At 28.0% G+C, this 144,179-nt stretch overlaps 4 protein-coding genes across 19 annotated transcripts; 2 read left to right on the top strand and 2 right to left on the bottom strand.

Moving 5' to 3' along the window:
- Positions 1-3,276: 3,276 nt before the first annotated feature.
- On the bottom strand, positions 3,277-6,424 carry LOC145973813 (tRNA (guanine(6)-N(2))-methyltransferase THUMP3). Its single transcript, XM_083103413.1, has 7 exons — positions 6,176-6,424; positions 5,357-5,469; positions 4,727-5,258; positions 4,409-4,587; positions 3,934-4,113; positions 3,701-3,838; positions 3,277-3,565 (listed from the first exon to the last, which is right to left on the bottom strand). Exons 1-7 carry the CDS (start codon positions 6,267-6,269, stop codon positions 3,365-3,367), a joined length of 1,437 nt encoding a protein of 478 aa, XP_082959539.1. The 5' UTR covers positions 6,270-6,424; the 3' UTR covers positions 3,277-3,364.
- Positions 6,425-13,544: 7,120 nt separating this feature from the next.
- Ero1l (endoplasmic reticulum oxidoreductin-1-like protein) lies at positions 13,545-18,058 on the bottom strand. Its single transcript, XM_083103345.1, has 8 exons — positions 17,409-18,058; positions 16,842-17,045; positions 16,574-16,731; positions 16,325-16,510; positions 16,155-16,201; positions 14,861-15,209; positions 14,504-14,797; positions 13,545-13,814 (listed from the first exon to the last, which is right to left on the bottom strand). Exons 1-8 carry the CDS (start codon positions 17,532-17,534, stop codon positions 13,763-13,765), a joined length of 1,416 nt encoding a protein of 471 aa, XP_082959471.1. The 5' UTR covers positions 17,535-18,058; the 3' UTR covers positions 13,545-13,762.
- A 12,664-nt stretch (positions 18,059-30,722) lies between these two features.
- Positions 30,723-85,739, top strand: Mical (Molecule interacting with CasL). Of its 10 annotated transcripts, none has more exons than XM_083102983.1 (27): positions 30,723-30,856; positions 35,909-36,236; positions 38,705-39,029; positions 42,043-42,401; positions 44,818-45,075; positions 45,808-46,010; positions 46,858-46,991; positions 47,889-48,136; positions 48,596-48,718; positions 49,839-50,033; positions 52,264-52,503; positions 56,257-56,398; positions 57,755-57,876; positions 57,946-58,149; positions 59,744-59,903; positions 62,739-62,902; positions 63,095-63,297; positions 63,426-63,607; positions 64,496-64,620; positions 71,418-72,027; positions 72,443-75,318; positions 75,964-76,108; positions 76,297-76,453; positions 76,848-76,957; positions 78,580-78,753; positions 79,469-79,583; positions 85,391-85,739. In XM_083102983.1, the coding sequence occupies exons 2-27, from the start codon at positions 35,955-35,957 to the stop codon at positions 85,485-85,487; spliced, it is 7,953 nt and encodes a 2,650-aa protein (XP_082959109.1). In that variant the 5' UTR covers positions 30,723-30,856; positions 35,909-35,954; the 3' UTR covers positions 85,488-85,739. The 10 variants fall into 10 exon arrangements, 6 of the variants coding, with proteins under 6 accessions (XP_082959109.1, XP_082958867.1, XP_082959190.1 ...); XM_083102741.1 differs by having other exon boundaries at positions 57,925-58,149; XM_083102901.1 differs by having other exon boundaries at positions 30,735-30,832; positions 57,925-58,149.
- Positions 85,740-86,530: 791 nt separating this feature from the next.
- Crmp (Collapsin Response Mediator Protein) lies at positions 86,531-129,534 on the top strand. Of its 7 annotated transcripts, XR_014439395.1 has the most exons (12): positions 86,531-86,780; positions 101,381-101,475; positions 105,202-105,514; positions 108,187-108,366; positions 109,229-109,342; positions 109,990-110,222; positions 116,856-117,192; positions 117,326-117,481; positions 120,955-121,240; positions 121,917-121,992; positions 124,484-124,566; positions 125,088-129,534. XR_014439395.1 is itself a non-coding variant. In XM_083102505.1 (11 exons), coding segments are annotated over exons 1-11 (1,830 nt in total). In that variant the 5' UTR covers positions 86,531-86,741; the 3' UTR covers positions 124,485-129,534. The 7 variants fall into 7 exon arrangements, 5 of the variants coding, with proteins under 5 accessions (XP_082958631.1, XP_082958502.1, XP_082958425.1 ...); XM_083102505.1 differs by having other exon boundaries at positions 124,484-129,534; XM_083102376.1 differs by lacking the exons at positions 109,990-110,222; positions 124,484-124,566; positions 125,088-129,534 and adding exons at positions 113,214-113,446; positions 122,217-122,541.
- The last annotated feature ends 14,645 nt before the right edge of the window (positions 129,535-144,179 follow it).

Raw genomic sequence — 144,179 nt, 5'->3', positions numbered from 1 at the left:
ATATGCAAGTATAAATATAAATATAATTTATATAAATATAAATATAAATAAAATTTTTATATAAAATTTTCATGTAAAATTTTATATGAAATAGATAAATTATATCATTATTTAATTTCGTTATTTTTTGGGCCAAATGTTTTATATATTATAAAGGATATATAATGCCATCCACTTATATACCATATAATCAAAAATAATTTTATATACTCTAACAGCACATGTAGATACTGAGAATGTTCAAAGAATATCGCAAAAGTACAATGCATATATTCTCAGAACATTCGAGATACATACTATGACATACTAAGTATATACTAAGAATGCTCTAATGTCCGCCTATTTTGGTTAATAGCAAATACTGAGAATATCATGTAGTATAATTCATATATGTAATAGAAATACTTTTAATAAATGCAGTAAACGCACATACTATTTCTTATTTTAATTTCAAATAATCTTTTCAATATTCTGAATCCCAACAAGAAATCCAGAACAATTAAACTACTAAACAAATGAAAAATTTTAAATTAAGTCAGTTTATTATAAATTAAACTGACTAAAAAGAAAAAAGAAGAAATTTTGGAACTCATGTTAGTACCAGTCCTTTATGTCCATTTCACCAAAAATTAAATACGAGTTTGGTGGCGCGCGTAGCGGCAAAATGAGGAAACACATGCAATATTATAGAGTATCCTGAAAATATACTAGAAAGAATATACTAATACAAGATATTCAAAGTATATTCTGAGAATATATGAAAAATAATATACAACAAGAGATGTTATGGGATTATTCTCAGTATATTACATCTGTAACGTATATTTACAGTATGAGTATAGAATATTCGAATGATGTCATGTGCTGTGTGGGTATATACAGGGTGAGCCATTTTAATTAACGCACGCAATTATTTCGGAAACAAAGCATTTTAGAGAAAAATGTTTCAGACAAAAGTTTTATGGTTTCGAGGGGGCCATAAGATGGTATCATTGGTTTGACCTTGAAGAGTTATTTGAAGGTCACATGAAGGTCACCTTCAATTTCTTAAATGGAACCTACTATTTGTCATTGCATATTCTTGTAGCTTATCTCGAGAGCTTTCCAAAACACTATAATTAAGTACCTTTTCGTTAAGTACTTTTTGAGTTATGAGGCTTGAAATAATTTTTTAATTTTACATAAACCGTAAAATATCTTATAAAATATTCATTTTTCGATTATCTTACCTTAATACTTTTACGTACAAAATAATGAGAGGAATCAATTGGTCTAAAGAAAACACATAGTTGTTTTTAAGAAAAAATATGGAATTGTTAATTGCAAATTACATATTTTTTCTTCAAAACAACTATGTGTTTTTTTTACACCAGTTGATTCCTCTCATTATTTTGTACGTAAAAGTATTAAGGTAAGATAATCGAAAAATGAATATTTTACAAGATATTTTACGGTTTATGTAAAATTAAGAAATTATTTCAAGCCTCATAACTCAAAAAGTACTTAACGAAAAGGTACTTAATTATAGTGTTTTGGAAAGCTATCGAGATAAGCTACAAGAATATGCAATGACAAATAGTAGGTTCCATTTAAGAAATTGAAAATGACCTTCATGTGACCTTCAAATAACTCTTCAAGGTCAAACCAATGATACCATCTTATGGCCCCCTCGAAACCATAAAACTTTTGTCTGAAACATTTTTCTCTAAAATGCTTTGTTTCCGAAATAATTGCGTGCGTTAATTAAAATGGCTCACCCTGTAGATATATATATATATATATATATATATATATATATATATATATATATGATTAGATCAAGTCCAAAATCCATACATAATTATGTCTACACAATTATATATAAACCATTTTCCCACGTATTCATTCAAGATCCAAAATTCGTTCATTTAAGATCCATAATTCGTCCACTAAAGGACGTCTTATGGACGTCCAGAGCAGTTGCAAACGGACGTACAGTGGACGTTCTTTGTACGTCCGCTACAGGTAATATGGACGTCCCATGGATGTACACAATGTCCTACGTGGACGTCCGTTGTACGTACATACCCAGCAAACACAGAATATTACGGCAACATTGCGGCAATATTACAACATTGCAGCAATGTTGCTACAATATTCTGTGTTTGCTGGGTAGGATGTACTTGTGCTTCTTGAGATGGCAATCTATCTATCTAAGTTCTCTTTATTGTTTATTAATAATAAAAATAATTATTCTATTATTAAATACGTTTCAAAACACAAATATTTTAAATTGTTATAGAACATATACGTAATTAATAATAGAATAATTATTTTTATTATTAATAAACAATAAAAAGAACTTAGATAGATTGCCACATTACATTTGTGACGCTCACGTTCCTGAGCGCTCCTTAGTTACGAGCGTCCGGCGGCGCGATCGCTAAAGCCGGGTCTACATTGGTGGTATCGTAAGATTGTAAGGCCATAGTCGTAAGAAATTGACCAATCACAGTTGATTATTCTCCTGAACTTCAACTGGGATTGGTCAATTTTTTACGACTACGACCTTACAACCTTATGCTACGACCAATATAGATCCGGCTTAAGACGCGAGCGGTAAGAGGGGAACAGTAGGCGTAAGCTTCATAATTTTTTTTTGTTTTTCATATGAAATCGAAGTTTGCTAGGATTATTGATGTATGTATTGCAATCGTGGATAAATATTTTCAATTCTGTCAAATTAATGCGACGAAAGACTAGAAATACGAAAATGGTAATTTTGTCGGTAATACAGGGTACAGAATCCTCTTAAGTAGTAATAATTATTTAAGAATTATCAAAAGTAAAGTTATTTAAGTATTATTAAAACATTTGGTATGCAGATTTGAACATGTTAATAGTTATTAATAGTTGTTAAATAGTTTCTGTTATTTAGATTAAAACGCGCTTGCACAATCAACAATATGGCTGGCCATAAAGATCAAAGGCACCGAAGTGTACCTACTGTTCTTACTTATACTGTGGTTCCGACCTCTTTTACGCACCCTGTATAAAGCCATGAAAATTAAAAAATTTATTTTAAAACTAAACTAAACTAAATAAGTTAAGTTATAATTATAAATATATTTATAGTATAAATACTTACAAGTATAAATATTAATTAAAATAAATAAATTATATATAGTCGCGCAGGCATGATGTAACGATAAGCAGAAGGTATTTTTTATGAATTTTACATTAAAATTATTTGGAAGGGAAATGTTTGGCTAAAAAAAAATCAATCATACTTATATGTTAAACATACAAATAAACTATATTAATTTGTTCATATAAAAGTATGAATGTATCACAATACTTATGAAATATTTAATATCTGAAATATTTAATTAGTTGAAAAATCTTTGGTGAGAAATGTTGAATTTTTATTATTTCTCGGATAATTATATTGTTTGATGGTACGTGGTTTGAAGCAATTGTGAAGTATATGCGTACGATTTAAGACATAAACTACAGCTTGAAGACCACCTATATTTACACCAACCGTTTTTGTTACCCAAAATAAATCGCCAGCTGCCTGCAAAGCCTAAAATAGATAAAGCAGGATTTATTTTATATTATAATAAAATATTTCATTTTAAAATTTAATTACATATTTTAATTACATACTTAATATTTTACTTTATTTAATTTTCACATAAATTATAACAGTAAAGCTTACTTCTTTAAAGCTATATCTATCATATGTAAGCAGAACTAATCGTCCATATGATAATTTTACTATTCGTCCGAGTTCCAGTAAAAAATGCTTATAAAGAGTTTTGTTGTATGATTTATTTCCGCTTCTTTTACCAAAAGGCTATAAAATTATTAAAAGAGACAAAAATTTATTCTTTAAAGAAAAAAATAAAAATATTTAAAAATTAAATGCAAATTTCATAAATTAATTTTTACCATATCAGTAACAATGATATCAATAAAGGAATCCTTGAATGGTAATTTTGAAGCAGTCCATTGTATAAGATCTAATTTGCATCCAGCTGTAGAGGCATTCATATTAGATTTTGTCCTCTCCACAGCTCTGGAATCATTGTCGCCACATAAGACATACGAGCATGGATAAGCTAATGTTGCCTGAAATGTACATGATGATTTCTTGTTTGTAAATAAATGTTAATAAATTGTTAAAGCTATACTTCAACTAAATTCTAATTAATTTAATCATATAGTAATTATCAAGTAATATCATACATATTGTTATAATATGGAGAGAATTATTAACAATGTTTATGTAAAAAAAGAATAAATCAAGAACGATAAATTAATTAGAAATTGGGCTGTAGACATTTCTAAAAATAGATAAATTAATTTTGAATTAATTGGAGTCCCCTCAAAGTGATCTTTGATCTATTATTGTATAAATACATACCTCTACAGGAATAGAGCCTCCTCCACACATAGGATCAATTATTATATCTCCCGGCTTTGGATTTGCTAATCTTAATAAGTTATAACATATAGTTGATCTGAGGGTAGTTGGTCCAAAACTTGCAATATTCCTGCGATGCTTGGATTCGTGTGTTACACGTAAATGCGTTATCAATAAATCTAAAATATTTAAATATAATTAGTTACACAACATTTAGCCTATTATTATTAATGGATAAGTTGTGCTGTTAAAAAATTTAATTTTGTTTATTTTTTTGTCTATTTTAAAATTCTTCTCTATTGTTCTAATTTATCGTACCATCTATTAATTTGCAGACAACTTCTAAATGATACTTTGTTAAATTGACTATCCAGTGATACTTGTCCTGCACTACTTCTCCAGTAATCCTAGCAATATCCTTGGACTCAAACACATGTTTACCAGTCCTCTCACATGTTACTCTGTATCTTAGTATATCACTTTCCTTGGACTCGGAAGGATCTTGACCTCTTTTTTTCCCTTTATTTTCTATTTCTTTTTTTTCCAATATATTTTGTTCCAATAAATCAGGCTCTCCTCCTTTTTCTTCATCATGTATCTCCAATGTTTCTGTCTTGGTTACAAGAGCTTGCTCTTTAGCTGTGATATATTCTTCGACTGTTGGATAAAGCTTTCCCATGAATCTTGTTGCACATTTCCATGCATCAAGAGTTTTCTCCCATCTTTTATCCAAGTTTGAGACTACATAATTATATATAGATTTCAAATCTGTTTCTTTGTCATTGGTAAAAGAAAGTCTTCCTATATCAACCACTATGAATACATTATCTATCGATCTCATTTGCTGAACCTACAATATGGCAAAGGGTGACATCAAATATATCATGCATCATAATCAAACATAAAAAATATTTAAAAAATATTTATATAAAATCTACAAAAAAATACTTTTGCAAACTGGTCCCAGTTTATATTAAAGTAGATTCTTCCACGCTGCTTAACTACTTGTACATCTTTACCTAATTTTTCCTTGCATTCGTCAATCGCCTCCCATTCAAAACCTATTAATCAGACATTATTATTCATCATTCTAGCTTATATAATTAGATTACATTTAATCCTTTGATATCTATCAAAATTATCTAAAATAATCTATTAAAATTAAAAACTTATATATATTTGATTTTTCCAAAAGATGGCAAATATATATATATAAGTTTTTAATTTTAATTGATAGACATCGATAGACATTTTTTCTAATCTTTCACCCATTTCTCTCCCAAAATTTACAGCTTTCTAAAAATGAAATCAATGATAACTTTAGTGTTTGATTGATCAAAGAAATCATAGAAGATAACATAGAAATCAATTAAAAGAACAAGATAACATACAAAATCAATTAGAAGAACAAATGCAAGAGAATCAATCAAAAAAAATTTATTGATAGACATTTCTCTTCTCTTATTCAATCTAAGCTTAGTGAAAAAAAAAGGAAACAAAAATATGTGCTTTATAGCTAATCGATGAAAAAAAATCAAAATCAAAGTATAAATGCAGAGTGTGACATTGATCTCTGTATATATAACTGATTGCTTCAAAGAATATTACATTTTAATTCATTTTCACATCAAAATCATGTGTTTTTATTAAATATATACTTTTTATGAATCTTATAAAAGTTTGATTATTCAGAAAAATAACATTTTTCTCAAAAAAGTGTTAAAAAACACGTGTCGACTTCTTTTCAATTTAGTTTGTATCTTGTACCTGTATCGACAGTGGTTCCAATCATAAAAATATCGTCATTATACGTATTAATAGATTCCGAAAAGAGTTTTTCTAAAGAATTATGATCACTCATAATGAAATCTCTTCCTGTATAGTTGGTTCTTCAGAAAGATATGTTTGTGTTTTAAATATCTCTTCTCTTCTTACTTATCGTATAATGAACTCGTAGAATGTGTGTAGAAATGGGCGATGTTAAAAAAAAAGGGAGCTTTCCAGCTAAGAAATACAGATAGATACAATCTCATGCAATTGGCTATTGAATAGGGAATTTTTATAGTCCCGAAAACTTTTCTGCTTGACAGCCAATCATGTGATACCACTATACATTTCTACTTTCTTACTGGAAAAGCTCGAGATATTGCTTCGCAATGAAACAAATCCTTTTAAAAAGCGATATTACGCGGTCAGTTGCATAGATATTTTAGTGTACAAAAATAAACTATCATGTAATATTAAGATAATATTTGAGCTTTATATTTTAAAATATAATATTTAATATATCTTATATATATTATTAGTATAATACAATATAATAGAAAAAATATATAATTTATAAAAATTCTCTCTAAAAGAGGCACTCTGAAGACAGACTCAAATACAGATCTGTCAACGTTGATCATTTGTTCGACGCATGCACATGGCGCATAGCGTATGCGTATAATTCCGTCCCGTGAGGTGTCAACTCTCAATATTGGCCGCATTCAGCAGACTCAACTGCTAAGTAGCAATCGAACGTGATTGGTTTCTACTTTCAGATCCGACCAATCAGCGTCGAATTACATCGGAAAATATAGTAATGTTGCCCAACTGTTGAGTCCGCTGAATGCGGCCACTGATGGCGCTTTCGAGTGGTCGGGTTTAGAGACCCTCTAATCAGAGTCACGAAATAACGTCCCAAATTTCGATTGGTGCCGCCATGTTTTTACTAAATAGTTTAAAGTTACAAACATGCCTAGTTGTTCCGCATTAAATTGTAATAATTCAACTGAAAAAGGATATGTAATGAAAGTTTTTCCACGCGATAAAGAACGAAGAGCAAAATGGGCAGCAAATGTGAGACGAAAAAATTGGAATCCAACCAATACTTTCCGGTTTTAGTAAAAACATGGCGTTGCCGACCCAACCTTATTGACGTTATTTCGTGACTCTGATTAGAGGGTCTCTAGTCGGGTCAAACCCGATCACTTGAAAACACCATGAATGCGCTAGAGCGCTAGTGCGTTAAGGCCTGTGTCCACGACACTAGAAATTGGTCCGAATTCTCGATCTGAGATCTCGAATAGAATTAGTTGTACTTTGATGACTGTAGATAGCGTTATAGTCGAGTATGCGAGGTTAGAGTTACTATAATTTATATCAACATTAAAATATTGGAAAGAAAAATAATATAAAAATCAGAGAGAAGACATATATATATATATATATATATATATATATATATATATATATATATATATATAGAGAGAGAGAGAGAGAGAGAGAGAAAGAGAGGATATCAAATTCGTCATTTCTCATTTATATTAAAATTTATTTGATATACGTAAGCACCTTGCTATACAGCACTGGTGCTACCGACATTTTGTGCACATAGCACGGAATAGAACCAGAAATTGTGCACCTTGTATGTTAAGCCGACGGCACACGGTACGATTTTTCGTACTGGATTTGATAAGATTTAGTAAAATACTAAAAATGCACCAATCAGAATGCAGCATTTCTAATATTTTACTAAATCTTATCAAATCCAGTACGAAAAATTGTACCGTGTGCCGTAGGCTTTACCCTCTGAGAACATTCGTGCACCTTGGCTTCGTAGTTTAGGTTCACGTTTTTAAGGTCCACAGAAGGACCCATTTTAATCCATCCAATCGAATATCTCGAAAACCAAGCCCGGGAGAGAAAAATGTTTCAGACAAAAGTTGTTTGGTTTCGAGGGGGCCATAAGATGGTACCATTGGTTTGACCTTGAAGAGTCATTTGAAGGTCACGTGAAGGTCACTTCAATTTTTTTTAATGGAACACCCTATATATTTTTGCACATTCTTGTAGCTTATCTCGAGAGCTTTCCAAAACACTATAATGAAGTACCTTTTCGTTAAGTACTTTTTGAGTTATGAGGCTTGAAATAATTTCTTAATTTTACATATACCGTAAAATATCTTGTAAAATATTCATTTTTCGATTATCTTACCTTAATACTTTTACGTACAAAATAATGAGAGGAATCAATTGGTGTAAAGAAAACACATAGTTGTTTTTAAGAAAAAATATGGAATTGTTAATTGCAAATTACAATTTGTGTGTTATTATCATTAGGTACATTTTATTTAGTCCTACAACTTTGTTCCTTACATATTTTTCATTATAGTTGATTGTTTTCGAGATATTTTAGCGTTCCGGGACTTTTTGAAGACCCTGTATATATCATCTGTCTATCTACATTCACACACAAAAAATACGGATCACTAAATTTTAGCACAATTTTTTAACATTTTTCAATAACAATAAATCAGCGAAAAATCATCGTACACAAAAAAATGAGCATTCTTGTTTTGAAAATATATTTAGTTTTAACATGGAAATCTTGAAATAAGATTTTATTGCGTTAATTAAAGAACTTACTTGAATGAAGCCATTTTATATAGTTCAATCAAGAAAAATATATTCTTATGATTTAAGATTTCATTTTCTTGAATGGAAAAGAAACAAAATGTTAGATAGAAAATAACATTTTTAAATCAAAATACACGTGATTACAAAGGATATTGTACTGTATCTAGTTAAATGTAAGACAATAAAAATGCGATGTAACATTTAGGCCCATATTCTGAATCCTCTTTTATCGATAAAAGTGCTCCTAAAAGCGGCCTGTAGCCAATCAGAAGGCTTATATGCCACTTTTAGAAGCACTTTTATCGATAAAAGAGGATTCAGAATATGGGCCTTAGTAAATAATTTGTAACAAGCACGCAACAATAAAAAACAAAAAAACCTATATTTGTTACTTTCATTATAAAAATATACCTTTATATAATAATATACAAATATATATATATATATATATACAGGGTGGACCATTTTAACATTTAATGGAGAATAACTCGAAAACCAAGCCCGGGAGAGAAAAATGTTTCAGACAAAAGTTGTTTGGTTTCGAGGGGGCCATAAGATGGTACCATTGGTTTGACCTTGAAGAGTCATTTGAAGGTCACGTGAAGGTCACTTCAATTTTTTTTAATGGAACACCCTATATATTTTTGCACATTCTTGTATCTTATCTCGAGAGCTTTCCAAAACACTATAATGAAGTACCTTTTCGTTAAGTACTTTTTAAGTTATGAGGCTTGAAATAATTTCTTAATTTTACATAAACCGTAAAATATCTTGTAAAATATTCATTTTTCGATTATCTTACCTTAATACTTTTACGTACAAAATAATGAGAGGAATCAATTGGTCTAAAGAAAACACATAGTTGTTTTGAAGAAAAAATATGTAATTTGCAATTAACAATTCCATATTTTTTAGATATTCGACTGGATGGATTAAAATGGGTCACCCTGTATATACAGGGTTTACCAAGTGTGGAAACCCTTAATATTTCGAAAAATACGCATTTCTAAAAAAAATGTTTCATACAAAAGTTATAGGGTTTTATGTGGCGCATTAAACGGCAACATTATTATGACCTCGAATAGCGTTGTCAAGGTTATGTGAAGGTCACCTCCAACTTTTTAAATGGGATACCCTATATGCTTTTGCATATTCTTGTAGCTTATCTCGAGAGCTTTCCAAAACATTATAATTAAGTTAGTTTTCATTAAGTACTTTCCGAGTTATGAGGCTTGAAATCATTTCTTAATTTTACATAAACCATAAAATATCTACTAAAATATTCATTTTTCGATTATCTTACCTTAATACTTTTATGTACAAAATAATGAGAGGAATCAATTGGTGTAAAGAAAAAACATAGTTGTTTTTAAAAGAAAATATGTAATTGTTAATTGCAAATTGATCCGTGGTTGAAAATCCCTCGATAAAATGTGTTACACACGTTGGTAATGATACGGACGTAATCCATTACACGTAAAGCGTGATGTACTGCGTATCGCGAAAAACCAAATTCATGTGTCACATGACGCTAGTTCCAGGATTTTCATAAAATGCTTCCAGAATCCTTTCTTCATCTCATGCGAAGACGCACTGCTGGACCGGTTATCCCGATATTATGCACGACACCCAGTTTCACATAATTATTGCACAACACGTAAAAACGTCCACTTGGTTTTCGCCCGGGAAATCATTCCACGTAAATTGCGGCCGCGCGATAAGTATTTTCTCCCGCTAGCCCGTATGCCACAATCATATCCGTATATTCCTGCAGAGTACACTTCATTTTTACTGTTAATTTACTACGCGAACACAAGATTTTTACTAAACCGTCTCAGCTCTCGCAGGCTGTTGCCAGAGTGCATACGCCAGCAGCACGCAACTACAGCTGAGCGGACATGTGAGTGTAATCATAATGCGCAGGCGCCGAGCTCACACGTACGCTTACACTCGCATGTCCGTTCAGCTGTAGTTGCGTGCTGCTGGCGTATGCACTCTGGCAACAGCCTGCGAGAACTAAGACGGTTTTAGTAAAAATCTTGTGTTCGCATAGGTCCATATTCTGAATCCTCTTTTATCGATAAAAATGCCTCTAAAAGTGGCTTATAGCCAATCAGAAGACTTATAAGCCACTTTTAGAGGCACTTTTATCGATAAAAGAGGATTCAGAATATGGACCATAGTAAATTAACAGTGAAAATGAAGTATACTCTGCAGGAATATACGGATATGATTGTGGCATACGGGCTAGCGGGAGAAAATACTTATCGCGCGGCTGCAATTTACGTGGAATGATTTCCCGGGCGTGCACGAAAACCAAGTGGACGTACAATTTTACGTGTTGTGCAATAATTATGTGAAACTGGGTGTCGTGCATAATATCGGGATAACCGGTCCAGCAGCGCGTCTTCGTGTACGAGATGAAGAAAGGATTCTTGAAGCATTTTATATAAATCCTGGAACTAGCGTGCATCGTGTGACACACGAATTTGGTTTTTCGCGATACGCGGTACATCACGCTTCCCTGGCAAAAATGAGACGTTTGTTTGGCGTTTACATGAACGTTTGTGGAAGTTCGTCGAGAGTTTAAAAACGATTAGTAAAGAGTTTGTAGAACAAAAATTGCAACACTTTAGCGTTTAAAAGACGTTTGTACGTTATAGCGTAATCGTAAACGTTTGAAAAGTCTGAGTAAACTCTGTACACGAAGATATATCAACGTTTACTGAACGTACTCTGAAAAATGTTACCTCAGCATTGCAAAACTTTCATGTAACATTATATAAAGAGTTTGTAGAACAAAAATTGCAACACTGCAGCGTTTGATAAGCATTCAAAACCCAACAGCGTTATGTAAGTGCTCTTACAAAGTTTGAAAAGCATATAAACTCTCAGAAAACCCTCACTCAACGGTTGTTAACGCTTTATAAAGTTTCTTATTTTCGCCAGGGTTTACGTGTAACCGATTACGCCCGTATTATTACCAACGTGTGCAACACATTTTATCGAGGGATTTTCAACCACGGATCAATTTTTGTGGAAGTACCGTCATCATCAATTTTTTACATTTACGATACATTCAGCGTACAGTATTTAACGGCATTTTGAACAATTTTCACATTAAGTTGAGAGTGGAATAGGCCTATGGGGGAAACCACTATAAAAAAAGCGCACCATGCTATCTACCGCAAGGTGGTGTGGAAATGATAGCGCATCATTTTCTCGCCACTAAAAGGACGGGTCATTTTTCGGCGCGGTATTGCAATATATCGCACGCCACCATCATGTCTCGAAGAGCGATCCGCCCACCGCTTCGCCGCGCGCCTAGTATAAGATTACAGTGGGACGACTCTCGTCGCCGCGCGCTTCTACTCACGCAGATTAGCCGATATTCTTTATTTAATTTTTCGTTAATTATTGCGAATATCACAAAACAGTAGAAGTCCTTCCTTCTTAATTTGAGCCAATCTACCTCCTTACTTCGTGAGGGCGAAAATTTCCCTGACACCTCGTATATATATATTCTTATTCTTATTAAACAGATTTGACATATCAAATTATATTCCAATAATGCAAATGAACATGCAAATTTACATGCATAATTAAAAATTGAAGTACAGTTTTCTCTGATTACTGCAAGTGACATACGTCGAAGATTGTATTTTTTAAATATTTATTTAAATATTTATATACTTATACAAATATTTGTTTTTATGAAAACTAAACTATGAGTAAAAATGAACTATAAACTATGCATAAAATTTTATCATATTGATTATAAAAATATGTATTGTGAACAACTTCAGAACTCAACTTCTGAAAGTATAATATACATAAAAATTCAAGTTATGTAAATGGTTGCTTTAGATAAAATATTTATCACAGACGGAGTCAAAAACTATGATATAAATATAGGAAGAAAATATCAATTCAAATAACAATATCTCTTACTATATATATCTAATTACACTTTTTCGCACATATTTGTGTTTTGTGTGTATGTAATCATTTGCATCAATAATTTTTTCCCTTAATTAAGTAGTTTAATTAAGTAGCTCAATTTTTTTTGTTTTTTTTTCTTTTTATATTATTATTCTACTCATTGACATAAGAAGAATACACTTGGTTATCAGTTTGGATAAGTAAACACTGGTGCAATTGGTCTTGACCATAGATGTGTATGGTCTTGACATACATTCGAGAAATAAGTTAGAAAGTAAGTTTTTCAACTCATTTACTTTTTTAATACTTTATTTTTGTGAAGGTACTTAAACTCGAATATATACATACATATCTTTACATTATTTTTCAAAAGGAATTCTACTTTCAATTTATAGATTTGATATATGGATTTACTATCTAGAATATAACTCGACAGAGAAGGCAATTATGTTAAAAAGTAGTAAATGTATATATTTGAAAGATGTAAATAATACTTCACCAAAAATAAAATGAAGTAAATGAGTTAGAATCTCATTTTCCGACTTTCTCTTGTATATATTTATATATGCATATGCATATATACATAGCTTTCATAAAATTGGAAGAAATATTATATATCTAATAGATAAATATATATAATCTAATTAGAGTTAACATTTGAACTTGCGTTTATGCATTTTCAAAATTATATTAATTATAAATAAATAATTACATAATTGAATAAATGATTCCAATAGAATATGAAATTCTTCATCCTGTCCTTCAAAAAGGATATTTGCACTAAAACTCGGTATAAAATTCCAATCAATTCTATTATTGAGTTATTAGTTATTCAAATATATAACATCAAAAATACTTATACTAATACAAATACGCATTCAATTAGATTAGCACAACAAAATCCGTTAACAAATACGGAAATAAAAAAACAAGGTAGAAAATCTGAGTGATGTCCTTATGTGATGTTTTTTAGTAGTATTGAAGACTTTAATTATAAGCTGATATTATATGTTATCTAATCATCCCACGAAATCTGTCCAATTCAAAAATACTTTCTGATAACCTGTAAAAATTGGGAATATTACTAATGAATAAAGTTTATTTTTCATAACAGGGTATCTACTCAAATCTTTAAAAAATTTCTTGATTTTTTGGGTATTTTTGTTCAAACTTCCAAATAAAATATTTTTCGAAGGGAGAAAGATTTTTTAAAATAAGTTTTTTTAATTGTATGTTTTCTGATGTTTTTACTTATATAAAGGAAAAACATAAAACTACTTGAAATTTAAGTGCTAGATTTGCAAATGTACTAAAAAATAATGAATAGCGTAAAATGATAATATTTTGCATTTGCATAATGCATTCATTTCCTTATCATTAAAAATTACAATAAAGAATATGTACTGCATATTCAATATTTTGTTAAAACTGAATAAACAGAAATAAATATATATAAATAATAAATTAAATTATAAATATTTCTAATTTATATTATATATTTATAATTTATATTTTATATTTAAATTATATTATAAATTTATATAATTTAAATATATAATTCACTTATCGGCGAATTGTCGACTATTTATAATATAAGCAAAATTATTAAGAGAATTTTGTTTAGAAATTCTTTAAATTCAAATACAAATCCTTTGATTTTTTTAGGTATAAAAAAAATTTCGAATTGCAGATTTTTCATGTTCTTCTATAGAGTAGACACCCTGTATAATAAATATTAAAAATGAAAGCTACCTTCCAAAAGCATTTACCAAAGCAACAATTTCACTTCTTTCTAGGAAAAATGATTTTCGATTCAGATTATTAAGTGTTGGTTTCCATCTATCAAATTTTCCTGAGAATAATATCTTCAACGCAGTGCCCAGGCCATGAATTTGCAATTTACCCCATAGTTTACATTTATCACATCCCACACAATCCATAATACGTGAAATATTTCTAAAATGTTGCCTAAATTCTTCTTTCAACAATTGCGCTTCCGTTCCACCAGTAAACATTACAGTTTCATTGAAATGTTCCGGAAATGATCTGCAATAAATCATTTTATATGTATATTGTGATAAATAAAATATTTTTGTATAGAATACTTACTTGATGACATTCAGTATATCATTTATAGCCAATCTTGTATCTTCATCTTCCATTTCATTACCTGTATAATATTCTTCTCTTTCTAAATAAGGTGCAGCTTTAGCTAGAGCTCTTAATTCAAGTAAATAAATAAAATACAAATTCTTTAGCCAGTTTGGACCTTCACCACCTGTTGTTTCAGAAGAAAATCTTCTTTGTAACTCTTCCAAATTAGGACCCCACTGATTATCAGAGGATACTTGCAAACTATCTTGAGGGACTAACAAATATTTTGAACACAAATGTATATTAATGCTAGCATGCAAGCCAGATATAACTCGGTAAAAAACTCGCTTCTCTAAACACATTCCTGTAATATAATATATAAAATATAATATATATAAATGCATACATACATATATATATATATATATATATATATATATATATATATATATATAAAAATACATAATTGTTAATTGCAAATTACATATTTTTTCTTCGAAACAATTATGTGCTTTCTTTACACAAATTGATTCCTCTCATCATTTTGTATATAAAAGTATTAAGGTAAGATAATAAAAAAATGAATATTTTACTAGGTATTTTATGATTTATGTAAAATTAAGAGATTATTTCAAGCCTCATAACTCGAAAAGTACTCAATGAAAAAATACTTTATTATAGTGTTTTGAAAAGCTCTCGAGGTAAGCTACAAGAGCTTTTTTTTGGGAAGAGATTGACCTGACACCTTGTATGTGTATATATATATTTAAAAAATGAATATGCAAAAGTTTAATATGTATAATTGTCTAATTTTTTAACGTCTTTTCAGATTAATTGAAATTCTATTTTATATAAATAATGTAAATAATATTATAAATAATGTGCATAAAATTTATAAAGAAGTTTTTTAATAATAAAAATATAATAATCAGTTTTATAAGTTTCGTAAGTTTTGTAATTTATAAAAAAGTTTTTTTTATAATAAAATTATAATAATAATAACAATAAACATATGGAAAATATACAGATATATGAAAAAACATATTTAACTATTTCATGTTTGAAATAATTTGAATCAATCGCATTCTTAATTTAATTAGTTTCTCTATCGAGAGCGCTCAATACGACAATATAATAAAAACAATATGCTTTTGTTATGGTTGTTATGTATATATCTTTTAAGTGAGATATATGATAATAAAAACCGTTTCAATTTAATTTGAGAAAAAATATTTGTATGAGTTCAATTTCAAGAAACACATATTCATATAAAATTAAAAAAAAAACAAAGTGGTAGAGACAAACTTACCATTTATCTTAGAAGATTGAATAAAAATGTGAGGTGAATTTTCAGGTCTGCAAACAATAATTTATTACTACATTAAATGAATATTAAATTACTGAATTTATATTACTAAATTAAATTAAATATTAGGATAAAATATATAAATAACATTTGATATAATTATTGTTGTATACCTAAAACAATTTTCCTTGTAAATACTTCGCCATATTCTGTGTGCGCTGAATCCTTTATATCCTGTATATCTTTCAGGATTAAGTAAAAGATCTACGTATTCCCCTTGACTAGTTTCTTTTACACAAAAATTATCTTGTGCATCATCATGTCGTTGCCATCGTTCAAATTCTTTGTAATTTTCTGTACTATAATAAGATTTATATCTTATCTTGAACATTTACTCAATATTAAATATATTTTTTAATTACCTAATTGTTGTGTTTAAGAAACCAAGTTCCATATTATGATCTCTCAAGCTATGTCTGCAGTCAGTAATTTGTGCATCGGATCTATATTTATCTTCTGGACTTTCATTAAAGTGAATATCTCTTAGAATTTCTCCTTTTAAACCTTCCGGGATTTCGTTCTACAATAGAGTGTAAAAAATAAAAATTAAGATTATTATTTAAAATCTCATTTGATATATATATATATATATATATATATATATATATATATATATAAAATGGAACTTACATCTTGACAGGGTAATACATGACAATCACGAATAGCGCATTTGCTATCATCTGCCCAGAATGGACAATTCTGGTTCAAGTTTACTTTGTAAAACCTAAAATAATCTCTGCCTAGAAGACTTTGAATTCTTGGATATATTCTCATATTATTAAAATAATCCACAGTATCTACATTACAAGTACAGTCATCTATAGATCCTTTCAACTGAAATTTTAATTGTAATTTAAAATGTATATAAATAGTAGATATAGATGCAAAAGTATAACTTTTAATTACATCAAAATATCTCGATATCATATCATATTATCTTAATAATATGATATAACATAATATAATATAATATAATATAATACTTAATAAGGTATTAATTTAATATTATAAATTTTTAAAGAAATTATTATTATAAATTAGAAAAACAAAGAATGAAAAATATATAACTACAAAAAGACGAAGAGATTATTATAATTCCAAATATGATAGATGCATGAAAGTAAGACACTTCAAATTATAAAACATAAATATTATTTTTAAGAGGTAATGACACAAGATGATATCAACATTCAATACCTTGCAGAAACATTGGTCATCCTTCCTAGAATTGGTTCTAAAATAATTTGCACCTACTTGTAGGTGAAAAAGTAAAATTGTTAGGAATAGCCAATAGAATATTCTCTCACTGTACCCAAGATTCATTGTAACACACTAAAACTGATGCGACTTAATTGTCGCACCATTAATCAAGACGTGATATAAAGTATATCTTAAAATGTTAGATTGAAGAAGGAACTCTGTTATTTTCGAATCACATCAATCACGCCTATTGCATGGGACATACAAATCTAATAGTCTGATGGTATAAAACAATATTGTACGTTTTGCCATATTATTCTTATTCGAAAATAAATCTTGATTGAATAATGACAAGCATGAAAACTATAATACACACGCGAAAAAAAACAATAATACACGTAATTTCTATTAGTTCTACAACAGAGAATTTTCAGGTTCTCTCACAACGTTATAGTGGAGTAATTAGCCGTTATGACATGCTGTTACATACGTATAATATAGATGTCTGATATACATATAAAATGTAGGATACGTGGAATACGTGGGATAAGTTGATTTGCACGAGATATCTATCAGCAGAGAGAAGCCTGAGAGGGGCCAGGCCGCTGTTTTTCCTGTAACGCTTTCCCTAAGTCGTATACTAGCGGCGCATACATCCATTTTACGCCACCTGGAACTACATGGACACATCCACTTTACGATGCCACGATAAAACAGTCGATTGATTCATGTCCGTACTATATCCACAATACATAGAGCACAAATATCCACAATATATAGAGCACAAATATAATCCCGTATATAAATATAATTAATGTACATATAAGTTCAAAATTTTAACAAGATTCTTTAAATATCCTTCATTAATTTCAAGTTGCTACGTTACAAACAATGGCCGCGGACTCAACAGTTGGGCAACATTATCTCAGACAGCACACAAATATCCGAAGGACATCCATAAAACAACCATAACCCAAACAGCACAGGACATTCTATGGACATTCATTTTATGTCCGCACGTCCATGGATATGAAATGAACGTCCATCGTATATCTGATTCGAAACATTCGTTAACGGCCAATATTTGGATGTCCGGTCTTGGACGTTAAAGTTTCGCGCGAGCACACAAGGATGTGTTAGTTCGTTTGTTTACCGCTACACGACGTGCGATGCGTTATCTTTCTCATATTTAAGTTTTAGTTATGAGAATTATATAAAATTAGCAAAAGATAATAAATAAGATTAAAAATATACTGTTCAATTTAATTTCTGATCTAAATACACGAGTTTCAGATATTAAATTGATTTTATAAGTCGGACAAGTAAATGTCCAGCGAATAAACGAAAATAATCCGTTCATTATACCTATTTAAAATGTAAAGTGCAATGTGCAAGTATAAATTATAAATAAAATTTTTATATGAAATTTTTATGTAAAATTTTATATAAAATAGATAAATTATATTATTATTTAAGAATTAAAGCATGTCCATCAATTTCATAAACAGATATACCACGGACATCCACTGAATGTCCGAAGAATATAAAACGGATCATCTATGGATATCCTCAATATCCTTAATGGTCGTCTTATTGGATGTCCTTCGGATCTTTGTATGCTGTCTGGGTTAAGAATATAGAGGATATCCATAGATACCCCGTAAGCAAAATGTTAGCAGTATCCCGACAAAAACAGTACGTGAAATCCATGTTATTACCACGTAAATTAATATCGTTGAATCCACGTGGATATTCGAGTAGATAATCCGCTCAAAAACGGTACTAGAATCTACGTGGAATCTATGTGAAAATTTCATGAATTTTCGAGACATATTACTTTTTTCATTTTTGATAAGTGAATATCTTGAACATTTATAAAAGTATATAATTACCCTCGGCCATAAGAATAATTTTATTTTTATTTATATTTTATTTTTAATATACGCAATAAGTAGGCTATCTCCCATTTATCCGTTTAATTTCAAATAATCTGTTCCATATTCTGAATCCCAACAAGCGATCCAGATTATTAAACAAATTATTTTAAATTAAATCAGTTTATTAAATTAAACTGACTAAAGGACCGTCTACAATGAAAATAATATCGGTGGATTAAGGCGTAAGACTAGGAGTAATGCGAAATGGAAAAGAACTATTCGCTTACGCCTTACTCCACCGTCCACTCCACCAATATTACTTCCATCGTAGACGGTCCTTAAAAGAAAAAATAAACTTCGGACCGTGTTAGTATCAGTTCTTTATATACACTTTATGACGAAAAGTTGAATACGAGTTAGCTAATTTGATGCAGCGCCGCATAACGGCAAAGCGAGGAAGCATATTCTATATACTATTACATATTTAGAAACATACAGAGATAATCTTTTTTTTAGCAAACTTTTTTATCTTTCTGAAAGATTTCAGAAATATTGCAAATACAATATTATATAAAATATAAATATTATAATATTATAATATAAATATTATAAATATTATAAAAAACATGATGCAGGTATATTTCTGAAATATTTCAGATACAAAATTACAATTGAAAAATTTTAATAAAATATCTTTTAACATTACAATATTACCGAGTCTTCATCTACATTGATATTTCGAGAATAAAGTACCTCGATGTAATAATGAAAAAAGAAAGTTGTATCCACGTAGATAATTCGTGGATAAATCTGCATCCACGTAAGCCACGTAAAATACGTGAATTCGACGAGGATGTGACATATGTAATTGTTTTTGTCGGGATGTCGGCAGACTGGTAACAGATTTAATCAAAGTATATCAGCAGACTGACATCAACTGCGTCCTCATTCAGCTTATATTCTGCTGACAGAGCCTGCTCACAGAATCTGACAGCAGATTGGTAGCAGAAATCCAGCAGGATCTGTTAACATGACTTGACGCTCGATTGGCGGCAAAAACCGAGCAGAATCTGTAAACATAATCTGACAACAGATTGTCGGCAGAAATCGAGCAGGATCTGCGCACGCAATCTGATGGCAAATTGACAGCAGAAACCGAACAAGATTTGGGCTTACTTATATTAATGTTGTATAAATGCAATAAAATTGATTATTACAGGTGCTAAATAAGAGTATTATCGGTGAGTTATCGATTAATTACAATTTTTTCTGATATGACATAATGTATAATAATATATGTTATATCGTAATTATTCTCACATAACGAAGGACTAGTTCAATTTAATTAAATTAATAATAAAGTAAATGATAAAAGTAAATGTAACTTGTAAAACTGGAGATGTAATTTATTTAGAATTAAATTCTTGCTTTATGCTTCAAATAAGCAGTAAATGAATAATTTACCATTTATCCTATTGATTCCAATCAGTTTAATATTCTGAATCTCATCTGTTTGTGTCAGAAATTAAAGTGATAGAAATAGTTACTATATTTTTGATCTTTTTTAATAATCGCGACTTTATATATATTTTTGACAGAGATTTGATTGCGAGAAAGTATATCACATAGCGGTAAACGAAGGAACTATCGAATCATGCAAATCCTGTTCTGCTTCTGCCGTCAATCTGCTATCAGATATTGTGTGCGCAAATCCTGCTCGGTTTCTACAGGCAATCTGACATCAAATTTCGCCGCACAGATCCTGTTCCATTTCTGCCATCAATCTGCCGTCAGTTACATTAGCAGGCTCTACTCGGGTTCTGCTGACAATTTGATATCAAATTTCATTGCGCAAATCCTGCTCGATTTTTGTTACCAATCTGCTGTCAAAATTGCGCCGCACAAATCCTGTTCAGTTTCTGCCATCAATGTGCCGTCAATTATATCAACAAGTTCTGCTCGGTTTCTGTTGATAATCTGTTGTCCAGTTATGTGAACAGATTTTGTTATATTTCTGTTGACATTCTGCCGACATCACATGATATATCAGAACCTGCATCAATTCTGTAATCTTTCTGTCGACAAAAATTTGTAACAGATTACCTGACAACCCAGACAGCACAATGACATCTTAAAAACGTATTAAAAATAAACAAATTGGACGTTTCATACGTATTTAAAATATCCAGATTAGAGCCTAAAACATCTTTAGGATGTTTTATGGATATCCAGTGTTACTATTTTGGACATCCCAAAAATGTCCATTTTAAAGACCAAACGGACTAAAATTGGACTTGTTTTGAACATTAAAAAAATATTTTAAAAATAGGTATAAATAATTTTTACAAAATATTTTAATGAAAAAATTTAAATTTAATATATTAAATTTTTCATTATTTTATATTAAATTTGTTTCATTATTTTATATTAAATTATTCGCCGGACATTTACTTGTCCAACTTATAAAATCAATTTAATATCTGAAACTCGTGATTTAGATCAGAAATTAAATTGAACAGTATATTTTTAATCTTATTTGTTACCTTTTGCAAACTTTATATAATTCTCATAACTAAAACTTAAATACGAGAAAGATAGCGCATCGCACGTCGCGTAGCGGTAAACGAACGAACTAACACATCCTTGCGTGCTTGCGCGAAACTTTGATGTCCAAGATCGGACATCTTATGGACGTCCAAATATTGGCCATTAACGGATGTCTCAAATCGAATGTACGATGGATGTTCATTTCATGTCCATGGACGTGTGGACGTAAAATGGATATAAAATGAATATCCATAGGATGTCCTGTGCTGTCTGGGAAGATCTGCTTTAGCAGACTTGGCTATTGGGGTAATTATCCATTTTACGTTCTTCAGTCATTCAATGGACGTCCGTGGTATATCTGTTTATGAAATTGATGGACATACTTTAATCCTTGAATGATATCCGATGTCCTATGGACATGATAAAAGAGCGGAATCAGGAATTGTAATTTACACACACACACACACACACACACACACACACACATATATACAAGGTGTCTCATTTTAAAAACGCATCTCGATAATTTTTCAATGAAGCATATTCAGCAAAAATGTTTCAGACAAAAGTTGTATAGTTTCAAGGGGGACATAAGATGGTGTCATTCATTTGATCTTGAATAGTTACTTGAAGGTCACGTGAAGGTCACCTTCAATTTTTTAAATGGAATCGGCTACTTTTTATTGCATATTCTTGCAACTCATCTCGAGAGTTTTCGAAAACACTATAATTAAGTTAATTTTTATTAAGTACTTTTCGAGTTATGAGGCTTGAAATAATTTTTTAATTTTACATAAACCGTAAAATATCTTGTAAAATATTCATTTTTCGATTATCTTACCTTAAAACTTTTATGCACAAAATAATGTGAGGATTCAATTGGTGTAAAGGAAAAACAGTTGTTTTTGAGAAAAAATATGTAATTGTTAATTGCAAATTAACCCTTATTAGGATTCAGAATATTAAATAAATCAAGTCAGTTTATCAGAAATTTAACTGACACAAGACAAGAAATATAATTACATTAGTCCTTTGTAAGCCTTATATCCACTTTAGATGAAAATTCGAATACGAGTTAGTTAAGTTTGATGTCGCCACATAGCGGCAAGTAAAGAAACACATGTTATACATTTTCGCTATGTTAAAATGTTGCTGCAACATTGTCAAAGTAATATTACAAAATAATGTCTCTGCAATATTTCTGCAGCATTACACTGCTATGTGCAATGTTGTAACATTGCAGCAATGTTGATGCAAGCTTCTGTGCTGTATGGGTTATTTCTAGTTCGGTTTATTGTCGATTTTAATTATCAACTATGAGTCGACTTAAGACCGACCATTTTCAAAAAATTAAGAGTCGCTTTTCGGCAAAGCGAAAATTCGATTAAATTAGACATTTTCGAAAAATTGGTTGATTTAATTTCATTATTCTTTAATTGTATTATATGTAATTATATTACATAATTAAAGTATAATAAAACCTATACGGAAAAATTTATCTAATAGATATCTAATAAATGTCTAAATATCTATATAAGGTCCATATTCTCTATAGATAACTAGTAGATATATACAGGGTCTCAAAAAGTCCCAGAACGCTAAAATATCTCGAAAACGATCAACTATAATGAAAAATATAAAAGGAACAAAGTTGTAGGACTAAATAAAATGTACCTAATGATGATAAGAATTTGACCTTGGATGAAGTACTCAAGGTCATATGAAGGTCAAGTTGATTTTTTTAAATGGAACTCCCCATTTTTTATTGCATACTTTTATAGCTTATCTCGAGAGCTTTCCAAAACACTATAATCAAATGTTTTTTCATTAAGTATTTTCCGAGTTATGAGGCTTGAAATCGTTTCTTAATTTTACATAAACCGTAAAATATCTTGTAAAATATTCATTTTTCGATTATCTAACCTTAATACTTTTATGTACAAAATAATGAGAGTAATCAATTGGTGTAAAGAAAACGTACAGTTGTTTTTAAGAAAAAATATGGAATTGTTAATTGCAAATTACAATTTGTGTGTTATTATCATTAGGTACATTTTATTTAGTCCTACAACTTTGTTCCTTACATATTTTTCATTATAGTTGATTGTTTTCGAGATATTTTAGCGTTCCGGGACTTTTTGAAGACCCTGTATATATCATCTGTCTATCTACATTCACACACAAAAAATACGGATCACTAAATTTTAGCACAATTTTTTAACATTTTTCAATAACAATAAATCAGCGAAAAATCATCGTACACAGAAAAATGAGCATTCTTGTTTTGAAAATATATTTAGTTTTAACATGGAAATCTTGAAATAAGATTTTATTGCGTTAATTAAAGAACTTACTTGAATGAAGCCATTTTATATAGTTCAATCAAGAAAAATATATTCTTATGATTTAAGATTTCATTTTCTTGAATGGAAAAGAAACAAAATGTTAGATAGAAAAGAACATTTTTAAATCAAAATACACGTGATTACAAAGGATATTGTACTGTATCTAGTTAAATGTAAGACAATAAAAATGCGATGTAACACTTAGGCCCATATTCTGAATCCTCTTTTATCGATAAAAGTGCTCCTAAAAGCGGCCTGTAGCCAATCAGAAGGCTTATATGCCACTTTTAGAGGCACTTTTATCGATAAAAGAGGATTCAGAATATGGGCCTTAGTAAATAATTTGTAACAAGCACGCAACAATAAAAAACAAAAAAACCTATATTTGTTACTTTCATTATAAAAATATACCTTTATATAATAATATACAAATATATATATATATATATATATATATATATTTGTATATTATACAGGTATATATACAGGGTGGACCATTTTAACATTTAATGGAGAATAACTCGAAAACCAAGCCCGGGAGAGAAAAATGTTTCAGACAAAAGTTGTTTGGTTTCGAGGGCGCCATAAGATGGTATCATTGGTTTGACCTTGAAGAGTTATTTGAAGGTCACATGAAGGTCACCTTCAATTTCTTAAATGGAACCTACTATTTGTCATTGCATATTCTTGTAGCTTATCTCGAGAGCTTTCCAAAACACTATAATTAAGTACCTTTTCGTTAAGTACTTTTTGAGTTATGAGGCTTGAAATAATTTTTTAATTTTACATAAACCGTAAAATATCTTGTAAAATATTCATTTTTCGATTATCTTACCTTAATACTTTTACGTACAAAATAATGAGAGAAATCAATTGGTCTAAAGAAAACACATAGTTGTTTTTAAGAAAAAATATGGAATTGTTAATTGCAAATTACATATTTTTTCTTAAAAACAACTATGTGTTTTCTTTACACCAATTGATTCCTCTCATTATTTTGTACGTAAAAGTATTAAGGTAAGATAATCGAAAAATGAATATTTTACAAGATATTTTACGGTTTATGTAAAATTAAAAAATTATTTCAAGCCTCATAACTCAAAAAGTACTTAACGAAAAGGTACTTAATTATAGTGTTTTGGAAAGCTCTTGAGATAAGCTACAAGAATATGCAATGACAAATAGTAGGTTCCATTTAAGAAATTGAAGGTGACCTTCATGTGACCTTCAAATAACTCTTCAAGGTCAAACCAATGATACCATCTTATGGCCCCCTCGAAACCAAACAACTTTTGTCTGAAACATTTTTCTCTCCCAGGCTTGGTTTTCGAGTTATTCTCCATTAAATGTTAAAATGGTCCACCCTGTATAATATTATATTATATATATATATTATATATATTATATTTATATATATTTTTTATATATATATACATTATATTTTATATATATATATATATATATATATATATATTCTATTATACAATATAAATTATATTCGTTTTGATACTTTTTATATTATATAAAATTTTTCTTTTTTCTGTAAAAAATATTTTTTTATGAATATTGATAAGATTTTTGGCAGTTCTCCTCGTTATAATTATTGATATTTACCTTACACTGTCTGCCAAATAAAAAAATCTATTTTGTATAAACGTATTTTATTTAAATAGTTATTTTAATACCTTTTTTCTTATACCTATGAATTATGTTAAAATATCGTATAAAAATTTCATATTTTATATGTATATTTGCAGCTATTATTTCTTATCTCAATTTATTTCATTCATTACTGATCGTATATTCGTATATTCATGGATATCCTTAATGCCCATGAAGGATATTTAGTGGATATCTAATACCAAAATTATTTTCCGTATGGGAACTGTTCGTCTAATCACATTTTTTTCACAAAGATAAGAAACTAATTCCTCGTAATTATTAGTTAAACGGAGAAACTCGTGAAGTCGCATGTTCACGTATTAAGAGTTCTGCAAGTACTAAATACAACCCAGATAGACAGATATGCTGAACATACCATGGAAACATTTTATGTATACTTTGTGATGCAATTAGAACAGCATAAAATTACAAATAACTTTAAATGTAGGTATTATGATGTCATATTGTTATCATATATTTTGTGTATTTCACGATATAGCAATATGTTGCACTTTGCTATAAACGCACAACTGCAATCATTATAGGAAATGTTTCTAATATAAAATTATGTTGTAATTGTATTATTTGTAGGAGCAATAATTGAAGCAAGCTATTTGACGAATGTTAATTTAGTATTATTGCACGTTCACACATTATGTGTGAGCTTCGTGCGTCGCCACTAGGTGGCGAAAAGGAAAACACCTAACCCGAGAGTGGGACTCCATCTAAAGCAGTATATAAGGCCGCGACACAGGTTCCACGAGTCATGACTTATCAGTCAAAGAGTGCGGACTATTATAGCTGCACCTCCTCTAGCTTTTGCGAGGAGCTCCAGCGCTCCATAAATTTACCACAGACGGTTAATTTTTTTTTTTTTGATGGCGAATTTCGTCATATATTAGAAACTGATCTATATCCAATGTAAAAATATTTGAGTATAATTAGCCAATCTTGGTTAAAGATGAAAATAAATATATTCGTCCAATATTACAATTCAATATTGGCTCAAAATGAAATCCCGTCTACTTTGCAATATTGGATCAATATTGGATATATTGGATATATATTGTTAGCCAATATTGCTCCAATAAAGTGTGCTACTAGGACTTACTATCCATTTATTATGATTTTAGTGAATATATTCATTTCTTATTGCTCCAATAATGTCGGATTAATTGCGTTCTATTTCTGGCAAAATAAGCAGCATATTGTCGGAATTTTTACAGCATCAGAAGATCTCTTTCACTCGCTGATAACACTCATGTCATATGAGGACGCATCTTTCAATGTTCATGCAAGCATTTTCAATTTTAAAATTTTGTCATTATGCAGGCAATATGCTGACATATGTCTATCTGGGAAGGAATATTTCTACAGCTTAAGTCTGTATTATTGTTATGTTTACATATTTCGGACCATAAGCATACTTTGCGTGGAAAATACTTTCGAACTGTGTTACTATAGTTCTATCTACACGGTGTCAATAAAATTTATATTCTCTTTCTAACTTCTTTTACTAATAACTTTTTAACGAACAGCGAGTGACGGCTAAAACCTTTTGGATATTACTCAGGGCAGTGACCTTGACAACATATGTCAAGGTCAAGGTAATCGAGGCGGGCTCCCTTCATTGAAATATTTACCCTGAATTCTGTCTATGGCTTTTGGATTTCCAATCTACATAAAAATACATAATGCATAGCCACGGGCATAACTCACTATAACCGGTTCTAAAATGTATCGCGTTATCAAAAAGAAATAATTAAGGCTGATGGCAGAGAATGAGATGTAAGCGCTTACATCTGTCGCAGTCGTGGATGTAAAGTAAGACAGAGAAAAACGTATATGTAAGTTGCATATACGTTTTTCTCTGCCTTCTCTGGAGGCCTGCCCCGGCCCTATCTTAGGGTCCATCCACCACTGCTATTTGGTACAGTGGGGATTTTAGTATATTCTAGAGGGATCTTGGGGGATGTGGTCACTCTACGGCGTTGTGCTCGTCGGTGCCGTTTTATACGGAAGGCCAGTCGGAAGCCAGCATGTACGCGAATACCTCCACCGGCACTTATTTGGTCAGCGAGCGACCTTTTCAAGGATCCTCCATGGCAATCGGCATTGCATCCATCGAGCAAGATACCAACATCGCTCTGGAGTCGCATATCACTGTGTTAAAAAGCAGCATTAGGTGTGAGGTCTGGATAGCTCAGTGGTCTAGAGCAGTTGCCCGGAAAGCGAAAGACTCGGGTTCGATTCCCGATCCAGCCACTTGCGCCTCACATATTTTTCTAGTCTGCGAATATTGTTTTCTAGCAATTATTCGTTAGGCTGAAAAATGTGTGAATGCTCTCTCCACAGGATATGCATCAATGCCGTTGCCACGGATGGATTCTGTCGCTCGTTGATCAAATGGGCGTAAAGACACGTCCGACCTCCTCCCACATACATCCCTATCTTTCTCTGGAGAAGGTACACCCCCCCTTACCGCAAATTTCACACCGCCCCGGCTCTAGACTCCATTCATATCTTCTTAGCCCTGGCGAAAATAAGAAACTTTATAAAGCGTTAACAACCGTTGAGTGAGGGTTTTCTGAGAGTTTATATGCTTTTCAAACTTTGTAAGAGCACTTACATAACGCTGTTGGGTTTTGAATGCTTATCAAACGCTGCAGTGTTGCAATTTTTGTTCTACAAACTCTTTATATAATGTTACATGAAAGTTTTGCAATGCTGAGGTAACATTTTTCAGAGTACGTTCAGTAAACGTTGATACATCTTCGTGTACAGAGTTTACTCAGACTTTTCAAACGTTTACGATTACGCTATAACGTACAAACGTCTTTTAAACGCTAAAGTGTTGCAATTTTTGTTCTACAAACTCTTTACTAATCGTTTTTAAACTCTCGACGAACTTCCACAAACGTTCATGTAAACGCCAAACAAACGTCTCATTTTTGCCAGGGAGGTCCATGGAATGGACTCTATGCTTTCTCTTTCTATTCTATAGACTGTCAAAAGCAATATGGCGTGATATGACACAAACGCAAACTGGACATGCGAAACAGTATATGAGTAAAATTGATAAAAATACACGTAAAAATATATACACATATATAAATTTTTTGAAAAAGATATTACAAATATTGCATTAAAAAAAGGATAAAATGGCTGTTTGCTGTATTTGTGGCATCGATTATGCACCAAAATCAATTTTATTACTAAATAAATATAACAATATTTGTATTATGATCATGTGTATACTGCATAAAATAGTATTAATATCAATAATGTATCAAGATAAATGAAAATTTCGATTCCATTTTTATTTCTGTACCACCTTATATATAGCTCTTGACAGCTTTGGGACGGCCATTTGCTTCTTGTATGATAGAAAAGGAAAGCATAGATGCCGTTCAACGTTCTCACTCTGTCTTAAACTGCCAATTTCCAGCTTCACCCCTCTCTGAGAATGCTTGGTCTAGTTATATACGTCATTGAAATTAACAAATAAAGCCCTTTGCACAATGCTAGGCAACAGGCAATAAGAACAGAAATAGTATCTATTCTCTGCTCCTATTGGCGAATATTTTCTGTTCCGCGTATTTATTGGTGAATAGTTTCTATTCCTTATTTCTATTGCCTGTTGCCTAGCATTGTGCAAGGGGCTTAAATCATTTCACAAGTGACGACGTCGCCATCTATCGGCCACCTATCGGAATACATGGCTAAACGACTAATGGCGCGAACATTTAAACATAATATATCAGCTCTATTGTTTAAAACTATATCTGTAAGAAAATAATCAACTTTTTCTATTAACTATTTAGTAGTATAATTGCTCCTCGATTTCTTTATCGAAATATTCAATCGCTCCATTTATACTATTAATATTTTATAATATATTAGCGAAAAACCAATAATTTTCTTGGAAAAACATATTTCCCATAGTCTATCGCAAATATATCCAACATAAAACGATTGCTCCTTAATTGCTGCATTGCTCCATCGTTATTTTAATAATTATTGCATTTTTTTATCGAAAATTAACAAATTAATCATTTCATTAATGACGACGTCGCCACCTATCGGCCACTTATCGGAACTACAAGTTTTAATTGTTTTCGGTAATTATATCCAATAAAAATACATGTATTTTTATTCGAAAGTTAGCTAATATGGGATATATAACCTTTCGGGAATTATCGGATATGCGACGGAAACACCCGAAGGTTGCTTTTGGAAAGAGACAGAGCTATACACCTCCCTTACCGCAAATTTCACAGCCCCCTCGCCCATATGAGCGCTTTAGACTCCATCCATATCTTCTTAGGTCCATGGTTCTTATATTTAAGATCGTCTTAAGTTCATCTTTAGATATTGTATGTATCATTTTATTGGCTATGGATTATCTGAAGATGAACTAAAGACGATCTTAAATATAAGGCCGGTATTCATAGTCCGGTCTTATATTTTAGTAAGATCGTCTTTAGTTCATCTTCAGATAATCCATAGCCAATGAAATGATACATACAATATCTAAAGATGAACTTAAGACGATCTTAAATATAAGAACGGACTATGAATGCCGGCCTAAGACCGGACTATGGCCCATATTCTGAATCCTCTTTTATCGATAAAAGTGCCTCTAAAAGTGGCATATAAGCCTTCTGATTGGCTACAGGCCGCTTTTAGGAGCACTTTTATCGATAAAAGAGGATTCAGAATATGGGCCTATGAATACCGGCCATAGTCTTCTCTCTGATTCCAATATCGCGCAATTTCGGGAGTGGGGAGTATTTAGTTGGACATCAGACTCACGAGAGGGCACTGAAGATTGTAAACGCGAAAATACATTATGATCTTATGGGGCCTTCCACTCTATGGTTCGAAGTAGCCTCTCAGCCTCAGCAGCTACCTTTAGTATGTGTCATATAGCGCTCGATGCGACTGAGCAAGTCGAGCCGAGATTGTAGAAGGAAATGGACGATAGTGGGTGTGTAATGCTTATATTTATGCGGTGAGTTGTATGTATCGATGATCAGTCGAAATATAGGTCGATTAGCATCATGTGAATGATGAAATCCTATCGGTATTTCCATGGTGTGTGAATCTTATGCTCGTCCACCCCGTTCTACGCCCCCGTTCTTCTCCCCCTCGTCATATGTGTTTTGTGCGAGGTCCATAAAAAGGAAGAGATCCCGCTCTGCGAAATCGAATCTCGTGAAAGAAAGAGAGAGAGCACAGTCTTGTAATACCATCAGTCACACAATTATACGCAGCGTGACGCAGCCTTTCGTACATGTATGTATGCCTAGCATGCACACTGTATACACCTATATATTTGTAATGTGACGTTCATAAATGCATATAAATACGCAGATTTAATTATATACATGTGTATTAAATGTTACATAGCATTTATTATATTAATTTATTTACATTAAATGAGCTTATACAAGAATATATCACATATATATATATATATATATATATATACATATAATTATATAAGATATCTTATAAACGTAGATATACTTGGATATCTTTCTAATAATAGATTTTTGAGTGTTGATTTTTTGCGAGAATATGTTATTAAGACAAATTATTTCCGAAATGCAAAGGAATAAAGAAAAAGCTTTTTGCTAATTAAATTTTAAAGTGTCAAATCGATAACAAATTTATGTTATTAATGCTAGACAGATATAATAGAATATCACAATTAATATCAATTAATATCAGATAGAAATATGTAACATTATATTATCTGACATTAAAAATATTTAATCAGATAAAATTTTAATGCGAAACTTAATCGTGAAAGTATTGGTTATTTTCGAAAATATAATGCTTATTTAAAATAATGTTTATTTAAAATAATGTTATAAAATTATTGTTTTAAGAAGCATATCTTATTATGATTCATATTATTTGATCTGTAGTTAAGATTGTTTATGAGATGAATCATCCCTATTTTCTTAAGATTGTGACATCTCTTTAAATATATCATAAAAAATTATAGATTATTCTACATTGCATTTAAAGATGATAAAAAATTTGACAGTGATTCACATGGATTAAGAATTTTTCTAATAAGAAATAGAAGTTCTTACATGTTTTCTTATAGAAACATAACATTATTCATTTAGCAAAGGAAAAATAATAATAAAGATAAAACAAAAAATGATAAGAAAGGTGAATAATGATAGTAATACTTTAAATGATTAAAATGATTTATACGAAGTTTTATTATGATTCAAATTGATTTTTTTGTAAATTATTAAAATTTACTACAGAATTTGAAATTTACATCTTTGTTGTCAAAAGATATTTATATTTATTTTTCAAATTACATATAAAGACATTCCATACAAATGTCGAGGGTATTATAAAAATCGGAAATAGTAGCAAATAATATAAGTGACTATAAAAATATTTTATTAAATAAAAAAATGTTTGTTAATTCTTTTATTTATATATACAGCATTCATTTTTATCTAGAAAATAAATATTATCTAGAAAATAAATATTAATATTTTCAATTCAATCACTTTTTGCAGAGACTACAATTTATTTTTTTATTTATTTAATATAAAATTCATTGTAGTTATTTTCATATTTTGTGTGCATGTTTTATGACACATTTAGATAATATAAAATATCTCTTAACAAAATATTTTAAAGATATTAAAAATATTTAAAAAATAGCTTTTTTATATATTAGTTTTATTGTTAGATGTTTAAATAATAATATTAAGAAAATTTTTTATTTATATTAAATAATATTTAAATATTCTTTGTTCTTTAATATTTCTTTCGATGTTTTTTTTTATATACAAATAAATTAAACAAAATTCAAATAAGAAAAAATAAGTAAAAATACAAGAATATTATTTGTTTCTAAAAAAAATTTGAATAAACTATGTACAATATATAATTATTGATTTTCTTTCACATACTTTTTACATATATTATATATGTATTTCTTTTATTAAAAATCCTTAATTTAAATATTACAAATATTACAAATCTTTTTTATGATTTTTACATGTAATTGTGTACGTGCGATCTTAATCTAAATACATATGATTTATAAAATGGAGCTACTTATTCCAGCATTTTTACAATTTAATTTTTATTAGTAAATGCATCATTAAATTAGAGAGTAAAGAATAAGACTATATTCTCTTTGTCGTAGGATTTTGATGAAACCATTGTTATATTTCCAGTATAAACCATTCACATTTTTTCAGTCTTCAATTTTTCTGATAACTATTGATAACTATTGATATTGGTATTAATATTGTGATAATTGATAAAGCACATGATAAGTGCATCTTGAACTCTCCTTAATAGTGCACTTAAAAAAAGGAACGATTAATATAATTAACAAAGAATGATTAATATAGTTAACTATCTACTGACAATAAAAATATTTTGTATCTTGTGTCATTGACATGTAGATTGAAGGAGATTGTAAATTTCAATATTTTTTCCATCTTTTTTTTCTGTTTTATTAATTTTTTTCTTGTTTTATTCTTTTTTTTCTGAATTTTAAAATAAAGTCTGATTTTTTTTTATGGCATTAAAATTTTTTATTTTATTATTCTATGACAATCTTTCATATAGTAGTTTTGACATTACAAAAGATAATAAATAGATGAAGTATTGGATATTTCAAACAGAAATCTGGAATAATAATAATATCTGTTTTTAATATAATAGTGGTATATTAGGCGATGATACATTTGTAGATATATTTGATGCCAAATTAGTTGATTCACTCTTATAACGTACTATATATTGACAATAAAAATATCTTGTGTTATTTTTAGAGTTGGCAAAATTCCACATTTTTGAATAAAATACATGCAAGTGGTAAGAATTAGTATTTTTCGGGAAAACTGGCAAAAACCTTTTCTGTTAAAAATATTAAAATAAATAAAAAATTTTTTTATTCATATTCATCAATTAAGATACTGTTTATAATTTAAGCTTTATCCAAAATAAAAGCGTAATAAATTAGGAATTGATATAGCAAATAAATTAAAAAATTATAAAGTTTTAATTATAAAGTTTTTTGTTAAAAGATGTTAAAAAATAAACGCGAATCAAATATATATTAGTAAAAATTTTAAATTTTGTGTTATATTTCTTACTAAACTAAAAATTAATGTGAAATTTAATAATTTGTATTTCTAAACTATTTATTTTAAAAATTTCACATTTAATTTAAATTAGAAAAGATTTTATTATTATATTGATTTTATTTCTTTAATTAATAATTAACATGATTTATTATGAAAGCAAATATATCTTTTTGCATAAAGTTCATGTAAATATATTTTAGTATAAAGATTATATAAATATATTTTAGTATAAATATTAATTATTTTTGTAGTTTTTGTTCAGTTTATTCCATTGGATAAAGTCCAAGATAGTAAAAACTGGAATTTACCACAGTTTTTTCCATTGACTCGTTTTCCGACCTTGATTATTTTCTCATGACACATAACACAAAATATGTTTATTGTCAACAGTTAGTTAATTACATTAGTCATTGCGCCTTTTTTTAAGTGCATTGTTCTTGCATTGTCTTAAAAAATGAGAATAGTAAAAGCAGTGCTTAAACAATAATAAAATACTAATAATAATAAAATAATAATAAAATATTTAAATAATAATAAAATATTTACGTGCTCTATTTCGAAATTTGCTCTATGAAAGACATGGATTTCCAAAATTTTTTTAAATAACAAGATCATATAATTAATATAAGAGATTTTATTGAAAGAGAGAGAGAGAGAGAGAACTTCGTCACTTTCTCAAATATATATCACATATCAATAATTGAATTAAATTATAAAATGTGATAATCTCAAAATATTTTCATTACTTTAAGTGTTTTAATTATTGTATTTGCGAGATTAAATTATACTAGTAATAATAATAAATTTTTATAATAATATATGTTTGTTACAAATTATAAATGTAGTTATACAATTAGATACATGTAATTTTCCAAATATGTTTTTACAGATGTTAGCAAAAAGAAATAAATTTCAAAATCTAAAGTTTTTCATAGATTCTTGTGAAGTTTCTCTGCTTCTTTTTCTTTCTCTCTCTCTTTTTTTGTATTCTGTCATCACCACGCGGAAAAAACCTAATTCAGAACTTTTAAGAAATATTGATAAGCTTATTTCTTCCGGAAATCAACTGCAAAGTTTTCGCATTTCCGCTTCTCCCTCGGCGAAACGTGAGAGCAAATGCATGAAACGGGCTACAAAGTTATCAGACCGTAAGTTCAACGAACTGAAGAAGAACCTTCAATGCAAAGTACATATTACAGTTGCTAGCAAAGACTGCGAATAAGTGAGAGTTATCTTAATAGAATTGATAATGGAGCGGATTAATTCGTTTACATGTTTTCTGTTCGAATAAGATGGAAAAATGCAAGTTGATTTATTCCGATTTTATTTTTCAATTATTTCAATTTAATCAATAATAAATTTTTGTATGATATAATATGCAATACTAATACGAATAAAAATATATAAAAGTGAGGCAAATATTTTGAAGCATTAATTTTTAAAAAATTGTGAAAAGTAAAGTTCTTTTTTTCACACTTTATCGCCAGAACTCTATCAATTGCACTATATATATTGAGATCCCGAATATGGAGAGAATGCTAATTTTACAGAACTGCGCAAAAAAATTGTTTATTTTGCTAGAAATAATTATGTCCCGAATATACATGTTATTAACGTACAAGAGATATTCAAAAGTACTCAAAAGTTTTTGTATACACATATATTCAATTATAAAACTTTTTTTGAAACTAATGCGCTAATTTTAATTGTCAAAAAGTGTATTTCTATTTCCTATTAATGATTGTTTATTCAATTAATGGATTTTTATTGTTGCTCAAGACATAATAAAATGTACATTTTATATTTGTTAAATTTCTAATATAATAATTAATAATTTTACATTTATACATATATTTATATACACATTATACTAAATTATGAAAAGTGAAATAAAAATTGAACAAAATTTTCTATTTTTGCAGGTAATGAAGAACTGATGAATTATCACGAAACTGAAAGCGAAAGACGATGGATTCAGCCAATAAGAAGCAGACGGTCAACTCACCGGAAATGGCGTTGGCCAGCGAGGTGTTCGATCAGTTTTGCAATGCCACTACATTGAAATCTATCCTCGGCTATTATAGACAATTGTGCGAATTGCTAAAAGTTCGACCGAATGTCATTAATCAGTTTTATCCAAAATTGAAGGCGAAACTACGATCATGGAAGGCACAAGCGCTATGGAAGAAGTTTGATCAACGGGCCAATCACAAATGTTATAATCGTGGTAAAGCATGCCCGAACACAAGGGTGAGTTTATTTATTAATTTTTTACTTTGCAATTGTCTCTTCCTTACAAGGAACGTTTTCTAAATGAAATATATTTTTAAAAGATTCTCTCTTTTATGTGTGTATGTAAACTATATTTGATAATCGATTATCTTCTTTATTAGAAGATTTTTCATTATTCGAATAGAATATTTAAGTGATAAAAAGTCTAAACATCCTAATAAAAGAAGGAAAATCTTATTATATTTTATATTGACTTATATATACTAATTTTATGTCGTCAATATCCAGTAAACACTGTTATATTAATATAAAAGTAATAAAATAGAATGTTACAAGTAATATACAGTAATTAATAATATTATACAATAATTAGTAATTATTATATACTGTACTATGCATATTACTGGTAAGTTAAAGATTAATTGTAATTTCTTAAATTTTATTAATAAACATAGCATAATACAATAAATGTTACATTGTTGTTACATCATAGTTATATTACATATAGAATGTAATTGTATGATTATATTTACATAATTATATATACAGGGTGTCCCAGATCACCCGTACACCCCTTTTAAAATGAAGATAAATGGCTTTTATCAAAAATCGCGAACAATTTTTAAGTAAATCGGGTACGCTATCAAATGGTGATATTTTCAACTTTTGATTCCGATCGGAAATACGCCATCCGGATCGGAAGTTGAATTTTTTTAGGGGAACATGGTATTTTTTATTACAGATTAAAATTGTACGTGAAAAAATAAGAAACTTTTGTATCAAACGTTTTTTCTAAATGTGCCTCTGTCAATCTTAAAATTGACCTTGAAAGTAACTGTGATAAAATAATGAATTTCAAATGTTAAGATTGACAGAGGCATTTTCAGAAAAAAACGTTTGATACAAAAGTTTCTTATTTTTTCACGTACAATTCGAATCTATAATGAAAAGTACCATGTTCCCCTAAAAAAATTCAACTTCCGATCCGAATGGCGTATTTCCGATCGGTATCAAAAGTTGAAAATATCACCATTTGATAGAGCGCACCCGATTTACTTAAAAATTGTTCGCGATTTTTGATAAAAGCCATTTATTTTCATTTTAAAAGGGGTGTACGGGTGGTCTGGGACACTGTATATATACATATATATATATATACAGGGTGACCCATTTTAACTTAGGCAGCCAAATAACTCGAAAAATAAGCAAGATAGAGAAAAATGTTTTAGACAAAAGTTGTATGGTTTCGAGGGGGCCATAAGATGGTATCATTGGTTTGACCTTGAAGAGTCATTTGAAGGTCACGTGAAGGTCACTTCAATTTTTTTAAATGGAACATCCTATATATTTTTGTACATTCTTGTAGCTCATCTCGAGAGCTTTCTAAAACACTATAATTAAGTACATTTTCGTTAAGTACTTTTTGAGTTATGAGGCTTGAAATAATTTCTTAATTTTACATAAACCGTAAAATATCTTGTAAAATATTCATTTTTCGATTACCTTACCTTAATAGTTTTATGTACAAAATAATGAGAGGAATCAATTGGTGTAAAGAAAACACATAGTTGTTTCGAAGAAAAAATATGTAATTTGCAATTAACAATTCCATATTTTTTCTTAAAAACAACTATGTGTTTTCTTTACACCAATTGATTCCTCTCATTATTTTGTACATAAAAGTATTAAGGTAAGATAATCGAAAAATGAATATTTTACAAGATATTTTACGGTTTATGTAAAATTAAGAAATTATTTCAAGCATCATAACTCAAAAAGTACTTAACGGAAAGGTACTTAATTATAGTGTTTTGGAAAGCTCTCGAAATAAGCTACAAGAATGTACAAAAATATATAGGGTATTCCATTTAAAAAAATTGAAGTGACCTTCACGTGACCTTCAAATGACTCTTCAAGGTCAAACCAATGATACCGTCTTATGGCCCCCTCGAAACCATACAACTTTTGTCTAAAACATTTTTCTCTATCTTGCTTATTTTTCGAGTTATTTGGCTGCCTAAGTTAAAATGGGTCACCCTGTATATATATATATATATATATATATATATATATATATATATATATATTTATTTATTTAAATTCTTTATTGGGATATTAGAAATTAAACTGACAAAAAAAAAGATATATTTTAGATCTTACGTTAGTCCTTTCATGGTGAAAAATTGAATACAAAATAGTTAAGTCAGATTTCGTCGCATAATGACAAGCGATAGAACACATATATAACGATATTATACTGCAATAATATTTTATTACATTACTTTTGTAACGTTGCAAAATAATAAACATGATATATTAAAATTTTGTGTCACATAACTTGTTTATATTATTTATTACTTCTACACTTATATACAATTATATTATTATAATAATGTTTACTGGATACTTAATTTCATTCTGTCAATATAATATTATATTGAAAGACATTTGTCTCTCAAGAATATTTCTCCTTTATTTATCTTTAGGTTTTGATTATCGGCGGAGGCCCATGTGGTTTGCGCACAGCTATAGAGGCACAATTGTTAGGAGCCAAAGTCGTGGTGATAGAGAAAAGGGACCGGATGTCTAGGAACAATGTTTTGCATTTGTGGCCTTTTGTTATCCAGGATCTACGAGGTTTAGGAGCGAAAAAATTCTTTGGAAAATTTTGCGCAGGTTCCATCGATCATATTAGCATTCGGCAATTACAATGTATTTTACTTAAGGTTGCTCTGATTCTCGGCGTTGAGTTCCATGAAAGTGTTAGTTTCGATTCTTTGATTCAACCACCGGACAATCAAGAAGATGGCAGTAAGTAATGATTAGTGATTAATTATAGAATATTTTTGAAATTACTTTCAGATTACATAATAACTTAAACAAAATGATAATTGTTTGAGAATATAAAAAAGATCGGAGTTTTTGAAACATTTTTGGCAATTTAAAATAACTCAACAATGCGAATAACTAAAAATTCTTAGAAAGCTTTTTTCAAGTTCTTGGCTTAAACATCTAAAAAAAATATGAGAAGATTTATCGACTCTTTTGTTAACTTTTTTATTATAAAATGCTGTTTCTCGTATTTTTTATAATTTTTATTCTATTAAAAGATTGATATGACTTAGTATGATATAATTCGACCTATATCTATAAATTAGCAATTAAGAATGAATATTATGATTATGATTTATTTATTAGATAACATCGCATTTTCGTATAAGTATTATTATTCGAATCTTCATTAAATTAGCGCTCTCCATCACTAGAGCTAAATTATTTTAAAATTAGGTACTAATTAGGTGCTAAAGTCCAGAATTAAATACTCAAATCATTTGATAGAAAATTTAATTTATTTTGGGAACCGATTTAACATTAAGCTGGCTCTGCTATTAAAAAGATATACAAATAATTAACAATATAAATAATTGATATATAAATAATAATGAATAAAGAAAACAAAGACAATTGTAATAATTGGGGGTGCTTTTGTTTAGCAGGATTTTATATTCGACATGGATCGCCGAATAAAAAGTGAAATTAACCAGTTCACTGGTAATGACCCATATATGGCCAAAAAGAAAGTGCCACAACTGGTAATGACCCATATATGTTCACTATGAATAACTTTGCCAATTTTCAATGGATTTGCATGAAACTTGATACACCCACATTTTTCGATTCGCTGATGACAAGTTTGGGATCGAAATTTTAAAATTCAAAATGGCGGATTTAGTATGGTGAATTAATTTTGTTATTTTATTATTATATTTATTATTCCATTAGAGAAGATTCAAATTCGATATGTTCAAGTTTGAATGTCTTGAACTAATCCGTTATCTGCGACCAAAAGACGTACCGAGTGTGATATATTTCCATAATGGAATATCAAAGTTAATCATTAGAAACCGCCATATTGGATCTGCCAGTTTAAATTTTGATTTTGCAATTTTGTCTATAGATTCATCATAAGAGACTCGAAAAACGCGAACATATCGAATTTGATCTTCTCTATAATGAAATAAAATTAGTCCGCCATATTGGATTCGCCATTTTGAATTTTGAAATTTCGATCCTTGATTTGTCACCAGCGACGCAAAAAACCCCTTATAGGTAAACTTTCACGTAAAATACGAATTTATTTGCTCTCACCAGTTTTGGTACAAAACGTTGATTTCGTGTGTACCAGTGAACTGGTTAAAAGATTTTATTTTGGATACATCTTAATGATTTCTTAAAGCACCTAATTATTACTTCCTTGTTTTTTCTTTTTCATATTTTATATTCTTTATATAAGAAATTTTTTATATATTTTATATATTTTTATATATTTTATATATTTTTATATATTTTATATATTCTTTATACAAGGGATTTTATATATTTTTTATATAAGGGAGAGAAATTAGAGTTTAATGTGAATTTAGCTTCCTTCCTCCAAATATACATTTAATTTTCTGCCACATGATTTGAGTATTCTAGACTTTATCGCCTAATCTTGAAATATGTAGCATTTGGGATTTATGGAACGAGCTAACTGATATAATAATGATGGTAATATTATGACTACTGACATTATAATGATGATTAATCATGTGTTGAAAAATATATTCTGAAATCCTCAAATAGTATTTGATATATTTAATGAACAAGCATATATGATTTTAATATATACAAAATATGATAAAATGAATTTATGAATATGTATAAAAAAGATATATAAAAAAATATATAAAATAATAAATAATAATATATAATATTAGGTGGTAAACTTAATTCCTGCCGCTCGCTACTAGAGGTACGACTCCAACGCTGGCGAGGTTTGACGATCGCATGTCTTTTGTAGTTTAGACATTGCTGAAAGTGATTCAATCCTCACAGATTGGATTTCTCGACGCCATTTTCCAATCGATTGAAAATGAACCGCGATAAGCTGTTTTTCCAACATATGCTTCTTCACTACTTCCTTAAGAAAACCGCAGCTGAAATTCATCACTTATTATCCAAAGTGTATGGTGATGAAACTCCATCAAAAAGAACATGTAGAGTTTGGTTGAATGCTTTCGAAACGGTGATTTTGACGTAAGAGACAAAGAATGTCCCGGACAACCGAAAAAATTTGAAGATGTTGAGCTGCAAGAATTGTTCGATGAGAATCTAGCTCAAACGCTTTTAGAGTTGTCGAAAGCGTTAAATGTTACTCCAATGACCGATTGAGTGACGAGTTGATGCAAAAAAGACCATCTGTAGCCAACAATCGATGCAAAATCATTCTTTTGCATGATAACGTTCGACCGCATGTTGCGAAAAGCGTGAAGTAGGCACTTCTAGAGCTTGAATGGGAATTCCTCCAACATCCAGCGTACTCTCCAGACTTGGCACCATCGGATTATCATCTCTTCCGGTCGATGTAACACGCACTTCTCCAGTTACAAAGAAGTCCAAAAATGGGTGGATGAATGGATCACCTCGAAAGACACCGCGTTCTAGTGTCGTGGGATTGCCCTGTTGCCGGAGAGATGGGAAAAAGTAGTAGAAAATGGAGGAAATTACTTTGATTAAGGTTTATTCATCTTCCCTTCGAAACAAATCAATTTTGGAGATGAAAAATCGGCAGAAATTAAATTTACCACCTAATAATATATAAAGATAATATATAAAAAAGAGAGGAAAGAATAGAGTTTATATAATTTAAAATCTTAATAAAATCTTTCTTAATAAAGATTATAATATATGATTTATATTTAAAAAATAAATATATAATTTAATATATAAAAATATATAATTTATGTTCATTTTTAATTAATTTTAATATCATCTTTTTCAGAGATTGGTTGGAGAGCAAAAACATTACCAGTGGATCATCCAGTCTCTCAATACGAGTTTGATGTGCTAATCGGAGCTGATGGCAAAAGAAATACATTAGAAGGTTTTAAACGAAAAGAATTTCGAGGAAAATTAGCCATTGCAATCACTGCGAATTTCATAAATAAACGAACCGAGGCAGAGGCGCGAGTTGAAGAGATTAGTGGTGTTGCCTTCATCTTTAATCAAAAGTTTTTTAAGGAATTGTATCAAGAAACGGGAATCGATTTGGAAAACATCGTATATTATAAAGATGACACGCATTATTTCGTTATGACTGCTAAGAAACATAGTTTAATCGACAAAGGAGTTATTCTGCAGGTAACATAAAATTTCATGATCATATATAATAGATCATAAATAATATCTTTGAAAATTGGAATTAGAAGTATATTTTTTTATATATACATATGTATAATTTTATATATATCTGCTATTAAATACAAAATTATCCATACGTATATATAAAAAAATATACTTCTACACACACACACACACACACACACACAAAGAGAGACAAAGAGAGTGGATTTTTCATGATATAATATACATATTGTGAAGAAGCATGTTCCTGAAATTAATTAAAAAAGTCATATATATTTCCAATTTCTTATATATATTGTCAAATCTTTTTATATAATTTGTTATATATTATTGTCAAATTTTTTATTATTTTAAGCAATATTTTAAATATTATTTTATAGATTTATTTTCAGGTTTGTTTCCTTAATGTTTAATTTATATTTCATTTTTCTGTTTTTAATAATGAAACTATTTAAAAAAATTTATTTTTTTATGACTTGTTTTTTTTATGAATTTTGAAATTATATTTAAGTAACTGTTGAATTGAACTGTTGAAATTGTTGGTATTTGTAGAAAATTTTTTTACTTAAAATGATTTCAGTAATATAGTTTGTATATTATTTTGCATATTATATAATGAAATATCCTATATACATACAAGATAAAGCATATTAAAGATCTGCAATATTTCTGTTACTTTCAAAAATATAAAAATATTTCTATAGAGAAAAATGCTTTTTTTTCTATAGAAAAAAATGCTTGTTTTCTTTGAAAAGACAAATAATATAATATTTCTTTTCAAGCTCACATTTTTCTTTAATATTATAATATTATATTATTAAAATGATAAGTTTATTATACTTTTTTAAATAAGATATAATTTCTGTTATAAAATATCTAATAAAACAAACCATATATACATATGTATGCTCTTTTTCTAATTTGAAAGTAAAAAATTGAAATTATTTACACTTTTAATTTTAATTTTTTACTTTAATTATTTTGAAAACAAAGCACTTTAGGACATACATTTATTGGACATTTTGTTTATAAAATAAGTTAAGGAATATCTTCTTACTCTATCCTTTTTATACTTACTTAAGAATCACTATATAGTATAGCTTAGGAATCACTATATAGTATAGCTCAAAATCGGTATATCGGTATAAATATCGGTATTATATTATGTAATTATAATATCTTTCTTTTAATCATTTGCTATTATTTTATGTATTAGAATTATATAATATTAAAAAATATGTGAAATAATGATTGTTGATTCTAAACACTCTTGTGATAGAAATCTTATTGTACATATATTATTTAAAATTTCATAATATATTATTATATGCTATAATGCTGTTGATGCATTAATATAAATCTTCTATCTTATAATGTAAATCTTTTATCTTTTTATCAGTATATATTTTTTAAAAATTAATTTCTTGAAATTAAATATTACATATTTTGTTCAGTTTGTATCTATCATTAATCTTTTATTAATCGAACTTAATATTATAAAACTATGATTATATATATATAATGATATCAAATAATATTGAATTATAAGCAAATCAATAACTCTGATATAAATTATGAATAATATCCAGTAAACATTATTTGTTACAGTAATATGATATGAAAATAATAAATAATATAATATAAACAAGTTACTTAAATAATAGAAAACTGTAATATATTAATTATAATTTATTAATTATTTATTATTTTGCAACATTAATGTAACGAATATTGCAATATAATATTATGTACGTATTTTATCGCTTGTCGCTACGCAACGAAACTAAATTTAACTATTATATATTTATTTTTTCACCAAGAAATATAAAGAACAAATACTAACATAAGTTCTAAAATATATCTCTTTTATGTCAATTTAATTTCTAATGCAATCCTAACAAGAAATTCAAAATATTAAACAGATTATTTGAAATTAGAAAATGGGAATTGAGGAAATCGGAAATAGTCCATTTACTGCATATTTGAAAAAAAAGTTTTATATAAATTAAATTTCGAATTTTGTAAATTAAATATATATAAGTTTTATTTTATTTATTTAATTATTAACTCTATATATGACTAATATTTTATATGAATTAATTCTATTTATATGAAATATGACTATATGATGCCACAATAATATAACATATGCTACATTATATGTTACATTTATAAATGGGAAATTACAATTAATAATTTACTGATAATACTTGTGTATATTATTAACATTTCTTTTTATTGCTTTTATACAACATTAATATAACAATGTTTATTAATAATATAAAATAGGGAAAAAGAGAAAATATTATAAAAATAGCAATCTTTTAATATTTATTTAAATAATACACACTAAGCTATAAAAAAACTTCTACTTGTTTCTCAACAATTAAACTTAATTATTATTGATTTCTAGGATCATGCTGATACTGCAAAACTTCTCGCAAAAGAGAACGTAGATCGTGAAGCGTTAATGTTGTATGCGCGGGAAGCGGCAGAATTCTCGACGGAATATCAAATGATGAACATGGAATTTGCGGTGAATCATTATGGCCAACCGGACGTAGCCATGTTCGACTTCACTTCAATGTACGCGGCAGAAAATGCAAGTCGCGTATTAAAACGTCATGGACATGGACTACTTATGATCCTTGTAGGCGATAGTCTTTTAGAGGTAAATGAGATATATTTTACAATTACTTACAAAAATTCCATGAAATTTGTTCTAGAAATTCATTCTCTATAAATTTAAATTAATTCTTTTAACATAAATTTTATACATACATTCATAAAGAAAACTTCGGAAAAAAATTCAAGATGTATGTATACACAACAAAAAATTGACTATTAAGAATAAGAATTTTAGAATATTGCAATCCTATTAGAGAAATAATTATAAATAAACTTTGGACTATTTGATTGATTCCTTATTTAAAAATTAATATAGTTAAAAAATAATATAATAATATATATTTGATAATAAAATTTCTCCACTTGAATTTAGAAATATGTAATTTAAAATAAGTCCACGATTTCTGAACACTTTATATAATATTATATATACATAAAATAATATAATAATAATGTTTATATAAAAAATAAAACACTTTGTAAATTTATTTGTAAATTATTAAGTTATTATCAAGTTATTTAAAAAAATGTTTACTGTATGAAAACTATACAATACCTGGAATTAAATAAAATTCTATTAAAGATCTTTTTTTAGTCATTCTTAATTCACTTTGCAATGAAACTTTGCTTTTTAATTATACTTGAATCTTTACTTTTTTCACTTTTTTTTTAGTATATATTTCGGTATTTTTCCATATATTCAGAGTTTTGATTTTCATCATTATATTTCTTATTTTATTTGATTTTTAATGAAAAATTAAATCAATGATTGTAGCCATTTTGGCCTACTGGTTCTGGTTGCGCGAGAGGATTTTTGAGTTCTCTGGATGCTGGTTGGGCAATCAAAGGTTGGGGCGCTTCGTTTTCGCCATTGGAAGTAATCGCCGAGCGCGAATCAATATACAGGTTGTTGGGACAGACGACGCCGGAAAATTTAAATAGGGATTACGCCGCATATACTCTCGATCCTCACACTAGGTAAACTATAATTCTAGATTCATATAATAAGCCAATTAGATATTAAATAGCTAGCACTCAGTAAATATTGTTATAAAAAGCAATAAAATGGAATGTTACAAATAATGTATGTAAGTATTATCAATAAGTTATTGATTAATTGTAAATTTTCAATTAATTGTAATTTTCTATCCGTAAGCATAATATACAATAATGATATAACAACGATCACATATATTATTGTTATAGTTGTGTTCTAGAATTGATAATTAAAATAAATGATATGTATTTAATCTGTAAAATCCGGAATTTAATTTATAGAAATTTCGATGTTTGCTTCAAATAGTAACAGTAATAATAATAATAAACTTTTTTATTTACTTCCAAATAATCTTTTTAATATTCTCATTTGTTTGTTAGGATTGTAGTAGAAATTAACAAGCAAGAAATATACTTTAGATCTTATGTTAGTCCTATGTAGGTTTTATCTATTATTATTGGTGAAAAATTAAATACAAAATAGTTAAATATGGTTTCTTAATGATAAGCAATAGAATATAGCAATAGAATGCGTATATAACAGTATTAAATTGCAATATTCTGTTATATTACTGTTATACTGTTGTAATGTTGCAAAATAATACATGATATATTATAGTTTTATGTTGTATAGGTAATTTGCATATTTATTACTTCTACATTATGCAACAAACAGTGTTTACTGGGTATTGAATTTTAGAAAATTATCATAACAGAAATTGTATAAATTTTAAAGAAAATTTTTGCCAAGTGTTTTTTTTTTTTTTACCTTATATCAAATATCACATGCAATAATAATGAAACTAATTTATTTATTTTATTTTTCAAGGTATCCAAATCTTAATGTACGTTCTGTGCTCCCGATACAAGTGTGCAGTCTTCTTGATACAGATGATCCTGAAAGTATCAAACAATCTGCAGTACAGCCTGAGATCGATGTTCCAAAGAAACGAAGACGTCGCGGTAAGTTTAACGATATAATATTGAGTTTTATAAGATTCTTGATTTACATTGTAATTATTTTATTAGACTCTGTTATCTTTAATGTCAATTGAAGCTTATTCGAGTAAGTTACTTAATCTCTTTTTTCTTTTTTCTTCTTTTTCAAAAACGTACAAATAATAGGCTCAAGCAAATAACAGATATACATGCATTATAATAAATATTAAATCAAATTAAACGATTCAGGAATCTCTTAATGAAAAATTTTACAAAAATAATACTTAACACAAACAAGTCAAGAATGACATAAGCTTAAAATAATAACCGCAAATGTTTTTGTTCTAAACTCTCTCCAATATAATATTCTTGTGTTTTGATTATAATAAAAAGACTATGATAAAAATGATAATAATAAAAAGTGATAAATTTAATCAAAAATAAACGGAGGTTTGTACATATGAGGTATGTAATATAAATGATTTTCAATTGTTGTGTAGAAGTGAAGAAAATTGTAAAAATATATATATATATATATATATATATATATATATATATATATATAATATACATAATAATAACATATAGTAAATAATAATATATAATAAATAAATAATAATATGTTTATCAATTTGCTTTAGATATTAAATGCGATGGATACAATTGATATCGATTTGTTTCTTTAACTATATTTTCTTTAATTATATAACAATATCCTTCAACATGTTGTATTTCTATATGTATATATCCAACTTTATGTTTAAAAATATAATTTTCTGAAAATATCTAATATTTTCATTAGTAAAGATATTTACTTTTTATACATAAATCACATATACACAATAAGATCACAGATAAAAATGCTATATTTTAATTATTTTTTTAATATAAGCATAAAAAGAGAAAATATTTTTTATGTAGATCTGAGAGTAGAGACTCAAATTCATCCAGATACATTGCTCCGTTGGCTGCAAAAACAAGTTGCATTGTATGATAAAGTTCACATTGAAGATATGGGTGCCTCCTTCAAAGATGGTTTAGCTATTTGTGCAATCATTCATAGATACCGTCCAGATCTAATAAATTTTTATAGCTTAAACGCGGAAGATGTAGTGAAGAACAATCAACTTGCCTTCGATATATTGGAAAAGGAATTGAATATACCGCCGGTAAGCATGTTACATTTTTATCTTGTTTGCTGTAATATTATCAATTATGTGGATACACATTGTTTTTTCTTCATTGTTTGTTTCATTGTTTATAATGTAACAAACATATATCTTTAAAATTTTTTGATATTGTCCAATTGTATATATGTATATATATATATTTGCATACTTTTTCAGTTATAAATTTTTTTTTAATTATATATGTTCTGTGATTTTTAAACAGAATAATGAAAGAAGAAATATAAGTAACATTGTTTGTAAATGATAAGTTAATAAATATTTTATTTTAAATAATAAATACAATTATTGAGTTACATAAATTAGATTGTCGTAATTATATTAACAGCAGTAATATAAATTATTGTGTAATATTGTTTAAAAATTATTTGTATATTTTTGTTTACATATAAAAGAATATATAAAAAAGAATTAAAAACTCGCATTTAATTATACTTACAGATAATGACAGGAGAAGAAATGGCTCAGTGTGATGTTCCTGACACACTTACCATGTTTTCTTACTTAACACAAATATACGAAGCTTTCAAAGGTGATATTCCATATATCAAACATCCAAAATTAGTAAGTAATTTTAAAGAGAAGAAATTAATAAGTAATTAACTTTTAGATAATCTTGCCTGTTTTCTATAATGTCCTACATATCTTAAAATATCACGCTTTCAAATTGCAATATGAAGTTATTACTAGGAAAAGCAATAAGGATCAAGATCTAACATTTCCCAATATTTTCGATCTCACAATCAGTCATCTCATTGTTAACTCATACCCAGTAAACACTGTTTGTTACAATAATATAATGTGGAAGTAACAAATAATAAGTTTATAGCTTTTTATAACAAGTTACCTTTATGATATAAAACTATAATTTATCATACATTATTATTTTGCAATATTACAACAGAAAAGATAAAATATAGAATAATAGAAGTTATAGAATATAATGTCACAATATATAATTACATATGTTTTCCTTCGCTTATAATTACACAGCGAAATTAGACTTTACTAACTCGTATTTAATTTTTTATCATGAAATGGATATAAAGTCTATAAAGGATAAGTACTAAAAGTCAAAGTATACCTCTTTTTGTCAGTTTAATTTTTAATATAATCTCAATAAAAAATTCAGAATATTAAATTACTTGATATTGGATCAGTCAATGAGAGAAATAGTCCATTAACTATCTATTTAAAGTAAAAAATTGAAATTTCTATATAAATTAAAAATTCTAAATTTTGTAAATTAAATATAATTTATTTATTTATTCAATTACCAATTCTATATATCAATATTTTATATGAACCAATTTTATGTGGAGTACAATTACGATGTAACAACAATGTAACATATGTTATATTACATGTAATATTTTTGAATAGGTAATTAATTATGAACTTATTGGTAACATTTATATATATATATTACTTATAACATTCCGTATTATTACTTTTAACATTAACATAACAGTGTTTACTAGGTAATGTATAGGATTGTAACAATTATTCATTAAATGTTTTTAAGAATTTATAATCTCTTTTTGTTTAAAATTACACTTTCTTTTTCGTTAATACACATTAATATTTTATTAATTAATTTGTTACTATTTTCTTAAAAGTTTCCGAAAGCATTTATATAAGATATGTATATAATCGCAAATTTAAACAATGTTTATTATAATAGGAACCAGAAATTGAGGAATGCAGTACACATCCAAAACAACTGAAACAATTGACACCTGAGGAAAAGGCTACGAAAAGGCACTCGCGCTCGCGGTACGCTAATGAAAATGTACAATCTTACGTGGATAAGAAAGACAATACAACTAGTCGGCGTTCTCGGAAGAGACGTAGCACCGAAAAAATGAGTGCGACAATGGTAAGTGAAATAAATTTTCTATTCTTTTTGCAGCTTACGATGAATAATGGCTCTGTCGATTTAACAATAAAATAAACGAATGCATTAATGATATTTGTACATTTGGATTTAGCACGTATTGTCTACTTTATTTACGTTCTTTTTTATATATTTTATTACGAATTGTATATAAACATATGGTATCATTAATGCACTTGGTTTAATTGATATGAATGGATAAAATATAAAAAATATTGCAGATATAAAATTAAAATATATGTGTTGAAGTTTTATATAAACCAGTTTTATATAAACCACTTAAAGTTATAAATAATTAATGTAATTACAAGAAATTATGCGATATAAATCACTTTAATTTCTGTATATATTTTGAAATGTAATTTTTCTGTATTGTTTATGTGCAATGATGCAGATTAATTATATATAGTAAATTAATTTTTATTTGAGATATTCTTAATATCTACTTTTAATCTACATTTAATCGTATAAATATTTACCTTAAAAGAAACGATTAAATTTGTCAAAAACGTGAAACTTTTGAAAATAATATTATCAAAAATGACAAAATTTTACAGTTTCACCAACAAAACTTGTTGTTGAAACAAAATTCAATATTTTGTAAAAAAATATATTTATTTTTTTAAAGACAATATGTATACCAAAAATTTAGATTAGAATAAAAAAGAAAAATTGTTAAAAAATCCTGATTTATGCAAAAACATTCTAATTTATTTTAAGGAGATTTTGTTGACAAGAATATAATAGAACAAAGCATATCTAAATTTAAAAAAAATTATTTTTTCTTTAAATCATGTTTAATACTTTACTTCTAAAATAACTGAAATGCTTGAATCTTATATCAATGGCAGAAAATCGAAGCTGTTAGATGCCGCAGAATATTCATATCATTGTTAATCGCATTTGTTGCACTTATCCTTATCTATTTGTTGGATTATACTTTACTTCAGAAGAAACTAGACATATACTGAATACATGTAACAGCATAGGAGGAAACGTGTACAAGACTGTTAGTTATGTCATTTTTTATACAATTTTATACATACGTTATCATATAATTGCTATCACAATTTCTTTAAATTCTTACGAGTGAGACCACACAAAAAAATGATTATAAATCATTTGTCGCTATGTGTAAATGACAGCTAAATAATAGTTGATTATATTAATCGTAGATGTGAAATTTAGAATTAAATTAGCAATATTTTTCCAATAAACAAATTTTATAGACCGATTAGTTTTACTTTATTTAATTTCTTTTATCTTTATTTTCTTTAGTTTTTTCTTTTTTTTCCTGCATTCTATACGTAAAATTTTGTTCTTGTGCAGACTAGCAGTAAGAAAGCAGTGTAAAAAATTAATAACTGTTAGAAACTTTTTCGAAGAATATTAGAAATTAATCTTACATATTTTTCATTGATATTTACATGAACAGCACGCATACGTAGTATTTTAACATTTTTGTTTTTTTCTTTTTTTGTTAATACAAGTCATGCGCATAGCGTATTCGGAAATGTATAGTTGAATGGTGCAACGTGTTATATCTCATGTAATTATCTGCGTTGAATGAACTTTCTTTAGTTTTATTCTATAAAATATTGACATCAACCTAATTTTATTAGAGAAAGTTGAAAATTAACAAAATAGTGTATTGTAAAATTAGATACTTTAATTTTGCTGAAATTTATTTCTTGAAAGCAAAATAATACTAATTATTAATTATAAAATATTAATTTTTTAAATTTTACTTACAATAGATTCAGTATCCTCAAAAAAGTATTACAAAATTGAAGTTGTTTGGTTTAGTTTTCAAGATATCCATCCTTTTCAAGATATCACACCAACTTTAAAAACAGTATTTTGAAAAAAACATGTTTAAAGTTTTGCAAGTCCATTTAAAGACCCGCATACTATTCTATTTAAAATTCTATAATTACGTTGATTTTGCGAATTTTTCAGAAAAAATTTTAGATATATTCTTCAAATATATTTTCCGAAAATGTAAAAAAATAAAAATAAATTTGTTTGATTCTCTAAAGTAGATTAAGCTCTTAAATGTTTTAAGAGTCAATTTCATCGCTGCTTCATGCTATTTTGCAGTAGCATAATTCGAAATGTAATAGTATGCTTTGCTATAAAAAAAAATATTAGCATTTACAATTTACGAAATTGGTCAATTTCGGCTAATGACAATTCTAAACTCATAATGAAGGATGAGAGACAGAAAAGACTCGATGAGATCGAAAAGCATCGAACCGAACGCATGAAGAGGCGGCAATATTTGCGCAAGATGGCAACGCAACAATTCTACAAAAGTATGCAAATGCTACAAGCCAATGCAAAACACGAGAAAGACGGGCCATTTGAGGATTATTCGATATTCTTATACCGTCAAACTGCACCGGATTTTAAGGACAGAGTAAAAGATCTAGAACAGAAAATACTCTACCCAGTAAGCTAGAGATTGATCATGAGTGCAGATGAATGTTTTTTTTTCTATTACCAATGAGAAATCTATGTTTTTTGATGTTAAAAATAACAACATATATTTTAAAAGATGCTCGGCATGATAGCATAGCTACTATTAACTAATTAAACTTATTTGAAGGAAAAAAATAAATTGCGTTCGTTATTAAGTATTTTTGATTAATATGACGCTTAAAATAACATTTTTGGAATAATAAAAGTCTACATTTTCCGACTTCTTTTTGTATGAAAAATTACTTTATTCTTAATACTTCGTTATTGTTGCACTTGTACGATCAATATTTATGTGAAAAGAAAAAATATTACAAAATAAAAAAATATGTACACACATTATACATGAAACAACATATTTAGAGAGAATTATTTATTTCATTTTTATTTTAATTGAGAGATTAATTATTTAAATTGCATTAGTTTTATATTCCATTTTTGAATTTAAAGGGAATTAAAATTTGAAATCAAAATCTATCTTTAATTTCAAAATAATTACGAAATTTTTAATTATGTTTTCAAAGTAATAGATTTTCCTTTCTTCTTATGTGTAATTTAATTAATATAACTAATTTAGGTCTATATTATGCACGTGCCTGCAGTGCTTAAATTATGTTATTTAAATATTGAATTTAAAGAAAAGTTATTGAATCTTTTTTTAAAAATATTTAAATATCGTTCTAGAAATTCTATATACAAAGTATCCCATAACTGGTATAATCGAGGAAATAATAATATTACATAAAAAAATAAGTCGAAAATGTAGACTAAACTTATTTTATAAAAAGTTTTGTTTCTGAAAAAATTAATTTTAAAAGTTAATAACATAAATGTTTTTTTTTTTTTTAGTTTGAATGACTGATCTCAAATAATCTTGTAACATATGTCATTAAATTCGTCCCACTAACACTAAAATAATCAAGAAACACAATAGTGTCTCGCATTACAGATGTGCGAATTATTCGAATTCGAAAACGAACTATTCAATTATAATATTTCAAATTGAAAAGATTATGATACAAATCGCATGTTTATATTTTTCGTTAGTAAACAAATCGGCGCTAGCATAAGAAGTGAGATAATAAAGGTTTCATTCATTTTGATGCTAGAAACCATCTGAAAAAGTATCTTTATAAAGTGTAGTAATCTTTTGGTTAAATAGTTGTGAATATTGATCTATAAAAAAACTCCGTGTGCATTTTATAAGAAAAATATACATTTACTAATTACATTGCAATACTTTAATTAGTAGTCAATTTATGTGATTTTTTGCTTTTGACTGCTTTAATTATTGCGAACATAAATAAACTACATTTCAGACATTAATATTATACAATTATATAATTATAAATACACATACACATGTATACCTCAATTTAAAATTAATGTCATACAACAGATATTGTCTTTTTTAAAATCTTTAAATTCTTCTCTTACTAACTTTATATATAATTACATAATACAATAATTATTATCTCGCAATAATTATGAGTCATATTTTTACAATTTAATTCGATTTAATTCGATTTAAATTCAATTCGATTTAATTCCAATAAAATTTTATTGATTCGATTCAATTCGATATAAAAAATCTTTGATTCGCAGCAACATTATTGCGAGTATTTTATCGATTAAGATTATCGAATTTGGGGAACGGTTGAGTCACAGTCAGTACTTAATAATTTTTTATCGATAACTTTGATCTCTAATACAACAAAAATGTCGTTAGTATTGTTTTATATATTATAAATTTTATATATTATAAACAGGGATAAAAAAAAATATATATGAAAAATTTTCAAAAATTTTGAATTTTTCTATTATAAAAATTTCTGTTTAAGATATCATTGCCATCATTATCATCGTTCAATCTCAATGTATTTTTCTCGGATTAATATATACAAATGTAATATATGAATTATATTATTCCCGAAAGTGTAAGTTAAACATTCTTTCATTCTCGAATTTTATTCAAGTCTATTCCTTCGAAAAATATAGAGTGCCTAGAATTCTTAGGAAATCTAACATAATTTTTTTATATTTGGAAAAATGTAGAAATTCTCATGGAATTTTATTGGAACTCGGAGAATTTTTTTAAAAAATTATGTTTTTTATTATAACTTTTAGTACAAAATAAAAATGTTATGCAGATAAAAAATATTTATTTTACAAAACTTATTCAGTTTTTTATATTTTAAATCTAGCATTTATGAAATTGAAATAGCCTGTTCCTTTATATGAATGAAAAGTATTAGAAAACACACATAATAGAAAACCTATTTTAGAATTGCGTCCAAAAGCCCTTAAAAAAATTCTCTTTATCTGAAATTTTAAACAAAAAGTCTGAAGAATCAGAGAATTCTTTTATAAGATTTGAGTAGATTTATTGATATGATTCGCTGTCCATCAACGAAAATAATAATTTTTAACATATTTGTTTTTTTTATGATTTCAGTAATTTTCTATGCTATTAATCTACAGTACTGGCCAAAAATATATCACTTTTATGTTTTTTGAAAATAACAACTCAAAGTGAATAACTTAATTCAAAGTGTATATATTTCTGTCTAGTCACATATTTTAATAGGTATATAGATTACTTAACAATAGATTTTTTATTAAATAATGAACACAGCAACTTAAGAAACATTAATTAAATATATACACTTTGAATTAAGTTATCCTCAAAAAAAGGTGATATATTCTTGACCGGTATACTGTATAAATATTTTTTAATTTTATTTTAACAAACAACTATTATCTTGGCTAAAAAGATTCCATTTTTGTAAATAATTATTTTGGTTAGAAAAAAATATATACATAACTTTTTTTTTACATTTTGGATCTTTTGCCAAACAGATATTTTTTTAGTAAAAATATACACATGTACATAGAATTATAGTTTTTTTAGTAATATATTTAATAATATATAAATAATATATTAATAATATATAAATTTAATAATATATTTTATATAAATATAAATCAATCAGAAAGAAAATGTATGAATATGAGTAAATTTATATTTTTGTGCAAATATTAATTTTGTTTATATCCTTTTTTAAATTTTATTAAATATTGCTTACATATAATGATTCAAATGCCAAGTGCTACATCAAATCCGAAAAATAAAAATTGAGAAATAAGAATTTTTGTGTTTGCTTTCATTATAAGTACACATATAAGTGATTTAATTATGCAGTTCTGATTGACTTTAGAAATAGGTGATTCCAGTGTAGTTATATTGATTGATGATCAATCGCATTATCTGTATTTTAAATCTATTAATAAGTCGAAATCAAGTTTGAGTAGACTTGTATCACCTGACATCTCGACTACTGCCATATTAAATTTAAAATTAATATTTAATCATATTTAATAATATTTAATCTATTTAGCTTAATTTTTTCGAATTAATATTATCTATTAGTTCTGTTAAAATTTATTTTTTTACTTAATTTTCCAAAAGTTTATTAATTTTTAGACAAGCTTTGATAATAAAAAAAATTTGGATGAAAAATCTGATGAAAGATTTAATTTTTGAATTCGTTGGAAAACACTGCTTTATAATTACTCTTATATATAATAATATGAACTTTTCGATAAACTGTATCTATATTAATTGCTCTTTATGAAATATCGGCGATATTTGTTTGCATTATTTGTGGTATTTCGTGTGATCTTCGTTTGCGTTTGTGAAAAAGATTAATTTACCAATTATTCCTAGGACAGACAATCTAAGATACACATCGGTTACGAAAGAGGTAATGTGGACGAAGAATTTTCGGGTAGAATAAAAGATTTTGAAGATAAATTAAAAGGGACAACATCCTCCGAGAAAAAACCCAGAGATCTTTTACGCGCCATCGGTTTGTGCACATTTTTAATTTTTATTTTCTTTATCTAATTCCAATATAATTTTTTTTTATATCTACAGTTATACAGAATCTTTTAAAAATTCGGCAACGCTAAAATATCTCGAAAACAACTATTTATAATAAATAATATGTAAGAAACAAAGTTGTGTGGAGTTTAGAGTTAGAAAATCTATGGGTGATTAATAATTTGACTTTGAGTGAAGTTCTCCAAATTATATAAAGGTCAAAGTGAATTCTTAAATGGATACTTTTATTATTATTATTTTTTATATCATTTTTCATTTTAATTTTTATCATATTTTTATATGTGACGCCGAAATGTTTCCAAATCTTGTTGGTAAACAAATTTTAATTTTTAGATTTTTTTAGATTTTTTAAACCCTACAACTTCGCTTCTTACATATTTGTTATATATTGTTGTTATAATTGATTGTTTTCAAGATATTTTATGGCCGCTAGATTTTTAGAGGATATTCCCAGTAAACACTGTCATATTCATGTAATATAAAGGCAATAAAACGGAATGTAACAAGTAATATATATAAGTATTATTGTGGTAAGTTAATTGATTAATTGTGGTAAGTTATTTGATTAATTGTAATTTCTCATTCATAAATGTAACATGCAATATAACATATAACATATATTATATTATTGTCACATCGTAGTTATACTGCCTATAGACTTGATTCATATAGAATATTGATCACATATAAAGAGTTGATAATTATATAAATAATATAAATTATATGTATTTAATTTAAAATTCGGAATTTAATTTATATAGAAATTTCTATTTTTTTATTTCAGATAGATAATAAATAGAACGATTTCCCACTTATCCATCCAATTTTAAATTATCTGTTTAACATTCTGAGTCCCTCATTGAGATTGTGATTAGATTAGAAATTAAACTGACATAAATGAGATATATTTTAGATTTTATAGTACCATATAAAACAAATATATTTTAGATCTTATAATATCCTATTAGTATCCCTTTTTGTAATTGTTACATTTCATTGATTTAATGATGAATTCATTTCATGATGAAAAATTGAATACACGTTAGTTAAGTCTAGTTTTGTCGTGTAGTGGCAAAAAACACATAATAATATATTATATTGCATCAATGTTCTGTCACATTAATATTGTAATGTTGCACAACAGTACATATGACAGTTTTTTTATATCATATAGATAATTTATTATATTATTTGTTACTTCCATGTTATATTATTACAACAAACAATGTTTACTGGATAATTTACTAAAATTTATTTATTTACGTATCAAATCAACTAATGCCGTGTTACATCGAATAATAAGATACTATTGTATGTATAGGTAAGATCGAAAAGACGGACTGGAACGTAAAAGAAATCGAAAAAAAAATCGAAGAGAACAAGATGGGCCGTGGCATTCGTCATGATCGTGTAGAGAGAGTACCGAAGTGGAGTCGCGAGCAGGTTGGCAAAGAAACACGCAATAGCACTGACGTTTTCGCACTTTTTTAGATGTGTATATGTTTCATTCAGTTTTTAGCTCGGCAGATCAAGATGGAGAAGCGAGGCAACGATCAAAGGGACACCTACAGTAAGTACGCTGACATAGACAATACCCTGAAGAATATAGGCAAGAAGATCCGAGAGGGTAGCGCGCTCGGACACAATAAAGTTTCAGCCATGGCTGAGCAATTTTCGAATAAAAATCAGGATACGGAACCCAAACTACAGAAATCGGTAAATACGATCTTTACGATCTCCATAGGAAAATGGTCAACGCAATATTAGAATTTATATTTGTTGGTGTATAGGTGTCTATTTTGTGTATCTTATGCATATATATTGATTAACTTATAACAAGAACTCTTAATTCTTAATTATGAAATCTTTTAAGAAAGATGCAGGTCAGTTAATATTAATAATAAGATTGTATTTTTGAAGAAATAGTTAGATTGTATTTTTTAAATCAATTAATTAAATTTATTATTTTATAAATATGAATTATTTAGAAAATAGCATTCAAGATTAATCGTGCATATCGTGACTGAAATAATTATTTATAAATTAAAATTAGAATTGCTGAGATTAACAAAAGTTATATACATGATGGATCTGTTTTAATAACTAATAAGATATCTCAAACAATTGAAGCATTGAATTGAAGTTTATGAAAGATTCTTTTAGATAGAAAGTTAGAGGGTCAGAGATATAATTTTATATTTTTTTTCTATAGATAGAAATTAATTAATTTAGTTTTTATTTTTTAAATAAAAATTTATTTTTCTATTGCAGAATTTTATTCCTACTTTATTACAATTCAATAAAAATTTTTATAGAAAATATTTTCTATCTCAGATAATATCAGAAATATCTATAAATAATAATAAGTCAATATTCGTGTATATGCATACATATGCATATAATTCAAAATAATTATGCCCGTATTTTGTTTATAATTTAGAGTCAATGATGTAGACATGACGATGGAGAATCTGTATATATGCATATGTATTTGTATTTATACTCTTGATATGTATTTGTATTTGTATTTATACTTTTATGATAGCTTTATTTATTTGTCTCTAAGAAATTAAATGTATAAAATTATTTAAGAATCTCTTTCTTACGTCAATATATAATGGAATTATAATTTTATAAAGTAGCATTAGGATAATTACTACCCATAGATAAAAGAAATTAGCTAAAATTAATATAAAAAAATGATCTATAGCCGACAATTTACAACCATCCTTTCTCTTTGTAGTTACAAGAAGAGCAAAAGAGTTCGTTTGTTTTATTTAAGCGTGTGATATTTAAAGCTTCATGATTTAATGTGATAAATTACTGATTTTTTTTTAGAGTTTTTGTGCAGAATTGTTTATTATATACAGACCAAATTTTTATCTATGAAAATTATAAATATTAACATTAAAATAATAGTTGATAAAAAATATAGATTTTTATTTTAACAATTTATAGAAATAACTTTGAAAATAGCAACCTATATCAAAAATAATAGTAGCAAAGATACCTGTTTCTTTTCACTTATGTCTAGAAAAATTTTTCATAAAACTTTAATTATAGATATTTTAATGATTTAAAATATCTCAAAGTGTTATGAAATATCTCTATGTATCTGTCTACTTGTTTATGTATTCGTATGTGTGCATGTTCGTATGTGTTGCATAATTGATTATTGTGATAATAATAATAATAAGAATTGCTATCAAAACTTAAAAAATATCTTATTAATAGTTTTAACAATTTTTTATATGAAAAAGTATGTCATTAATAATTATTATACTAGTTTATGCAAATTTATTATTTATAGAATACTAAATCCACCATCGTGCTACCAGTGCAAGGAAGTTCGGAGATGTGCCACTTTTGCAATAAAAGGGTTTATTTAATGGAAAGACTTAGTGCGGAAGGCAAATTCTTTCATCGTGGTTGTTTTCGATGCGAATATTGCTCTACCTCATTAAGGATAGGTAATATTTGTATTTTTCTTATAATGTATTGCCCAGTAAACACTGATATAATGTTATATAAAAGCAATAAAACGGAATTACAAATAATATATATAAGTTATAATTATCGATAAATTATTGGTTAATTATAATTTCCCAGTTATAAATGTAACATATGTTCATATAATATATCGTTACATCATAGTTATATTCCATATAGAATTGGTTCATATAGAATATTGGTCATATATAGATTATTTAAATAAAATAAATTACATATATATTTAATTTATAAATTTGGGGTTTATATAGAAACTTATATAAAAATTTCAACTTTGTGTTCAAATAGGTAAATGGACTATTTTTCATTTACCTGCTGCATTCCAAATAATCTGTCTAATATTCTAAATCTTTTATTGGGATTATATTAGGATAAAATCACAAAAAAGGAATATACTTTTGATCTTACCTATTCTTTGTAGACTTTATATTCGTTTCATGATTAAAAATTGAATACGAATTAGGTCAATCTAGTTTTGTTGTATAGTATAGTCAATAATATTCTATTACATTAATTGTTATAATATTGCAAAATAGTACATCTGATATATTTTATATTATAGAAATATTTTGCATTTGTTACTTCACGTTATATTATTGCAACAGTGTTTACTGGGTAATTACAAAAATGTAGGAAAACGAATTTATATATAATCATTTTATTAATATAACGATACCAAAACTAACACGAACTGCTACATATCGACATAAATAAAACTAATATATATATATATATATATGTAAGTATATACAGGGTGTCCCATTTTAACTTGAACAGTAAAATATCTCAAAAACTAAGCCCAGCAAACAAAAATGTTTCAGACAAAAGTTGTATGGTTTCGAAGGGGCCATAAAATGGTACCATTGGTTTGACCTTGAAGAGTCATTTGAAGATCACGTGAAGGTCACTTCAATTTTTTTAAATGGAACACCCTATATATTTTTGCACATTCTTGTAGCTTATCTCGAGAGCTTTCCAAAACACTATAATTAAGTACCTTTTCGTTAAGTACTTTTTGAGTTATGAGGCTTGAAATAATTTCTTAATTTTACATAAACCGTAAAATATCTTGTAAAATATTCATTTTTCGATTATCTTACCTTAATACTTTTACGTACAAAATAATGAGAGGAATCAATTGGTGTAAAGAAAACACATAGTTGTTTTGAACAAAAAATATGTAATTTGCAATTAACAATTCCATATTTTTTCTTAAAAACAACTATGTGTTTTCTTTACACCAATTGATTCCTCTCATTATTTTATACGCAAAAGTATTAAGGTAAGATAATCGAAAAATGAATATTTTACAAGATATTTTACGGTTTATGTAAAATTAAGAAATTATTTCAAGCCTCATAACTCAAAAAGTACTTAACGAAAAGGTACTTAATTATAGTGTTTTGGAAAGCTCTCGAGATAAGCTACAAGAATGTGCAAAAATATATAGGGTGTTCCATTTAAAAAAATTGAAGTGACCTTCAAATGACTCTTCAAGGTCAAACCAATGATACCATCTTATGGCCCCCTCGAAACCAAACAACTTTTGTCTGAAACATTTTTCTCTCCCGGGCTTGGTTTTCGAGATATTCGACTGGATGGATTAAAATGGGCCACCCTGTATATATATATATATATATATATATATATATATATACACGTATTTACAGTACATATTTCTTAATATTTATATTATTTTTTTTAACAGTATTAAAATTTTGATCTTTATTTTCAAGTTCTCTTTAATCAAAAATAATTAATGAATCAACAAATAATCCAGTAATTAATTAATGAATTTAAGTTGGTGTTCACCTTTTGTTGAAGAAAATCTAAGTAAATGTTGACACTGGTAGTATTACAAATAGTAATACAAAGAGTAACATAATTATTACAAAAAGTATACTATAAATATTTTGAAATATAATTTTTTTTTATATAATGGAAGTTGATGTTCTTAAAATATGTTGTAAAACACAAAACAGACTCAATTTTTTCTGTATTTATCTATTTATTAGGATTTAAGGAATGAAATAACTTCTAAAAATTAACATTTATATTTGATTTTAAACAATTATCAAAATAATTATTATTAAAAAAATAGTTTAGACAAAACTTTTGATTTTTATGTACTTTATGATTTTCTCGATTTTTCAAAAATCTAATATTTTTAAAATACTTTCATTATTATATTATCTTAATATTCTATTATTATTTTTGTGAAATTTTTATCATATATAAATAATATTAAAAAGCTCTCTGATTTTTATTTAAAAAAAATGTGAATTCATAAAAATAATTATAAAATTTATGAAAATTAAAATATTATGAAAAATTAGATTTTTGGAAAATTCAAATAATTTTTTAATGTACATAAAAAACTAAAAAAATTTTAATTAAAATATATTTTTTATATATCATCATTTTGATGATAATTGCTTAGAATTAAATATAAACATTTTTAAAGGATTGTTTCACCCTAAATTCTAAAATAGGCACACACAAAAATTTTTGAAGGATTGTTTCACCTTTAATCCTAAAATAGGCACACAAAAAATTCATATTTCTTAGATTTTTGTGTAATTTAGCAATATATTTCAAGAGAATTACATCATTTTTGAACAGTTGTTACATGTTCTTTGTAAGTATTTATAAATTTTTGATTTATAAATTTTTATAATGTAACTTGTATCAATGTTTTAAACACAAAACTTACATAATACATATTTTTATTATGTTTTTGTAATTATATATTATCGGCAATAATTATGACATTCCTTTAATTTTATATTTCATAGGAAATCATACGTTTGATCGAGAAAAAAATGGAGGCCGCTTTTATTGTACTCAACACTTTGGATTATCTGGAACGATGAAGACTAGAGCAGAAAAGAAAAGAATTAATTTAGTGAATAAAGAAAATGTACCTAATGCTGGAATTACTTTGAAAACACCAGAAAAGGTATAACATCGAACGATTTTTTATAATGACATAACAAAAAAGCATCAAACGCTAAACATAAAATCCTAAATAAAACAATATTTTCTAAAGAATTTTAAAATCTAAATTTTACTGAAAATTTTAAATCTTACTATCTATTTAAAAACGATATTCTAATGAATATATATAAACATATATGCATATTTATATTAGGCTAAAATACCATTGGAAGGCATTGTTGGACTCGATCTCCTCGATCGTGGTCAAACTCCAGAGAGAATTGAATTTGAAAATCTAGCAGAAATGTCAGATCCTGAGGAAGCTCATAGTCAAATGGATGAGGATGAATGGACAGACAGAAATTTTGGTGTTTCTACTGCAGAAATGGGATCTAGTGATGATATTTCTGATATGAGGCAAGTTTTATATATATATATATATATATATATATATATATATATATATATATATATATATATGCAATATTCTTTATATTACATAGTTGTATAATATTTTAATATTAATGTTTAATTTTGATACACAGTGATTCTGATGAAGATGATGAAATATTTGAGGAAGCTATAGATCAGCCACTAACAACTGAAGGAACTCTCGAGTTAGCTAAGAATTGGACATTACGCTATTCTCATCCATATACTACAATCGGCCAATCGGATACTGGCAGCAACGAATATGAAGATTCTAGTGATGAATACACTAGCGAAGGTATCATTCAATCGATTTAGAATCAATAGATAATCTTAGAGTTTTTAGTTTTCTCATCGTTTCTTCTCAATAAATACATTTTGTTGTAGTAATATAACGTGGAAATAACAAATAATATAATGCAAATTACTTTTATATAAAACTAATATATCATACATATTATTTTGCAACATCACAACAATAATATATTATTGCAATATTGTTATATGGTGTTCCTTTCACTTGCTGCTATGCTAAACCATATTTAATTAATTCATACTCAATTTTTCATCATGAAATGAATATAAAGTTCGCAGGATGGCTACTAACATAAAATACATAAAGTATATATCTTTTTTGTCAGTTTAATTTTTAATACAATTCCAACAAGGGATTCAGAATATTAAACAGATTAGTTGAAATTGGACGAATAAATGTATGTATAAATAGTCTTTACTGCCTATTTGAAACAAAAAATTGAAATTTCTATATAAATTAAATTTCAAATTTTATAAATTAAACAACATAATATAAAGTTAAATAACATAATTTATTTTATTTATTTAATTACTATCTCTATATATGACCAATATTCTGTACGAACCAATTCTATATGGAGTCTATGATATAACAACAGTATATGTTATATTAAATATTTATGAATGGAAAAGTACAGTTAACCAGTTATCAATAATATATTCAATAATAATATATACATTCCATTTTACTGCTTTTATATAACATTATAATATAATAATATTTATTGGGTTAATATATCTCATTGTATTGTAGTTTTATAAATTTTATGTTCATACATCATCATATTACTAAGCGAAAATCTAATTCCAAATTTTATTTTCTTATATATTATAACTTATATTATTATATAACTTTTGATTTTTTTATTAGATGATGAAAGTGGAACTGCGACCGAAGACGAGGAGGACATACGCGCTCGAGAACTCCGAAAGCAAGAAGTATGGCTGAAGGTACCACCACGCAGCTCCGATACTGATACTGGCTCGGAAACAGAGGTGAAACATTTTCAAGACTCTATAGACTCTACTGTAGCTCAAGAATCACTCATTTCTTTCGAATCTAAAGTAATAGTACCCTCAGAATCCAACATGAATGCGAATGCTAATGAATCATTATCTGACAGAAACAATCTCGAAGAATCGCTAAAATCTTCCAACGAGGTTGCATTAACTTCTAGTGAATTAGCTTTAAGTATTCATAATCAGGACGCTATGACTTCCGCCGATAAAAATGGTACATCTCTCAATGTTGCTCCACAAACTTCCGAAAGTGTAATTTGCGTGACTAATTCGCTTTCTTCAATACTGGCCGATGCTGACGATAGTATCTCGAATTCAAACGGATCTTTAATTTGCTTTACAAATATTCCTGATAACAATTATTTAGACAAAGAAAACTGCAGCTCTGAGTACGAAAGTTTTGTGGACGAAAACGTTCAGCTTGATTTAAACAGTTCAGATAACAAAATAGATAGCAATAGTTTGCAAAATGATGTCAATGTTGATATGAGAAATTTTAATTCAAATCCTATTGATTTAATCATAAATGTTAATGATTCTAACTTAAATGATTTAATTAAGAATTCGTTAGATTTTTCTATAAATAATTTGGAAAAAGATTTTGTTGCACAAAATGAAGAAGCTGGTTTGGAACAAGTTGCGAGAATTACACTTGCGGATGCTACACCTTGCACTGAAGTAAGCAAGGATCCCAAGGTTTCTGATAACGAAACTATTCTGAATGTTGGTGATTTGCCGGGTGTGATCGCTTCGTCTTTGAATACAAATAAAAACTGTCCATCTTCTTTATCATCAGAGATATGTCAATCGATTGAGATATCCAATAACAATTCAGCCAGCAGCAATTGTTTAGATAATCTGGTAAAATACTCGAAATCTGATTTACTTGAAGAAACTGGCATACATAAACACGAAGATATTTGTGTAATTAACCAAAGTGAAGATAACAATTCTACGGACAAAAATAAGAATATTATCGTTGATGATAAAAATATTCATATGAGCGATATTGCTGACAAAGAAATTAACGTAAATGAAATAATACCAAAGATTGCTGCGAATATTGTACAAAAGTCGGTATACCCAACAGTAACAGTGACATCGCCATCTCCAACGCAGGAAATACAGCTTGAAGAACTACCTTTAGAAACTTCGAAATTATTAGTTCCCCTAGAATCGCATAATATTCCGGATCGCGACAATGCATTTGATAAGCTGAAACGCGATTTGCAACAACGAAAGGCAAGGAACAAAGCCGTAGGAAATGAACTTCGACCACTATCGATCGAAAGTGCCCGATTGAAAATGAATAAATATTTCATTGAGAATAAGAAGGTGATTTCGAAATGTCAATCGGCACGAAACGAAGCAACTGAAGACACATCTGAAATAGAAATGGTGAAGTTAGATATTAAGCCTAGATTATCCGGCAGGATAAATACAGAGGAAATGTTAAAGTATTTCGATAAGACAAATTCCTCGAGTAGTTGTGACAAATATAAAGTTTCCAACACAACTGGAGTCGCTATTGAGCAAAATGAACATCAAAAATTGAAAATTGATATCGAGGATGTAAACGATAAAACAATTGATCAACAATTTAATCAAATCGAAGCGCAGAATGAGATTACGGATATGGAAGATAACGGAATGGATTCTCAATCTCATTTGCCAGCATTTGAAATATGTAATGACAAAAAAGAAACAGCATTTGACAATTTAGATTTGATATATGATGATCTTGTCGAATTGCAACCTCATTTAAATGATATTGAAATTGATTATGTCGATCCTCTGACATCAGATCATAATGTTCCTAAATTAGAGGATTACAATACAGAAGTTTCATATTTAGATATAGATCTAGAAACTGTTTTGCTTATAGATGTAGAGAATAATCAATCTGAGAATAATCAATCTATTACGAATATAGAGAAAACAGAAAAAAATAATTCAATAAACAATATTTTGAAGAATGACATAAATAGCATACATAAAGAAAAAGAAGTTAATCTAAATTTAAGTAGCAGCCTAATAGATAATGATACAATTAATGATATTTTGCTTACAGATGTAGAAAATAATCAATCTGATTTTATGAATGATATAGAGAAAATAGAAAAAACTAATTCAATAAACAATATTTTGAAGAATGATGTAAATAACATACAAGGAGAAAAAGAAGTTAATGTAAATTTAAGCAGCCTAATAGATAATGATACAATTAATAAAGATAACGTAATTAATATTGATCTAGAGAGCAATACTTTAAATAGTGAAGCAAACGAAGAAAGAAAAGAAAATTCAATATATTTAGACAAAATTGTTCTGGATGATAATAATAAAAAAATAGCAAATAAAATAAATATTTTGGATAAAGATAAAGACTTAAATAAAAAATTATTTGAAAATAATACACATATTAATACACTGTCAATTGTTCCTTTGTTAAATAATAATACGGATAAAGCTATCAAACATAATATGATACATAAAAGTGATACGAATTTAAATGACAGTACACCGCAGTTTTTTAATAAAAACATTAAAACTAATTCTAAATCATTGCCTGTATTAAAAGATACAATATATGAAGATGTATTCGCGGCAAAAGTTACAATTGTGGACAAAGTAATGGATGCAGCTGCCCACGCTATAGATACAAAGATTGCGAATGATAATTCAATACAAAACTGCATTGGAGAAGTTCCTAACAGATTGGAACAAAAGAATTTGTCCATTGGCGATCTTTCTCAAAATGATGCAACTACAACTCCTAATTTATTTACAATTGCTCATACTGAACTTTCTCCGCCTGAAATCCCAGTAAGAAAAAAATCTGTAAAAAGAAGTTTGAAACCTTTATATCAAAGTCAAGATGTCGAGAATATATCGAAACAAAGTCAAATTACGCCTGAAATCCCGGCAAGAAAAAAGTCTGCAAAGAAAAACTTAAAATCTTTAAGTCAAAATCAGGATGTCGAAGATATATTGAAGCTACAAGATCAAACTGTCAACAATATTTCAAAATTATGTGAGAATAGCAAATTTAATCAAAATGATAATAATGTTTCTAACTTTCAAAATCAGATTACTGAGGAATTCTCAGAAATTAAAACTAAAGGTATAAAAGATGTTACATTACCATGCCAAAGTATTAGTAATATCTCCAAAATAAATCAGGATATTTCAACTATTCAAAACCATGATATCAAGAGCGTTCAAAAACCCCTAAGATTAAATGTCAAAAAATTACAAAATGAGGATATAACGGATTTCTCGAATTTACACAACGAAATTAAAAAGGATAGCGTGAATGTAACGACAACAGAAAATCGAAATATTGCAGATATAAAGTTACAAAATCAAAGCAAAAATATACCATCGATTCAAAAAACTCATTCTACAAATCGTTTGTCAAATAAATCAGAGGAATTTACAAAATCTGTTTCTCATAGTAGCAATTCGAAAAAAGACAAATGCGTAATTTCGTGATATATTGATATAAAATCATGTTTCAAAATTTTATATTTTATAATAATGTTTTACTTACAAAAGCTTAACTTAAATTATATTTGTATTAATTATTGAAGTTAGGATATATAATTTTCTATCATTTTTTGATATAAAAAGCTTAAAAAAGATATAAAAGTTTAGAAGATTGAGCTTTTTGGATATTGTCTTCAAAGTTTAGAAAGAAATATGTTTTTAAGAAATATATATAAATAATTGTTGAATTATTACGAAAATAGTTTTTTATTTTAATTAAATTTTAGAAAATACAATTAGCAAAATTTTATTCTTGTATGATTCAAGTAACATGAGAAACTTAATTTTGTGGCAAAATATTAACAATTAAATATTATTACAATTTAATATTAATAATTAAAAAATTGATAAATATACATAAAAGATTATATCTTCCTGAGAGTATGTATTTTGTATATGTATATACAGGGTGTTCGGAAATTCAACCGACAAATTTTCAGAGATTGTCGGGGGCACCATAAGAATCATTTTTTGCAAATGAACCTGGGGTCGGAAACGTGTCATTACATCGCTACGGCATACGGAGTGTTCGAAAGAGTCGGGACCTCGAAATATCACAAAAAATAAGTTTTACAAAAAATTGTTTCAAACAAAAGTTGTAGGGTGTAAAAAGGTCTATTTACTGGCGCCATGTGTTTGACCTTGGATGACGTCGCCAAGGTCACGACAAGGCCTTGAATTTTTGAAGGGCTACAAGAATATGCAATAAAAAGTGGAGGGTTCCATTTCAAAAATTCAAGGTGGCCTTGTCGTGACCTTGGCGACGCCATCCAAAGTCAAACACATGGCGCCAGTAAATAGACCTTTTTACACCCTACAACTTTTGTTTGAACCAATTTTTTGTAAAACCAATTTTTTGTGATATTTCGAGGTCCCGACTCTTTCGAACACTCCGTATGCCGTAGCGATGTAATGATACGTTTCCGACCCCAGGTTCATTTGCAAAAAATGATTCTTATGGTGCCCCCGACAATCTCTGAAAATTTGTCGGTTGAATTTCCGAACACCCTGAATACATATGGAAATACGTACATATGTATATATGTATGTATATACATATATATATATTTTTTTTTTTTACATATACAGAGTAAAATTCTAAACTCTTCTACACGTATTCTTTGAATTTACATGTAGCAGGCATTTTTGCTTTCCGTGATATATTACTTTAAAAAATATTTCATTTTTATTCTTGATTCTATCTAGTTTTCTTATTATTACTCGTGGTATTCTTCTTTATTGACATTTTTATATTTGTGTATGTTATCTCTTGAGTATGATTGTTATATTATTTTATCAACGAATATAAATATAAAAAATTAAAAATAAATATAATTATACAGTTTAACATGAATGACCAACTTTTTAAAGTGATTAATTAGGGTGTAATTTTTTATGTATATTTATCAAAAAGTCTAATATTAACAATGAAAATATGGCATATAAACAAACTTTCGATAACTCAACAACAAATCAACTTCAAATTGAGAGAGAGAATTTATATATATTTATATTGTATACTAGCTCAGTGCAATAATACTATATGTATATTATATAATTGATTATTGAGTATCGCGATTATTCTGTATTTTGTATGTATGAATGAAATTATCAATGAAGTTATCTGATTCTTGTCCGATTTGCAATTTTAAATTTCTGCAGATTTACGAATCTATAGGTTTTATTTTTTTCACACTTAGAAGATTGAAAATCTATAATTGTATTCCACGATTCATAATTTTATGCGTGGATATTTATATATATCACTAATATATATATTGTAATTTTGCTTTTAAATTGTGATTTTAAACTTGAGAAAACTGTGAGATGTGTTAATAAAGTAGACAAAAAAGAAACATGTGTATAAATCTTGGCTGGTGATTGACTTATTGATTTTCAAAAGGGGTAATTTTTAATCAACTATAAGAAGCACTAAAGAAAAGGTAATCATTTTATTGTGTATGAATGGAGTGTTATTGAACTAATTTATCATTAACAGACTCAAAACATTAATCGTTTGTGTTTGATTTAGTGCTCGTGTTAAAAATAGTTTACTCACCAATTTTGACTAATTTGTTTAAAGATTACCACCAGCCGATACTTTATTAAATGTCTCACCACATTCTCATTTTAATTACAAAACTTAAATCTTGTTATATAAATTTGATACATATACCAGAATATAGTTACATGTATACAAAATAAATATATTATATAATGCATTTGTTCAACATTAAGAATGAATAACAAATCTTTTTAACAAATTTTTGAATATTTCCTTTAAAGATTTTAAATTATAACAATCATAATATGATTGATATACTGATGTTTTTGCAATACTTAAACATTTAACATAATTCGAGTAAATCAACACGAACGAAAATTAGCCAATGAAATGTAAGATTAATTTAAATATTAACTTACATACAGGATGTCCTATAGAAAATTACTGAAAGTAATTAGTTATTATTTTTAAAAGCATATAAAGAGCAGAAAAAGTAAAATATCTTTATATGCAAATAAAATTGCTAAGCCTCTATTAAAAGATATTTTACTTTCCCTGCTCTTCATATGCGTTTAAAAATAACTACTAATTATTTTCAACAACTTCTGAGATACTCTGTAATTACTAATTAGTATTGCTATGTAATTCCAGAAATGCTCTTATATTTTGCGTGAATGCGTGCGTGTCTGTTGCAACATATAAGATTGAAAGAAAATAATTATCTTTTGATATTATTTGAATCAGTTTTTGAACATTTATAAATACATAATATAATAATATAATGTGATAAACTTTGGCTTTATTTTTTTCCTTTAATTAGTTTACTTTTTTATATTTGTTTTATGTTTTTTATATCTAAATCCTTATCATTTATCACATAACATATACGATTGACTTAAAAGAATAAGTTTAAACTAATGTACTTTTGTAAACAAAAATTTTGCGATATTTTATAACTAGGCCATAATATTTTAGCCATAATATAGCACTAATTTAGGCAACACTTACAGAAATAACATTTTCATTAATGCATTTTAAAACATGTATTAATTTACACACAATAATAAAATTGCATCCAATGCATACTACAAGCAGAATATTAGCATATTTGTGGCTCTTTTTCACATTCGTTCTTTATACTAATTTACTAAAACTTAACTAACATCTAGCTATATATCCTACTATAATATTCATTCAACACAATCATTTTATTTCGCAGGTTGCTTCATCGGAGGACGCATCGACTGAAGAAAGTGCAGAAAATTCTGCAACAGAGATCTCGACTGATTCAGAATTCGATCACGATGAAGCAACTCCGACACAGCACGAGATTCCTGAAATCACTATCAATGATTCGTACGTGCGGAAAACAAGAGGTACTTACGTCGAGCCGAAGAAAGTGCAGATCAAGAGCAAGATGATCTCTTCGATCAATAGCAACCTAAAGCAGGACAAGAAGCAACAAGATATTAGCAACGAGCAGCTCATGAAGGACAATCAAGTTAAATACGAGCCGAGTAAGGAGGTGAACTGCAACGTGTCGACTGCTGTCGATACGAATATCCGAACACCATTGCTGAACCCACGAAAGGGGGATTATCTTTTGAATCGCACTCATTCCACCGGAGGAATCGCCTCGAGACTCTCTTTAGAGTTGAAAAAACGTTATTTACTGGGTGGATCGGTTTTGAGTGGTTCCGTTGTAAAATCAGGCTCGACGTCGAATGTGGATACGAAACTGAGAAACTTCACTGATGCGATCTCTCAGCATCAAAAGCTGTTAAATCCAGCGCCGGAACCCAGTCCTACCATGCAAGCATTTCTCCAAGGTATCTTTTTAGTTTTATATTATGTAGTTATGGTTTTATATCACATATTTTTGTGTATAGATAGCCAATTGTGTATGAGGTTGCTTATCAATAATTGTTGATTATAATTGTTGGCAACATGACAGCGATATTAATATTAATCATATATATATATATATATATATATATATATATATATATATATATATATATGTATACAGTTTCAATGTTTTATCTTAGTAACATATTTTCTCTTTATAATATCTTAATTTTCGGATATTTTACAAAACATATTTTCTGATACATTGAAATAATACTATATGATTTGTTTTATTGATTAAAAAGTATCTAGAAAATCGGAATTTTTCTTTTTCTCAAAAAGTATTATATGCATAATATTATATAATTATATTAAATTATATATAATTTTTTCAAGGTACTAGTAAGCTGCGAGCCAACAATGCGCCGCTTTCTCCATTATCACCTACAATTTTATTTTCACGACAATTCTCAACTGATCGCTGCCGAAATTTATCAAACGATATTGCATACAAGCCGACAACTCCGACAGAAAATCCGTCCAAAGCGCAGCAATTACCTGATTTAGTAAAGGAATCCAGTATTTTGAAATCAAAGACAGCACCTAATATCTGTGGTGAGTCTTCGATAAAAGACAAAGAATTAATCGACAAACCAGGGTTTCTACATCAAACTAATAATTTGACCAAGGATTCCGTAGAAGATATGAAAAACTCGCAGAATACAGAGAAATTACTTTTAAGCAACACAGAAGAAAGTAATGGTTTCAGACCGCGTAGTCCTCTTCATGAGACGTCCATTGTTGTTCCGCAAGTAGATTGGAACAAGAAGAACGAGGATAAAGATGCCAGTTCGGGCGACTCTGAGATAGATAGTGATTCTTTATCTTCTTCTGATTCCAACGAAGCGATTGAGAATGACGAATTTGTCGCTATAAATCTTTCGCCGCCTAGATTACAGATTCACAGTACTGATGGTGATCTTCTACTGGACGAAAGAGTTGATCGATACAAACCGATCGATTATGATCCCGACGATGGTCAGACTTTCGAGCCAGATTCTATCGAGGTCTCCTTCCTGCAGGATCGCCGATTAATTGATTCATCGAATATCGACTCATCAATAGACAATGCACGCACTATTGAAACACTAAATAATAATATGGAACAATTAGACCTGCGGGACAATAAAAAAGATTGCAGCAGTTCTTCCGAAGTTTCGGCGATATCCAACAAACAAGATGATTCCGAAGAGAATGATATTACCACTGCGGCATTTACTGAGACAGAATTCTCGGAATGGGCTCGCGATGGGGAAGCTTTAGTCTCTGACGATCTCCGCGACGTAGAACTCGACATTGATCCTAATTTTATTACTATACGAAGAAATAACGCAAAGTTGACTTCCACACCTGTCAAAATCGCAAAAGAGGAGGACACAGAACTTGACTATTCTAAGATTGACCGGTTAATCGATCAAAAATACCCAAACAATAGTACATCGAAATTATTGATCAATGGCGAGGATATTAATTACATGGATACGGACAATGAGTCACTGCTAGATGACAGTCTCCAAGACGCTTCCAATATCGCAATGTTGAGAAACCGAGGCTACATCGAGTTCGTAAACGTTAAGACGATTCTTCCTGATATCCCATCGTGCAATTTATCAATCGCTGATGCGCCAATAGCAAAGTTGGACTTGGAAAACGATTCCTACAGCGAAGAAGAAGAAGGCTTCAAGGATGCTAATGTGATTGAGATTGATCCTATTACTATGGAGGATGTGATTAACAAGCTAAACGAGCCTGTCATGAATAAATCATCAATAAGATCAGAAATTCAAACAACCGAACAACAAGGCGAAGAACAAAGTGAAGAGAAGTTTGAGAAGAACACAACGCAAGAGCCATTGGTAGAAGCTATTAACAAGGAATTATTTCAATCGATGGAGGAAGATAGTTTATTGATAATGGAGCAGGCAGAAGACACAACAACTAGCGAAGTCGTTACTATACTCGCCAGTCCGGTTAATCCTCAGGTATCTATAGTTCCTCTAGAAGTGACGGAAAAGCGCGATGAGCCAGCTAAAGCGGATTCCAATAATCCAGATTATTTAGAATACGTAAAAAGGCTGCAGTTTAGAATTGCGGAATTTAGCAATGCGAAAGATTCTATTGATGTAAGAAAATCGAAGCGGAAAAACTCGAAGAGCATGGCACAAACTGCGGAAATAATTACCGAAGAGATTAAGTGTCAGGAAACAACAGCTGCAAACAATAGTAGTATTAATTCACCGGCGACCTCGAGAAAGCTTGAAGAAATCACCAGAGAGCGATCGAAGCAGAAGAATGTCATTCAGGATCTCTTGATGGATAAGGTTGAGGCTCACAAGCAAAAGTCAGCCGAAAAAAAGGCTCGAAGAGCTGCTAGAGCTTCATCCTTTACCACAATGCTGTCGCCGATGAAACAGGAGTCATCTAATGTTTCTTCCATTGGTAACAAGTTTGTGCCTGCTTCTATAATATCAACAAACAGTCCAGCTGGCACTTCCGACGAGACAAATAAATTGCTGAATTCTTCAGCGTCTTCACGCTCTCATGAGCAATGTGATCAAGTAGAAACCAAAGAACAAAGTCCAAAGAAGACCGATCAGTTAAACGAATTGCGAATGACAGACAAAAGACCGACTAGTCTAGAAGATATCTTCAAGACGCCAATCGCACCACCAAGATATAAGAGCGAAGAGGCAAGAAAAACAGCCGAAAAGGCCAGGCAGGATGCCAGAGAACGAGCCAGAATGAAGAGTGACGAGGATCTAGGTTTAAGTCCCGAAGATAGAATCAAGGAATTAAGAATGAAGGTGACTCGCAGGCAACTTTCGATGGATGATGCGAGAAGTGATGATACGTCAGAAATTGAAAGAGCTAAGTCCTCCTATTTCAGCGCAACAGATAATTCCAAGTTGAAATTGCAAACCAGTAAGAGTACTGACAATATGAAGAATATCGCGAAGAAGATAAATTTTCAGAAATTGCCCGCGGCTAGCGCGAAATCAATGGACGAATTGTTGAATACCGCAGGTTTATCGTGTTCAGATAACAATAGTGCAATAATTAAGAGAGATAAAAAGAAACCGAAAGATTCAGAGAGAAGAAAAAGCATTATACAAGCAGTATCAGATTTTTTCTTCAAAAAAGAAACCACTCCATCACCTACCCAGAAAGACAAGCTGTCAATGTTTCGACTGACTTCGAAATCAAAAGGAAAAGTGAGTATTATTGCTGATGTAAATTATTTATAAACACCTTAAAATTATTTATAAACACTAATAATCAATATTAATTCTCTTTGACAATTTTTGACATTTTGTCCGTTTATATTTAACTTCTTACGTTTTTATATCATTAAAAAGAGTCACATTCAAGAAACGTTTGTATTATTATTGTATTTTGTACTTTATTACTTTTATGCGATTCGCAACATGCTTGTTTTTAGGCTTAAATATTATTTTTGTGAACTATTTTATTAAGATTCTCACGAATTGTTAATTTTTGATTCAATATAAATATATTGTACGTAAGCTATTTGTTCCTTGAGTTTGTCTATTATTTTGTTCAACAAAGCAAATCTATAAATATTATAATTGTCAATTTTTATGATATATATATTTTATAAAATATTTTATAAAATGTTTTAATATTTTACAATATTTTATATTTGATATTTTTTAATATAACATTTATTTTTCCTAGATTTTTATTGGTGATAGCTCTATTATTATTTTATTTTATTAAAAAATCTTATTTATTATTATTTATTACTTATTTTAAAATCTTATGATTGTAACGTTCAAAATAATCATTTAATTTTTTAACTTTATTTTTTCTAATTGATATTTTAAAATTCTTTACAGTTCGACAAAATGGTCTCATCAAAATCTGATACAAGACCTAAAAGCATGTGTGAAGACATACTTGTACGAAATTTTCTCACTGAAAATTCACCACCCGTGCCACCACCACCACTTAATTACTCCGTATCTACCAGTCAAGTATCAGGTACGAATTATTTTTATTCGCTAATTTTACAAATATAACATATTATATAATTGTTCAACTTAGCAAAGTGTATTTGTGTGATATGTCTAGATATATTTATTATATTTATAATGATAATAAAAATGCATGAATTCCATTGAATCATTAGAAACAAAATATTATATAATATAGCAAAACAAAAATTTTAGAAATTGCAGACAACAGTTTGTCGGATGACGATACAAAAACGGCTGCTTTGTCGACATCGTGTACACAAAAAGTTACTGTAACTGAAGAATCGTGCAATAGCGTTCCACGTAAATCAAAGTCTGCTAAAAAAGTAGCTAGACAAGCCCAATTAAAGAGGTAAAATTATACTCATGTAAAATCCAAAACAATTAAAAGAATAACTCATGCTCAATTAAATACACTAAATTTTTTAGAAAAATATTAGAAAAACTTTTACAATAATTAAATATAATACAATAATATGATAGTCATTTTACTTATGAAATGTTTCGAAACTATTCTTCATGACGAATATATAGCCGATTTTTTTTTAAATCTTAAAATATCAAAATACCAAAATCTTTGTATATCTATTTTATAATTTTATAATTTTTTAAAATCTGTAGAAGATATTCTCTCTAATAAATTAAACGAGTTAAATTTTATTTCATCATTCTTGGCGTTTAATATACAAATGTTTAGGAAAGCAGCTTTAACTTGAAAACATTGTTAATATAGATATATTTTAAAGATTACGTATGGCTCAAGAAATACAAAGAAAATTAGAGGAAACTGAAGTGAAACAGAAAGAATTGGAAAGCCGAGGTGTAAGTGTCGAGAAAGCACTACGTGGTGAAGGAGGTAATATATTTTTATGTACATACGCATACGAAGATCCTGATCTTTTCAAAATTAAAAAAAAAATATTTTAAATTTTGTTATAGTTAAAGCCCATAGCATGGCGTTCCTAAGATTGAGTAGTCAACATGTGGAATAACCAAGTGTTTTTAGTCAATTTTAGGGTGACTAATAAAGGCTGATCAAACTTAGAAATTAAAAGAATCCCCTCGAATTTTAACTAGTCAATCTTAGGTGTGAATGAATTCGGGCTTTGTCTATTAAAAAATAAAAGCAAGATTTTTGACTTAATGTTTTTATTGTTAACATAAAGCTTTTTTTTAATTACTTTATTCTTGTAGTTCATTGTCCTTAAGGGTAATTATGTATAAAGTGGGCAACCTCACAGATTATTTTGATCTTAATATATGTTGTTAAGGTCATCGTTCTGAATCGTCCTAATCCAAAATTCGCGCAGCAGTCGTGCTTCCTTGAGAATTTATGAAACATTGAAGCTTGAAAAATGTAAGTAGAAAAATGGTAATTATTTAGAGATAGGGATCATCTCTCGATTTCAATAATTTCGAAACATGTTATCAAGGTCATTATCGTAACTAATGTTGTGAAAATTTTTGTTTGGCGTTATTTATTAAAAACTTTATTAACAAAGAAAGTATAATGAATAGTATGTCATTTTTTTGACCGATATTTTCAAGTGACATATTTTCAAGATCATTCATCATCAAGAGGGTTGAAGGCCTCTTTCCCTACACCTCCTTCCTAAAAACTAACTTAACTCAAACATAATTTCAATGTAAAATCAGAAATACATATTTATTTAAATATTTATTTTTTATCTTTAATGCTTCATATTCTAATCAAACTTCAATGCTTCATAGCTTCTCAATGAACCACTGCTGCATAGTTTTGGATCATAATGACTCAGGATGATGATCTTAACAACATGTAAGATCATGATCATCCGTGAGGTTGCCCACTTTATGCACAATTACCATGTAATTATAAATATGTAATTTTTTACGTCATATATATATTAGAACATGCACATGCAAGGCACATATCAGACTTAGATGGCCTCATTATAGTTATATTTAGGATGGACTAATAAAATTCGAAGTGATTCTTTTAATTTCTAACTTTAACCAGCTAGTTAGTCATTTCTAGGATTGACTAATACATCAGTCGAAAGTTGAAATACAAAACTACTTCGATTTTTGACTAAAATGCTTGTTCTGCACATTGACCTCTTAATCCTAAGAGCGCCCGTGCTACGCAGACTTTGACTATAACAAATATATTTAATATTATATATACATATGTAGATGAGTATGTAGATAAGTATGTGAATGAGAGAAAAAAAAAATATTTAAACTTTTTGCTCTCATCTATAAATGTAATGTAATTTATGAATCATAAATTCTAATTTTTATTTTGTTCAATATATATTGATAATCTTTTGTTTCACATTTTTTATTTGTTAATATAATATAATATGTAATAAAATTTTTTATTGGAATATTACATTTATTTTAAAATAAATATGATAGAGAAAAATAAATATATCATGCATTTTATATAAAAGGGAAAAGAATACAGTTTGAAAAGTTATATGTAATTTTATTTAGATTGTTCCAATCATGAAGAAGCTGATTTACTTAGAGAATGGTTTGATCTTATGAAGGAACGCACAGAACTGCGTAGATATGAAAAAGAGCTTCTAGTACGCGCACAAGAAGTTCAATTAGAAGATCGTCATGAACGATTGCAACAAGAATTGCGTGAACGTTTGGCTAATGATGGTAAATATTTTTCTTTCTAATTCATTAATCTGTATAAGATAATTACAATTAATTACAAAATATATGAAAGGTCTTGTACAAGGGATGAATATAAAATATCCTGCTAATGATGTAGATATAAATGATACTTTTTTTATTCAAAAATACAGTATACAACTAACAATGAGTTCATACAGCATTTACAGCAAGGAAATATTAAAATAACTTACAATGTATATATTATAGCCATTATTAATAATTTTCTTGTTCATTTCTATAATTTATTTTTCCTTTTTTTTTTTGTAAAATATTGCTTACATCTTTATAAAACATAATTCAGCTTTTTATGTATTAATATAAATTTCTGAATCTATATTAGAAAATAATAATTGAAATATTAAATTAACATTAATTAATAATAATTTTAATTTAAGATTTATTGATTTATATATAATTTATATAAGATATTTCACACATTGAAAATTTTAAATTGATGCGGCTAATATATAGTAATTTTCTATAGAAATATTTCCTGTAAAGAGAAATTCAATATGATATTTTTTTCCTTAAAACTTTGCTACTAAATATAAAGATTAATAAAATCATTATAAGGATATATATGAGTGCGGAGTATATATAATAATTTTCATTATTATAAATGAAAAAATATTGCATAATATTATAAAATAGAGATAAAATAATTGTATGATAAATATCACGTCACATTATTTTATAGATGATAAGAAGACTAGTGATGATGTTAAAAAAGAAGGAGAAATCTTGACGGAGATGTTGGAAATAGTAGCAAAGAGGGATTCCTTAATCGCTTTGTTAGAAGAAGAACGACAAAGGTGGTGTAGATCATCATATTTGACTTGCATTACTTCTATATATATGAATGCATATTACATCCGTATTTCGAAAATGCCTTTGCATAATTCAGAATATTTGTCTTGCACTTTTAGATTGTTAATTATTTTATTTATGTATATTTTCTTACTTTACGTAGCAGAAATATTTATCAATTGTAATAAGGAGTTACTAGCATTTTTTGAATTTTAAAATTTCCAAAAATTTATACGCATTTGGAATGTCATTAATCAATAAGTGTATGCTTTTTTTGGTACATTTTGCAAGATATAATATTCATCATTTATTGATTATGAATAATTGCAATAATATGTAATATACACTTCTCCTAAATACAATATCTTTTCTAAAAATCAATGTATTTTAAATTGATAAACTTTTCATATGATCGTTTTGCTTTGTTTCTCTTTTACTTACTTGTTTCACTGTTACTTTTCATCAATTTTTATATTTGTTATTAATAAATATTTGAAATAACATGCGGCTGGAAGGAATAATAATTTTTTTTATGATGCATGAAAAGAAAACAAAGTTTTCAAACTTTATATAAATGTTTATTTGTTATATTTCAATATTTGTAAAATGCATGAGTTTCTAATGCTTTTCTCATATAGCTTCATTTTAATGTATAACATATAACTCCATTTTATCTATAATTCGTGACAAGATTCAAAATAACAATATTTCTCATTATTAACAATAAAATAATTAATTAGATAAATCAATTGTAAAACATGATTGATTAAATTAATAAATAAATTTCCTAATGTTAAAAACAGCTATAATTTAATTTAGCAAATGTAACTCAAAAGTATCATTAATGATTCTAAATATTCTCAAAATATAATTAATAAAGAATGAAAACGAACTAATAACAGACTAAAAACAGACTAATAAGAATCAGTATGCAACAAATTGTCTTCAGAAAAGTTTAATTATCAAAATATGTTTCTTTTCAATCTTTTTTCATCTTCCATCAGCATCTGTTAGACTGTTCTATACTAACGAGATAATTGATATTGATATTGCCGTACAGAGGAATCTTTATTTTAATAGTTAACAATTCTCAAAAAGGCATTTATACAAACATGGAATTCTCTTTTGAATCTGTTGAATATTCTTGTTTCTTTGGATTCAACTTTGATCTTTCTATTTTTAAAGGTTCTGCTTTTCTTCTGCTCTTATTGTTAGTTAAAAATGATTAGTTTGTGAATTTATTTCGTCTGAGGTTCAAAAGAGCTTTTACAATTAGATGAGAATTCTTTCTTATTTAATGAATAAAAAAAATTACATTTGAATTTATAGATTTGATTTAAGATTGAGCATAACATCAATAAATTTTTTTCAATTAAAATCAAAGAGTAAATGTCTAGATTAACGGTAACCTCAATGACCTTGATATATATTGTCAAGGTCATGACCCTGAGTAATTTCCAAAAAGTTTTAGCCGCGGTCATTGTTTATTAAAAAGTACATAGTAAGAACAAGCATTAAATATTTATCTATTTATGTATATTACTTGTAACGTTTTATTGATTTCATGTAATATTAATATAACAGTGTTTTTACTAAAATACTGATATAAATAAATTGTGTGTTGCTTCATTCACATAAAAATATTCTAAATATCAAAATATTTTTGCAATAATGTAATATACTATATAAGGTTTCATACAAGAATGTAAAAATTGCTTTAATATTCGGTTATTATGCACCACAAACTGATGAATCATGATTTGATTCGGATAAAGTGGAAATCTTGAATGTTATAAAACAAAATATGATGTTATAAGTAAAAGAAATTGAGATTGTTAAGATTGTTAAGATTGTATGAAATGCTTTTTATTAAATGACAAAAAAATATCCAAAAGAATAGAAAATATGTCATGAAAATACATTACGTATATTTAATGATTATGAAGAGCTTATTCAAAAATAAAAATACTGCGCTTGTTTTTATCATTTCTCTATTTATATTTGTCGACAATTCTGCTTACTTATGACATATATTTTTATAATTATATTAAACATTTGGATTATGTGTACGATCTATCCGATTGTCTCCTGCGATTTTTTTGTCTCCTTTTAATCGTATGTTTTGTTCTTTTAAATCATATGTATGTTCTTTTAAATTATTGCATCGACTTCCCAGTGCATTACACGAAAATCTTTTCACAATATATGTTTTATCATTTGACAAAAAATTATTACTATGGTGAATCTCATTCTTTAATGGTTCGGACTGACACTTTTGATTTTTATAAAAATTGTTAAGAGATCGGAACACCTGATTTTTTAAATTTGCGTATGTATCTTATGTTACGTAATTTTCTAATTCTTTCTGTTCTTTATTATGATTGTTTTTTAAATGTGACAATTACTGAAGATTATTCGACAAAAATTGAAATATACTATTTGCAATTAAACTTTTCTGAAGATAAATTTTTGTGCTTGGCTCTTATTAGCATTACCATGTTTGTTTTATCCGTTTATCTTATTAGAGTTGTATCTATTCATTGTTATTAATATAAAAAAAATTTACATTATAAGTTGATATAATATTTTTTAACATCATATTAATATAATCATTATTTATCATTAATAATTAAAATGCTAAAAATGTATCTCTTTTTTCAAGACAATTATAATATATTTCTTATGTATAATATAAATATTATACAAATTTTGTTACAAAAAATGTTAAAAATCGTTTTTAACGTTATTTTGCATTGCAAATTTTTCTAAGATGTGTATGGTAAATATTTTTATTTACAATAAAATAATGAAATATATATAATCACATAAAAATGTCTCTGTATAAAATTTAAAACGTTTATATTTCTAAAAAATCATATATATTTACATCAAAATATATTACATCAAAAAATATTATTGAAATATATACATCATAAAATGTATACATCAAAAAATATTATTGTTAAAAAGTACATCAAACTTTTCAAAGTTATATATCATTATCAAATATGAATTACAATAATAAATCATTTAAATATATATTATTAAATAATTTTTGGAAAATATATATCCAAAAAATATATTCAGAAATATATGAGTTAAAAACTAAAATTTTAAAAATGGACTAGTTAAAATAGTTTGTTAAAAAATAACTAATTTAAAAATATAAATGTCAAGTTAATTTGTCAATATACAGGGTGGCTCATTTTAATCCATCCAGTCGAATATCTCGAACACCAAGCCCGGGAGAGAAAAATGTTTCAGACAAAAGTTGTTTGGTTTCGAGGGGGCCATAAGATGGTACCATTGGTTTGACCTTAAAGAGTCATTTGAAGGTCACATGAAGGTCACCTCCAACTTTTTAAATGGGACACCCTATATGCGTTTGCATATTCTTGTAGCTCATCTCGAGAGCTTTCGAAAACACTATAATTAAGTTAATTTTCATTAAGTACTTTCCGAGTTATGAGGCTTGAAATCATTTCTTAATTTTACATAAACCGTAAAATATCTTATAAAATATTCATTTTTCGATTACTTTACCTTAATACTTTTATATACAAAATAATGAGAGGAATCAATTGGTGTAAAGAAAACATACAGTTGTTTTTAAGAAAAAATATGGAATTGTTAATTGCAAATTACATATTTTTTTCTTATAAACAACTGTTTTTTCTTTACACCAATTGATTCCTCTCATTATTTTGTACATAAAAGTATTAAGGTAAGATAATCGAAAAATGAATATTTTACTAGATATTTTATGGTTTATGTAAAATTAAGAAATGATTTCAAGCCTCATAACTCGAAAAGTACTCAATGAAAAAACATTTGATTATAGTGTTTTGGAAAGCTCTCGAGGTCAGCTACAAGAATATGTAATAAAAAATTGGGGGTGCCATTTGAAAAAAATTGAGGTGACCTTCACGTGACCTTCAAATGACTCTTCAAGGTCAAACTAATGGTACCATCTTATGGCCCCCTCGAAACCAAACAACTTTTGTCTGAAACATTTTTCTCTCCCGGGCTTGGTTTTCGAGATATTCGACTGGATGGATTAAAATGGGCCACCCTGTATAAATATTTAAATGTATATTTATCAACTTTTAAATAACTTAAAATTCTTCTAATTCGTAAATTTCTTAATTAATCGGCATTATAAGTATCGTTTTATTTTACTTGTAAATTCTATTAAAAATTCGAAATATAAAATCTTGTTATATATTACAATTTTAAATAATCAACAAAAAATTCTTAAAAAATCTTGTTCTGAAAATATAGTAAAATATTCTAAATATATAAGAAAGTATTCACATCTATGTGTGCAACAAAAAAAATGTAGAAAATAAAAAATTGTTAAATATTATTAAAAAATTAACTTTTCACAAATAGATATAAAATTAATATAGTTAATATAATAATTGATTATGTGCTATCAATTTATAATCGGCGCGATTATATATGAGTTATATATAAGATTTCTTCAATTTTCATAAAACATCGATTGTGGATGGCTAAATATGTATAATAAATATCTATTATTTTGATATTTTTTCTAATAACTTACGGATATATATAATGATGTTAAATTATTTTGTATTATTTTGAATAAAGTATAAGATAGTATATGATAATAAATTTTTAATCGTTTAAGTTACAACTTTGGTAAAATAGTAAGCCAATATAGATGTTTTTTGATATATATATAATTTCCGCATGCATAAAACTTACTATATTAAAAATGTAAATAATATATGTATTTTTGTATTGTTATATATATTTATTTATTACTTTTCATTACTTAATAATTAATGTATATATTATATTTTTTTATATGTTACAATTATAAAATACTTTAGATAATGTATCTTAAAGTAATCGGGTATATTAAATTTACATTCTATAATTTAATCTGAAAACTGTTGTCATATATGACTAAGAATTTGCAGAAAACTCTTCTAAATTATATATCATATATAAAACGTACTTTTTTAAAAGAAATTCTAATTCTAGAGTTGATTATAAATTGATAGCATATAATTAATTTACTATGCTGATTTCATATTTCTGTTTTGAAGAGTTAATTTTTTAATAATCATATTTTTAACAATTTTAAACTTCTATTTATTGCACATACAAGTTCGAATATCTTTTTATATATTTAGCATATGTTTTTATATTTTTAAAAGATTTTTTTAAGTAGGATTTTGTTTTAAAAACGAATTTTGTTACAAATTATAATCGTTTAAAATGAGCTTATGTGATTATGTGGGCTTATGTGATTTATAATTTTAATTCTTTTCATGTAGTTAATAGATATTCGGATAGTAATTATTAATAAATATTATATTAATGTGAAAGAAAAATATACATATGTTTAGATATATTAAAATTTTTATTTTTGCTTTCATGTGTGTTATTGTCATAAATGGAAACATTATATATGTTAGAGTTAATGTTATTTATAACTATAATACAAATTAATGCATAAACTCCTTATTTTTTTCCAACATTAAAATAAAGACATTATTATTATTAAGATAACCGCGCAAGTATTTATATATTAAAAATAAGAAACAAATACATATAATAATATATTTCTACTATTCCATAAAGTCAAATTTTCCATTTGATAATAATTAAATTAAATACTAATATATTTTGGAAAATGATAAGGATGATTTTGAAAAAAGATTTATATAAATATCTTATAAGCACAACTTTTTTTTAGCACATAATATTATTTAATTAATACAAATATATATAAATAGATATGTACATATATGTATACATATATATTTATTTCTTCTAGATATCAGAACGAAGACCGCGACCTCGAAGCTCAAATGCTAGCTAAAGGCCTGAGATTAACACCAATAAAGAAATGTGGTTCTAAATATTCAGTCTAAAATGTTGGAGTTACGCTTCTGTATATATATATTTCTGCTACAATTTTTTTATTGTAACACTAGAGAAAAGTATATAAATATGTATAAGAATTGTAAATAATTTAAGCTATTATCACGTGCGACATGGAATTTGAAGATAGAGGATTCATATATGCCTAGAACTCTTCTGCCTGTTTTCGATATATTCATTATATGTAATAAACGTATCTTTTTTACACAAATATAACTGTTTATTTTTGACGCAAAAAATAACTAATCGGAGTATTTATTTCATCAATATAGAATTTAATTGTGTTTATCATTTTTTTAAAGAAAGAGAAAATACATTTTTATTTCAGTTATATTAAAGTGTATAATCATATTATTTAATTTATTATGTACACAAGATGTGTGTTTCAAAAATTTTATATAAATACCCTAAAAATGTATGAATATGAGACTAAAATAATAGATTAATGACATACTAACTAAAGAATGTTCTTTAAGCATTTCTTTAAGCAGACTAACTAAAGAATGTTAGGTATTTATCTTAAATTTGACAAAATTTTTATAAATATAATGTATTTTATAGATGGGGAAAAAAGTTTGTGACAGATATATACAATATTTTTACTTCATTCTGTTTGACATTAAAAAACTTTCAATTTAAGAAATTAGTAAGACTATCGTGTAAAACAAATTTAAATTTTCCAGCTTAAAATTAAACGAATAATAGAGAAAAAAAAGAGACGAGAAGGAATGGCGTCAATTTCAAGGAAAATTAATTTTATTTTGAAACTGATTACACTTGCCTACAGGGTAAAAAAAACTGAAAAGAATTCTGATCGAACAATTAAAAAAAGTAATTTTTATCTCCTGAAACTGTAATTCGAAGCATTTAACGCTAAATGCACTAGGTCTCCTATTTTACATTCGACACTTCCCGCGTTCTGCCAATGCTCTATTCCGATTGGCGGAAGCGAGAGGGAGGGGGAACGCGTCGAGTGGGGGATCCACCCTCATCGAGTGACGAAAACGATACTAGCGCATCGCATCAGCGGCATCAGTCGCATTTAGTCGATCGTGTACATCGTGCGTGTTACGTTCCACTCGTTACTTCCCAATTTGCATCCCTCTATACGAAGAGAAAAAATAAAAGAGAGAGAAATTGCGCGCGCGCGTAAAACCAATATTTGTTTTATACGAACAAAAATAAGTGACTTACGTATTGAAGAGTAATTATACTCTGTGATCGATTGATTGTGAACGCGCAAGATGAGTACCCCGGTGAAGAAAGTGCCCATTCATCTGCAGGTGAGTGCGTTTTGCACCTGTAAATTTTTCGCATTCGGTCTCGTCTTTCGAGAAAGAAAAAAGCTATTTTTATACGCATTGCGTATAAAAGCGAAATGGTGGACGAACATGGTAGCGATAAATTGCGATAGATCTTTCATTGCTATAATTTGTCCTATGGTAAAATAAATTTTTCGATTCGGCTTCGCGTATTGATTTTTTTTGTTTTAGTACCGCACATTTAATAGTGTTGGACAAATCACTCTCAACAACGAATAATTAAATCGGAGCATCTTTTATTTAAAATATATGCAAAATCTCTAAATTATATGTGAACAATTTTATTGATTCATGAATAAAAAGTTCTTTACTTTTTTTTTGACTTCTATGTATTTTTTTCCTTATTTTTTCTTGTAAATTTCGGGTCGGCTATTTTCAGTTATTTTTTATATTTATTTCTATTTTCAGTTATTTTTTTATATTTATTTCTTTTAATGTAATATTTTAGAAAATATATATTTTTCATGTAAAACTTATATTTGTTATCTTTTACGCATTATATATTTTACGATATTATGTAACGTATCAAAACCGCCCTATGAGTTGCTCCTTTTTTTCATAGCAATGAGGGAAGCTCCGTAAAATCATTCGCGAATTTCATTTCTGCTTTCTCAATGCTTTTAAGTAAGATTTTCTCATTTCTATTTTACAACCAAATAGAAATTCTTATCATCATACATTATAACTTTCGAGAGAGAAAGCTTTTAAATATTTTTTTACTTCGAACAAAACTTGGTAGAAAATTTTTAGATTATTTTAAATGTGTTATAATTGTAAAATGTAAATGGTTTTTATTCTTAAAAATTACTTTCAAAAGGAAAAGAAGATTTTCGTCTAGCATGCAGATTAAACATACATTTACAATTCGGATTATTATTCAGATTATTAATTATTGATTGAGAACTTCAAGTTCAAATACTTGTTACATCAACATCATTTAAATGCTTATTGTTAGCTTCAGTTAATTTAATTTAATTTTTATTTTATTTTCTTAAATAAATTGAAAGTCACTTCTTAACTTTATTCACTTCTATGCGAGAATACTTTAGAACTGTTTTTTATTCAAATTGTTTTATTTCATTTTTTATATTTAAATTGTTTTATCTAAAACTTTTCTTATAATAACAGTCAATTATATTTTCTAGAATTATTAGTTTCATTACAAATTGCTTCAATATTCTGTTGACATTGAGGGCTTTATCAATTTGTACATATCTATATTTGTAGCTTTATCAATTTGTATCTATATTTGTAGAGAGATATAAAGAATTGCAAAAAATTTTTTTAATATGGAAAAAGAAGATTTAATTAAATACGTACGCAAATTTTCTGCTAGCCAATTGGAACAACATTGGAACAATCTATTTTCAGCAAATCTACATGTTATTTGCATGCAAAATCGCGCTTTCGCTTTTTTTTATGCATTCGTTGTTGATGTACATATAATCGACGCTGGCGATAAATAGCCATTTTGTATGATAAGGAACGGTATCACGCCCTATGCTCTCTTTGATGAAGATTTGTTGCGATTGCTATATGATCCATATATTATATAGGCTGGAGCTCAAATTAGTCATTATAACTCATGTTAGTCGCTTTGAAATAATTAATTTTGTTTATTGATAAAAATGAGTTGCTGATAAAAAATAGTGTATTATGTATTTATATCAATTATACATTCATGATTCTAAATGATATTTTTTCGTTCATATTAATTAATAAGCTTGATTAATATAAAATAATTTAATTGGCGTGAGAATCGGAATCTGAATGGCACAAGTATTTTTATTCGAAGCCGTTTATTTTATTGAGGCTGTAATTTGCATATGAAATAATGTCTACTAATCGAAAAAATCCGGTCTGTAATCGAAATCGTGACTAATACATATTATTTCATTTATTTTCACATATATGTATGTGTGTGTGTGTCTTGTTACATAAATAACGGAATGTATGAAATTGATTTTTGATAATAGTGTGTGTGTGTATGTGTGTGTATGTGTATATATATATATATATATATATATATATATATATATATATATATATATATATATATATATATATACTAGGATGATTTATTTACGATGCAGAGGGTTTTTAATCTCAATATAAATTGAGGAACATAATTTTTATAATGCTTGACTTGAGATGAATTTATAATATAATATTATGCGAAATTATTTAAATTTTTGTGGAATTAATTCTAAAATATTATTATTTTTTAGATGTTTAAATAATTATAATAAATAATTTTTTAAACAAAAAAATTAATTGTTATGTTTTGAGAACTTTTCGATATATTCTTTCCTTATATATCCTTATTATAATACCATTTATTTTATAATCAATATCAATGCAAATCTCATAAATATCTTATATAGCATGAAATTATTAGTTACATTCAGTCAATCAAGATGCTGAAGAATAGCGATTAATTCACACGATCAATTCTGCGACTCGATATTTTATTATTTTATTATTGTTATATATTAATACATAATTGTAAAATTGTTGTTAAAGCTTAAAAATAAAAGTATTAAAAATATAAAAATTATGAAAGATATGTTACTTCTACATTTTTTTTCTTCATATTTTATATTAATCATACATTGAATTATATTAATAACCATTGCCTATAGAATAACGAATGTTTGCGAAGAATATATTATATAATATAGTTAGTAAAAAAGCGCGTATTGATTGAAACATATAAAAATCATGAAGTAATGCTTACGTCGCGATTTTATGTAACTATCATAAGATATTTAAAAAATATAAAGTGATACACACACACACTTATGAAAGCTATATACAGTGTGCACCTTTATTTACCGACGACAATAAGAATAAGAAAAAATTTTATCATTAATTATGCTCGTGTCGACGTGCTATTATCAGGATGAAATCTTATATTTTGCTTTTGAATATATATTCACTTTTATATACAACAGAAGTGTTAAAACATAATGTAACATTTGTGGAAGGAAAATATAACATTTCAGCTCCATTATGAGAAACGACAGTAATGTTGCCCAGTGTCACAATTGATGTATTATTGATTCAAGCGACATTGTAACTTTTCATTAAAGTTACTAATCTTTAAGTGCTACTCATTTTTTACGAAGATAAGGATCGGAAAATTTTAACTTGTATAGGGAAAGAAAATAAAATTTTTCTATTAAGAATTATTATATTTTGAAACTATTTTGAGTATTTTAAGATAGAAATTGTTAAAATTGTAAAGAGTCTGTATACTACTGGAAATATTTTTGCATTTTGATTATTTTATGTTAATTCTACCTGTTAATGATGGACTCGATGTTGCGTTTAATTAGCACGTGCTACTTAGCATCGATTGAAAGCAAAAAAATTCCCATCCTCTTTCTCTGACTCTGCAAACAGAATAATCATTGTATTATGTTTCAAACAAACATGTTTCCAAGCACTAACTGTATTTAATATAACAATTGATGTAAGATGTTTATCAGATTTTCTTTAACGTGGAAATATTAAAATTATAATTATATACTAATACAATTGCATAAACTTCTAATCTACCGAATTTTTATAATAATGATTTTTTTTTATAATTATCGGCTAATACCATCGAGATAAAAGAGTTATGATAAAAAGTTATTTATCAGGAATCTATTCCTCGACATTTTTCTTGATTTTACAATACATACAACTTCTAATATAACTTCTAATATCATGTATCAAACAGAAAAATAATTTCGATAAATCTATTTATTAAATTTAAATCTATTAGATTTATTTATTATGTGCTGAGAAATAAAAGGCTTAAAATTTTTCTAAAAATTTTAACTTATTGTTAGACAAGAGAAAATATATGAGATATTAAAAATTCTGTGAAGAAAGTAAATTCCCAAGTTCTCAAAAATCTCTTATATTAAATCCCAAATTAAGAACGTAACAGAAAATGAAAAATCGAAGAGAAAACCATACGGCACTGCGACGCAGTGTCAGGAGAGTAAGTTGAGAACACGTAGCCGCCGAATCAATAGTTCGTCGACTCGACTCGTCGACCTAATGTCGGGAAAACTCTCTCCCCAGCATTTCCTTCACTATACATTTTGCAATATTACCTCGCAAATTTCATTATTTATTGTTATTTAATTTATTATTCAACCGCTCTAAATCTCAGATGACAATGATCTTCGCGACAGAAAAAATAAAAAGATCTTTTTACGCTTCCACGAGAAGAAACATGAATATTTTCCTGGTGAGATGTGTGAAAATGTCGTTGACATAGAAAAAACGCGCCTAAATTGCTCTTTAATCATTTGATGTTCTTTATATCTTAATAATGTTGAGAATGAAAAGAGCACACAAAGATGCGTTTATGCGACGACGTATTAAATAACCCAAGTAATAATACCTGCGAAAGAGAGAGAGGCGTATAATCACATGAAAACGTGTAATTAATGAACTGATCCGGTTCTATTTCTCACGTTACATTATGCGCTTCATGACATGTATAATTCATTATAAAAACTGTATTATTTTTATTATATAATAACACAAAACTGTATTATTGTTATTATAAATAACTACTATTATTAGCTATTATAGATAACTAGATAACTACTAATAGAACAATATATTCTCTCTTCTTATGATCAAAATGTCAATTTGTTAACTTATTGTAATCATCAAAAAAATAGATTATAAATTTTTATTTGATAGTTTAATTAATTTGCACAGTAAACTATTTTTTATTTAATTAAAGTATAAAAATCTATGGCAGACATTTTTATCATAAATTTATTTATTAAAAATATATGTTTGTTATAAATAATATAAATTTATTTATTAAAAATATGCGCGTGCAGTTTATTATAATAATTAAAATGAAAAATAAACTCGATCCTAACTGGAACGAACGCAAGTTTGTTAATTAGACCATATGAAAAAGGAGAAATATTGTTCCTGTTGCTTACATTTTATCAAACTTTTCACGTAATTTATTAATATTCTGCTATCTTTTCATAAAATAAATGTCTATAATATATTAGGAAAGAAAAAATTTTCCCTCATATATAGGGTGTCCTATATCATCTAGAATTATCGCATCGCATCTACTGATTGCAGATTTTTGAGATCAATTTGGATTTTTTCTTAGTGAAAATGTCGAGGGACGTCGTCATTTTTAGCAAGTTTTCAATTTTTACCATATATCTTATAACTAAACCTTAAATTAAAAATCCAGTAAAGTAGAATTTAAAATAAATTCTACTTGATATTGACTGAACAACGTAATTTTGATAATCCTTTAATATTCAAAAAGTTCAGTTTGTGCCTTTCTTTTTCGAATCTCTTATAATTCGAAAATAAAATTTGAAATATTATGCCTCGATATTTTTGAGATATCACCTTCAAAAGATCTCATATATATATATATATATATATATATATATATATATATATATATATATATATATATATATATATATAGGGTGTCCTATTTTAAATAACGACCTCAAATATCTCCCGAATAATACGTTTTACAGAAAAATGTTTCAGACAAAAGTTGTATGGTTTCGAGGGGGCCATAAGATGGTACCATTGGTTTGACCTTGAAGAGTCATTTAAAGGTCACGTGAAGGTCACTTCAATTTTTTTAAATGGAACACCCTATATATTTTTGCACATTCTTGTAGCTCATCTCGAAAGCTTTCCAAAACACTATAATTAAGTTAGTTTTCATTAAGTACTTTCCTAGTTATGAGGCTTGAAATAATTTCTTAATTTTACATAAACCATAAAATATCTTGTAAAATATTCATTTTTCGATTATCTTACCTTAATACTTTTATGTACAAAATAATAAGAGGAATCAATTGGTGTAAAGAAAACACATAATTGTTTCGAGAAAAAAAATGTAATTTGCGATTAACAATTGCATTTTTTCACCTTCATGTGACCATCAAACAATTATCCAAGGTCAAATATTTGCCACTATCTTATGTCCCTCTTCGAGTCAAACAACTTCTGTATGAAACATTTTTTTAAAAACTTCTCCTTTTCGAGATATTCGCGTGTATTGATTAAAATGGTCTACCCTGTATATACAGGGTGTCCGATTCGTGAGAGACCAAACAAAAAGTGATGATAGATTGGGAAAAAATGTAATTTGCAATTAACAATTACATATTTTTTCTTAAAAACAACTATGTTTTTTCTTTACACCAATTGATTCCTTTCATTGTTTTGTATATAAAAGTATTAAGGTAAGATAATCGAAAAATGAATATTTTACTAGATATTTTATGGTTTATGTAAAATTAAGAAATTATTTCAAGCCTCATAACTCGAAAAGTACTCAATGAAGAAATACTTTATTAGAGTGTTTTGGAAAGCTCTCGAGATAAGCTATAAGAATACATAATAAAAAATAGGGGGTTCCATTTAAAAAATTAAAGGTGACCTTCATGTGACCTTCAAACAATTATCCAAGGTCAAATATTTGCCATTATCTTATGTCCCCCTTCGAGTCAAACAACTTTTGTCTGAAACATTTTTTTAAAAACTTTCTCCTTTTCGAGATATTCACGTGTATTTATTAAAATGGTCTACCCTGTATATGCATAATTCTCGCATAATTCGAGAATAATAGCTACTCAAACTTCTAATTAGGATAGAGTTCAGGAATCATGTTCGAAATAAAAAAAGTTATCAATTTTGATTTAACATGAGGTTGACATTTTATATTCAAATTCCTATTATTTAATTGCTCTTTCAAATTCCTATTATTTAATTGCAACTGTTTTTCTGCATCAGAATTTTTTGAGGAAGAAGCAAAACTTTATCCATTATATCGAAATTTGAAAAATAAAGTGCTAACTTTACAGGGGTGAATCATGGATTTGCGATATATCATAATCTAATTGTCCACAAAATTAAAAATGCGACACATATAACTTTTAAGGCATGTCGTAGAGTATCATTATTCGCGGCCAATCGTCGTCTACTTATTTCGCTCTGTTTCCTTTGCACTATCCACATCCGTCTAGTCTTAAGCTTTTTATTTATTCATTGTTGATCGTAGTAATTTCTCAAAATTTTCTCTCTCTCTCTCTCTTTCTTCTCTCTTGTCCGTCACAATGAGACAGTGTTAAATTTGGCTCGACTGCTAAATCGGCCGCCAAGACCGTCAATCGAAATGCGTGTTTGCCGGTATCATTTCTAAAACGTAAATGACCACGATAGAAGAAGCCAGGTGTGACCTATGTCTGTCACTTCCGGTGCCCGCCGTATGTATGAATGTAAAGTAGATTACAGGTACGTGGATTGTTCGCGATCCCGTTTGCAGGGGCAAACTAAAGGCAAGCGCTTAAAAAACTATAGACATCTCTCTTTGATCCGCATATACACCTCTTTGTCAGAGGATAATAATTCTTCTATATATATCTGCGATGTGTATTTTTTATAGTTTTTCCGTAGACATATGGGATCTATCTATAATTTAACACTAGTTCCAAAATGCTAAATTAAAGGTGTTCTCTTGGCAAAATATTCTCGGTGGTCTATCATTGCCTTCTGAAAGATAGCCATCGAATAAGAGTCTACATGTTTCTAGCCAAATGAATTCGGGTTCTCGGCACAGAGAGCAGACGCACAACTCTGTAACGATCGCTGCGCTAGACATAGGAAGTAGATATAGATGTAGGCAGAATGAACTAAATATAACAATGTGATTTTCAACAAATATATTTGTTCAAAAATATATTATCTATTGATATTAACCCCTTCACAGTCCAGCGAAAAGAAACTTTCCGTGCCAAAAGTGTGTTAAAGAAAAAAGTTTTTAAAATTGCATGAATACGTCAGTATGAATATTATTGAGGTCGCCGAATTCGAATCTGAAGCCAGAATTACAAAATTCATAATGGTGAATCCAATATGGCGGATCAAAATTCAAAATAATTTTGGATTTCAATAAAAATGTGTATCATTTTTGGGGTTGCAAAATCCAAACCTAATATCAGATTTTCCAAATTGAAAATGGCAAATCCAATATGGCGGACCAGAGTTCGAACAAATAGTTGACATACATAAAGGTTGTATATTTCTCTTTTCAATTATTTTTAAATCCCGCTCTCTGCCGAACCCAGAGTCACGAATCGAGGACGTGGCGGTTATTGACTCCGTTTTTTTATTTTTTTTATTTCTTGAAAATTGGTATACGTTTCCACTTCTGTGCAAACAGCTTGATTTGATAATTCGTGACTCTGGATTCAGCAGATAGCGGGATTTATAAGTAATTGAAGAAAAAAGTGTACATCTTTTATGTATGGCAACTATTTGTTCTAGTCCGCCATATTAAATTTGCAATTTTTAATTTGGAAAATCTGATATTAGATTCGAATTCGGCAACCCCAAAAACGATAAGAAACCTATTTTTATTCAAACCCTTTTTTTATATCAAAATTATTTTGAATTTTGATCCGCCATTTTGAAGTTCGAAATTCTGATTTCAGATTCGAATTCAGCGACCTCAGAAACCTTAAAATACCCAAGGACAATCAAATCGTAACAGTAATAACATGTTTTTTTCAAGATGCCCCTATAGGGGCCATGAAGCAAAAGTGACACGAATTTTTTTGGTCCCTATAGGGGTCCCTGACAGTGAAGGGATTAAGAGAATATACATTTATTGATATTAAGAGAACAAATATATTTATTATTAAATATATTAATATATTTTGTTCTCTTAATATCAATAAATTGTTCAGTTAAAAATATATACATATATATGTAAAATAATATATATATGAAATTTTGGCGATTTCGGATGATATTTTGTAAGATCCATTCAAGATATTTCTTGTGCATCTTCACTTGCGCGAAGAAACGTGATCGTGGGATATGGTCCAAGGACGCCTTGATCGTGACGATAATGTTATTTCAAAGAGACGTCTTATAGCTTTCATGCGCGGCTGCAAACTAGATGCTCGCACATCCACATACGGTATCTTTCATTAAGAAACGAGATGCAATTATACGTCATATCATGCAATCGATATCACTAATTATTCAAAGTTTGTCTTGCGTTATTGGTATATCTTTCAAATGCAAGTTAATTTACATGTATTGTATGCATATAGAAAAGAAATAAAGATTACATTGTTCAATACAATCTAAATTTAAGAAGAACCTTTTTTCTCAAGAAGAGTAAAAATATAATATGTACATATTTTATTATCATTTTTAAAATAATTTTCGTAGTATATATTTATATATTGAAATATTATGTGGGTATCATTATCAATATATCTTTAAATCATATTTAGAATATCATGAATTCGTTTTTAAAAATAAAAAACAGTGAAATAACGATGGGTCGCTGAACAATTGATTTTTAACCCTTTGCATCAGCGATCCATCGTTTTTTTCGCGGTATTTCATTTTTTTCAACCACTTTTTTAACAACAAATACCTAAATAACTTTTCTGTTTCTACAAAGTCACTAGTATATCAATAAGTGTAAAGGAAATATGAAGTCATTAATTGTTAATTGCAAAAAATAAAATATGTATAAACGAATAATCAGAATTAGTATATTATATATGAAGAAATACATTTTCCACTAATCTATTATGAAAATTAAAAGGGCAATTTTTTTTACGAACTTAGTATATTCTAAAATATTTTTCAGAATTTTTCCAGAATATTATTTTTGTTATTAATTCTATATAAAAAATACAATATTTTCTGTATTAAACCCAACTAATTTTCTTAATATCTTCTCTCTGAGGATCTCAGAATCTAAAGGAAAAATTTATAATTCTTAAAACTTATAATTTTCTGCCATATTGGAGAAACTCGCCATCTTGAATTTTTTTATATCAAAAATATTAACATCAAATTCAGATTCAGCGACACAAAAATTTCAAAAAATAAATTTGCAAAAATTTTGGATGTAAAAAATATATAGCTGAAAGGATTAAAAATGAGGAAATATTTGTTATAGACATATACATTTTTATTTTATAATTTCTTAGTTATTTTAATGAAATCTTCTTGACTCAAGATACGAGACGCTGAATGCACTTGAGGTGATTATGCAATGCATGATGTATGTTATTTGCTTTGCACCGCGTATCTCACGCTGCGTAAAGCAAACTTATGTTAGATGAGTTAATCTGTATTATGGTGCTTCCTGAGTTCCAGCAATTTTACTTACCGATTCAAAGTTAGAAAAAAAATTTGAGTTTCTTTCTTTAAAGGGGTAAAAATAAAGTGTCTTTAGATATATTTTCTTTTTTTCCTTCATTTATGATATTTTGCAATTCAAATGAAAATCTCTATGTATGTCTGAAAAATCAATATAACTTTTAATTAAATTAAATATTTATAAAATTAAATTTATATACATAAATTGGAGCTATGAAAGTTACAACTTCTACATGTGAAAATTGCACCTGTCATCTATCGATTTCTTTTAATAATAACCGAAGTATTGCATATCTAAATATCATAACAAAGTAGTTTAACATAGTTTCACTGGGAAACTAATCCTATATTCTCGCCTTGCGCCGAAAATCTAAAAGTAGAATCTATTCCTCATATATACATTTCGCAAGATCTTTGTGTGTGTATGTGTGTGTGTGTGGGAAAGAATTTTAACATGCCAAATTGCTATTCGCGATCTAATTGCGAAAAGATACTTGTGATAAGCGATTTTCGCTTAAAACCGTATCAGTTCGTACCAGCGGATTCGAGATGTATAGACAGGAAGTGTCGAGATTATTGATTTTAACCAGGGTCGCTCGTCTGGTTCGACGCAGCCCGCATTTTGCGCCATATAGACTTGCTTTCTCAGTTCAAATGTTGCACAAATAATAATTTTATACATTATATGTATATCTAATTTAACATAACATGTATTATTATTATTATTAGTTTAGTTCTACCTATTAATTTTTCAAGATTAATCTGATAATTATATCTTTCGGCCAAACATGAGAAATGTGATTTTATTTTTTTGTTAATTATAAGAAAAAAATGATGTAAAAATGTAAAAGTAATTTTGACTATTAATTAATTTAAGAGACAAACAAAAAGAGAGAGAAAAGGAAAAATAAATATAATTTTTTATGTAATTTATTTTTTTTATAATTTGCATGTGGATTTTTTAGATGTTGACAAAGTTAGTCTCAGAAACTAATGTGTACTTCGTTTTAATGAGATTTTATCGTTCTTATAGCACTCTTATAACACTCTGGAGAAGATTTCTCTTAAAAATCACATGAGATGCCGTATGCGTGGAAGATATATTATAAGAACGTGCCGAAAATATCCGAATGCTAGTCCCTAACACATGAAACACATATGCTTGTCGTTAATAACTACACTCTGAAAATGACAAGGTCTCCGCTTATATATAAACTATATTTGCGGGAGGTTTCTCAATGGGTTCTCGACGTAAAAATTGAAAATTAAACATCTCGTTTTCTGATATAAATCTTTGTACATATCTTGTATTCATGTTATTTTTTATTTTATCTAGTTTTATTTATTATTTCGATTGTAATATACTTTTTGTTACTTTTTCGATTTTGTTGAATGTCTTCTTTCAATGTGTCGGTCATTTTAAATCTATCGAGAAATATAATTAAATTTTTTATAGAGTGAAAGATAAAAAATTTGGAGCTCTTAGCTTTTATCATATTTGTCTTAAAGACTAATAATAGCATATATATATATATATATGTACATTACCTAATGATTATATACTACAAGCGATTAGTATAAAGATACATAGAATTTTAAAGATATTGTAAATTTTTGATCAATTTGTATCATATGTTTTTCAACGTGAAAACAAAGAAAGTTCGATGATGCAGAAATCTCGAGGAGAGCTGAAAGTGACTTAAATTTGTGCCGAAATCTTATGAAGTAGCGCTCACCCGTAAGGATTCATTGTCCAGTTGGCCTCATGGAGCGCGAAAAGGCCTGAATTCTTTAGTATATTTCCGAAATGTAGGCGGCAGCACGAGAATTGTTCTTTTTTTTCTCCAACACTTAACTGCCAGTCTTATTCTTATTCTCATCGCTGTTTCTTTCTCTTTAAAGATTAGCTTTTATATTCTCTCCGCAGGACAAAAGACACCTGACGCTGAAAATCCCTTAAAAAGACACCCTTATTCGTCAACCTGTACTGTGTTGGCATTCAAAATGGTCGATCTTCTTCTTTCTTCATTATTTGTTCTTTAAAGAAAATGTAGATCGTCTTAGTTAATGTACTATGCGAGGAGGAAACCACTGATCAAAATTATGTACACTAATTCCTGGGCATTACTGCTAAATTTTTTACTAATGCCTAGTAATGCCCACCAATGCCTAAGCAAGACTAATAGGTTGCGTTCAGCAGAAAAAGTAGCTTTGCAACTGTTATAAAATTTTTTATATGATTGATTTATTACATTTAGATCGATAAGAACTAAGGGCAAGAACGGCTAAGAATTTCGACAAGAATTAATCGTATTGAAGAATCTTACAACAGTTGCAAATAAGTTGCTTTTTCTGCTGAACACAGTCATAGTAAAACTGTATAAGTTAATATTTACCTTAATAGATTTACATAAATACACTTTATTTAAATCATCTAATATACAGGGTGTCCCATTTTAAATAATACGCTCAAATATCTCCGAAACAGTGTGTTAAATAAAAAAATATTTCAAACAAAAGTTGTATGGCTTGAAGGGGGCCATCAGATGGTGTCATTAATTTGACCTTAAATAGTTACTTGAAGGTCACGTGAAGGTCACCCTCAATTTTTTAAACGGAACTGCCTATATTTTATTGCATATTCTTGTAGCTTATCTCGAGGGCTTTCCAAAACACTATAATAAAATATTTTTCCCTCAAGTACTTTTTGAGTTATAAAGCTTGAAATCATTTCTTAATTTTACATAAACCGTAAAATATCTTGTAAAATATTCATTTTTCGATTATCTTACCTTAATATTTTTATGTACAAAATAATGAGAGGAATCAATTGGTGTAAAGAAAACACATAGTTATTTTTAAGAAAAAATATGTAATTGTCAATTGCAAATTACATATTTTTTCTTCGAAACAACTATGTGTTTTCTTTACACCAATTGATTTCTCATTATTTTGTACATAAAAGTATTAAGGTAAGATAATCGAAAAATGAATATTTTACAAGATATTTTACGGTTTATGTAAAATTAAGAAATGATTTCAAGCCTTATAACTCAAAAAGTACTTGAGGGAAAAATATTTTATTATAGTGTTTTGGAAAGCCCTCGAGATAAGCTACAAGAATATGCAATAAAAAATAGGCAGTTCCATTTAAAAAATTGAGGGTGACCTTCACGTGACCTTCAAGTAACTATTTAAGGTCAAATTAATGACACCATTTGATGGCCCCCTTCAAGCCATACAACTTTTGTTTGAAACATTTTTTTATTTAACGCACCGTTTCGGAGATATTTGAGCGTATTATTTAAAATGGGACACCCTTATATCCAAATTTCGATGATGACGTAACAAAACGAGAACAATAGTAGTGATAGCAGCGCTGAACCGGCGTTTACCGACCGGAATACTCAACGGATAACATCATAAGATATTTATACAATTTACCTAAAATTTAAAAACACGTTTTATTGAGTGTTGTAATTGTGACATAAAATTATTATTTGGAAAAAAAGACTTAATATTACTTTAATAATACGTCCATAATACGCATTAATACTTCAATAAAACCTAATAATGCCCAAGTAATGCCCAGTAATGCCCAAGCAATGCTCAGTAATGTCCAAGCAATGCTCAGTAATGCCCAAGCAATGCCCACTAATGCCCAAGAAACGCCAGTAATTCCCAAACAATGCCCAATAAGTCTACCAATGCCTCAAATCTGTACACCGCAATGCCCTCAGCGGTTTGCTCCTCGGTACTATGTCAACAATGAAGTAAAAAAACCAATCAGAAATTGAGTCATATTACATTTTTTTTAATTTTACTTATTAATTTTATGAAGAGTCGTTAAGCGATTCTTCTTTGAAGAATAAATGATGAAGAAAGAAAAAAAATATAATTTATATATGTATATACTTAAAATATTTGTATTTTAAATATTTTTTTATTTATATTAATTAAAAATATAAAATGTGTATAATTTATTATTTATTATTTATTTTTACCTTTTACATATGTATGTACATGCGCGCGCGTATTCTTCCCCTAAACATAACTGTTCACTTATTGGATCATGCACATCGCATCCATACTTTCAATCTAGCATTAGCGGAAGTGCGTAAATTTGTCACTCATACAGCGTTGATTGATAATACCGTAATATATGGCGATGCATGTACGCACATTAGTTGCCGGATATTGGACCTCACTCGCGTATGTTTTACATCAAGGACAATAGTCGGACGATTCATGGTCGATAGAAAAGAATCGCTTAATTCGTGTTAAATTATTTAAGAGTTTGTACTTTCGAAATTACGTCTCTTATACTACAACTAACGTAAAAATAATATTTTGCTTCACAGAGTGCGCAGAACAGATTGCTAATTAAAAATGGCAAAGTTGTGAATGACGACGGGCTTATCGACAGCGACGTCTATATTGAGGATGGCATTATCAGGTATGCGTGAACCGAGATTCTGAAATACATTTTTATCACATAGCTTGTGACAAGGTGTCTAATTTCTAGAAAAAAATGGAAACTTACAAGTCAATATTATATTAACATATTAATATTATATAAACGCAGTAAAATGGATTATTATAAATAATGTATCAGAGCAAGTCAAAAAGTAAAGTTACTTTTTGTTTCCCTGGCCAATAACACTGATTTCTCTATGATTTATTATAACTTTAAACTATTTGTGTGTTCAGAGTGTAGTTTTTGTTGTGTAGCTCTCTTTCATTATGATTTTATGTCAATTTAAAATAAGTTCAAACAGAAATTATTTTTAAAACGATCTATTCACTCATAGATCTTTCTGTGATTTAGACAACTTTCATTATACTGTTGTTGCATTTTGCGAATAATCTCTGTAAGTTTTACCTTTTCTCTGAATGAAGAAAATGCTACTGCTCGCACATCTTTTTTGGCGCAGTTGGATAATGGAACATTTATTTTTTAAACTGACATAAAATTATATGAACACAACAAACCATTATTCTAAATACAAAAATTTAAAAACACTTTAAAATTATGATAAATCATAAAGAATAAAGAAGTCAATATTACCAGAAACTATCTTTTGGAGAAACATAAAAGTCCTTTTACTTTTATTACCAATAAGTAGCTGGTTAATTGTAATTTCTCATTTATAAATGTAATATGTAATATAACATATATTATTTACATTATAATTATACTGCATACAGAATTATTTTATACAGGGTGTCTGGAAAGGTAAGGTCAATCGAATAGGAGGTGAAAGAGGAGCATGAGTAGAACACATAATGTAAATAAATTTTTTTCGTATTCGCTATGATTTAGAAAGTACAGCGCTTTATAGGGGTACATAAAAAGTGTTAAAACCCCTTAATATTTCGAAAAGTACGCATTTTCGAGAAAAATGTTTTATACAAAAATTGTAGGGTTTTAAGTGAAGCATTACACAGAAAAATTAGTATGACCTGGAATAGCGTTCTCAAGGTCACGTAAAGATAACCTAGAAATTTTTAATGGGAATCCTCAGTTTTTATTGCATATTATTGCAGCTTATCCCGAGGACTTTCCAAAACAGTATAATGAAATATGTTTTTGTTAGGTACTTTTTGAGTTATGAGGCTTGAAGGTTACAGTACCGCCGGCGTGACCTTGAGAACGCTATTCAAGGTCATACTAATTTTTCTATGTAATGCTTCACTTAAAACCCTACAATTTTTGTATAAAACATTTTTCTCGAAAATACGTACTTTTCGAAATATTAAGGGGTTTCAACACTTTTTATGCACCCCTATAAAGCGCTGTATTTTCTAAACCATAGCGAATATGAAAAAAATTTATTTAAATTATGTGTTCTACTCATGCTCCTCTTTCACCTCCTATTCGATTGACTTTACCTTTCCAGACACCCTATATAGAAAATTAGTCATAGAGTTGATAAATAACTAAATAATATATAGAGCTGGTAACTTTAACTAAATAAAGTATATTTAATATTTAAATAACAAATTGTATCTAATTTATAAAATTCAAAATTTAATTTAACATAAAAATTTCAATTTTTTGCTTCAAATAAGCAGTAAAAGTGGGACTATTTCCCATTATCCGCCCAATTGCAACTAATCTACTTAATATTCTGAATCTTTTATTGAAAATGTATTAGAAATTAATGTGATAAAAAAGAGATATAAGATTTGGATCTTATGATCCAAATCTATCTTTTGTATCATTTGCATCCATTTCATGATGAAAATTGAATTAATTAAATCTGGCTTTGCTGCGTAGCAGTAAGCAAAAAAATACGTATATAATAACGTTATATTGCAATAATATGCTGTTGCATTATTGTTGTAATGTTTCAAAATAATACATGTACAGTATGTATTACAGTATACAGGGTGTCCCATTTTAAGTGTCCACCCCAAATATCTCTCTCATTTTTTATTTTAGAGAAAAATGGTTCAGACATGTTTTGTATGGTTTCGAGGGGGCCATAAGATGCCATTAATTTGACCTTGAAGAGTCATTTGAAGGTCACGTGAAGGTCATTTCAATTTTTTTAAATGGAACACCTTATATATTTTTACACATTCTTGTAGCTCATCTCGAGGGCTTTCCAAAACACTATAAGTAAGTTAGTTTTCATTAAGTACTTTTCGAGTTATGAAGCTTGAAATCATTTCTTAATTTTACATAAACCACAAAATATCTTGTAAAACATTCATTTTTCGATTATCTTACCTTAATACTTTTATGCACAAAATAATGAGAGGAATCAATTGGTGTAAAGAAAACACATAGTTGTTTCGAAGAAAAAAAATGTAATTTGTAATTAACAATTACATTTTTTTAATTTGTAATTAACAATTACATTTTTTTATCAAATTAAGAAATGATTTCAAGCTTCATAACTCGAAAAGTACTTAATGAAAACTAACTTAATTATAGTGTTTTGGAAAGCCTTCGAGTTGAGCTACAAGAATGTGTAAAAATATATAGGGTGTTCCATTTAAAAAAATTGAAGTGACCTTCACGTGACCTTCAAATGACTCTCAAGGTCAAATCAATGGTACCATCTTATGGCCCCCTCGAAACCATACAAAACATGTCTGAACCATTTTTCTCTAAAATCAAAAATGAGAAAGATATTTGGGGTGGACACTTAAAATGGGACACCCTGTATATTAACGGATAAACTTCCGAGAAGCCCATACCTCCGATTTTTTTTAAACTACGTGTACTTACGTATTTTAACGTGCTGATTACGAATATGATAGTGAAAATTGCCGCAACTTTCATTTTTATGGTGAAAACCATAAAAAATCGTCAAAAATTGACGAAGCTGTGCCCTTCCACATAAAAAAATATAACAAAACTTGAGAGTGTGGGAACTACAAAAGCTAACAGTACTGCGTAGAAGTCCCAATATATGACCTCGCTTTGCGTGAAAAGTTGCAAACCCATGTGGAATCGTATATGTACTGCAAAATACATGCTTAGATGAGAGGACAGATATAAGATTTAGAGTCCATCGTTTTTGTCGAAAACTATCACTCGTACGGTAAAAATGAATAGAACATAAAATGCATATTTCGAAAAGATGTACAACTTTTGTTTAAAATATTTTTTGAATTTTCCAGTATTTGATAAAATAAACCCAAAAAACGTCAATTTTTGACGATTTTTTATGGTTTTCACCATAAAAATGAAAGTTGCGCCAATTTTCACTATCATATTAGTAATCAGCACGTCAAAATGCGTAAGTACACGTAGTTTAAAAAAAATCGGAGGTATGGGCTTTTCGGAAGTACCCAAATAACGAAATTTCTCTCTCTATTGCGACTGATATATACTATGACAGTCGTGCTGATATTCAGCTCACGTGTCTATCGCCACTTTACATACAAGTGAAACGCAATACATCGTTATTTTATCACTGGAGCTGAATGAAGTGACAATCATAGAGCGTCTGATTTATCAAAGAGACGTGACTGATCATAGTCAGCAAGGACTGTTGTTATTAAATCGTTATTGTTAATCATATGTTGATGTAATGTAAAAACGTGGCTAGCTTAAACATTTAAATAACTTAAACTCCGTTTTTTTTCCTAGAAAAAAATCATTTGCTAATCAAGCACAGGAAGCGAAACAACTGCTTAAAAAAATCTTTGTTTCTTAAATCCACAGGCAAATGGGACGCAATCTTATTATACCGGGTGGCACGAGAATCATTGATGCGCGGGGAAAATACGTAATGCCAGGTGGCATAGATCCGCATACGCATTTTGAATTTGAATTTATGGGTACCAAGTCAGTGGATGACTTTTACCAAGGCACGAAGGCTGCAGTCGCCGGCGGTACCACTATGATCATAGATTTTGCAGTACCGCGGAAAGAAGAGAGCCTTGTGGAGGCTTACGAGAGGTACAGAAATTCGGCGGATGAAAAAGTATGCTGTGATTATGCGCTGCACGTCGCCGTCACTTCTTGGAGTCCGAAAGTAAATTTATTATGATATATATATATATATTTTTTTTTTCTTAAAAAATAAAATATTCTTGTTATAATATGACAATACGTACAGATATTTCAGACAATTTGGCGTGATTTATTATATTTATTATTAGTATTTTGCAATTTATTCTAACGATAAATTTTTTTCGTAATAAGGAAAAAATAATATTTCAACCGAAAATTGCAGTCTAAAACTAAATTGAAGCTTTACCTATTATATAATTTGTTTGCGATTCCACATAATTTACAACAATTCCATATTGTTATTTAGTGTTATTATAGTGTTATTTATTGTTACTATATTGTTGTAGTAAATATTATAAATAGGCATAATAATTTCAAGATTAAATAGTACCAATCTGAATATTCTTTCTTTCACATTATAGTTCGATTGTCCGATTGAGATCGATAGGACACATAAAATACTTGTTTCTAATCTTATCAGCTTTCCTATCAATTCCTTGTTTTCTATTTAATTATTTCAATATTGACCACTTTTAATAAATGTTAACATGTAATGCTTTTTTATATAAACACAATATCCAATAAAAACAAAATAACAATAATATAACATTAATATTATACAAATTTTCTACTCAACAATGTAACTGCAAAGTAATATGCCTTGTACATAACAGTTACATTGTTGAGTAAGAAATTATAATATTGATGTTATGTTACTATTGTTTTGTATTTACTGGGATCCTATTTTTACGACTGATGTCCGTCAATTAAACGCTGACATTGTGAGTACAGTAATGTTTGCGCTAGATTATGCCGTGCACGATATACAGTTCGTATATACTTTTCCGCCTTTTTAGTCACCCGGAACGAAATAATTGCAGTAATACAATACTCGTCTAGAAAAAAGACTTTTTTTATAATTCTTTTCCTTTTTTTGCTAATCCTTTTCCTTCTTCGTTTCTTTTCTTTCAAGTTGACACATAATATTTTACGATTTTTATGTATCAGAATTATGTTGGTAATATTTACTAGACGCTAAATAACATAATGACAATTTATGTAATTCTAGAATAATGTAAATTACGTAAATTACGTACATAGAGTATATAAAATCAATTCAATTGTAATCAAATTAGTATTACGTGATTGTTATATAATTCAATTTAAAAATCTAAACGAATTCATCGAATACTCTGGTTAAGGTCACTGATATTGTTAAATTGGTAAAAAAGGTTTGTTGTTTTTGTATTAAATAAGTTCTACTTTAAATAAGATTTTAATTCGATAAACATAGAGATGGCATGAAATGTACAATTTTTTTCATTCAATTTATATTTCGAAAAAATCTTCTCTTAGATAAAAAAATATTAAAACCAATAATTATTTTGATCAATAAAAATTACTTTGAAAGTACAAAATGTTCCGCAAGGGAATCAATAAACTTTAATGTATCTAAAAGTATTTTCTACGTTTTATTGTAAAATGAAATTATTATGAGAGGGAAAGAAAGAGAGAAATTGTTATTTTGTTACTTTCATTGATTTTTAAACTTTATAAAACTTTATCAAAATAACATTAATTTTTTTTCGTATACTTCAAATATCCCATCCTGAGAGAAAAAAGAGAACACTTGCAAACATTTGCTGTCTCTTTGTTTTATCGACTCAAACCTTGTCACTATCTATCAGTATGTTTGATCGTAAATACAGTCATTGACTCGCGAAATATTTTTTTAAACAAATAAAAGTAATATGTATAGTAGTTTTATATTTGAAACATTCAATGAATGTTTTATTCCATGATACTTAGATCGACTTATAGTGTTCATGAACTTCTTTTGTTGGAAAATATCTTTAAACAGTGTCCTGTATCCTGTATACATATACTGTCATTTTTCATTTTTGAGAAATCTTTTGCAAGACTATAATAATACAACATTGCATCAATAGGTCAAATCAATCAAATAATTCCTAGATTAATAATTTTTAGTTAACAATTCATTTCCTTTCAAATGTATATTCTTATTTATAATATTAATGAGAAGAAAAGGAAAAATCAATTCAGTTAAACTGGATCTAATTTAGTTTTTTTTATGAGTACGTAATCTAAAATTTTTCTATTCTAAATTTTAATTATTCCTAGAAAAAATCTATATATAATCAGATGTGAATATGAATAATTATATTTAAAATATGTTTGTGTATGTTTTCTTTCTTTTGTATAATCTTTCTCTTGTATCTGTCAATATGTGTAGGAAAAAAATAATAAGAATAATTGAAACATATTTAAAAAAATTAAATAAAAATTCACGTTGTTTTTTTTAGGAAAAGAGAAATTTAAAGAAATGAAGTTTATATGTAATTATATATAGACAATTTTTCTCACTTTTAAATTATTTTCTAAATAAAATAATGCGAAAATTATTCTTCTAATTATTTTTTAATTCTTTTTATTATTTTTCTTGTACATACATACAGGCAGAATTGTATAAAAAATATATATAGACATATTTTATATGTGAATTGTGATTGCTGATTATGCAGTTGAAATACCGTACAGCACGTGCGAGGAAATCGCACGAGACCGCGATGGAAGCAAATGCGGTTCAGCGCTCCTTATTTGCCATTCGTTGTTCAAAAGGAAGCCGCATTTAATTTATTATTCATCGATGCTCGCTACCCCGTCCTTTTGCAGGTTAAAGAAGACATGGCGACATTGACGAAGGACCACGGCGTCGGTAGCTTCAAGATGTTTATGGCTTATCGCGACATGTTTATGCTCAGAGATCCGGAGTTGATCGAGACTTTCAAGACGTGCAAAGAGATCGGTGCTATCGCTATGGTACACGCAGAGAACGGTGATCTTATCGCGGAAGTACGTATGATGATGATATCAATGTGCATGACTGTTTAGGATCAATTTCACAATTTTTCGTTTATAATTCTGATTTCTGATTTTCACAGCCTATGAAAGCTTGTTTCTAGTTTAGCTTATTGTGAATATATTTTTAATATTTTCCCAACGCAAATATAATTTTAGAGAATACAGAATTTAAACAAAGAAAAGGAATACATAAAAGAGATATTGTAAAAATATTTAATTTTATAATTTTTATTCTTCAAAATTATCAAGATTTTATTGATTCGATAAAAGCGCTGCAGTGATTTTATCGTGATTTAATTGATATTAAATAAAAGCTCTTTCTTTTTATAATTGCTACAGAAAATTGCAATTCATACATTAAATTCCATGTGAAAAAAACAAAATAGGAAACAAATAGAATTTTGTTATTATAAATAAAACTTAAAACTAATAAGAATACAAATTATAAAACTTAATATTTTACAATTTTTTATGTATTTTATCTTTTATTTAAATTTTAATTCTGTGCTTAAATGACATTTATGCTGAGAAAAAATAGAAAAAAATATATTTTCATATAATAAGTTAAATTAAAAATGAATGTAAAAATATATATGAAACTATAAATAACGATAAAATATATAAATAAATTTTTACTTATGACAATACAAACCATCAAAATGACTTTCTATATCAACATTATCAATCGTTAAAAAACGTGAAAAGGAAATTAAGTGAATAAAAATCATGTATGACTTGAAAGTTACGTTGGGTAACAGAGGATGAAGATATCCGCGTTGTTTGCAATAAAATGTTAATATAAAATGCAATATATGTATACAAATTTTTGCTTATCGCCATAAATTTGTTACAGAATGCGAAGAAATTACTCGCTGCAGGAGTGACCGGTCCAGAGGGCCACGAAATGTCACGGCCTGAAGAAGTTGAGGCAGAAGCCGTCAATAGAGCGTGCGTTATCGCGAATCAGGTAAGCGGAATGCTAACTTGAACACCATTGAGTCATCATTGATATTTTTTTGCCAATTTCATATATATTCATACTTTGTTATCTATTTCCATTTTATTTTAGTTTGTCCTAAGCACGCAAATCTTACATTTATCCGTTTTCTGTTACGAATGCACTTGGCACGCTATTCACCGCGGTATTCAGTTCATGAACGATCATAAATCTCTAGATTAGAATTCAGGACAAAATAAAGCACAGCGCATTGCTTTGCTACATGGCATATGTCCAATTCTCAATGTGTTCTCAAAATTTTCATTATTGTTTTACCAACATCAAGGAATATCTGTGTCCTGCGATAAAGTCTGACACCATGTCCATGTCATTTTCCCAAATTTTTTATCTCCAATTTTGAGCTTTTCCCCTTCCTTTCTTATTAATTTTTTTTTTAATTTTTTATTAATTTTTTTATTAATTTCTTATTAATTTCTTTTTTTTATTAATTTCTTATTAATCTTATTTTTTTATTAATTTCTGATTAATCTTCTTTTTTTTATTAATTTTTTTTTAATTTTTTACTTAAGGAGACTAACGACAAGCGGGCGAAAATGTATTCATCAGACATCATCGTCTAGCATTTTCAATAGTACTAGAATCGAAATTTTGCTTAGGTCAATTGTCCGCTGTATGTAGTACATGTGATGAGTCGTAGCGCCGCCGAAGAAGTGGAAGCCGCGCGTAAACGCGGAGTTTGTGTCTTCGGCGAGACCCTGGCGGCTGCAATAGGTACGGATGGTACCAACTATTTGCATAAATGCTGGAGACACGCCGCCGGTCATGTCATAAGTCCGCCACTTAGACCAGATACGGATACGCCAGAAGTACTCGTGAATATGTTAGTCAAGTGAGTCGAAAACAACTAACAAAAACTAAAAATTCAGAACGACTTTGACATCGGGAGCAGGCTAGAACATAAATTGATGAGTCTATTACATAAAGCTGCATTATAAATATGATACAGGGCAAGCAATTAATATTGGATATTAGGCAAGCAATTTAAGGATTCACGATCATTAGAAATACACAAATTACATAAAATTAATTCTTTAAGGATGGCAAGCATATGTACAAATTTTTAACTTTAATTGATAGATGTCGCACGTTTTCATTCATTTCCTTCCTAAAATTTGAAGTTTTCTAAGAATGGAATCAATTTGGTGACTTTAAAATTCAATTGATCAGAGAAATTATCAATAAACATGTGAAATCAATTGGAATCGGAAGAAGAACAAGTGCAGGAGAATATCTGAAGAGATTTATTGATAGGTATTTCTCTTTTCTTATTGAATCTGAACCTCATAAAGAAAGAAAAAAATCAAAGATGTGTCATTTGTAGTCAATGAAAAAAAAAAGATAAAAGTTAAAGTATATATATTAGAGGTATACGAATGTATAGAGTGTGGTGTTGGTCTCTGTATAATTGATTGTTTCAAGGAATATCATACTTTAACTCATTTTTAATCAAGGTGTTTGTTTGTTATTAAATAAATATTTTTTATGAATTTTGTAAAAGATTGATTTTTCGAAAAAATAGCTATTCTTAAAAGATTAAGCAGAATTAATAAATAAATTGCTAATTGTGACTGTTTAAATACACATTCATCAGTTATGGACATTTCTAAACAGTGAAACTTTCGCCCCAAATGGTTTCTTACCCGCAAGAATGTTGTCGGAAAACGTTCTGTCATTCGAAATCGGCGTAATTAGCACGCATCAACGGCCGTGCTTTCTATTTAAAAGGAGTAACCGACTAGTTTTTTTCCTAAACAACTAAGCGTATATCATGAGGAAAAATGTTGGATTCATCGAAAATATATGTTAATAGAAAATCTCGGATAGAGAAAAAGAGATATTCTAGTTCATTTTGAATTTATTCGTCTATTGCATCGATCAAATATCTCCCAAAATAACATGGATATACATATGCATTTGGTGTAAAGTATCGATTAACGACTCTTATTTCGTTTCCCGTTCTCCCTCGCACTTTCTATTTAGCTGATTAGCGAAAATAGGTTACAATTGCGGCAATAGCAATTTAAGTTTATACATTATCCCGCTAGAGGCTTGCGTGACATACGTGCAAATTGCATAAAGTGCAATTATGCCTCTGTCCGTTATTGCGCACACTGAAATTTATTTTGCAGTTTTGCACAATGAAAATTCACTTGCATGCATATTGAAAGTAAATATTGTTACTTTTGTTTCCTCCTCGTTCTTTTATTTTGATATACTAAATACGTCTGTTATGTGATAGCACAATTTCTTCTCACAGTTATTTTCAATATTACGCATTAGATGTTAATCGCATTAGATGTATTAATATATTAATACATAAATTAATATATATATATATATATATATATATATATATATATATATATATATGTATGTATAAGAAAGTACAATATAAAGTTTAAAAAATTATTATAGATAAATCGAGCACGGCTGAAAGATTTTTGACTTAAAAATTTGATATATAGTTAAATATCAATCCATTAATTTTATTGCTATTCCTTCCATCAAAATTTTATATTTAACAAATATGAAATATTTAACAACAAAATTAAATCTTTATTGATTATCATTTCATATTAAAGATATGAATATTCAGATTTTTTAAATATATACACGCCTGAATGTGTATATTTACTTAGGAACTTAATTCTAGATACATACAGAATATTTCATATAAAGGTTACAAGATGTTTTCTCCGAAAAAAAATATGTAGTTGCTCGTTGCAAATTTATATTTTTTTCTTAAAAATGACTGTTTTCTTTCTACTAATTGATTTTCCTTATTATTTTATACATAAAAGTATTGAGGCAAGATAATCGAAAATATTTTATAATTTATGTAAAATTATGTGAAATTAAAGTTAGATATCATGTAAACTTCCAATTTTTAGCCGTCTTGCCCTTATAACTTTTTATGCCGAATATTATGAGAAATCGATTTGGATAAAAAATTAGAGTAATTCCATCTAAAAAAATTTAGCTTTAAATTCACATTACCTTGAAAAATGACCGTAATTAAAAGACGAGATTATCAATTTTTTTCTCTCAAAATTCTACAAATTTTGAAACATTTTTTGTATGACATTAAGTTTCGGAAAACACCTTGTAATACTTTATGTGAAACACTCTGTATATTCGAGACAATTTAAATTTACTTAGTAGAAGCCGAATGGTAAATGCATTAGTTTCAAGGAAAATTAACTTTTCTTGTGTGTGAAACTGAATAGTTGTGCATAGATTACAAATTTTTCTTGGTGCGATATCAAGTGATTAAGTAAATCCTATTTCGAGATTCATTTTTCTCTTAATAAAAAATTATTAAGAAATTTAAAAATAAATCTTGAAATAAAGAAACTAACTTCCTTCCTCCTCTTCCAAGTAAAAGAAAATTAATTTTCTTTGAAATGTACACTCTATTACTCTTTGTATCTTACTTACTCGAAGAATTTAAATTGTATTTTGCATGAAAGCTATAATAATGTCTTATATATGTCCTAATAATATCTAAACTATTATATAATGTCTTTACTTATACATTTTAAACATTTTTATTGTTTTAATAGAAATATTTTTTTAACAACATGCATATACAGTATTAATTGTGATAAAAATAATAATATAATAAAAAATAAGAATAACAATTAATAGAATAACAAAATTGTCACAAGTATTTTTTATTCTGTGTATAAAACATATTGAACGTTTAATTATAAATTTTAACGTAAAATATTTTCAGCCGTTATGCGTTTTATCTTGAATAAAAAGAGAGGGAAAGAGAGTATAAGTTATTTTAGTGAGAGGATAAAAATATCGCGTTTAGGTAAATAGTCCACTCTATATAACGGCGATTTCGAGCAAATCGGCCGCTGACGTCGTGTCGGCGAAACGATCGGAGGGTGTCGTCGTTTTTGGAGAAACTCTGGCGAGCACTGTCGGTATCGATGGTAGCGAGCAATATGGTAAAGATATGGAAAAAGCGAGGCACTTCATAACTAACCCACCATTGCGGCCCGATCCAACAACACCTGCTTATCTAACTGAACATCTGGCCCAGTAAGTAGATTGTGTACAGAGAATTTCCTTCATATACATAACAAACGAGTTAGATTCTATTGCTTTACTATCTCTTAATTGTATTATTACGGATTAATAGCTATAAGAATATTTGGATACTTTCATTCAAGAGAAATTTATTTTCAATTGATCAAAGAAATATGCAAAAGAAATTATTTATTGGTACATTCCCAATAAATACTATTATATAATAGTATTTATTGGGAATGTACCAATAAATAATTTCTTTTGCAATATAATATTAATATTAATATTAATATAATATTAATATTAATATTATATTAATGTTAAAAGAGATAAAATGGGACGTTACAAATAATATATATAAATATTATTGGTAAATTTTATTTTCTATATCATATAGGGTGAGGAAAAATTATGGAAACTCTGAAAAATTTCGAAAAATATAAAAAAAATTGGTTTGGAAAAGTGGTAGGGTTTATGAAAAGATTTATTTACTGATCTTATCAATTTGATCTTGGAGAGCATAGATCAGGACAAGGCTAAGTTGAATTTTTTAAATGTGATCCTGAATTTTTATTGCATATTCTTGTAGTCCTTGTTGAGACGTTTTCAAAATACGTTTTATTTTTAAAAGGTAGATCTTCGATCTTACTTTAGATGGTCGAACTTACTTTACGAGATATTTTATATTTTATATTAAAAAAATATATCATGACAAATTTTAAAATATCTCAGAAAATTCTCAACTAAAAAAGCTTTATTATAACATTCTGAAAATGTCTTAACAAGGGCTATAAAAATATGTGATAAAAAATTTATATTTAAAAAATTCAACTTGACTTTGTCCTGTAATCTTGGCAACACCATTCAAATTCAAACTGATGAGATTAATAAATAAATCTTTTTAAACCCTACAACTTTTATCCGAAACAATTTTTTGTAAAATTTACATTTTTCAGGACTTTCCTACTTTTTCCTCATTCTACATAGATAACTTGTATTATATTATTTGTTACCACGTTATATTATTGTATTGTATTCTTTTCTTTTCCATACAAAGCAGCATATTAAATTAGCCACTTTATAGTGAATTCTCAAGTTGGTTTTCTTCAATTTAATTTTGAAGATGAATTTTTGATATCCTGTAAGTCTGTAATACACAGGAATGTTTTTTTATTCAGATTTATGAGGAAATAGCGAAATTTTTTAAATTGATTGTTTTCCTTGAAAAAAAATTATACAAAAATGTCTGACATCATTAAGCCAAAAAAGAGACCAGTACATTTGATTATAGGCAAAATTGAAAGCCATAACAACTTTTTTAAAAATTATGTTAGTTTTATAAAAATTTCGGATTTTTTGAATCTAAAAATGATTTTAAATTTGCTCTATCACGTTTGCTTTGACATTTTTATGTTAATATGTGACTGAAATTAATAGTGAAAAATTAACATATGAAACTTATTTCATGGCCAGTTCTAAATATATTTATCTATAGAAACTATAAAAGCATGCATTATAGCAAATTATAGAGAGGCATACTTGTTTCTATTGCAAAAGAATTTAAGCGTTTAAACTTCTTTTAAAAAAGTTAATAAAAAATCTTCAATCATCTATTTTGTATTCAATGTTGAATTTCTATTAAACCATCAAACGATCAATATCACTAGTAAACTAAATCGTTCTCCTGAGAAAAATAGGAAATAATCTTCTCTTCTCTGTTTCCATACAAATATGTCGAGATGTTTTAGCTGCTAATAATTTTTTTCTTTTAATCTGAAACCTAAAAGTTTAGCAAAATTTATGGATAATGCTAAATTTCTTATTAAATCGTTTAGATTGAGTAAACAATTGGGGGATCTGAACTTGGATCTCTCCGTATTATTTGCACACTAAAAATGCACACTAAATGCTTTTTTTTACCTTTTTTTACCATTTCTCTAAATCCTTTACTCTAATAAAACATACTTTGTGTAGAACGTCCTTATGTGGAACGGTCGTTTCATTTGTCTTGATCTTTTAGTTTCACTCCAAAGTAGGAATGGTATACTTTTCCAATAAAAAAACGTTACATTATTTGACAAATTCCTCCACAAATTTCCTGATAAACAATAGTTGCCAAAAGAATTTGTGAAATAACTGCTTATGATGTGATATTTTTTGTGCTTTTCGAATTTAACACTCAAAAATTAAAAATATCGAAGAAACATTAAAAATAAAAGTTTTTTATCACAAGCCTGTATTATCAGCAAATGCAAGTCAAAGTAGAAGATACGTCAGAGACCCAGGGATACACACACACATGCGCGCGCGCGTGCGTGCACACATACATATACACACATTTTATGTGTATTTTTTATGATCCATTTTTTTTTTCGAAAATCTATTTTTTTTTAATAGAATTTGTTTTTTGTATGTGATGATACATTTAAAAAATAATTTATCTTATTGATACTATATGGAAAAATGACCTATTGAAGCAGAAAATTTGCAATGTTTATTAAGGAGTGGTATCAATTAGTGATTCCAATGAATTTTCTTCTTATGAAGAGAATATTAATAGTTTTAAATCAATAGTTTCTCTTCTAAATAAAATAGAATACATTTGGAATATTAAAAATTATTTTTTACCGCAGAAACTTATATCTTATTATCTAAAAGTATAGTTTTGTCTTAAATAAGAAATAAATAAGAAATAAATATTTTTTTTAATAATATCTATAAAGTATTTTTTTCATAATTTTTAGTCTAAATTAAGACTTTATAAAAGGATTGTTCTTCAAAATTATTTTTTAAAAAGTTATATAAATTTTAAAAAGTTGTATGTAAATTTTTATATTAGATATTAATTTTTTTACAAATCTCTCTTCAAAAATCGATAAAAATAAATTATTTAAAAATCTGTTTTGCTTATAACTACAGGACATATTAATAGAAATGATGTTTGAGATGTTTAAGATATTTAAATATTTTTAAAATTTTTCTATTACCATTAAAGTTAAATTATCAGGATTTTATTATTTCGGTGCTTCAAATACGGTTTCATCACTAGGATTAATATTATTTTTATCGCGTTATTTTGCATACCTTATATCCACGTTTGCAACGATGAAGTATAATAACAACTTGACGCGAATAAGCATAACTCGTAATTTTGATATTAATAGCCGCAATGTGGGAAGTCACTTATACGCAGTGCGTTACTATAATTAATGGAGGAAAAACTGATGATTTGATGACTACTATTAAATAGCTACTTCTAGTCTTTAATCATTCAATGTTTATTGATAATTTTATTTCGTATTATTAATTTCAATTACTTCAGCCTATTCGATGTCAAGGTAATCGCTTAATACTTAATTCTTCTTTTGAAGTCATCCTAATTCGATTTTCATAGATGTGTATTAATACGGCAATTTTTCAGAGATACTCTCCAAGTTACTGGCAGCGATAATTGTACGTTTAACTCCGAGCAGAAGGCTCTGGGTAAAGACGATTTCACGAAAATCCCTAACGGCGTGAACGGTGTTGAGGATAGGATGGCAGTGCTCTGGGAGAAGGGCGTGCACGCCGGAATAATGGATCCTACGCGATTCGTCGCAGTCACTAGCACGAACGCTGCCAGGATCTTCAACTTGTACCCTCGAAAAGGAGTCATAGCCGTCGGTTCGGACGCCGACATTATCGTCTGGGACCCCAACAGGAAGCGCACCATTTCCGCTCAGACTCACGTTCAGGCCGTTGACTTCAACATCTTCGAGGCGAGTTTAATTAAATCGTCTCCTTTTGGCAGATTATTGAAAATTTCGTTCAATCTTTTTGTTTTAATTGCAATTATAAAAATATTTCACACATTAGTACAATTTAATTAATATTCGATTCTTATTAATACAGGGTATGGAAGTAACTGGAGTACCTGAATATGTGATTGTCAGTGGACGCGTATGCGTAGACGAATGTGAGCTCAAAGCTGTTCACGGCTTCGGGAAATATATAAATACGGAGCCATTTGGCACTTACGTGTATGACATGATAAGTGATAAGGAAAAGGTATAACGTATAATAAACTAAATGTTAAAAAAGAGTCGTATTTTAGAGCACGTACTATTGATCAAAAGAAGAAGAAAAATCTAATAAATATCGTTCCTAGAATTATAATATCTTCGAAGATACAAACTATCTTTCTATTTGAATTCTTTATTCTTTTCTTATAGTTGTGTCATTTCTACAATGCAATAAATGAAAGAATATTTACTAATATTCAGCAAAATATGCTATGAATGATAATGAATGAAAACCGAGCAATGAGAGAGAGAGAGAGAAAATAGAGCATTTTATAGAAAATAATTCCTTTAATAAACATAAACAACGGTTTTATCTCAATAGATATTTGTTTATTACTAGTCCTTTGTATCGTTCAACATTATCTACTCTCAAAATATTTGACTCTTTTTTAACACTATGTAATTTTCAAATTTTCTTTTGTTCTTTATGGTGCTATTTCTTATAGATGCGTTATTTTTAAATAATAATATTGAAGTAACTATATAGAGTGGTCCATTTTAAATAACACATTAATATCGAAAAACCAAGGCTTCTGATCGAAAAGCGATCGGAGTTATTTTAAGATCATCTTCATTTTTTTTAATGGATCATTTAAATTTGTTTATAAATCGATTTTTTGTATATGTGATATAATAATATATAAAAAGTTAAATGGATAGGATGACCAAAAATTGAATAATTTATAAAATATTGTATATATAATGGAATAGAGAACGAAGCATGGAGGTTAATGCCGAAAGAGATAGGGGAAGTATTGTTTAAATTGTTGAACAAAGTTTGGAAGGAGGAATACCAGAGAAGTGGACTAAAGGGATAACAAGCCCAATATACAAGAAAGGAGACAAGAAGGAGGCGAAGAACTATAGGGGAATAACACTAATGGATACGGCATATAAAATATATGCTAGCATACTGAATGAAAAGATGAAGAAGATGGCGGAAAGGATGGAGGAGGGACAATTTGGTTTCAGGACAGGAAGAGGGACAACAGATGCAATCTTCACACTGAACTACATAGTCAACAGAGAATTATCAAAGAATAAAGGTAAGATCTTTGCCTTCTTTGCAGATCTCAAAGCGACATTTGATAGAGTGGACAACTAGAGCAAAACTAGGAGAGATGCTGAGAGAGGCAAGAATCGGAGAGAGATTGAGAAGGAGAATTAGGGAACAAAGAATATAGTAAGGGTAGAAAATAGAAAGTCCAAAGAATTCTGGACGAAAAGCGGAGTCAGACAAGGATGCCCACACTATTCAATATATACATAATGGATCTGGAAAGAGAAATGAAAAAAGAGCAAACGGGAGGTGTAGATAGAAAAAGAGAAACTATGGTCGATAACATATGCAGATGATATTGTGTTGATGGCGAAAAGCGAAGTAGAACTTAAAGAGATGATGAAAAAATTTAAAAGATACATTGACAAGAAAGGAGTAACTTTAAGCGCAGGGAAATCAAAGGTAATGGTATTCGAGAAAGGAAGAGGACGCACAAAGAGAAGAGAATGGAAGTGGAGAGAAGAAGAAATAGAAGAGGTAAAAGAAATGAACTACTTAGGTTACATTATACAAAAGAACGGTGGAGCGGAGAAACACATAATAAAAAGAATGAGAAGAGCGATGGTGGCGATGAAGCAGACTTGGAGCATAGGAGAAAGGATATTCGCGGACGACTACGAAAGAAGAATAAAGATGTTTAATGCGTTAGTGGGAAGCGTGGCTCTATATGGGGCAGAGATATGGGGATGGGGAAATGAAGAAAGGATGGAGAAAATAAAGAAGTATATAAAATGGATACTGAAACTAGACAGGAGGGCACCAAATTACATACTGGAAGAAGAAACAAAAATGAAGGAACTGAGAACGGAGGCCATAAAAAGAGCAGTAAAATATGAAGAAAAGGCAAGCCAATCGGAGAAGAAGATAATAGTAGAATGTATGAAAGAAATAGAGAAAAGGAGAAAAAGTGGAGAAGAAAGTAAATGGAAAAAGAAAAGGAGAAGGATACTAGAGAAAGCGGACATGGGTAAAGAAGAATTGAAAAAGAAGAGAGAAGAAGGGGAGACGGAGATATTGGAAAAGATAATGGAAAGAATTGAAGAACGAGAAAATGAAGAGAGAAAGAGGAAAACAGAGGAATCTAGATATAACGCTATATATAAAAAGATAAGGACAGAAGGAATACCGAATTATCTGAAAGGAAAAAAGAGTAAGAAAAATAGGAGCAGAATTGCAAGATATAGATGTGTAGCGAAATGAGAGGAGGACATTACTGGAAGGAGGAGACAGAAAGAGAATGTAGAATATGTGGAAAAGAAAGCCTAAAGCACGTACTAAAAGAATGCAAAGCAACAAAAAACGAAATATCAATGGAAGAATTTTTGAGCGAGGAGGGAAATGGATTGAATATAATGAGAAAAATAGACAAAATACGAGAAGAGAAGAGGAGAAGGAGGACAAAGTCGCGAGCCAAGGAAACCCGAGGTGCAAAGAAAGATAGAGACAAGGAGTTATAATGACTAAGAACAACAATATGAAGCCAAAGAAACCAAAGATACTAAAGATAAAACCACAAAGAATTATAAAAACTACAAAGGGAGATTTAAGAGACTTTATATACTCCACATAATACATAACACATAATACATAACATTTTACTCATCTAGATTAGATAGGAGCTTAGATAGATAGTGTTTTAGTATTATTCTTATTCAACTTTATTTTATTTTATTTTATTTTTATTTTTATTTTTTATTCTTATTTTCAGTTGCAATTTAATTCAATTTTATCTTATTTTATTTTATAATATTTTATATTACTTTTCCTCGCCTGTTACTCTAGAGTCTAGATTTTAGATTTAGATTTTATTTCATTTAACTACTGTATAACTTACACCTTACACTCTATACACTTTATATTTTATTTTATTTTTATATATTATATCATATTTTATATTTTTATATTTTATACGTTATAAGATTCTGTAAATAAATACAAAACTTGTAAAGCTTGTAAGACTGGAAGTCCATTCAAAACCATAAGGCACGGATTAAAAACAATAAATAAAATAAATAATAAAATAAATATTGTATATATATTTTAATTTGTTTGACATAATTTTACATAAACTATAAAATATTTCGTAAAATATTCATTTTATATCTGTAGAATATAATTATTAAATATAATTTATTTTTCGATTATTTTATCTCAATATTTTTATGCACAAAATAATCAGATCAATTGGTCTAAAAAAATGCCGTTATTTTCAAGAAAAAACTGTAATTCTTCGTTGCAAATTCAGAAATATATCAATGTGTCATTTATAATGGGCCATATATTATCGAATCGGCTGTATATTATTGAACTAAATTTAGAAATTAATTATTTAGAATACAAATTAATATCATTTAAAATTTATAATTGAAATTTAACCTAACACTGCAACTATTGTGTAGAAACCACGTGGAGTCGCACGAACTGAAGCGGAAGCCAAGAGATTCGCAGAGGAAGATGCCGCGATCGCGAAGGCCAAAGAAGAAGCGAAAGCAGCTGCAGCAGCCGCTGCCGTGGCTGCAGCACAAGCTAATCAGACCAATGGTTCACTTCACGAGAGTCCAAGAGCAAAATTTCAACCTACTTATGCATCTACTTTTCCGGATTCCGCCGTTGTGACACCATCTACGAAGGGCCCGAGACTCGAGGGCCAGAGAAACCTGCAAGACTCTACTTTCTCCATTAGTGGTGAGTATTTTACGTTTAATAATTTTAAACCTTTATACACACATAGATAGAGATCGAAATAAGAAAAAAAGTCTAGTAAACACGAGACTAAAACAAATATTATTTATTGAAATATTATTTACTATCATTATAAAGAGTGTTCTATATCTTTCTATTCGTTGTCATGCTTTCTTTAATTCTACGTCTTAAAGAATTATGTCTTTTAAACACATCCGAATACTAATAAATACTTTTAAATGTTAAAAATAATAATAATGAGTAAAAAAATAAATAAAATAATAAAAATAATAATAAAATAGTAAATACTAGTATATATAAATACTCTTTTGTTTACTGCTTTGAAGAAATGACATAATCAATAAAAAAAAAGAATAAAGAGCTCAAATCAAAAGATAGCCTATTCTCTAAAGATATTAATTTTAGGACTCATGTTTATTAGATTTTTTTTTTGTTTTAATCAATGCTACCTGTTCTCAAAATATAACTCTTTTCTAATTATCCAGTATATTTCCTAATAGTTTTATAATAGCAATATTGATAAAGAAATACTAAATTTTGTTCAAACCTGATATTATATATTACCTGATATTATATATTAATTGCCGAAAATATGTTAATTTTGTCTCATTTGCTTCTTTTTTTATATTACGGAAATATAAACGCGTTATTCTTGCAGAGGATGTCGAAGGAGCACGAAGGGCTTGTATTCGCGTGAATAATCCACCGGGTGGCCGCAGTGCGGGAGGCTTTTGGTAATTTATACAAAAAAAGAGAACATCAAGATTCGCTTTATGTATAAAAGTCATTTAACGCGAGAAAAAAATGTTTATCCTCTTTCTTCCTTCCCCCATCTATCACATACATATATACATATGCTTTATTCATTTCAAAGAATACTAGACTCGCGCTTTCAGGTTCGCTACTCACCAAATATTAAATTCAATCATTTTTTCACATTATATTCTCATCGATCAAGGTCTGTTCCATCGAAGGAGGATGCAGAGGTCACTGGCCAGTAGGTTGTATGTTTTCATATATTCATATTAATTGTTCCACACTCGCTTCATCATTTTAGCATTGCACTAATCGTATCGCTAATATATCTGAATCATTAATCTCGACATATTCTCCGATTTCTACGATATGTAAATCATCTTTTTCGAGATTCTTTGATAATTTACCAATATAGACTTTTTTTAAAATAACTTGTTATTTTTATTTTAATATTTATTTATTGTTACATATATGAAAATATATATCAAATTTATATTATGTCATAGAGCAAAAAAAGAAATATATATTTAATATTTATTATATATGTGTATATATATATATGTATTTGGTGAATTTTATTTTTTTTGTAACTTCAACAAACATAAACATATAATTATCATGTAACATATAAACAACATATGCGTTACATGTAATACACACGTTAATTATAATTTCCCACTCATAAATGTAACGTTTATAATATAACGTATGTGCTATATTATAGTTATTTTGTAATTATGTCCCACATTTTTCATAGTGACTTCTCAGCAAACACAAAGTAACAATAACATAATATTAATATTATAATTTCCCACTTGACAGTGTAATTGTTACAAGACATGCTACTTTGCAGTTACATTGTTCAGTGGAAAATTATAAGATTGATGTTATGTTACTGTTACTTTGTGTTTGCTGAGTCGGCATCTTAGAATATCATGAATACTTATAAGGAGATGCATGGAAGTCTCCCTCTCCGATTTTATGAGCTTTTAATATGTTACTTTCTAGACAAAAATAAAGGACACGTATTTTTTTATACATAATCGTACGCATGTTTAAGGAGTAAAACACTCCTTTGAAAAAAATCAATTTTTTCTTTCCGAGACGAATATCTGCGAAACTGTAAGAAATAGAAAAAAATTTTTCAGATTAAAAATTAAATGGTTTCAAAAATACTTTATAACAATGACAAAAAATTTTTTATTTTTTTAATTTTTCAAAATACCCCCACCACTAAATATTTTCTTTATTAATTTTAAAACTTTTTTTTGTCACTAAATAAAAGGTTATCTTTTTGCGAATCCAACCATATATTAAGTTGTATTCCGAACGCAATTATTTTCAGAATTAATTATAAATCTTTTTGTAAATATGCTATCCGTATCCGTCTATGCGCAGGATTCATCGCGCAACACGTCCTGTTTTTCCGTAATAGAATAATAACTGATACATTTGCCTATGTAATAATGTTTTTTTCGTGCTAGAAATAGCTAGAATTGTAACAGTTTAATATATAATCAGATCTCAAAACGTTAAATACAAATAAGTTCAAAATGCACGAAATAATGTACGAGTGACTAAACTTGTTTAATTTAAGATGGCACAAGAAGTAATGATAATAATATTAATAATATAATTATGTAATTATATAGTTACGTAGCTTTATGGAATGCTGCATTTACTTATTACATTTATTATTTCATATAGAAATGGAATTAGAATCTTATATCATGAATATCATAGCTGTCATTTTTCTTTGTTGTTTTAATTTAAACTCTGTAGAACAGATAAAAAGATTTAAAAAAATTGAAGATCAAAGATTAATGATTTAAAAATATTTGATTACACAATATAAACATATATCGCTGAGGGGGAGAGCTATAATATAAAATGTTGTCTTTTTGCGAACTATAGTAGCTTAATACGTGACATTATTTCATCGTGAATTATTAATCAGAGCGATTTTTTAGTATGTATTGATATTTTAAAAATATCTATAAATATTTTTATTTCTTTTAAGATTTTATTTTTATAATTTTTTAAAATTATTTATAACAAAAATTCTTGTTTGTTGTATTTTCCTTAAAGTGAAGAAATGCTCTTTGGTAGGAGGAAATAAACATTGTGGAAAAGACATTAAATACAGACGTCGTTTAAAAATACTCATCTTTCAAACAGACTTCTCGCAAAGAACGAAAATTTCAAAAGAAGATATATAATACAATATGTATTGTTTAAGAATGAAATAAAATTATTATTTAAATATCATAATATAATGTAAATATAATAAGCATACAACAAAATGCTGCTATTTTTTAAACATAATTATTAATATTATTAATATTATTATTTATTACTAATCTTATTAATATATATTATTATTATTATTAATTATATATTAATTATTAATATTATTATTAACATAAGTATTTATATTATTTAATATTTATTATTTTTGTACATATATAGATATACATGCTATAGTGTTCATATAGTACATCAACAATTACAATATGGATACATGCACGAATTGTAGGCTTTATTGGTTAAAGGTAATTTATTATTTACATATTTATTATTTACAAATTTGATTGCATGCTTATTATATTTATATTATATTATTTATGGCATTTAAATAAATATTTTTTTATTCTTTAAATAACGTTTTGTACTTTGTTTTGAAAAATTTTTGTTCTTCGTGAATAGTCTGTTCAATAAAAAAGATGAACACTTTACGTAATGCCGTCTGTGTTTTATGTTTTTTTCACAAAATTTTTAAAAAATACTAAAAAAATTTCTTCAATACTCTAAAAAAACAAAAATTTATGTCTTAATTGTAATTTTATAAAGGCATAAAAGTAAAATCGTGAAAGAAATGTAAACATTAATAGACAATAAAAAGCTAACCTTGCATTTAGTCACAAAGAAATTTTAAAATTAATAAAGAAAATGTTTAGTGGTGGAGGTATTTTGAAAAATTAAACAAATAAAAAATTTATTTTTTGTCATTATTGTAAAGTGCTCTTGAAACCATTTAACGTTTAATTTGAAAAATTTTTTCTATCTCTTATAGTTTCGGAGATAATCGTCTTGAAAGGGAAAAACCGATCTTTTTCAAAGGGATATTTTACTCGTTACACATGTGTATGAGCACGTACAAAAAATACGTATCCCTTATTTTTATCTAGAGAGATAAAACAACATACTAAAGGCTTATCAAAATCGGAGGGGGACATTTTCGTGCATCTCCTTGTTAGTTATTATAGTTTCGACATTCTATGATACCAATGTAAATCGCTGTACATAGGATATAATTACAATATGTAACATATATTACAAATATTACATCTATAAGTGAGAAAAATTACAGATATATATTACATGTAACGCACATGTTAGTTACACATTATATAACAGTTATATGTATATCTGCATTTGCTGGAATTATTATTAAATTTTGAAGATTATAAAAGCAAACTTGGGAGCATTTGTTGTTTATGAGTTTCGTGAAAAAAAAAATTGTTTCTTTTTTACACTATATGTCTCACATAATATTTGTTTTTTTTAATTCAAAGGAAAAAATTACAAATTAGATAGAAACTTAAAATTGAAAATAAAAGCAATTGTGATATTAAATGTCACACACAATTAACATTATTATTATTAAACAATAAATTATTAATTATATTATTATTATTAGTATTACTATTATTATTATTATTATTATTGTTATTGCTATTAACATTATTAATAAGATAATGGCTTATTTATTATCAGCGATAAACATGCATTGGGAAAAAATTGTGGCTCAAAGCAATGTAGTGAAAGATTTAATTATAATATTCACATTGAGCCAGCACAATAAAAAGTTATTTTTACTTATAATGTATGTTACACAAATGTATATATATGGATTAATTGCACTCTATGACATAATTATATATGTATATGCTTATATATAATCAAAAAGCCGTTGAAGAGATTTTAATTATTTAATTTTCATAACAATCAATATCAATTGCGTACATATAAATCTTTTATTGTTAAATGAAGACTCTCCAATGATTCTTCATTAACACAATTAAAAGTTTTATAGGTTGAGCATTAAATATTGTGAGCAGTAATTTTTCAACTATAAAGAGATATTATATATTTCTCGACTTAATTATATATACAGGGTGTCCGATTCCTGAGTGACCAAACGAAAAGTAGTAGTAGATTGGGTCAAACTGAGAAGAAAAGTCCTCTACCATTTTGCAAAATTCGCAATAATTATTAAAAAATAAGCAAAAATGTCTCGGTACATGAGAAGCGGTAAACCACTTGTAGTGTGTGATTATTAAGTGATCAAACGAAAAGTGGTGATAGATTGGGTCAAACTGAAAAGAAAAGTTCTTTACCATATTGCAAAATTCGCAATAATTATTAAGTTATAGGCAAAAATGTCTTAGAGTATAAGAAGCGGTAGACAGATCGCTTCTCATGCGCTGAGACATTTTTGCCTATAACTTAATAATTATTGCGAATTTTGCAAAATGGTAGAGGACTTGTCTTTCCAGTTTGACCCAATCTACCACCACTTTTCGTTTGATCACTCATTAATCGGACACTGCAAGCGATCTACCGCTTCTCATGCGTCGAAACATTTTTACTTATTTCTTAATAATTATTGCGAATTTTGCAAAATAGTAGAGAACTTTTCTTCTCAATTTGATCCAATCTACCACTACTTTTCGTTTGGTCACTCAGGAATCGGACACCCTGTATATTTATTTCATTAATATTTCTCAACAAATCATAACGTTTATGTTACATTATATTATAATTAATAAAATATTTTAATACATATAGTTTAATTAAGTTGTTAAATATACACACATATATATATATATATATATATATATATATATATATATATATATATATATATAAATGCGCGATTTTAATTTATATTAACACTTAAATATGTATAATTTAAAAATGTATTTTTTCATAATTTTACTAAAATGTTGAGATTAAATGTTGCATTTTAAATTTATTATGACCAATAGCATATGTTATATTTAACATAGGCGTAAGTCAGAGGAGAATTTTGACATCCGAAAACAATAATATCTTCTTACGATCAAATTTTCGATAAAAATTTATACTTGCTATAGAATCCTAGAAGCAATACATCAAGGGAAGATGATTCTAAGTCAAATGACAATTTATACACTTTTAAATAATAGAAATATTATCAGCGAAACCGAATTTTTGTTTAACATATATTAGATGTATGTACTTCTTATGGGTAGAAGTTTACGATACTGACGATTATTCGCTTTTATAGCGTCTGAGCGCACGATATGAAACGACGCACAAATTTTTAATAATATTCGCTCATACCGCTGTAAAAAGACATTGCGAGAAGAACAAAATAAAAGATAATACGTTTTATAAGAGAGAATACGTTAATATACGTTTTATAATACGAAAAAGTACATATTCATTAATTAAATTATAAGAACTTTACTTAAGAGACATTCGTAGAATCAATCATTTTCACGTATTATTATTAATTTTTTTCGCATAATTCGCAAGTTTCCCTACATTCCGATCTTTAGAGATCTAACATGAAACTCATCTGTTTTTTTTTTTTTTATTTTAACTCAAGTATCGTAGTACTATTTCCCTTCAACAGTTTTATCTTTTGCTGATCTATTATTTTATCAATGTTAACACTTAGACTATATCAGAAAGTATCTTATTACTATCAAAGATTATTTAACATGATAATGATAAGAACCCAGTAAACACTATTTGCTGCAGTAATATAATGTGGAAGTAATAAATAATATAACACAAATTATTTATATGATATAAAATTGTAATATATCATAATATTATTTTATAACATTATAACAGTAATGTAACAGAATATTTATATATTATTCCAATATAATATTGTTCTATAAGTGTTCTGTCGCTTGTAGCAAAATTAGACTTAACTAATTCATGTTCAATTTTGAATCATGAAATCGATGTAACTCCTACAAAAGACAGATACTAAAATAAAATTCAAATGTATCTTTTTTTTTATCATTTTGATTTCTGATACAATTCCAATAAGGGATTTAGAATATTAAATAAATTATTTAAAATTAGGCAAATAAATGGAAAACAATCCATTTACTGCCTTTTACTTCCTTTTGAAATACAAAATTTATAGCAAAATATTTTTATAAATTACATCCTAAATTTTACAAATTAAATACATATAATTTATTTTATTTATTTAATTACCAATTCAATTTATGAGTAACAATATTCTATATGAATTCTATGTAAATTATGTACGATGTAATAACGATACATATGTTACATGTTACATGTTATGGGAAACTATACAATTACCAGTAACTTACCGGTAATATCTATGTATATTACTTGCATTCCGTTTTATTTCTTTTATACAATATTAATATAACAGGTTACTGGGTGCTGGTGTTTACTGGGAAATAACAAAGAATAAAATATAATCGTATAGTCATCATCATTACATACCGAATATTAATGATACAATTATTAATAAGTGTAAGAACTGCAAGTCATAGGACTAGAGCTTCTGCAAGCAATCTAAATCGGAAAAATCAAAATTTTTTTATTGTCAACGTCACGCGCGACTTTATCAATTTTCGAACGTCGTTTCATATCTTTTCATATAAGCAACATTAAAAATAAAAAATATTTTAACAAATTTTTTATTGACATTTTAAGCAAATTTCCGATTTTCTCTACACTAATGAAATATGTAGTGAAAAGAGGTATGATGCGTAAGATTACTTAAAATAGTAACTTTTTGTATATTTTTTATATTCATATAATTCACTTTTTTTAAAAATAACAACGCAATATACTTTTTGCAAAATGCTTTTTGTAAAATGCTTCTTTTTTCCAAAAGTTACATTATCGATTTTATGTTATTATTCGGAGTCACTTGAGACTTTGAATTTGAGAGACATTGAAAAACTCAAAAGAAAATTATACAAGATTACATAAAAACATACAATTAAATAAAATTCCTTTAAAGTATTATAAAAACAAATTTTACTTAAAGCATTAACGCTATTCGAAGACAATGAACTACAGCATAAGCTATAAAGATTCGTGTCTTATGCATAATAAAAATATTTTATAATATATTGTTATAATTAAATTACACACAAAAAAATTATTATATTTTGCATGTGACACTATTGATATTTTACATCGGTGTAAAAGATTTTTTGTTATCACTATTAGATATATCATATGATATCAATTATTTAAAAAAGGCATACCATATAAGAACAGGCATACATATAAGAAGGCTTGACAAATAGCGTTAATATAATTATCAATGTGTTCACGTTATATGACCTCGTGTCATTCGGAAAAAAATGTATAGTTTATCGACATAAATGGCACAGCTAAGGTATTCTATTATGTCTGTTATAATGTATGTGATCGCTTTAAATAAATATATAATATAGCAACAATGCAATATTTTCTGATAGCAAATTTTTATTCTTATACATCCTAGCACGAACAGTTATACATAATATGTACAATACAAAATATGTTAGTTGTAATTTCCCATTTCATAAATGTAACATTAGTAATATAATATATTTTATATTATAGTTATATCCCATATATAGCACAGTGATTCAACAGTTGCAGAAGCTAACTAAGTATTTTCGACATCCTAAGATGCTAACGAATTATAAAATATTTTATATTACATATATTACATCTATGAATGGAAAATTACAACTAATATGTACATTATATGCAATGCACACACATTAGTTACATCCCTGGTGAAAAAAATCTAATTTTTTATAAAATTTTAGGAATTTTTCATAATTTAAATTTATGAAGAATTCTAAGAAAATATATCAGATTTCTATTCAAGTATTTTAATATTATTTTAGAAAATTATAGACTAAAAATCTTATTATTTAGAATATTTAACATTTATATACATATAAGAAATTCTAACAAAATTTATTTATGATAAAGATATGGAATCTTCATTCCTTTTTTGAAGATTTTTGTGCCAATTTTTACAGAAAATCTTAAAATTTCTGACAAAGTTTTAAAATTTTTATAGAAAATTTGAAAACTTTTATGATAAATTCTGTAAATAAATTTTACCAGAAATGTTATGTAATAGTTATATATCTATTTGTTGTGAGCTAAAAAATATAGGGATATATAAAAGAATTACATATCCGGTAGACTGTTTTTATTTATTTAATCAATTAATCAATTGATAATATTTAACCAATTAACGATTTAATAATTTATTTTACAGATATAATATAAATTGCTGATACGTCATATACATTGATTACATAATCTTTTAATTACTACTTCCAAATATTAGTTTTGATAGAATATTTTCTTTTTTTGTAACATTTAAATTTAACTAAAATTTATTTTGCTTAATATTTTGCTACGTTGCTGTCGAGTAATAAAGTAATTCCATTTATTCTACATATATATATATATATATATATATATATATATATATATATTTATATTTATAAAGTGTATAATAAATACCAAACTCTAATATAATGTGTATAATAAATATCAAATTAAAATGCTTTAATTAAATTTTCAATTCAAATACACTGGAAAACAACTTATATTTATGTATTGAATAAATCTATTAAAATATAATAAATGGATTATATTGCTTAAATCTTAAAAAAAAATATCACAGGTTTTTATTGTATATAACACATGCTTGTATCTTGCTAAAAATTCTTTGGCATGTAATATTGCTTTAATTCGCTATGTAAATAATATTATCACAATATATCAGGTAAAATAAAATACATCAGTTTGATGGGGTATTTTTACATCGACAATTTTTGTATTGAAATTTTTTTATAAAAAGTTTGTTTTATGGAAAATTACAAAAGAAAATATTTTATTTTACCATTCATCTTCCATTTATCTTCCTTCCTATTAGTCCTCGTGTGATACGGCTCGTACATATTATTTATTATATAAGATGAGTCATTTTAAAAAAACTTCCTTCTAAAGTATCTTCATATTAAATATTGATTTTACATAAAAACGGACAAAAATTAAATAATTTTAAAAGGACAACATTTTGGCTATCTTGGTTTTTTCTTAGCTGCCATCAAAAGTTTTGAACGTTACCTTCAAATTTTGTAAATGAAAAATCCTATTTTTAATCAGTTATAATTGTAGAAAATAAAAAGAATTCAACAATCTATAACTACTTTGACCTTAGGATGACCTTGAAATAAGAAATTCAGGAAAACACAGGGTGAATAATAGATAGATAGTAAAAATAATTATTTTCCAAACAAAATTAATTAATTTTAAAGTGCTATCTTTTGGAACCGTTCAACATTAATAACAAGTTACTGTTTCGTGTCTTCAGGAATTATTGGTACATTTAGATATATTATTTGTTTATTATCATTCCAATGAAATCTCATTGACACATTCTATTCCCTTGTGTTTATTGACTTCGAAGATATGCGATTATAATAATATATATTAATAGAAATTATATTAATAACGTATTAATGCTTATCGAATGATTTTAAAAGATAGATTGCAAAGGATTCGCGAATCTTACAAAGAGCGGATTTAGAAGTATCATAAAATAAATGGACAACACTTTGAATACCTTAATAAATAAAATTAATGGTAAATGTTTATTTTAGGTTACACAGCACGAAAAATTTTCATTTTGACATATATATTGTAGAGGGTATATTCCTAAGTAAAATACCGTTTATATTTTGCAGCAATCTCTCTTGGTGTTCTTGAGATACGGTTTTAAAATTTCTTACTTATCTTTTCATTATATTCTATTTATGTGTTTATATTTTTTTTGTTTACATTTGCTCGTCACAGTTTCATGTTATATTTTACTTATGTACTTATATATTTTTTGACGTAAAACCTGCTGTTGTAACGTTCGTATTTTACGTTTTTGGTCATTGACTGTTTTTGTGGCTATTAGCAATTTATGAGTGCATCCAGAAGCACAACCGCTCACTGAGCGGCTAAATAGCAATTGAATGTGATTGGTTTCTATGTTTGAATTCACCAATCACATTCGATTGCTACTTAGCCTCTCAGTGAGCGGTTGTGCTTCTGGATGTACCCTATGTGCTGTCATAAGAGGATATTTTTGAGTAAAGCAGTCCTCAAAATGTTGTGAGCTCGAACAGTTGCTTTTTTTTAGGCGGTGACTTCAAAAGCCCAACATCCAATTGCGGATCCCTGTAATAGACATTTTTTTGAAAATTTAAATAATTCCAATGCAAAAAAAACTTTACATAAATATTTCTCGTACCTTTCATTACAATCAGTATTCGGGTCATCGATATCAGATCGGTGATCTCGCAAAGGTGATCTGATCTGATCAGCGCTAGAAGTACTTTTATTAGCAGGCTCGGTTTTAGTAATAGCTTGATCTGCATCGCAAACATTGGAGGTCACTTCTGTATATGTTGCTTCTTTTCTGCAACTCAATTATAAAAAATGGTGGTAATTGATTTTGGTGACACAAACAATTATCTGTTAGTCTGATTAGCAATGTAACACAAATACATACCGTGAATAATTAAAACCAAAAATCGTTGGTACTGCATCCGGCTTGATAAATCTTCTCTTTTTCTCCCCTCCTAGTTTGTAGAAAAAGCAGTCATCTTCGAAATGTTGGCTACACAACTGACTTGATTTTTTCAGTTGTATCGTCAACTCCAAATTCTCCAATCCTATCGAAATCCATCGTTGTTGACGTCAGTTGACGTAACTCATCATTCTTTGGGAATCTATTAGAAAACAAGTGTTACTTTTTTATTTTTACATGTCTCAGTTTGTTGGTCGTAAAAATTGGTCGTATAAATTCATTAATTATAAATATTGCTTGCTACTTACTGATAAAGATACATCGTCGGTCGAATTTTTTTTATATTTACATACAATGCAAATTAACATTTTGATCGGCACTTAATCTTTTTTTATTTAACGTGCTGTCAACTGAACAAAATTCTTTGTCGTTTTTTAAAACACCTTCCGCCCTTATATAATTTTATTCACACTTTTAAATTAATCGGCATTTAACCTTTCATAACAAGTTTTTCTCATTTTGTCACTGCGTATACGTTGTGCGCAGAGGGGAAATGTCCAGTTATTTTGTACTCTTTCAGTTCTACAGGATACATGCTAGTCTCATGCTAGCCTGTGTATAGTGAGAGGAATTCGCAGTCCATATATTATAGGTCCATGGGTCCATCCCATACTATCCCTGAGTCAACGCGAAACGAGGTCTATTATTGTATGGTTCCACATAGGTTTGCAACTTTCCATGCGAAACGAAGTCTACCCTCACACCACCCCTGAGTCAGCGCAAAATGAGGTCTATTATTGTATGGTTTCACATGGGTTTGCAACTTTCCATGCGAAGCGAGGTCCACCGCACACTACCCCTAAGTCAGCGCGAATCGAGGTCTATGGGTCCTCGCTCAGGGGTTGGACCTCGCGTGTACTTTGCAAGCAAAGTTCACTTTCTGAAAGTCAAAGTAAAATGTATACTTTCAGTGTGAAACATGAACATATACAGGGTTTACCAAAAGTGTGGAAACCCCTTAATATTTCGAAAAATACGCATTTTTAAAAAAAATGTTTCATACAAAAGTTATAGGGTTATATGTGGCGCATTACACAGCAACATTATTATGACCTCGAATAGCGTTGTCAAGGTTATGTGAAGGTCAGCTTCAATTTTTTAAATGGAACCCTATATTTTTTATTACATTATCTTGTAGCTTATCTTAAGAGCTTTTCAAAACACTATAATAAAGTATTTCTTTATTGAGTACTTTGCGAGTTATGAGGCTTGAAATAATTTCTTAATTTTACATAAACCATAAAATATCTAGTAAAATATTCATTTTTCGATTATCTTATCTTAATACTTTTATGTACATAATAATGAGAGGAATCAATTGGTGTAAAGAAAAAGCATAGTTGTTTTTAAGAAAAAATATGTAATTTGCAATTAACAATTACATATTTTTTCTTTGCAACAACTATATGTTTTCTTTACACCAATTGATTCCTCTCATTATTTTGTACATAAAAGTATTAAGGTAAGATAATCGAAAAATGAATATTTTACTAGGTATTTTATGGTTTATGTAAAATTAAGAAATGATTTCAAGCCTCATAACTCGGAAAGTACTTAATGAAAACTAACTTAATTATAGTGTTTTGGAAAACTCTCGAGATAAGCTACAAGAATATGCAAAAGCATATAGGGTGTCCCATTTAAAAAGTTGGAGGTGACCTTCACATAACCTTGACAACGCTATTCGAGGTCATAATAATGTTGCTGTGTAATGCGTCACATAAAACCCTATAACTTTTGTATGAAACATTTTTTTTTTAAATGCGTATTTTTCGAAATATTAAGGGGTTTCCACACTTTTGGTAAACCCTGTATATGTACACAACATCAAAAAATATATTTCATTTGTTGAGAGTTGAACTCACAAAAGGAAGTGCATATATTTTCTGTGGAATCGTACATTTCCACATTGATTTATTATACAGAAATTTTTACAAGATATAATTATGCAAAATAATAAATTTTATTTACTCATTTTGTATTTCTTATTCGTCAACAGAATAAATTTTAATCATAATTTCAAAAAATTTGTCAATGCGTTCATGATATTGATATTTACGTTTGAATATAAATTCGCCTATGTAGTGTTACGTCCAGACCCTGAATTGGATGGGCCGTATGGAAGAACGTAACTTACTTACCCCGTGACACACTTTATTCGGGAGTGTGTATGGATCGGGTCGAACGAATGTGAAAGGCCTGACACAGGTCAGCGACTGAAGGTTCCTTTAACGCTGTGTTTCTAAACCTATTCGCTCAGTGGTCCCTTTTCGGTAAAGGAACTTAATCCTTTTTACGCGGGACAGGACCTTGTGCGATCTTGAGATTCGGAGAAGAGAGGTGGTTAAATAATTAAACATTATACATTAAATGAAAAATACAATATTTATTTAATGAGATAAAGAAAGAATGAAAAAATGATGCATTCCGAGTACCGAGTAACCAGCTATAAAGCGGCAACTACGATGAGATTTTAAGGCGTAAGACTTAAGAAATTGTCCAATCACAGTCAAGTATAAATAGAATACTCGTGATATTCGATTGTGATTGGTCAATTTCTTAAGGCTTAGGGCTTAAATTACCTATTGCAGATTGGGACTTATCTTACATTATTATATGCTCTAAGAGAGATTTTAATTTCGTTCAAGAAAATCAAAGTGTTTTTTTCTCATTTCTTGTACTTAAAAATTATTTAATTAAAGTTGATAGCTTTATAACATGGAATAATTAACTTGTGCTTTTATTTCTATTTGTTACTTTTATGATTTTTATTGCATGATAAAAAAAACCATGCACTTACTATTATTAGTAGTTGACTAAAATTATAAAATATTCTAAAAGTTTTAGCGAAACAAATATTAAAATTGAACTTCTTTACTTTTAGTTCCGCTACTGAAATTGATATTTAATGGTTCCGTACTCGAGTACTAAGATTTTCAATTTAATCGAGCTTATCGAATCAATATTTTTTATCTAGTACTCAAAATAACTCGACTCGAGTCAAGACTCGATTCTTTTCTAAAATGAGTACGAGTTACTCGATTCTCAAAATAAAAGACTCGTCGCATCACTAGTAATTAGTAAAAATTTAATGGTTATTAAACCGTTTAGAATTATTTGTCAGACATAGATTTTAAATTGTGAAATAGTAAGATATGGGAAAGGGAGAAAATAAAATTTACTCAATTTTACTCACTACTCGTTGGCATCACAAAAAAGGGTGCGTTGATAAAATTACTATAGCTGAGGTCGAAGCTTTATAACATGAAAAGCTGGGTAATGGAGATGTTCACCAGAAAATTTTCAATAAATATCTGCTTACACACGATGCACAATTAAATGTTAACAAAATCATTTTCGCTGTGATATAAAACAGATTAATAACTCAATTGCATAACGCAAAAAAAAGGATTCCAGAGGCTATATAATTTGAATCAAATTAAGATTGAATTCTCAAAAATGTGAATTTCGACTGTGACTAATAGAATGAACGAACGAATGAATGCTGAATAATTTGCGTAAAGAACTGTGAACTGTATTGTCAACTGCACTGTGTGGCGCGCCTTACGCTTGCATTTTTTTAAGTTATTGCTCCTCCTTACTGGATGGTGGGAATCTTTTTGAACAAATGAAATAATTTCAATTACTCTCTTCTTAAGGACAAAGAGGCTGATTTTTGGGAGAAGAGGCGTTTCTTAAGATTTTAATTGGTTAAGCCCTTTGGCTCGAGACTTAGCTCCATCCAGTAGAGAGTGGGAGTAAGTTGATTAACTTATCGTTCTTGATGATTTAACGATTCGAAGAACGCTTGAGGGTGGCCTGTCGAACGAGTGCACGTGTACTATCAATTTCAAGAATATTCTCGTATGTTTAGATTTTGACAATCTTTCAGAGGACCAGCAGATCTTTGTTTTAAAAATTCTTTAGATAAAGCGGCTTCGAGCATAAAGCCGTACCAATAGGGGCGATTGAAATCTCGGTAAATGTGCATAAAAGGTCAAACCTCAAAGCCGATTTTATCGCCACTGAAATATGTTATAGAGAAACTTTTTCTGAGTAATTCTACGCAAGAAATAAATGGGGGATAACATTGGTTTAGAAGATACAACAAATTGAAGTTTCACAATTTTAATGCTTTTTATCTTCGAAAATATTGATTTGAGAAAAAAAATTTTAGACAAAAAATAAAGCCCCTGAAAAACCCCGCAAAAAAGATTATATGTATTTTTTTCATAAACCTACTATTTTAGCTGTTATATAAAAAAAATAATAATTTTAAATACATTTAATACAATTTAAATTTATATAGAATTTAATACAATTTAATACAATTAAAAAATATCACAAATCTATATGTACACACACACGCGTTGGGTGCAAGGGAGGCTTTCGGCCCTCCCTTCCACAACCACTCCGCCGGTAGGCAAGGTGGACCTCGCTTTACAACTTATAGCATATATCCATTGTGATTGATCTCTTCGCAATGCGTCCCTTACCGCCAGGAAAGATGCGAGAAGGGAGCCGAAAGCCCCCTTGCATCCTCCCGTGTGTGTGTGTGTGTGTGTGTGTGTGTGTGTGTGTGTGTATCTCTATACATGTGTAAATATATTAAAATTGTAAAACGTACATCAAGATAAAAGTGTATCCAGTCAACAGCTGTCTTATTGTTAAATGAAATTGATAATTCATTTTGTAAAAATAATTGACGTGGAGAATTTAATAATAAAATATAACAAATTAAACGACATATTTTTGGTAACGTTAATGTGCTACGTGCAAACCACGTTCTTGTTAGAGCACTAATTTTAAAATTACACACTTGTCGTTTTCGCTTTCTACTATGAACTTGTTTATAGTACGTTGCAGTACAATGGAAACCCAGGTAGCACACGTTCGTTTTATATACGTTTCTTAAATGTATCTAATATTTTTTAACCGTAAAGTATTAATAAGAAACGTTTCTAGAAACGCTTTTAAAACCATAGTTAAGGAAACATATTTTTCACGTTTCCATAGACAAAATAAAAACTAATTTTTATTAATTTCGAATTAATTTTAAATTATATACACATATATACATACATATACATATACATACATACACACCCATATTCCATATTTTTTCTTAAAAACAACTATGTGTTTTCTTTACACCAATTGATTCCTCTCATTATTTTGTATATAAAAGTATTAAAGTAAGATAATCGAAAAATGAATATTTTACAAGATATTTTACGGTTTATGTAAAATTAAGAAATTATTTCAAGCCTCATAACTCAAAAAGTAGTTAATGAAAAGGTACTTAATTATAGTGTTTTGGAAAGCTCTCGAGATAAGCTACAAGAATGTGCAAAAATATATAGGGTATTCCGTTTAAAAAAATTGAAGTGACCTTCATGTGACCTTCAAATGACTCTTCAAAGTCAAACCAATGGTACCATCTTATGGCCCCCTCGAAACCAAACAACTTTTGTCTGAAACATTTTTCTCTCCCGGGCTTGGTTTTCGAGATATTCGACTGGATGTATTAAAATGGGCCACCCTGTACATATACAGGGTGACCCATTTTAACTTAGGCAGCCAAATAACTCGAAAAATAAGCAAGATAGAGAAAAATGTTTTAGACAAAAGTTGTATGGTTTCGAGGGGGCCATAAGATGGTATCATTGGTTTGACCTTGAAGAGTCATTTGAAGGTCACGTGAAGGTCACTTCAATTTTTTTAAATGGAATACCCTATATATTTTTGTACATTCTTGTAGCTTATTTCGAGAGCTTTCCAAAACACTATAATTAAGTACCTTTCCGTTAAGTACTTTTTGAGTTATGATGCTTGAAATAATTTCTTAATTTTACATAAACCGTAAAATATCTTGTAAAATATTCATTTTTCGATTATCTTACCTTAATACTTTTATGTACAAAATAATGAGAGGAATCAATTGGTGTAAAGAAAACACATAGTTGTTTTTAAGAAAAAACGGAATTGTTCATTGCAAATTACATATTTTTTCTTCGAAACAACTATGTGTTTTCTTTACACCAATTGATTCCTCTCATTATTTTGTACATAAAACTATTAAGGTAAGGTAATCGAAAAATGAATATTTTACAAGATATTTTACGGTTTATGTAAAATTAAGAAATTATTTCAAGCCTCATAACTCAAAAAGTACTTAACGAAAATGTACTTAATTATAGTGTTTTGGAAAGCTCTCGAGATGAGCTACAAGAATGTACAAAAATATATAGGATGTTCTATTTAAAAAAATTGAAGTGACCTTCACGTGACCTTCAAATGACTCTTCAAGGTCAAACCAATGATACCATCTTATGGCCCCCTCGAAACCATACAACTTTTGTCTAAAACATTTTTCTCTATCTTGCTTATTTTTCGAGTTATTTGGCTGCCTAAGTTAAAATGGGTCACCCTGTATACAAGGTGGACCATTTTAACCTTTAATGGAGAATAACTCGAAAACCAAGCCCGGAAGAGAAAAATGTTTCAGACAAAAGTTGTTTGGTTTCGAGGGGGCCATAAGATGGTATCATTGGTTTGACCTTGAAAAGTTATTTGAAGGTCACATGAAGGACACCTTCAATTTCTTAAATGGAACCTACTATTTGTCATTACATATTCTTGTAGCTTATCTCGAGAGCTTTCCAAAACACTATAATTAAGTACCTTTTCGTTAAGTACTTTTTGAGTTATGAGGCTTGAAATAATTTCTTAATTTTACATAAACCGTAAAATATCTTGTGAAATATTCATTTTTCGATTATCTTACCTTAATACTTTTATGTACAAAATAATGAGAGGAATCAATTGGTGTAAAGAAAACACATAGTTGTTTTTAAGAAAAAATATGGAATTGTTAATTGCAAATTACATATTTTTTCTTCAATTGATTCCTCTCATTATTTTGTACATAAAAGTATTAAGGTAAGATAATCAAAAAATGAATATTTTACTAGATATTTTATGGTTTATGTAAAATTAAGATATTATTTTAAGCCTCATAACTCGAAAAGTATTCAATGAAAAAATACTTTATTATAGTGTTTTGGAAAGCTCTTGAAATAAGCTATAAGAATATGCTATAAGAATAAAAAATGGGGAGTTCCATTTTGAAAAATCAACTTGACCTTCATATGACTTTGAGTACTTCATCCAAGGTCAAATTCTTATCATCATTAGGTACATTTTCTTTAGTCCTACAACTTTGTTCCTTACATATTTTTCATTATAGTTGATCGTTTTCGAGATATTTTAGAGTTCCGCGACTTTTTGAAGACCCTGTATAAGTATTTGTATGTATGTAAGTACTTTCTATCTAGAATATGTTCAATGAGTTAACGTAACGTTTCTATGTGTAAAGTATAATATACACTCAGTCCAAAAAAAAGCGGTACACTTAAAATTGGGGAAAAAATCACCAAATTTCAAATGACGAACTTCGTAAATAATAAAGATAGAAAGGTCTGTATAAAATGAAAATGAAGCTTGGAATCTCTACTTTAAGAATCGATTTATTTCAATGTTGCGAGATAAATTTATTTAAAATGGCGGATGACAAAGCAAGAGCATGCGAAATTGAAAAATAATGGTCCGAGTTTGTCACGGCACATGGCGTGAGTCAAATGTCGCAACTCAATGGGATAAAAAGCATATGATAGTACAGAGTCTCTTCTTTAAAATGCTTTTTTATTCATCACGATACGATGATTTTTCGCCGAGACATTCGCATTTGAATAAGAAGGCAGCTTTTTACTTTCAATGCGAATAACTCTCCAAAAAATCATGGTATCGAGATGAATAAAAAAGCATTTTAAAGAAGAGACTTTGTACTATCATATGCTTTTTATCCCATTGAGTTGCGACATTTGACTCACGCCATGTGCCGTGACAAACTTGGACCATTATTTTTCAATTTCGCATGCTCTTGCTTTGTCATCCGCCATTTTAAATAAATTTATCTCGCAACATTGAAATAAATCGATTCTTAAAGTAGAGATTCCAAGCTTCATTTTCATTTTATACAGACCTTTCTATCTTTATTATTTACGAAGTTATCGTCATTTGAAATTTGGTGATTTTTCCCCAATTTTAAGTGTACCGCTTTTTTTTAGACTGAGTGTAGTACGCATATAACGTATGTATGTATATGTGTGTGTAAAAGCGCACACACACACACACACACACACACACACACACACACACACACACACACACACACACACACACACACACACACACACACACATATATATATATATATATATATATATATATATATATATGTATATATATGTATATATATCCCTTTCACTCCTAAAGCCGGCTATAGCCGGCATCCACGAAATAGTCCGCGGAGATGCGGCGCAGCAAACCGCCGTAATGAAAGGGATATATATATATATATATATATATATATATATATATATATATATATATTTCTTTTCTTTCTGTTACTATAAAATTATATAATTAATTATATAATTATATAATTAAATTTAGTTAATCGATAAATACAGAGGATATATAGTATATGATAATAATCTTTAATTATACAATCGATAATCAAAAATACAATATTAAAAATCAATCCGGTAATTCTCAGCCACTACCCAGCAAACCAAGTAACATTTATATAATTGTTAGTTATCATTTCTCATTCAACAATTCATGCACATGTATTCCTTTCACCTGATTTTTTACTATTAATCAAGAGTTGAAGAATTCAGAATGCTATTTCAATTTTTTCATAGATTTGCCTGCCTTTTAAGACAAAAACCGGTTTATTAGATAATGTTATTAAAGCTAGTTAGTCTTTATGCTACATTGTTGGTGGCGTAAATGAAAAACATATTGATGGTTGTGAAAGGTACAGGTAAGTGAAAGGTAAGTTATAATTTATTTATGTATATCAATGCTATATGTCAATGCAATTATGTAAAAATATCACAAAATATGGTCATATTTATGAATGATATTACAATCGGTACTTGTAGAGGTCCTAAATTCATATTTTAAGTTAGGACATTTAATTTTGAAATAATTTGTTACCGTACATAATATTTTTACGTGATTGCATTGACACATATAAATAAATTATAACATGTACTTTTCCACAAACATCGATATATTTTTTATTTATGCTACCAAATATAAAAACTAGTTAGCTTTATTATTAGTAACATATATAATAAATATTATTACATATATAATAACATATATACAGGGATGGGAAAGTTACTTTTTAAAAGTAACTCGTTACCGTTACTCGTTACCGAGTAAAAAAAGTAACTCGTTACCGTTATTAGTTACTTATTTTTAAAAGTAACTAGTTAGCGTTACCGTTACTTCAAAAATAACGATTCGTTACTTTTCCCGTTACTTTTAATGTTAAAACAAGATAGAATTAAATAAAAAATTTACTTTGGTAATATTTTTTATTAAAATATTAATATAAAAGCAAAATTCTTTATTTTAAATTTACAAAACCGTAAAAAATTTAAAGAGATATAGATTTTAAAGCACTTAACATGTAACTTCACATGTAAATAAAAAAATTTTAATTTTCATTAAATTTATAAATACAACTAAATTTGCATTCTTTTTGTGCTCTCGTCCGATATTACGTCAAACTTAAAAGCTGGCCAATCATATCCATTCCTCGGACGACTGAAATAACTGTGATTGACCAATGATGTCATTAATCGCTCCAGAGGTGGCTGTGAAGCTGGCACGACAATCTACGAATTTTAATGTTCTTGACCAGTATGACATTTAGATCAGCATGACATTTAGACCATTCCGACCGTTTACTATTTTATAAATAATTATTTAAAAAATCTCTGCTTGAAAAATGTTTCTAAAGAATAGAACTTTTATAGAACTGTCCAGAACTGCCGTTAAAACTACGGAAAATCATCAGCACGACACATTTTTACTAAGTGTCGTGCTGGTCGAGGACATTAAAAATTCATAAAAAATTATTAATTATTGAAATATCGGTCTGAAATTGCATATATAGGCTGAACTATAGCAGAATTATTGGGAACTCTTGCTAAAAATAATAATATTCAACGCGTTTTGGTTCTTTAGAGGGAAGAGTGTCGTGCTAGATTCGCAAAGTTAGCACGACATTTTTTCGATTTCGACTTTTCAATATAAGGAATGCGGAACTCTTTAATTTTTATCAGGAACTGTAGAACTATGAAAAGTGCTATCAGAACTCTTAGTATTTTTTTGAAATTCGTAGATTGTCGTGTCAGCTTCACGGACACCTCTCAGAGCAATAAATTTCATCCGAAATATTATCGAATTTTATATGAATGTCGGTCGATGACTAAAAATTGAATATGACAGAAATACGATGTCATAAGTATTTTCAAAATATGAAAAGTAACGGTAAAAGTAACTGTTAAATTCGTTATCGTTATTAAAAAAATGTAACTACGTTATCGTTACAGTTACAGAAAAAAAAATGTAACGCCGTTACCAGTCCGTTACCAAAAAAAAGTAACTATAACGGTAACGGCGTTACAAGTAACGCGTTACTTCCCAACCCTGCATATATAATAAATTGGTCTCTAGCCTAAGAGGCAAGGGAAATCTATGAAAAATAGAAATAGCACTATAAATACATAAATCTTTATCAATAGTAGAAAACCAAATATCTTTTAAACAAAACATTTACGGGCACATCTTTAGAGGAAAATTTTTTCTTCTTTTGAGATAAATTCTAAATTTATACTTTAAATTAGGACATTTAATCCTCAAAAACACCCTATATATCTAAACATACATATACACATCTAATCTTTATATAATATAATGTAATCCTAAGAACAAGAGAGAGAGAGAGAGAGAGAGAGAGAGAGAGAGAGAGAGAGAGACAAGAGAGAAAACCGAAAGTAGGATTTCTGTCTTGATTAATATTTTCATTTCATATTTATGTTTTTTTTAAATGATTTGAATTTTATTGAAAGATTTGATTTTCTTTCTTTAAAGATAAAATAACTCTAATATTAAGTTAAAAGAATTTTAAAAAATAGCAAAGTGAAAATTATCATTTAACATATAACATCAAAATTATTATCGTTTAAAATCTTAAGAAGTATTGCATTTTAAATCGAAACTTATTTAATTTTTATCTTTTTTTGAACTGCAAAATTCTTGAAATCTTTTACGTGTGACTTTTATGTGAGACTTGCTATTTCAATAAACTATAATACGTTTACTTTCTAATCTAAAGGACGCATTATGTAAACAGTGTTGGCATGCGGGGCCGGTTTTTCGCGCATGCGCGGCAAACGAGGCTTCAATGAAGTATCTAATACAGACAAAAAGGTGTGCCACTGGTCGCCCGAAAAAATTTTCTCTTAGAAAATTGTTTCGAGTGATCAACAGCACACATTTTTATCATACACTATACGAATAACTCAT

The sequence above is a fragment of the Camponotus vicinus genome, unplaced genomic scaffold, assembly GCF_025532165.1.
Source record: "Camponotus vicinus isolate PSW18456_S1 unplaced genomic scaffold, iyCamVici1.0 SCAF_1, whole genome shotgun sequence".
NCBI lineage: Eukaryota > Metazoa > Arthropoda > Insecta > Hymenoptera > Formicidae > Camponotus > Camponotus vicinus.
Note: the sequence above shows the minus strand (reverse complement) of the source record. Positions and strands in the feature narration are given on the sequence as shown.

What these genes read in the sequence shown, in the direction of transcription:
- LOC145973813 (XM_083103413.1), bottom strand. Translation starts at nt 6,269, where the DNA reads ATGAGTGATCATAATTCTTTAGAAAAACTCTTTTCGGAATCTATTAAT. An exon ending in ACTGGGACCAGTTTGCAAAA is followed by an intron (nt 5,259 to 5,356) that starts GTATTTTTTTGT and finishes GCCATATTGTAG; the next exon opens with GTTCAGCAAATGAGATCGAT. An exon ending in GAGGCTCTATTCCTGTAGAG is followed by an intron (nt 4,114 to 4,408) that starts GTATGTATTTAT and finishes TGTACATTTCAG; the next exon opens with GCAACATTAGCTTATCCATG.
- Ero1l (XM_083103345.1), bottom strand. Translation starts at nt 17,534, where the DNA reads ATGAATCTTGGGTACAGTGAGAGAATATTCTATTGGCTATTCCTAACA. An exon ending in TTCTTAAACACAACAATTAG is followed by an intron (nt 16,511 to 16,573) that starts GTAATTAAAAAA and finishes ATCTTATTATAG; the next exon opens with TACAGAAAATTACAAAGAAT. An exon ending in GATATACTGAATGTCATCAA is followed by an intron (nt 14,798 to 14,860) that starts GTAAGTATTCTA and finishes GATTTATTGCAG; the next exon opens with ATCATTTCCGGAACATTTCA.
- Mical (XM_083102741.1), top strand. Translation starts at nt 35,955, where the DNA reads ATGGATTCAGCCAATAAGAAGCAGACGGTCAACTCACCGGAAATGGCG. An exon ending in AAAAAATGAGTGCGACAATG is followed by an intron (nt 50,034 to 52,263) that starts GTAAGTGAAATA and finishes CTCATAATGAAG; the next exon opens with GATGAGAGACAGAAAAGACT. An exon ending in AACCCAAACTACAGAAATCG is followed by an intron (nt 58,150 to 59,743) that starts GTAAATACGATC and finishes TATTATTTATAG; the next exon opens with AATACTAAATCCACCATCGT.
- Crmp (XM_083102376.1), top strand. Translation starts at nt 86,742, where the DNA reads ATGAGTACCCCGGTGAAGAAAGTGCCCATTCATCTGCAG. An exon ending in AAGTGCCCATTCATCTGCAG is followed by an intron (nt 86,781 to 101,380) that starts GTGAGTGCGTTT and finishes TTTGCTTCACAG; the next exon opens with AGTGCGCAGAACAGATTGCT. An exon ending in TCACTTCTTGGAGTCCGAAA is followed by an intron (nt 105,515 to 108,186) that starts GTAAATTTATTA and finishes GTCCTTTTGCAG; the next exon opens with GTTAAAGAAGACATGGCGAC.